General features: G+C 41.5%; 2 protein-coding genes across 2 annotated transcripts; both read left to right on the top strand.

Annotated features, from left to right (window-relative positions):
• Window positions 1-48348: 48348 nt before the first annotated feature.
• Window positions 48349-99516, top strand: dok4 (docking protein 4). The gene is made up of 8 exons (XM_039795937.1): window positions 48349-48781; window positions 84758-84865; window positions 85525-85639; window positions 91807-91926; window positions 93290-93479; window positions 96576-96714; window positions 97095-97206; window positions 98317-99516. Exons 1-8 carry the CDS (start codon window positions 48716-48718, stop codon window positions 98460-98462), a joined length of 996 nt encoding a protein of 331 aa, XP_039651871.1. The 5' UTR covers window positions 48349-48715; the 3' UTR covers window positions 98463-99516.
• Window positions 99517-111391: 11875 nt separating this feature from the next.
• nadsyn1 (NAD synthetase 1) lies at window positions 111392-143005 on the top strand. Its single transcript, XM_039795958.1, has 21 exons — window positions 111392-111703; window positions 114502-114562; window positions 116865-116981; window positions 117299-117352; window positions 117572-117661; window positions 119711-119762; window positions 119964-120052; window positions 121494-121611; window positions 122131-122262; window positions 122991-123062; window positions 126067-126191; window positions 127185-127233; window positions 128124-128226; window positions 133251-133419; window positions 133753-133888; window positions 134167-134273; window positions 135008-135139; window positions 135309-135378; window positions 138508-138636; window positions 140178-140351; window positions 142316-143005. Exons 1-21 carry the CDS (start codon window positions 111619-111621, stop codon window positions 142349-142351), a joined length of 2100 nt encoding a protein of 699 aa, XP_039651892.1. The 5' UTR covers window positions 111392-111618; the 3' UTR covers window positions 142352-143005.
• Window positions 143006-144179: the final 1174 nt, after the last annotated feature.

Genomic DNA, 144179 nt, shown 5'->3' with positions numbered 1-144179 from the left:
AGCTCAAAGTTAGTTCTTGTTTCCATCACACAGTGAGCATAAGGCAATTATCTCAGAAATGTACTTCTGTTGATCCAGACTAACCCTTGGATCAAAAGCATGTTGACATTGTAATGTTCCAGGGTCCAAATGCCATATACGATGCTATCCATTAAGTAAAGATATGATAAAGGAGGAAGGGAAGAAATGTCAACACCTGATGCATAAGGACTCCAACTCCAACCGCATCACAATGGCGAGCACTGCTACAACATCATGTTTGGTGGCAGTTAGCAACATTGCCAACCATAAAGGGGCCTGCGTGGAACCAGAAATTGAGGTATGAGTTGAACTACCACAACTCCGCAGAGGCTGAAGCGTCTGGCTGAACTTTGGAAGCATCTTTCGACAAAGCTGTAAAACTGTCACGGAAAACACTGGAAAATAAAGTATTTTTGTAGGAGGCGTTCATGTTATTTTGTCCTCTTGGTGTCGGACCAGACCAACACATCAGTTTAAACCTTAATTGGCCTGTTGTAGAGGATGAAACCTTGACAGTGACAGAGCTGAGCTGTTCAGCGCACAGCAGGTGCATACCATACACCCTCAGCTCCACCAAGCATCACGCCACCAACCCACAATTTTTCACTCATACTCTCACCTGATTGGCTGGCTAATTGATTGGCTGTCAGGGTGACTGATGCCATTGGTGCCCATATCCAACATATCCAAGGTAACGCACTGATGCGATACCCAAAGCTCCCCAATCAGCATTTCTCAGTGAACAGAGCGAGAAGGCGAGCTAGTGTGTTCATCTATCATTCTGATAGTAACTGGTACAGCTCCCCTGGCTCTCACAGTTGACCCCATTCAAACCGTCTTTTAGTGAAACTGTACTGTCGCCACACACGATTGATGTGTGAGCTTCACTGACCTTCTCATGTAGGCTAATGGAACTCCATAATAACATGCCTGCATGATGTGGTTGGTTCACAATGGTTAAAATGACATGAATTGTATTCCGTCCTCGCCACCATACTCTGTTTTTTTCAGCAGCCATGCATTATGCTTTGTACATGTGTTTTTAGGGGGGGAGAGGGAGAGACACTATTTCCCCCAAATACTTACACTTTAAAGTGGGCATAATGTGAAAAGAAAACCTGGGCTTTCATTGGAGGTCTCAGGAAAGTCAAATGGAGATTGTTGTGTCTGTTTGTTCTCTATTGTGTTTCATAAAGATCCACCCTGGTGAGTGGATTTCCAACACCCAGAGTGTTATTATTGCAGCTTTCAATGGTTTCACTGATCTGTTGCAGGTATTTGAGTGTCCAGTTTACCTGTTGGCTGTGGAGGGGTCAACCTCTCCTGCTCTACATTTAGACTTTTCATTTGTTTTACTCTTCTTTATTCTACAACCCTTAACCCTTCAAGGAGGTATATGACATGTAAAAAAAATTAAAAATACTGAATATAAAAAAGGAAATAGAAATAAATTCAGTGGAAGGCAACACTGTCCGATAAAGGGCAAATAATAATAATAATACATTTTATGTAAAGGCGCCTTTCTCGGCACTCAAGGACACCGTACAGGGATACATAAGACATTTAAAAGCAGCCAAAAATATAAATAAATGCATATATGTAAAATATGTAGATAAATACAAGTCAATAAAGGTGAGGTTAAGGTTGTGCAACCTCAGCCGGATGCCTGTCAACCCCACGGTGATGACAAGACTACAGGAAGTAAGTATGACTGCACACAAGCTACAAAGTCTGGCACAGTCGTTTTACACGCTGGTTTTTGTTCCGATTAAAGGAACAGTTCATTTCAGCTGTTACTGGCTGGGGGTTACACACCCACGTGGTGCCCAAAGACTCTTAAAACACTGAATATAAAACCATCAATGTGCTTCAGATGTTTGTGGAATGGTTAAACAGCATCTGAAACCAGCACTGTAACCTCCAAAAAACTATCAATAATACAATATATCTGAGAATCACGCCCACTTCACGCAGTGATTGCCCAGGTGTGCGAAGGTGCGCCAGAAAAGCCCACAGAGAACTATTTGCGCACAGTAGTAAAGTTGGCGGTTAATAATTAGCCTACATTTATTTATTTTTCATTTTATTGGTTTATTTGATAGGGACCATGCATATTTATGAACATTGTTGTACAAAAAAACACCATGTAAATATGGCAGAATTAGTAAAAAATAACCAATAAATAAATAAATAACCTGCCGTAGGCAGGAGGTGACATAGGACTAACATGACATAGGACTAACATGACATAGGACTAACATAGAGACAGCCAGCAGTCATACAGCACTGGATCATTCACTGTAAATTAAAAGGTACACTTAATGGTGACATATATACATTGACAAAATAAAAAAACATGAGAGGCACAAACTGTAACACAAACTGTATGATGGATTGACTGGATGATAATGAATTGTGGTAACCGTCCTGTTTTCACAAACTATATTAGCGGTGGACCAAATTGCCATAAGAAGATGTTGAGCTGTTATAGACTGAGGCTTTTTCCTGAGTATTACGGTAGGAGGCGGGTCCTGTAAGAGCGTGGCTGCTCGGCTGGGCGTGTTTAGTCTTTGTGTATGTGTTGTCCTGTCGGGCTCCTGAGTGCTGTCCGCTCCTGCACGGCACGGCTCAACGTCGCAGAGACGGACACATAGCCTGTACGTACAGGGGCAGAAAGAGGGGCGGCGTATGGTGTATGGTGAGCCCCAAAACAAACCGTCCGTGTGTCAACACTGCCTGCGTCTCCCCCTGCGGTCCGGTTGGATTTACGGCTGCGTCTGCTGCAGCTGAAGGAGGTAGACTATAGAGCTGGTAGAGCCACTGCAGGCAGCAGGAAGGTCAGGAGCGCAGGATTGAGCCAGCGGAGGCAGGCAGGCAGGGAGGCACAGGAACCCCGTTCACCGAGCACCGAGCACCGGGACCCCGCCCGCTCGGCCGCAGCATTCCACCGCAACGCTGGAGCTCACCGACGGTCACAGCTGTCATCCAGGTAACATGCATGGAGGGCTGTAGTATAGAGTTTGGGGTGACTCTGTGGTTGTTCCTCTGCGATGCCCCGTGTAATTCCATTATACTGCTATATAGACCTGCGAGTTTACTCCACCTTTATTTTGTCCATTCACCCAACGATTCGCAGCACTATGTTACTGTGATAGTCATCAAAGTTTGTGGCATCCTTTATGCTCTAAGCGCTCTTCTGCTTCTTCTGACTATAAGTTTCTATAAATGATAATAATTGCCATGCTTTTACTACTCAATTATAGTCTATTTTATATATTGTATCATTTATTTCTCTGACAATCAGTTAGTTGTTTAAATATTTTTGAAACCAGTAATTGCCACTGGCACCAGCTTCCCAGCTTCATACATGTTTGATGGTTGATTATGGATATTTCAGAATTCAAAATATTTCTAAGAATCAGAATATCTTTAGGTTCTGAACTCAAGTCGGTGAAAACAAACATGCTATTTCCTATCTTTTCACAGACCAAACAATTCATTGATTAATGGGGAAAATAGTTTGCCGACTAAACGACAATAGTGAAAGTAGGCCAATCTTAGTTGCAGCCAAAAAACATAAAATAATCTGGCTTTTTCTCAACAGCAGGCTCCATCACGAGGCAATTATTTTCTTTCCTGTACTTCCAACCATGACGCAGACTCATTTTAGAGATGCAGTTAGTGTCTATCAAGTTGACAGTATCCAAAGTCAGTCAAAGTGGTACACTGATACTTGTAATGACTATAGGTCAAGTTCAGGTAGCGACCTCCATCCCCTCACCTTTATCGTCTCCGGGGAAATGATGCCGTAGCAACGACCCCCTGTGGTTCTCATCCCTCCCTAGGCAAAAAGCAGCCGGAGTCTGTTTGTTTGGTTGTTACTGAACAAATTCATCATTAGTTTGGTTTGTCCGTAGTACTAGTAGTAGAATAGTGAGTTCATTGCAACATGGTCACACGTATTTGGCATTTTCTGTCACGTTATGGTCCTATAGTATACTTAAACCCCCTAAAAAGCACCTTATGAGTAATGTTTTCTCAAGGGTATTCTCCCTGGCTGATCATGGAGCCCCTGTTTTAGTGCTGTTATCTCAGCAGTCATAAAGCCATCCTGCTAATATCCTGGTAAGTGAGTTTGATAAAGCTGGGGAGGATAGGAGGGTTGCGGGGTAGGGAGTTGAGGGCATCCAGGGTGGAGGATTATGTCATTAAGAGAGTGTGTGTGTTTGTGTTGTGTGTGTGTGTGTGTGTGTGTGTGTGTGTCTACTTCGAGCTATAACCTCTGTTGCCTGCTTTGGCTATGTCTTATCAATGATAGAGATGCACACACACACACACACACACACACACACACACACACACACACACACACACACACACACACACACACACACACACACACACACAGGCACACATACACACAGGCAAAAACATTTCTACTACTAAGCATACCTCCTGCTAATGGATCAGTTAAATTTTATCGTGTGTGTGTGTGTAATCTATAGCACTGATGATGCACGCACACAGACACGCACTCATGGTGAAGCTGTCTACTTTGTATGCATACAAAATATTCACCAATGTATACTGAATGATGTGCATGCATGCTCTTACGTTATTTGCATTCTGGTGTGTGTGTGTGTGTGTGTGTGTGTGTGTGGGCTCAGTCTCCGGGTGAATGAGGAGAGAGGGGGATACAGTGGGGACATGAAGGGAGGGAGAAGGAGGAGATGGGGGATGGAAGGTAAAGGAAGAAGGGATAGTGAGAAGGAGGTTGAGAGGAGAATGAGAAAAGGATGGGGGGGAGGAGGAGGAGGAGGGAGACTTCTCTCCAGTGTTTTTCCTGCTCTAATTTGCGTTGACAGCTGCTCCGTTGGCTCAGGCTCTGAACCAGCCTTTACGTTGTTTTGGAGGGAGAGAGAGACACTAAGTATCCTTCACTGTCTCTCTAACGTGGCTTAATTGGTGAAGCTAAAGTAGCTACAGTCAGACTGGTGCAGGTCTGTAGTTTCACTACAGACGTTCTGTAGCCGTCTCTCGTCTTGCTAATTGTCCAATACCTCTGCTTTGTATTATAAACCAACCAGAAACATAGATTGTTTTCTGTGACAGTAATTAGGACAGCAAGGGTTCATTATATTTGGAAAACAAAAAGATACGTATCAGTTTTAATTGTGAAAATATTAAGGCTGTTGATCGATTTAAAATATATTTGATCACGATTGATCGCATGATTTTCTATACTCATGATTCATTGCAAATTAATCTCAATTTTTTTTTATCAGTTCTAAATGTACTTGTATTTTTCAAGTTCTTAATTCTCAAGTGGTATTTGAGACTCGAGGTGCTCCGGTGGTAACTCAGTTCACATCGACAGTACATTAAAGGGGTGATAGAATGCAAAACTGATTTTACTCTGTCATAGTTGAATAACGACAGTTCGGTGGGTATATATATATATATATATATATATATATATATATATATATTCATACTGCTCAAAATCCCATTGAACCTTTACTATGATATTTGACTGCCGCTAACGGTTAAAGCGGTTGACGTCCAACCACTTGTCAGCCCATGGGTTTATTAAAACGGTCACGCCAACATTTACATAGGCTACACAACTGACCTGAGATCAGGTAGTCTTCTGAATCTAGCTAGGTCACGCAGATCTCTGCTATTCCATTACAAAATTCACTTCTGAAACTTTTTCATGCGAGAAATCAACTATGTAAATATATGCTCAAATATGGGCCGCTTTACGAAAATGGATGGCTAATTGCAAATTTTGTCCGACTGTGTGTCGGAGTTCAGTGCCGGTGCTGCCTGTGTTGCTGCCTCGCCGCCCGGCCTGCCTGCCTTCCTTCACAGACCCTGGCCTGCTATGAGGTACTTGGGGGTCCGTCACGACTGGCAGCCCACAGCACTCCATACCCGCGCAAAGTAACCGTCTCTTGGGCTAATGGACAACCAAATGCCCCTGCCCTGACAGAGCTCCAGGGCCTGCAACGCCCTCTTCCTGCTAGCTAAATGCCCAGTGTATGTGAGTGAGAGCGCGGTCAGCGAGCTTGTTACGCCAGCAATCTGTTACCACAGGTTCCAGTTAATCTTTTAATGTGTGTAATTATATATATGTGTTGAGTTATTTAAACAAACGATTGGGGAAATAAACGCTGCTTGTCCGCGAGTCTCATTGATAGAGCCTGCTGCTGGATGTAGCTCTATCAATGAAAGCTAGCTAGCCTCCTCTTAGAATTCCTCTGGAATTCACAAATATTCATTAACTTGAAATCGGACACCGTTGTTAGCTTATAGATATTTAGCTAGATGTTGTATACGTGGCGTGACGAAATTCAATCTGTAAATATACTCGTAATTACGCCGAAAATGAAGCTAACTATCCGTGATTTGTAGCTACACAGGTAGCTAGCATTGAAGGGACAGTTGCAGCTAACGAAAGCCCTACTCTTCACAAATATTCATTAACTTGAAATCGGACACCGTTGTTAGCTTTATAAAACATTTAGTTAGATGTTGTATAAGTGGCGTGACGAAATTCAAACTGTAAATATACTCGAATTACGACCCAAAATGAAGCTAACTATCCGTGATTTGTAGCTACATACAGCTAGGATTGAAGGGACAGTCGCAGCTAACGAAACCCTTACAGCTCACAAATATTCATTAACTTGAAATCGGACACCGTTGTTAGCTTTATAAAACATTTAGTTAGATGTTGTATAAGTGGCGTGACGAAATTCAAACTGTAAATATACTCGAATTACGACCCAAAATGAAGCTAACTAGCCGCAATCTGTACACATAGATTGAAGGGACAGTCGCAGCTAACGAAACCCTTACAGTTCACAAATATTCATTAACTTGAAATCGGACACCGTTGTTAGATTAATAAAACATTTAGTTAGATGTTGTATAAGTGGCGTGACGAAATTCAAACTGTAAATATACTTGAATTACGACCAAAATGAAGCTAACTAGCCGCAATCTGTACACATAGGATTGAAGGGATAGTCACAGCTAACGAAACCCTTACAGCTCACAAATATTCATTAACTTGAAATCGGACACCGTTGTTAGCTTTATAAGACCTTTAGGTATGTTGTATAGCTAAGTGGCGTGACATGTGTGTAACATGTGGTAAGAGATTGCTGGTGTAACAAGCTCGCTGACCGCGCTCTCACTCTCACACACGGGACATTTAGCGAGCAGGAAGAGATGCAGGCTCTGGAGCTCTGTCAGGGCAGCGGTGTTTGGTAGCTAGTCCATTATCCCAAACGGTGACTTTGCGCGGGTATGAGGTGCTGTGGGCTGCAGAAGCCGTGCCGGAGCTCAATTGAGCTCACAGCAGGTGGGGATCTGTGGAGGAAGGCAGGCCGGGCGGCGAGGCAGCAACACAGGCAGCTGAACTCCGACACACAGTTTTACCAAATTTGCAATTAGCCATCCATTTTCGTAAAATGGCCCATATTTGAGCTTTATATAGTTGATTTCTCGCATAAAAAAGTCTCAGAAGTGAATTTGGCATTGGAATTTGGTAAGGAAACATTAATGAGATTCTGTCGCGTTTCTAATGTGTGTGTATTGGCGATTCGCTCAACCAATCAGCGCGCGTCTCTACGTATGTGTACGGGGCTAAGGCTCAACCAAGCAGCGCGCAGCTCATCTAAATATTCATGACCATACCATATTTGGAAGAAAAGCTCTTGTTACAAATAGGGCCAAAACACAGGGATGCATAAGGGCCAATAAAATATCAACCAGGCCATTTTCAGCCCAACTAATGTTACATACCCCATTAGGAGACCATAAGGAACAGTGTGAAATACCCTATATAATCATTCTATCACCCCTTTAAAATAACTTAAGTCTTGTGGAGAGAACCACCTGGAGGGGCTTTGAAACTCAAAGCCAAAAAATGAGTGGAGTTGAAAGGAATTTACATTAACTTTTTAAAAAAAATCTCCAAATCTACACACTTTTAAAATGAGCAGCGTGATTTGAAATAGTAGTAAGCTAGTTTTTCTGAGTAGCTTGTGTCTTCCAAGTGTTGTGTAGTGTGGTGTTTGTGTTACTTAAATGTCCCATGGCATGAACAATTCACTTTATGAGGTTTTTTTAACATTAATATGAGTTCCCCCAGCCTGCATATGGTCCCCCAGTGGCTAGAAATGGTGATAGGTGTAAACCGAGCCCTGGGTATCCTGCTCCGCCTTTGAGAAAATGAAAACTCAGATGGGCCGATCTGGAAACTCCTCCTTATGAGGTCATAATGAGCAAGGTTACCTCCCCTTTCTCTGCGTTAGCTTCCGAGTGGAGGCTAGCGGCAGACCGCTACAACTATGACCGAAGCGTGGAAAAAATCGTGCAGTGTCCACTATCCTCGGTAAAACCATGTGTAAAACAGGATTACACTGCACGATTTGTTCCACGCTTCCGGTCGTTGGTTTAAACGTTAGTTTAGCTAGCTAGCTAACAGCTAATTCAGCTAACCGCTAGCTGTGACAGTAATTTTAAAAGACCCTCAAAATAAAACCTGAAAATAACCGTTAAAATATATAACAGCTGTAACGTCAGTTCTACTTTACTTGTGCTCATTCATTTAAAATACAATCAAATCAGTACTTGTCTTTATTGTTATTACTGTAAAGTCTTAATTTAGCTGTTGTCTGCTTTTCCCAGTGTTTAGCTTGAGTTAACATTATTTTAGACTGAATCAAGCTGTCAGCTAGCAAGCAGTTAGCCGAATTAGCTGTTAGTTTAGTTAAACTAACGTTTAGTTTCCCGGTGGAGGCTAGCATGGAACAGATCATGCAGCGTAATCCTGTTTTGCCGAGGATACTCAAGAGGATACTGGACACTGCACGATTTGTTCCATCCGGACGTAGTTGTAGCGGCCAGCCGTTAGCCTCCATTGGGAAGCTAATGTTAGTTTATATAGCTAACAGCTAATGTCTAATGTCGTAAATCCTCGTAAAACAGGATTTTCATCTGCGTATGCGCTTAACGTCTTGCACATGCGCAGAACGAATCGTGCCAGCAGCACGGATCGTGTACCGACAATGGCAGTTGGTCAAGGCCACACCCCCACCCTCCACTTTGCCCCCCCTCTCTCCTCCTCAATAGCATTTAAAGCTACAGACACAGAAATGGCACATTCTAAGGAAAGCTCATTGTGGGACTGGCTCTAGTGGCTGTAATTCTGCACCAAGGCTGAATTTCGGGAAAGAGACTTCAGATACAGTATTAAGGGACCACTAAGGCCTTTTATAAAAGAGACTTAAGATATAGTATTAGGGGACCACTAAGGCCTATATAAAAGCATCCAAAAAGCAGCATGTCATAGGACCTTTAACTTCTGTCAGGAAATTGTTTGTAGCATTGCTAGCTACAGTTTGCTAGTGGCTTCTATTAACACTGGAAATTACGGATTTTTTTTTTCAACCAATTTGTAAAGATTTTACATCTTCAATAGGAACCAATGGGCATGGGCTGGAGAGCCACAGACAGGATGGGGAAATTGGATAGTAGTGCGAGATTGACTTTAACACATTGTTGGTTTTTGACTTTTCATGGGATTTGTTGACAATAAGAAATAAAATGGACAGCATTAGACTTATCATTTAAAGCATTGGAAGAGGAAATGAAATCTTCAAAACTGACAGGCTCCCCTAAAATAAAAAAAACAGTCGAACTCTTTGGAGGTTTAAGTAGCTAATCTGTTAACTAGGGCTGTCCCAAACGATTATTTTTTCAACGATTAATCTAGCGATTATTTTTTCGATTAGTCGACTAATCTAACGATTAATTTTTCGATTAATCTAACGATTAATTTAACATGAATTTAAACAGTGTTTAACACTGCACTGTTCAAGTAAAATGAATTTTTTTGTGCAACCTGAAGGCAGATACAAAAATAAAAACTTAAAGTAAACAGAGCAAGTGCAAAAAGAGTAGCCTGTATTTGCTTTTTTTAACAGTAGTAGGTAAAATAATGAATAAGCTCTTGTTTAACATCCAAGCACTTTTCCCTTTAATTTAACTTTAATTATTTGTATCTAAAGGCTGGTTAAGCACTGTAGGGAGGAGAAGTTGGACAGTTTTTTTTGTCTCGTTCCAGTGATTGGCACATCTGGGTGATGGCGTCAGATATGCGTTAGCATGTTAGATGTATTTCCACTCACATACCCAACAACTGCTGAACAACGCCGACACACAGTCCTCGTCTTATCCACCACTCTCTCGCCTGTAGCCTACTACCGGAACTGACCCGAAGACCGACATTTTCAAGGCGGGGGCAGCGTGAGACGAGAAGGCATGACACGGGAAGCTCCAGGCTGCCGCCATACGAAGTTTTCCCAAACTTGCGATCTTAAAGAGGCTGGCGGCGAACTCTTGTGGGTCGCCACCACTCGCCATACTCGTCCTTTCGTGCTGCTACCTCTGACTCACTCACTGGACCGTTGACCTGACAAGATCTAATCTGTATTGTCGCCCAAAAAATGAAAACCAGAAATGACGGAACATCTCTCTAGACCTAGTAAACACCAAGGGGGTAAGCTTCGCTTCAGAACTCGAACCTCCTATGGCGCCATTTTGATGCTACAAAGAGATCACCTCCCGTTAGCATTCCACCGACTAGCATTCATTTAGACGTCACTTTGACAGCGAATAACTTGACATCTGAGGCGTTTAAAGACTCTATTTGTCCATAGTTTATTTCTAAAGAAACACGACAATGTATAAAAGGCTCCATTACTTTGTATCTGACGTTATGGCTCCGTAGCAGACGTTTTTGTAAAAATAGGCTAACGATTGTGTCATAACCAAGTGACTTACTGTCGCATAGTAGAGGAATTACCGTACAGTACAGGAGAAGCTCGCAGGCAGTTTCGACTTACGTTAGCTGTTAAGGTTTAATTACTAATGTTAATTAGCATGTTAGTGATCAATAATTAGCCTGTGCCTACGTTATCTCCTTACATATACCTACACTCTCCATCTCTGCAAGATTGTGAATGATTGAGATTTCTCTTGGCACAGCTACCAGAAGACTTACAACTTTCAGACAGGTTGTTCACGTCACATTTACGTTGTCTCTGTCAGTTGGAGGCTGCGCAGCAAAGCTAGTGATCACCGGAAATGTGCTTCTAATAGCCTTCACTGGTCTCCGTCCAGAGCAATGGGGTCTGTTGGTCCATTTTATATATTTCAATGGTAAACACAGAGCACGCTGTCGTCAGTCATTGTTTTCATCAGAGAGTGTTGATAGTAGTCAGGAAGGATCGTTGTTGTCATTACTCGCTGAACAGAAGAAAATACGATGGCTAGTAATAAGAAGATACTGGCGTTGTCAGCTCCGGTTTTCTCGTGCACTGATTCGCCAGTCAATGGCTAGCACACCACCAATCAGATTGGTCATTGAGTCCGACTGCCCACTGGCCGATTCAACAAATCAAATCGGCAAAAATGAACCCCAACTGACGACGGCACGGAACACAACGAACAGACTTGAGTCACTGACCTCGCCAGACTGTCCGACGGCCGATAAAAGGGGTTGGTGTGTCAGCGCCTTTTTAAAACGAACAGTCTCGGCCGCCACACACACCTAAACCACGCCAGCAGCTGCCAGTAGCTGCTCCCCAGACGCTGATTGGTTCAGTCCGCTGCTGTTTGGACACAAACCCATTTACTTGAAGCCTGACAAAGATGGATTATGGTGTGACATGTGATCCCGCAATTCTTGTGTGAGCTCGTCATATCACAAAAATCCAGCTGTCGTGCAAGCTAAGCAAAATAACCCCTGTGTCCAGATTTGTGTTCTCAGTCACCTGCTTGTGATGATACATTACAAGTGTGTTCGTCTTGTCCTCCACACTATTATTTCAGCTTATTACAACTCGCGGCCTGTTTTTACATGCAGACAAAGTGACAATTAGGCTTTAGACAGAGCTCTGGTTTATGATGTTAGCCAGGCTTGTGTTCACACGCACACCCTTTTGTGCACATACACACGTTTGGCATAGGCTTTAGTCTAACTAAAGCTGTATGTTTTCGATGATTTGGTTGCGTCGTCTCTATCAGCATCTACTGTATTGGGCTGTTCTCCAGCCCGTGGCTGTGCTCCCACTCTTTCTTCAGTGAGAAGTCATATGAGGATCTGTGGTGACTGTGTACATTTGCACATATGCAGGTTTTGGCACCGGGGGAGCAACACGGGAGCAGATGGATGAAAAGAGGTCGAGTGTAAACGATGAGGATAGATGGATGAGGAGAGAGCAGCAGGCGAGGGAGTGGCAGAATATTGTGATAGATAGCTCAGGGACAGAAGATAGTATGTCATCATGTAGCACCCTGTGGGCGTCATACGTCAGCTGTCACAGCAGTACGTGCACCGTCCGTCCACCCTACCAAATGCCACACTGGACAATTCGCTCAAAATTCGAGAAATTGATTTGTGGGGTGAAATAAAACTTCATCTTCAGAGCAAATTACTTTTGAAAATAAATTCCAAACTCTCAACTTAAACTGAAATCCTGATGTCAGATGACTCCTATTAGGTGCCCTATACAGATGAGAAACGTGACCGGGTTGGTCAATAACACTGAAGTCTATATCACAAAATGGCACAATAAATTCGATAAAAATAAATGTAGATATAAGTTGGTTTTTTTTAATCATCAGTCCGTGATATTTTATTTTCATGCTTTCTCCTGTGTGATTTCCTTGTCCTGATTGATACTAGGGATTTGGGTATCAGCCGAATTGGTTAAAATTTAAAGAGGAATTTAAATTCCAGTACATAATGTATAAAGTACATAAACATAGAATTGAATTAAAATAGATCAGCCCAATTGTCACCGATACCCGATCCAGCTGTTTGAGTCAGTATTGGCCTGATATCAGTATGGGATCGGTGCATCCCTAATTTATACAGTATTACAGATTCTGCTCAGGTCGTGTTCTTCCACTCTGTAAATGTAGCGTCAGTTTGTGGGCACCTCTCCCTGACTGCTTGTTTTCATTTTATTTCCTCATCAAGTTAACAAGCTCAGCAACTTAATTAAATGAATGAGTTGGTGGTTTTGTGTGAATGGATCATAATCAGTACAGGCAGCTTCAAGTGGTGTGTGTGTGTGTGTGTGTGTGTGTGTGTGTGTGTGTGTGTGTGTGTGTGTGTGTGTGTGTGTGTGTGTGTGTGTGTGTGTGTGTGTGTGTGTGTGTGTGTGTGTGTGTGTGTGTGTGTGTGTGTGGGGACTGGAGCTTGGAGCAAAGGATTGTGGGTGCAGTCTGGTTCTGGTTGACTGGCAGAGAGAGAGAGAGAGAGAAAAAAAAAAAAAAAAAAAAAAAAAAAAAAAAAAAAAAAAAAAAAAAAAAAAAAAAAAAAAAAAAAAAAAAAAAAAAAAAAAAAGAGAGAGATGGCCTGTAATTAGTGCTCAAGGCCAACCGACTGCCACATTCCACATCTGTAAATGACAGAGTGCAGGCTGGACTCTCTCTGTCTGTCTGTCTGTCTGTCTGTCTTTCTGTCTGTCTGTCTTTCTGTCTGTCTCTCACAGTTTGGTCAGACCAGTTGTTTCCACATCATGGTGTTCAAACCTCCAGAGGAGCAAGGAGATGAAGGCGGTCCTTATCGTCCTCCTCCTCCTGTGCTTTTATACTCGCTCGTCCCCTCCTCTCCTCCTTCTGTCACACCATTCAGGCATTTCTTATCTTATACTAGGTTACCATTCTGCCAGTGTTTGTGCTTCAGCAGACCACTTCACTAATATCTTTTTGATGCTACAATATTCTTAAAGCCAGTTGATTTAATGTGCTCAGTTTTGCACAGTTAGCTAGTTACTAGTGTTACAACTATACTCCATCTCTTAAGCATCCATGAGCAGGCAGTGTTTTATTTGATTGGTAATTCCTCTGCTAGTTCTTAATGTAACTGTGCAGGTAAAAATCCTTTTGGGCGGGTTGTGATGATGTCTACTTTATGCATAATGTATCCTTGTTGCATTTAGTGTTGCTTAAAATATGACCAATGCGTTTTTTTGACTGTAGCTGAAGTTATACCTTAACTTTGAGGGATTCCTGGCATAATGTGCTTCTGCTTCTGGGACAGAAAATGTCTTATTTTCAGGAAAAATATTAATCACAATCAGAGGTGGAAAAAGTACTACAATATTGTACTCAAGTAAAAGTACCAATACTTTGATGAAATATTACAAATTTTTTTTTAACAATTACTAATAAGTGAAATTGCCTATCTGAGTAAAAGTAATAAGTAGTTAATTTAAAAGTTACTTAGTTACATAAAAAACAACAACTGTAAAACGGGGCGGGGGGATCTCTCCCATGTAGTTAAAATAGGACAAGGGGTCATAAATCCAAAACTATTTTGTTTTTAATTAAAGAAAAATCTATACAAATGTATAAACATCTATACAAATGTATACACATGTAATAACAACACAACACATGTCACACATGACATTAGATGTATGTGAATTAATTTAGCCAGTGTCCTACATACGTTGTCCTACGGGTTGCTAGTGCTAGACAAAAATTAGCAATTCCACGAAACATGTTGTTTAGCTAATTGGCAATTTGCTATTAGTCATGAAAACTTAGTTGAAATAGGGCTGGGCGATATGGAATAAATCAAATGTCACGATGTTTTTGACCAAATACCTCGATATCTATACCGCAACGATATTGTAGGGTTGACTATTGGTGCTTTCACAAAATATTTACACAATGAGATTTTTGATATACTGTATAATCATCAGTAATGTGGATATAATGACTAAGTGGGTAAAGGCTTATACAACAGTTACAACAGTCTGGTAAGTTCAGAAAATGATCACTTTACTGTAATGCAGCCTTTAAAACCAGGAAAAGACAACAATTATGTCATATTACGATATTACGATATCCAAAATCTAAGACGATATCTAGTCTCCTATCACGATATCGATATAATATCGATATATTGCCCAGCTCTAGTTTGAAGTACCAATGAACAAATACTTACCAAAACATGCTTCTGCAGATTAGATGTGGAGTTATTGAATGCTGCCAGTTGAGTAACCTTTGGCAGGCACATCTGGCATTGCATGATGATACTATGGACCTTTTTCACGTGTTGACTTGTCATAGTAGGAAAAGCACAGCTGAAATTGATAACCTTAACGATGGCTCAATTCCATCAAGTGTCCCAGTAAGCTATTTCAGTGAGTCAGCATGCACAATACCAGGGCCTCTCCTAAGTGGAATGCAGCCATCATTAATGGTTTAATACCAGGGCCTCTCCTAAGTGGAATGCAGCCATCATTAATGGTTTAATACCAGGGCCTCTCCTAAGTGGAATGCAGCCATCATTAATGGGTACACCTGTGCTTTTCCTACTATGACATGTCAACATGTCTGCGGTGAAAAAGGTCTATTGTAAAACACTGCAGCGGTAACATTAACGTGTCAACCTCAGCTAAGTACGGAGGAATGTCTTTGCCTTCCCTGCCGTGTATTATTAAATACAAGTAGGAATAATTCAGAATAATCGGACACACAAAATATATTTAATGGACTGTCCATCTTGTTTTTTTTTTTGTCTTCCATAATCTGGTATAGGATAGAAGACAGCCATGAGGATAACCAAACAATGATTATTGTTTTCATTATATTTCATATCACACGTCAGTTCTCCTGGAACTTTTACCAGCAAAAAGTTAAATAAAATAAATGAATAAGAAATGCGGTGATGCGGTTATCGTCATAGCCCTGTGTGTGTGTGTGTGTGTGTGTGTGTGTGTGTGTGTGTGTGTGTGTGTGTGTGTGTGTGTGTGTGTGTGTGTGTGTGTGTGTGTGTGTGTGTGTGTGTGTGTGTGTGTGTGTGTGTGTGTGTGTGTGTGTGTGTGTGTGTGTGTGTGTGTGTGTGTGTGTGTGTGTGTTTTATGGTCTGGTGATTTGCTGTAGAGCTTTACTCCCAGGTCTCTCCCTCCTCAGTGTGATGGATAGCATGGTGCTGGCCGGCTGTCCCCTGCGTCAGACTGTCTATATGTGACACTCTCCATAGAGGAATCAGTCAATACCAAATCATTCTTTTTTATATAACAAGCAAGAGGGCACCAATCTGACCGTAGGTTCATGTAACCCCCCAAAAAAAAAAAAAAAAAAAAAAAAAAAAAAAAAAAAAAAATACAAAAAAAAAAAAAAAAAAAAAAAAAAAAAAATATATTGTGAGAAAAAAAAAAAAAAAGAATAAGAAGAGTAATGTCATCTAGAGCTGGGCAATATATCGATATTATATCGATATCGGGATATGAGACTAGATATCGTCTTAGATTTTGGATATCACAATATGGCATAAGGGTTGTCTTTTCCTGGTTTTTAAAGGCTGCATTACAGTAAAGTGATGTCATTTTATGAACTTACCAGACTGTTGTAACTGTTCTATTAGTTGCCTTTACCCACTTAGTCATTGTATCCATATTACTGATGATTACCAAGGAGGTTAGAGAGGGAGAAGAGTTTTTTTGGGGTTGGAAAAGGAGGATTGAATTTTGGTCTGACAGAGCTATTGGCTGCCGAAATAGAGGCAGTGAAGGATGAGGGAAGAGACTGATAGGTAAGCAGGTCGTCAGGGTGTTTTGATTTCCTTTCCGCTGCCCGTATAGTTGGTCTCCCAGCACGCACTGAGTCAGACAACCACGGCACTGGGGAGGGCTCACCGTGAAGTAAGAAGACAGAGAGAGTCTAGAGAGGAGGGTAGAGTACCGAGGAGAGCATCTGTGGCAGATTTGGGATGCACGAGATCAACACAACGCATTTAAAAATGGAAAACGTTACACCTCATAAGGTATTGTGTTCGTAACACAAATAAGGGCTGGTTCCGGATTGACTTGCCGTTCGGACCTTGGTCTGGACTTTGAGAAGCCCTGGTCTAAAAAATCCAAATTTTAGCTACACGGTGTATAGTAGAGGGCAGTAATAAAAATAGATTATGGTAGAAGCCAACATACCGAAGCAACACAGCGTCTATCCTCATCAGCTGTGTTTCTTTGTGTGGGTGTGTATAGAAACTGGTGTGTGGACACCATGCCCAGCTGAATTTTCTTTGTTCCGTACTGCCTTTCCTACCCTAAAGTCCTGTCAGTACTGCGTCATGGCCTGTCACACTTTGACAGTTCGTATGAGTGGTAGGGAGGTGGGCCGCCTGTTTGCGTGTATGTGATCCCTGGCCTTTATCTCGGGAATCCTTTCCCCTCCTGTGTTTTTGTGGCCTAAGGCTAAAAAGTACGTATCTGAAACAGTTCTCCTGATATAAATCTGCTTTCGTGAGTTTGGGTGTGAAGCAAGTTGTTAGTTCTTACATTACCATGATGGGGAATCACATGCAGAGACGTTCTAGCATAATAGGCCTGTTATATTCCCGCAGCCGTGATGTCGATGAGCTGCGTGATAAAGCAGCTGCTGCTGCCTGTGTGTCTGAGTTTCTGTTGCAGCATGACCACAGATAAGGAGTGGAATTTAAAGGAACGTTCAGACGTTTGGGGAAATATGCTTGTTTTGGCTTTTTCTCCGCGAGTCAGATGAGAAGATTAGTAACCGTTTCGTCAGTCTGCCAGCACATTTTCGCCCGGATGATGTGAGACACGTTTGTGTCATATCATTAACCCCACCCTCGAACATTCAGATATATTCCAATGTTTCTGTCCGAAGCTTTAAAGCCCCGAAAACGGTATTCAGGACAGCCCTAGATATTTGTCATCATTGCCGCCTTGGGACTCCTGTTTGTAGACACTCATTATCTCATGGGACCCACCTTTAAGTTCCCATGAGATGGAGCTCTTTGGATGCTTTTATATAGGCCTTAGTGGTCCCCTAATACTGTAACTGAAGTCTCTTTCCCGAAATTCAGCCTTGGTGCAGAATTACAGCCACTAGAGCCAGTCCCACAATGAGCTTTCCTTAGGATGTGCCATTTCTGTGACTGTAGCTATTGAGGAGGTGGGGGGCAAGGTGGAGAGTGGGGGTGTGGCCTTGGCCAACTGCCACACTGCTCGTTTGAAAGCCACGATGCCTCTCTCTCATGGGTGGGCCAAATTCTCTGGGCAGGCAAAGCAGAGAAAGGGGAGGTAACCTTGCTCCTTATGACCTCATAAGGAGAAGATTCCAGATCGGCCCATCTGAGCTTTCATTTTCTCAAAGGCAGAGCAGGATACCCAGATTTCGGTTTACAGCTATTACCATTTCTAGCCACTGGGGGACCATATGCAGGCTGGGGGAACTCATATTAATGTTAAAAAACCTGATAAAGTGAAATTTTCATGCCATGGGACCTTTTAAGCATTAAGTATTTTTAAGTTTAGAGTGGAGGCAAATATTTCCAAAACTAGCATTAAAGCACAATTAAAAGCACAATATCTCACAGTATATAACAACACATTGAAGATGGTTACTAGGGGTGCACGACTAAGAAAATGTCAAGATTGGATTCAATATTGATTTTTAGGCTCACGATTCGATTCAAAAACGATTCTCTATTTAAAAAAAAAATCACAGTATGTCAATGTAGTTACTTTTCCCATGTGATTGCAGTAGACCTACAATTTAACAAAACAAAAAATTAAAAAAATTCTACGAATCGATTTTGAATTGGTAGAGCTTGCATCGCGATACGAATGTGAATTGATTTTTTTTTGCACACCCCTAATGGTTAATCCCCTCTAATGTGATTATGACTGACTATAATTCATTTTGTCACCTCCTTGTTTTGCAAATTTGTGAAGTCCCTGTCTCATGTACATGAAGCAGCAGCAATGATTTCAATTGAAACTGAGAGAGTAGGAGAACGTGGTGGTGGTGGTAGGATGTGCGCGGAACTGGTTTGATGTCAAAATCAATGCGTGCGTCATTAATAATTAAAATGTTTTTGTACTAGATGAAACTTGTGAAAAGTAATGGAAAGAAAGGCGGCCCGGAGATGGGGAGAGGCAGGCAGCATTTTGAGGGGGCGTGTAGAAGGGCAACTTTGGCGGCAATTACAACCGACAATCTTTGAATTTCTTTTTGGTCCAAATGTCAAGCCATGTCCCTGATAACGCCGATTCACAACTGCTGCCCAAATCCCTGCAGTTTAATAATCTTGAGCACTGGAGCTGTGCTGCAGGTATTGGTCAGATTACTGATGTGTGTTTGTTTGTGTGTGTGTGTGTGTGTGTGTGTGTGTGTGTGTCTTGTTTAACTATATTCGTGGGATCCGAAAACCGGGAGTCCTGTCTACTTTGCTTTGTGAGGCCAAAATGCTAGTCTCGTGAGACCGTCCTGATCTCGCGAGCTCCAGTTTTCCACTCTTAGATCAGTCTGGCATCTTGAGATAGAGAACATTTGGAGCCGTTTGCCAAACAACCGACCAATCAGCGTTGGTTTTGAGGCGGGTTTAGGTGTGACGCAAAGGGAAGCGTCTATCACCAACATAGGTGGTGATAGACCGATGGTTTATCCAATCAACTAACCAGTATTTTCAGACAGCGGTAGCCCTAATTCTGTTAGCCACCCGCTAATGCTTTTTTCTCTTGGATCCTTCTTTTGGAATATGGACCGGGAACCTGAAATGGTCTTTTATTCGTAAATTCTCGTTACACAAACGGCAAATATCCTTTACCGACATGTTGCTCGCTTGCTGAGCTAACGAGCTATGCTTTGCCTGCAGCAGCAGGGGTAGTCTGGCTTGTGGTTGTATTTTCATACGCTTCGTTGATCTGATTGGTTGATTTGGCCCGTCTATCACCAACATAGTGCCATTAACGTAGCTGATAGTGTCTGTTATTTGTATGGCTTATGTGTTGTTTATGTTGCATTCTATTGCTGCACAACAAATTGCCCCTCGGGGATAATAAAGACTCCTTGACCTTGACCTTGACCATAGGTGGTGATAGACAGATGGTTTATCCAATCAGCTAACCAGTATTTTCGCCCCTTCCCAAAAGTTCTCCAACGGAAGGTTCCCAGATGGATATGCCGAGCAAATGCGAAGCAATCCATCTGGCGGAGTTAGGTTTCCAAAATGCTGGACCCCACAAGTTTAAAGGGCTGTTTGAGGGTGAAGACTTGGTTGTAGGATTAGGGATAGAATTAGGTTATGGTTAGGGTGAGGGTAATGGTTAAGGCTAGGCATTTAGTTGTGATGGTTAAGGTTAGGGTAAGGGGCTAGGGAATGCTTTATGTCAATGAAGGCTCCCCACAAAGATAGTGCCACAGACGTGTGTGTGTGTGTGTGTGTGTGTGTGTGTGTGTGTGTGTGTGTTGTGTGTGTGTGTGTGTGTGTGTACATTTGTGTTTGTCTCTGTCTTTGACAAACACACACACACACTTGACAGGCGCCAGTCTCTGTAATATCTGTAGACAGCTCAGTGGTCCATCCCAGCACTGGCAGATGGTGTTCATTGACCATTCCCCTTTCCCTCCTTCCTTCCTTTCTAGCTCCCTACTTCCTTACTAGCTTCCTTCCTTCGTCCCTCCTTCCTTTCTCTTCTTTCCTACATCCAATCTAGATAAAGGCATGTCCTTCTCCAGCTTTGAACTTTGAAAGCCCTTTCTTTCAGACTGTAGCAATTGCCAAGGATTTAGTGCTACCCACTGTGTTGTGTGTGTGTGTGTGTGTGTGTGTGTGTGTGTGTGTGTGTGTGAAGTCTGTCTGTGTCCAGCTTCACCGCTGAGGGATGGAACTGTTGAGGTACGTTTTATAGAGTAGTAATTCCCAATAATTATGTGTTGAACAGTGGGAATAGTTTTAATTTTTTTCCCCCTTTTTGAATACTTTTCTACATATTCTTTCAATTCAATTTTGATAAAATTCAATTAGGCTGCATTTTAAAATGGATTCGGTTTCCGATTCAATAGGATTCAATATTTTTTGTGTATACATTTTGAATAACTAAATAAAAAAAGATCAATAGTTTTTCATCCCATTTTTCAATTACAGAATCAGAAATATCCCAGATTTCATGTGTAGTAGGTAACCTTTTTGCCAGTACTCGAATGCTGTCAAGTTCTGGGGTCAGTGTCATCCATCTAACTTAGCCGTATGGGCACATACGTTAATGTAATTAATGTAAATCAAACACCTCATGACTTCAGGAATTGGTCTTCAACCAGGAGGATTTAAGGGCTCGCTATCAGCAGTAGAGATGGCCCGATACCATTTTTTGCTTCCCGATGACGATTCTGATACCTGAACTTGCGTATCGGCCGTTTACAAGTACCGATCTGATACCAGTGTGTCATATATTTTATGACACACTTTATTAACAACTGTATACTACTATCCCTGTATGGATGTGATATGATTTCTATCTTTGTTGTCGGTCTCACTCAGGTTAAACTCTTTGTGAAACATGAACAAACACAAACAGTGAATGCCAGAACTTTCTTTTATTATCATTTATTGTCAGTTATAACGGAAAAAGAACATAAATAAACTACTTTAACGTAGATTTTCTAGGGCTTTATTACGTGGTATCGGATCGGTGCATAAACTCCAGTACTCCCCGATGACGATACCAGCGTTTTAGGCAGTATCGGAGCCGATACCGATACTGGTATCGTTATCGGAACATCTCTAATCAGCAGTCTAAATATAGCTGGTGAAAGTCTTTAGCTGGGTAAAATACCCACACAGTAAAGAACTTGGGACAAAATTCTGCGATAATACAAGTGTAATACATAAAGTGGGCTTCGTGAGTGTGTTTCTATGTACGTACATTTGTGTGATTGGAAGGACTTGTTAGAAGCTAATGCTGGGATCCAGGCCCCATAATGTGGTACAACAGTGTGACAGTGTGCATCCATGTCAATGGTGGATTTGTTACTCACTAAAACTAGTCATTATGATGGTTACACTGTCACACTTCTAGACTTTCCACATTTTATCAGACTAGTCTTTTTGCATACAAAAAAATGTATCCACTGATTTACAGATGTCTATTCCTCCATGTAAGTCTTTGGGAAAAAGTATTTTTGGGCCAGAGGGCATCGCGTGACGGGCCCGGATTTGCAATTCCACTGTTTGGCCACTATGTATAATTTGCTTCAAAGCCCGGCGCACTTCCTCGGGGAAGATGTGAAAAGCACCCTAATATGATTGATGGACCATGTGGTGTTGTTTGTCTCTGTTGCAACTAATGTGGAAGAATTTCCAGCTTACGAACTCATGCTGTGAAGCGTGATTTATGCTTCCGCATTAAAGGTGCCGTAAGTAGGATTGCGAAGGTCAGTTAGACACCCCCCTTGGCCCTGATTGGTGCATCTGAACAGGGAGCGGTGGATTTTTGCAAATCGCACTACAGGCTGTAGGTGGTGCCAGAGGAGCAGGATTATTTTTTTAATTACCTGCTTCATGTAGTTCTACTGGGACATGGGGTCAGTTTCAGCAAATATGACAAAAAGTCAGTTTTATAAGTCTTACCTACTGCAACTTTAAATCTATGCCGTGGCTACGTATGTAGAAACACTACACCGGACCCCACGCCGTAGCCTGACGTGCACTTCTTGAAAAATGTAACTCGCTCGCCTGTGGCTTGGTAGCGTTGCATTTCCCCCCGACTCATTTCCTGGTTCACCTTCTCCGTAAACAACATGAAATCAAGTAGAGGGTTAACTTTTCCTGCTACAGATTTCCTAACGTGGTCAGAAAGCACTGGAGCTAATCGCGTCACTCTCTCACTTGCTCTACCACACACTCCCCACGCACACACACATGCCGGCCCTGCTATTCTCTTAAAGGTCCCATGACATGGTGCTCTTTGGATGCTTTTATATAGACCTTAGTGGTCCCCTAATACTGTATCTGAAGTCTCTTTCCCGAAATTCAGCCTTGGTGCAGAATTACAGCCACTAGAGCCAGTCCCACAATGAGCTTTACTTAGGATGTGCCATTTCTGTGTCTGCAGCTATTGAGGAGGAGAGAGGGGGGGGCAAGGTTGAGGGTGTGGCCTTGACCAACTGCCACTTTGCTCGTTTGAAAGCCATGATGTCTCTCTCTCATGGGTGGGCCAAATTCTCTGGGCGGGCAAAGCAGAGAAAGGGGAGATAACCTTGCTCCTTATGACCTAATAAGGAGCAACATTCCAGATTGGCCCATCTGAGCTTTCATTTTCTCAAAGGCAGAGCAGGATACCCAGGGCTTGGTTTAGACCTATCGCCATTTCTAGACACTGGGGGAACATAGACAAGCTAGGGGAACTCATATTAATGTTAAAAAACCTCATAAAGTGAAATGTTCATGCCATGGGACCTTTAAAGAGATCAACGCACACACCAACGCACAAGTATAAGTCGAGACAGTGGTACCCCAGGTCTCATTCAGGTCAGAGTCCAACATTAGTACAGCAGTAGGGCATACCCTATCTCAGGCAGAGTAGAAGTTCAGCTCTGTGTCTCCATAGATGACGGGAGACATAACGGCTGTTTGATAAGACGGCGCTGCCTCAAAAACTCCCATCCTGCCAAGGCCAGGGAAGGAAGTGACATACACGTACTTACACATTCACTCACTCACTCAGTCACATTCATACTCGCAAAAATGGCAGTCGAAACACTGGATAAGATGTTCTTTGACCCAGACTGTCACAAATAAATGTGCAGCTTGGTATCTGGGCTTCCTACAGTACAACTTGACTTGTTAGGGAGGTAGGAATAGTTGTTGTACATGATCCAATAGCATCTTCACAAATACATAGATGAGTGAAGAAATATCTTATTTGGTAATATGTAATCATGTATGTCCAACAGGAGTTAAAATACACATTCAGGAAGACAGGAACTTCAGAGTTGGGATGGCACTAAATGACACTACACTGTGGTTAAACTGTAGTGCTTAATCCTAATTCTTTTCGATTGAGATTCATTAAATGCTTGTCCGAACCTTGTTTACTTATCCAGAGTCCAGCTGCCCCTGAGTTTTCCCTAACTAACGACAAAATGCAATGCTTTTGAAACCTGTTGGAGACCAGGAGGTTGCTCATCAGATCAAATCAGATCAGGCACATGCTCGTCAGACCCTTTACCAAAAAGTATCAATAAGACATTATAAAAACCAGGCTTTAATTGTTGGATTGCAACCTTACAGAAAACTGGACAAATCTAGCCACTGCTTTTTTTTTTTTCTTTCACAGAGTTGCTTTGCCCATTGCAGTTTGTAGTCTCGCTAAACTGCCAAACTGTGCACAGCGGTGCTTTGAGCTACATGCTGACATCAGTTTTCTAATGTGATTATGGCTCTAGATGAAAAGTCAGATCAACACTAAGGTTGTTCATCCTGAGCGGGGCATGCAAGTTTTATACCCACATTACGCTGCATCACCCAGTTTGCATTAACACGTCTCTCTGGCCGGCTGCCCTGCCTGTTTCAGAGCAGGGAAAAAGTCATGACAAGCTGCCAAATGAACATAATTGGCATTTTGCTGTCACAGTGACACAGTGTATTTGTGCTGCATGAAAATAGGCTTTCATGTAGTCTCATTCAGTGATATGATACCCCAGTTTTCTCCACGTTGCTTTCAGATTCAGGAAGTCACTTTTTTGTGTTCAAAATGCTCCGTTTTATAAATGTATTTAGATACTTCACGAATCCACTTTATTGTGGCTCTCTTGTGATGGGAATATAAATAAATAAGAGTGGTTATGGATGTGAGTGTTTATAGTGTATGCATGCAATCATCTGATATGGGGCTGGAGACGGAGTGTCTTGTCTGTCTGTGGCCCAGCTGTCCAGGGACGTGTTTGTGGGTGAGCGTGGGAGTGCAAGTTTGTGTGTGTGTGTGTGTGTGTGTGTGTGTTTATCCCCACTGTTATCTGTGACAGATAGTTATGAGCAGACAGACTGACGCTTTCCCAAGTGTTAGCCTTGGGGCGGACTGGGGAGAGGCGTGTGTGTGTGTGTGTGTGTGTGTGTGTGTGTGTGTGTGTGTGTGTGTTGGTGTGTGTGTGTGTGTGTGTGTGTGTGTGTGTGTGTGTGTGTGTGTGTGTGTGTGTGTGTGTGTGTGAAACAAAGAGATGAGCGTCTGAAATGCTCTTATTTTTAATCGCAAACTCCACCACTTTTGGTTTTCTTATTCTTACACACTTCTATTACTGCTTTCTTTCTTTGTCTTTCAGTTTCTCTCATTGTCTGTCTTTGCTGCTATCACCGCAAAAATATTCATTTTCACAAGTCATTCAGTCTCACATCCAGTGTTAAAATGCTTTTTCCTTTCTAAAAAGGACCAAGCCCATTTACTACAAATTATGCCTACTTTATTTGTACATTAAAGAATTGGTTTGCATTTTACTTCCTGGCGGAGTTAATATGGGAAGATCGACAGTGGTTAGTTGGTTAGGTTGGTTAGTGGTTTTAGGGAATGTAACTGGTGCAGCAACTTGTCTGGAACAAAAACCATACATTAAACTTCAAACTGGAAATAAATACTGGAATTGTTTAAATGCTCTGAGCGATAAAATACAACGCATGTTCTTGTAGCGTCCATGTTTTTTTTCCCCTACATTCAGGGTTTTTCCTGCATAGATAAAGTTTTGACGCCCCACAAAGAGGATTTAACCAACGCCAAAGGAAAATCACGAGCGCCAAGGCGTCTGATTTTCAGCATTCAACATCACTAATAATTTATTGATCAATAGAATGTATTTCAAACTTGAAAACATTACACTTCGTAACTCTTTGTGATTGTATTATTTTACAAATTAGCTACAACAGTAATAGCAGTTTATGTTAGTCACTCCTAAATTGTTCAACTTCGGAGCAAAACATGGTCCTTGGGGAAAAAGTTACTGTCAAGTCCTTTTCATATTAATAAAAGAAACTGGACTTTTTGGTCAAGTGCAGTAGGCCAAGGTCCCGGATGGGAAAGCCCCCTTACTATCTACGGGAGTGGCAAGGCTTTGACCCAAATACAGAGAACATGGAGCAGTGTAGAGTTCAAAGATTTAATAAAGCAAAGTGTACAACAAAAAGAGTCCTGAAGAAACAGGAAAAATATTTCCAAAAAGTACTGAGGGTTACAAAAGACCAGGAACATGGAACAAACTGGAACACCGACAACATACCAGACAAGAGACGCACGACACGACACAACAGTACAGTACACAACACCACAATCCAAGACAATGATCCGACAAGACACAAAGAAAACACCAAGACTAAATACACAAGTAAACGAGAGTTAACAAGGGGCAGGTGACACATGAGCTGGTGAACAGGTGAAAGACAATCACAAAGGCGGGAAAACCAAAAGACAGGAAGTAAAACAAGACAACACATAAGAGAACAGAGAGACTACACAAACATGAAACCAACTAAACACAGAAACTTGACACAGGGACGAGACGTGACACTTACTGCATTATATTCCATTGTATTTTATACTTCTAATTAGGGGTGGGAATCACCAGAGGCCTTACGATATAATATCATCACGATACTTATGTCACGATACGATATTGTTGCGATTTTAAACATATTGCGATATTCTGTGATATATTGCAATTAATTACCTTTTTTCCAACTTCAAATTTTTCACAATTTCAAATTATGTCCCCAAAAGGAAACTTTGTCAACATCTGTTTTATCTAAAAAGATACATTTCATACATACATTCACTTGGCGTCTGCGTATCGATACAGTATAGCCACGGAAAATATTGCGATACTATGCTGTACCCCTACTTCTAATTGTTACCTGCCACCAGAATGTTTTGTTTTCTTTAAACATAAATGCATTCCCCATAAATCAGTGCCTAAAAATGTATCAGAATGCAAGAAATTAAGTATTTGACGCTGAAAATTTACTGGTGGAGGACCCCCAGACGCCCAATGTTTCCCATACATAGGTTATACTTGGGCGCCCAGCCCAGGCAGATTGTGACCCACCCAGGTAGATAAAAACATTTTTTCAATCAACAATGTATTTTTTTTTTATAATGCAGACAGACCAGCGGCCTCCAGCCCCTCCCCCTGAGGTTTACTCCAGGCTCAGAAGCTGGTAGTAGCACGCTGCTTTTAGTGATGTGGCTTTCCGTGGGATTGACTGTACTGATGAAACGTAAAAACACCGCGGCTACACCGCTGTGAAAGCGCCCGGAACGGCATCAGTCAGTCAGTCGGTTTGTTCCCGCAGTTGACCGCTAACCGGAGCTAATCATGCTAACCAAGCCGGTTCACGCTCTTCATCTCCGTGCCCGTACCCATTAACTGTAGTTATAGACTCGAGCCCAAATAAAAACCGACATTTTATTAAGTTGGCTGTAAAACTTTTAAACTTTAAAAGTTTTTGGAATGACAGCTACTGTTCAGATGAGATCTTGAGTGGACTTATGTAACGTTATATTACAAAACAGTGTGTTAATTAGGATCCTAGCACTTTCAAAAAGGAACAACGATGTAGAGACAAACCAACCAGATTGAATTCACGTTAGCCATAACAACGTTATTGTCAAGGTTTGTGTAATAGCAGGCTTGGACCCAAAATGAAGAATGGAGCTACAAACAAAAGGTGTCCTAAAGCAGGCAGGTAAAATCTGGCAACCGAGATCCAAACAAAAATCAATACAGTGAAAACTAAGGAGCGCAAGGAAACTACAAGGAATAAACTCCACAGGGAGAGACGCAGGGAATGCCAACGATCCGACAACAGACAGAGAAAGCACAGAGACTAAATACACAAGGTAATGAGGGCAGTAACGAGGGGCGGGTGACAAGAGGACTGATGAACCGATGAGCCACATCGGGGCCGGGGAGACAATGACAAAAACACTACGAAATAAAATAAGAAAAATGAAGGCATCAAAAACACACACAAGGAGAGAACCGGGAAACCAAAACAGAGAATGAAAAGAACCATGAACAAGGAATGAGAATACAGCAAAAACAGGAAACGGTGAACAAACAGGGAATGAATAAAAAAAATTAAAAAAACTGGAAAAACCACAAACTGAAACCACAGCCCTAACAGTTAGAATGCACCAGCGTCATGGTTATAGCTTGTTCCATTTGAGCATGTGCAGGAAGTGATAAGGGCAGCAAGTATGTATGGGAGCTGTTATCAGCAGCAGCCAGTGGAGTAGGCCTATACGGGTTTGCAGCACTGAACAATCCCAGCCCCTTCAGTAAGCCCCCGGGTGGAGAATGTTTCAATCAGTGTCAGCCCCCACACAACTGTTTTAAACAAGCTGAACGTTTGTCACGCAGCACCGAGTCAGTTTTGTTTTTGCGCCGGTTTAGGTTGTAGTGCTTTTATTTCAATCGCCGTTAAAATTGCTGTAGGTAGGATTGCGAAGATCCAGGATTTAGCCAAAATATTTGAACATCGACAACTTCTGAGCCTCTCCCCCATTTCCGCTAAAGCCCAAAACGGTCTCCTAAGCCCCTCCCCCCACTAGGGAGAATGAATGCGTGTGCATGAGCAGCGATTGACACGCAGTTAGACACCCCCACCTGGCCCTGATTGGTGCATCTGAACAGGGAGCGGTGGATTTTTGCAAATCGCATTACAGGCTGTAGGTGGTGCCAGAGGAGCTGGACTTTTTTAATTTATTATTACCTGCTTCATGTAGTTCCACTGGAACATAGCGTCAGTTTCAGCAAATATGACAGAAAGTTAGTTTTATAAGTAGGGCTGGGCGATATGGAGAAAATCAAATATCACAATATTTTTGACCAAATACCTCGATATCGATAACGCAACGATATTGTAGTGTTGACTATTGGTGCTTGCACAAAATATTTACACAATGAGATATAAAAAGAATAATCATCAGTAATGTGGATATAATGACTAAGTGGGTAAAGGCAAATAATAGAACAGTTACAACAGTCTGGTAAGTTCAGAAAATGAAATCACTTTACTGTAATGCAGCCTTTAAAACCAGGAAAAGACAACCCTTATGTCATATCATGATATATTACGATATCCAAAATCTAAGACGATCTCTAGTCTCATATCCCGATATCGATATATCATCGATATATTGCCCAGCTCTATTTATAAGTCCTACCTACTGCACCTTTTAATATATAAAAGCAGAGTAGGCTGGAGATATTGAGACCTTTTTAGTCAGTGTTGTATGAGTGTGACAGCAGAACCTAACAATGCAGACCTGTTACATACCGAACTTAACCCTCGTGTTGTCCTCCCGGGTCAAAACTGAAAATCAACACTTTTTTCGACATTTTTGATGGGGTTTATTTTTTACATTTTTGTCGCTTTTTAAAACATTGTTAGTGCCTTGTTTGAGGTTTTTTCAAAGTTTTATTCTGCTGTTTTCTAGGCTTTCAATGCCTTCAGTCGCTTTTTTTCAATGTTTTTGGTGCTTTTGTCACATTTAGTCAACATTCTTTGACGTTTTTTTTTTTTTTTTTAATTTTTAAATTTTAATTGCGAAGAGCCCTGCTTTGAACAATCAGTGTTATTTTTGGTCAATTTTGTTGAAAGAAACCCACATTTCTGATATAGAAAACTTTGAAAAGGGGTCAGACTTGACCCAAGGACAACAGGAGGGTTACAAAAAAAAAAGTATCCAAAGCAAATATTTGTTCTGATTGAAGTTTCTTGTATTCTCTAGGGCTCCTGTCCTGATCTGTGCCCCCTGAATCATTCCGAGTCTCACTCCACCAAAGGCACCCGCAACGGATACGATCCCTCAATGGCTTCTCACTACTCAACACAGGCAATTGAGTTGTAGGTGAGTGCTTTCAAACCCTGCAGCAACCTTCACATTCTGATGCTTTGAAAATATCTTTGAAATGTTATTTGGTTTATTTAGAACAGGTGCATGTATAAGTATACTTTTCCCCATAGACTTACATGGGTAAAGAGACGTCTGTAAGTCAGTGGGTATTGGAATTGGTGCATATAAATTCAGCAGAATGACGAAAATTAAGTTTTGACTCTTACATTTTTTTAGGGGAATGACCGCCAGATCCCCCACTAAATATGTGCCCCCTCCCCCCCCAATGTTTAAATGAAACTCCCGGCCTTTGCGTATACACATACAGTATGTGTGTGTACCATTGTGGAGAATATGTGCAGTTGTGTGTCACAGTAATAGGATAATAATATGGGCCAAGATTACAGACAATGTGATAGAGGGATTACCAGGATGAGTGGAGGAGAAATAGGAGAGAAAGGGGAGGGAGGGGGGTGTGTAGGTAGGGAAGGAGGGAGGGACCTGGTGCTTGTTTAAAGGTGTAACCGAGTGTAACTGCATGGGTTGGAAAAAGCTCAACTCTTCATACAGTAAAGGCTGCTATCACAGACATACACAGCCGTGCTGTAAAATGCCAAAAAGATTGGCAGTGGATACAGTTTCATTATTGTTGGAACAAGGACATTCAATCAGCCTATAAAGAATCATCAGAGTTACTTTGATTTTTCAGCAGCTCTCTTCCTCTCTCCCTTTTGTTTATGCTTTTCTATGTTTTTGTTTGCCCTGTTGGCTTTCTTTCTATCCCTTTTCCTTCTTTCTTGATTTGCAGATTTAACATGAGATGACACGTAATCAATTATGCGGGCTTTTCTCTTGATGGCGATACATAACAAGTGAAGCTTTAGAAATGTATAAAGAATCAGCCAAAAATCTTTGCGCTGTTCACCGAAACTTAGAGAGAGCCTTTAGTTAAATATGCGTATTTCTTAAATGAATATGAACCTAATTTAATTGTGCAAAGCATGCTAACCCTGTAGCTGTCGCTACCTAGCTTAGCATAAATACTGGAAGCAGGGAGAAACAGCCAGCTTGGCTCAATCCAAAGTTCTGAACTTGGTTAAAGGTATACTATGCAGTTTCTGTTTTTTGTCAAACAGCTTCCTCTGGAGTTGCTGTGGAGCACTTGTATTTAATGTTACTGTCGTAAACACCACTCATGCAGAGCTGTCTCTGCACTCACGGCCTGATCCCCTCCCGACAAGATGTATGTATGATGGAGAGCCCAGCGGTCTTGCAATGTCGTCTGGGATGTTGTGCGTATAATGAAAGACACTCGAAATGCATATCTGTTGCTGGTCACCGATGTCCAAAAGGTTCTGGGGGGTGTAGCGGATGTCCGCAGAACTGATTTGTGATTCTCGAGAGATTTTGGCGGGGCGCCATCTCCCAAACCTGCGTTGCTATTGGGATGATTTGCCCTACTACGAGTTCGTTTACCATCGGAATGACTTCGAAGCTATTATATTATATTAAGGTACAAATCTTGCATAATGTGCCTTTAATATGTTGAATCTCTGTGTTCTGTACTTAATTTGTACACAATTTTAAAATGAATTAAAGTTAAAACATTTTATTTAAACACAACACAAACACCCTCCGCTCCCCGCAAGATGTGAGGGCTGAGGGGAGATGGCATCCCCTCAAGGCAGCAGGTATAGTAGCCACATGCTAACTAGCACTTAGTAGACACCAAGCCATCAGGTCAATATTTCCACTTATACACCAAAAAATAGCAGATTGCCATGATATGAAATAGCTGAAAGTCTGCATAAAACTGCTTCGTAGAGAGAGGCCTGCTGGAATTTAGGAGATACACTTCAGTATGTGGATAATACCAGCTCCTGTGCATGTCAGAATGTATCCAACTTCTAAGATAAATGGGCTGACTGATACGCAGGTACGTAGATTATTTCAAAATGAATGGATAAGTTTGAATGGAAGGAGGAGAGTGAGAGATAAAGAAGAGGATGAAAAGGGGGAACTAAGAGTGAATAGCAGAAGAAGAGAGGAGACAGGCATGGAGGAATAGGGGCTGATTGGCTGACTGATTTCATGAGTCACTTCTCTGCAGGCTATAGAGGCTGGAGAGACAGGTGGCTGTGTGTGTGTGTGTGTGTGTGTGTGTGTGTGTGTGTGTGTGTGTGTGTGTGTGTGTGTGTGTGTGTGTGTGTGTGTGTGTGTGTGTGTGTGTGTGTGTGTGTGTGTGTGTGTGTGTGTGTGTGTGTGTGTGTGTGTGTGTGTCCACGGCTCACTGTAGAGTGCGTGCGTGCGTGTGTGTGTCGAGGCATACAGAGATACTGACCAGATTTGATTTTTGATGTTCAAAAGTCTCAGCCTGAGAAGGAAAATACTCAGGAGAGGATAAAGGTCATAACACACAAACATACGTGTACACACATACACACACACACATATATTGGAAATGTAGAAGTTGCAGGTTTGTTCACAGACAGCCGACCCATACTCATACAGCATTGAACAGTCAGCCAGTTCATATACAGCTCAGCTTTGTGTATTGTTCATTTTTGTTGTGGGAAATTCTTCAGCTCTGTAAATTAAATCATGTAATTAAAAAAAGTAATATTGTATTTTTGCTGTTTATATCACTGAAGCTGTAATCAGATGACATGTTCTCACAATGAGCAACATCTAAAGGGAGAACATACCAAAACCTGCTTCATTAACAATTTAACGTTCCAAATTTGAAGCCCCTATGTATGCATTTTGAAACTGCCAAATTTGGTGCCTCCCTTTTTTGTGTGCAGAAAAACACAAATTTGTCTTTGGTTTGCACGTGCAAAGACTAATAAACTAATAAAGCTAATAAACACATTTACATTAAAACGCATCATACCACATCCAGACAGGACACATTAAAACATTAAAACACATCCATGGTGAGGACTGGAAAAATAGATATGAAGCGCTCTTCACGAGTTTAGGTGGGTGGAGGTTTCTGAGTTGCCTGCGTGTTTGCTGTCTCTGTGTTGTCGGTAAGTAAGACGCACACCTAAATTGAGGATCTGTGGGATTAATTTATAAAAGAAAAGGAAACATTGTTGCCCACGTGTGCATGACGGCAGAGCACCGCTGATGATATTACTTGTGATAGAGAGCGCCATCTCTTTCACGCCCATTACACCAATGCATCACAGTTCATTTGATTGTGATACAGACACTGTTGTCAGCGTCGATCAGAGGAGCTTGAACTGTGACTGGATGTGTGTTGTTGCGGGGAATAGTCTGTGAACACTCCATTGATTCAGTGTCATCTCACACACACACACACACACACACACACACACACACACACACACACACACACACACACACACACACACACACACACACAAACAGAAAGAGCCAGCACAGGATCAATGAGGCTGCATCAGTCAATCAATGTTCTGCCCTGGTTATGAATTAGATCTTGCCTCAAGAAGATTTTGTGTGTGTGTGTGTGTGTGTGTGTGTGTGTGTGTGTGTGTGTGTGTGTGTGTGTGTGTGTGTGTGTGTGTGTGTGTGTGTGTTTCCAATAACTTATCACTATTCATGCAGTCTGATGGTGCAATTTAAAACTCATTTCAAAGTACTTAAAGCCCCTACGTTTTCATCCATTGATTTGTTTTTTAATCATTAATATCTTTTTTGTCTTTTAGTTTTTCTTGTATTGTATTATTTCGATACATTCTTTTATATGGCTAGGACAGGTGTATCGAAATGCACAGTTTGAGTGTGTCAAAACAGTAACTCAGTTTATTTGGGCTACAAGTTCTTGGAATCTTTTTGGAGTGAAGTGGCCAGTAGGTTTATTGTCCTTATTCTTTTACTCTGTTTGTGACAGGATCACGAGTCATCCCCCCCTCAGTGTGTTTATAACACACAAACACACACACACACACACACACACACACAAACAAACGCTTATTTAGCCTACAGCATAGTTTGTTTTGGATCACAGTTGTTGGTATGGAAGTCCACAGATGCCAATATTAAAATAAAAATAATTTCATCAAACTGAAATCTAATTTTCCATTTGTGTTTGCATTTATGAGAATATTTCAATAAAAAAAATCAAATCCTTCTTTTCATTGTTTGAAAATACATTTTATGAGGTCAAATTTCAATGTTTTTATTTGGCAATACGAATTGTGCAGTGAAATACACAATGGCATACTCTTGAGGCTAAACCAAGAAGGCTAGTGCAATATAGGATCCTAATTAAGAATTTGAGTAAATTAGAAAAAAATATTGTATACGGGTCAAAGATACAGAAATATTGATATATGTATTTTAATCATTGAAATTCTATAGTGTATACTGATCTCAGTTGTAAAGCAAACTATACAATATTGTACAGTAGTACAATTATTCAATGTGCAGGGCATTGCAAAGGATACACAGAGGAGAGTGTGCTGGACAACGCACAGCATATACTGCCTCATTTAGTTTTATCATGTGTGCCCATTACAATCAAATGTTTTTATTTAATGTACCCAGGACTCCCTGCAAAGTAGCATTGGTATGGGCTGAAATATGTGCCACCAGAAACTGAATTTGGATCATTTATATTTGAATTTGAATTGCTAAACTTGAATTATTGCATTGAAAAACTGAATTTGAATCACGTAATTTGAAATTGTATTGTTTAATTTGAATCATTGCATTGAAAAACTGAATCTGAATAGTATAATTTCAAATTGAATTTATTCGTTTGTAACTGAAGTCCAATAAAATTTGATCCTCACTGAAAATTCAACTCTCTATATATCTTCACATTCAGTTCTCACAATTCAGATTCAGTTCTCACAATTCAGATTCAAATTACTGTGACAGACATCCAGGTAGTTGGAGGATGAAGGAAGAGCAATCGATAGGTAGAGATAGGTAAACGCGTCTGGCTTTTAAAGGGAACGGGAGATGACACTCTGATTGGTTGATTGCATGTTACGCCCAAAACACACCTATGAATTAATGAAGACACTAAGTACAACCCTTTTGAACCATGCCCCCGGCGCACAGCCCCTTTTTTCCGCCGTCAAACTAGCAAAAGTGGATTTGGACACGCCCTAAACGCACCTGCGCCATACACTTCACACCATGCGCTTAGATTGTTAAAATAGGGCCCTTAGTGAGATTGTTGATTGCATACCAAACCTTTTTCGTTGTCACAAGAAGGCCGAAGCTGCCTCCATGTTTTTCCATGACCTTGCCATCATAAAGTTAACCTGCACAGGTGTTGTTCTCTCATTTTCTTTTCTCTTACTTTCTTCATCCAGTTATTTCCCTGCTGGCGATGTTGATCTTCTGACTTTAGGTGAGGCTAATAAAATGACGTTTGATGAGTCATTTTGGGGATAGGCGTATGCTTTTCTGTTCTGTTTAATCTGTTTAAAGCTTTACAGCTACTGCTCTAAGTTATAGCATGCCAACTGTACTCATCTGTACCCAAAGTTGTACTGCTCGTCTTCTTTAATTAACTGCTTGACTAGTATCAAACAGTGGAAGCTTTTTGCTTCTAAACTAAGATAAAACGGAAACACTAATTGTCGCCCCTGAAAGTAGAATCCAAGGGGGTAAGCGTCTGTCAACAACCTGTAGGTCCTATGGCGCCATTTTGATGCTACCAAACAATCACCCGACGTTAGCATTCCATTGACTGCCATTAATTTTGACGTAACTTTGACAGCGAATAACTTTACATCTGAAGCGTTTAAAGACTTTATTTGTCCATTGTTTATTTCTAAAGAAACACGACAATGTGTAAAAGGCTCCATTACCTTGTATGTCACGTTATGGCTCCGTAACAGACGTTTTTGTAAAAATAGGCTAACGATTGTGTCATAACCAAGTGACTTACTGTTGCATAGTAGAGGAATTACCGTATAGTACAGGAGAAGCTCGCAGGCAGTTTCGACTCACATTAGCTGTTTAAGTTTAATTACTAATGTTAACTAGCATTTTAGTTAGCAATAATTAGCCTGTGCTCATGTTATCTCCTTTCGTATACCTAGGCTCTCCGTCTCGGAATGATTGAGATTTCTCTTGGCACAGCTACCAGAAGACTTAGAACTTTCAGACAGGTTGATCACGTCACATTTACGTCGTCTCTCTCAGTTGGAGGCTGCGCAGTAACGCTCAGCGCTCACCGGAAAAGTGCTTCTAATATCCTTCACTGGTCTCCGTCCGGAGCAACGGGATCTATTGGTCCAGTTTATATACTGTCTATGGTAGAATCCCTCAGATAAAGCAGCATATTGGTGACTTAGGCTCGTCTGTCCAGGCGAGCCTCAGGAGCTTAGGTGTTGTTTTTGATTCAGCAATGTCCTTGGCGCACCACTGTAAACAATTAGTTAGAAACTGTTTCTTCCAACTGAGGAATTTTTCCAAATTAAGAACACTGGTGTCAAAGGGCGAGTCGGAGACGATCATTCATGCTTTCATTTCCTCACGCTTAGATTACTGTAACAGTAGTGTTAATTTTGTCACCTATTTTTAATTTAGTCTTAGTCTTAGTCTCGTGCCAAACATTTTTGTTAGTCAAGTTTTAGTCGACTAAAATTCTTGTCATTTTAGTCTAGTTTTAGTCAAAAGAGAACTCAAGGTATCTTAGTCGAGTTTTAGTCGACTAAAAGTCTCGCCATTTTAGTCAAGTTTTAGTCAAAACATTTTAGTCTTTTTTTAAATAAATTATTTCTGATAACCATTTCAGTCAAATAGTTATAAAAATAAATAAATTATATAAAGTTATATAAATATTGAGCCTCTTCCTTATTTCACCAGTAAACGACAAAAACAACCACTGCATTGGAAAAGGATTACAATAAAATAAATGCAGCACGAAACTGGCGAGGCGTATTTCAAGTGAACGCAACATATGTGTTGTTTTTCAGACAACGGCAGCTACAGACTGTCGTACGTCTCGTGTTGGAATCCTACACAGTGAAATAGAGACAAACCTTTACACCGTTTAGCTGTCAGCATTGTAACCAGGCTTCAAAATTATCATTTTCGTCTACCAGCCAAATGGCTAATGAATGTTCAAATATTACCAGCCATTCAATAGATTACCATTGGGTTTTTTGGCTGGTGAGTGAAGCAAATCTACCAGCCACTTGCATATTTCACCAGCATTTGGCTGGTAAACGGTGCTAATTTAGAACCCTGATTGTAACCCTTTTATATATGTCAATGATTGTAACCGTGTTTACTCCAACTGCTAGCTAACGGTATGCTAACGTTACCTGCTGCCAAGTGTAGTGTTAACTAGCGCCCCATGCAGCGATGTTTCGGTTGACTCTAACGTCCGTTTAGGAGCATCAGAGAGAAGCGCAGGCATTTAAGTGGCACCAAAATCTGCATTGCTATTCGGTCCGGTAGATAACGGTCGTTAGGGCACCTGTCGGTGCCGTAGCACCGGGTCTCGGTAACCGCTGAATATTCTATCTCATGATGAAAAAGTAGAGACGATTGTAGACGAAAATTAAGAGAGATTTTATCTTAGTTTTTATTTTATGCAAAACATTTTAGTCTCGTCTTTTTTCGTCAACAATAATGCATGTTAATTTAGTCTTAGTCAGCGTTTTTGGACATTGGCGCAGTCTCGTCATCGTCTCGTCTTAGTCATGGAAAAAAAGGTCGTTGACGAACATATTTAGTCTCGTCTCGTCTGACGAAATTAACACTATGTAACAGTCGTTTTACCTGTTTGAGTAAGAAGGAGCTTTACCGTCTCCAGGCTGTTCAGAACTCTGCTAACTCCCATTAACAAAAGAGCACACATCACAACTGTTTTTAGCGGCACTTCACTGGTTACCAGTCCAGTATAGAATTCAATTTAAAATCCTGTTCCTGACTTTTAGAGCCCTGCACGGTCAAGTTCCTCCCTACATCTCTGACTTGATACAGCTTCATACTCCCACCCGTAGTCTGAGGTCATTAGGTCAGAGGCTATTAGTGGTTCCCTGCACTCATTTTTAAAACTAGAGGGGACCGATCATTCCAAGCAGCGGCTCCTAGGCTGTGGAATGACTTGCATTCCCTCTCTACGTTGTGTGAATTCTGTCGAATCTGTTAAAAAGCAATTGAAGACTCTGCTATCCAAGCAGGCTTTTAGTTAGCTGAGGTTTTTTTTGTGGTTGTTTGTTTTGTTTTCTATTTGTATTTAAATGTTCTTGTATTTTAATTTGTCGTATTGTATTACATTTTATTGTGAAGCACTTTGCGATTTTTATCTGTGAAAGGTGCTATACAAATACACTTTACTTACTTACTTACTTACTTACTATACTAACCTTCTGGGTTGTTTACTTTTTATGGAATAAAAGACGCAAATCGTAATAGTCTTAAACGTTGACTGTTGTAATGATTATGTTCCCTCTTTTCCTTTAACTCTCATTCTCCAATACACCCATGCCCTTTTCTGTCTTTCTTTTCTTTTTTATCTTTCTCTTTTATACTCTCTCCCTCAACAAATTAACTATATATACAGTACAGGCCAAAAGTTTGGACACACCTTCTCATTCAATGTGTTTCTTTATTTTCATGACTATTTACATTGTAGATTCACAATGAAGGCATCAAAACTATGAATGAACACATATGGAATTATGTACTTAACAAAAAAGTGTGAAATAACTGAAAACATGTCTTATATTTTAGATTCTTCAAAGTAGCCACCCTTTGCTTTTTTTGATAACTCTGCAAACCCTTGGTGTTCTCAATGAGCTTCATGAGGTAGTCACCTGAAATGGTTTTCACTTCACAGGTGTGCTTTGTCAGGGTTAATTAGTGGACGTTTTTCCCTTATTAATAAAAAAGCAAAGGGTGGCTACTTTGAGGAATCTAAAATATAAGACATGTTTTCAGTTATTTCACACTTTTTTGTTAAGTACATAATTCCATATGTGTTATATATATATGTGTTTGTTCATAGTTTTGATGCCTTCAGTGAGAATCTACAATGTAAATAGTCATGAAAATAAAAAGGAAACGCATTGAATGAGAAGGTGTGTCCAAACTTTTGGCCTGTACTATATATATATATATATATAAATTTTTTTTTTTAAGTATGATTTACTCCCTATACATTTTTATATGTCCTTATTGGATGTCAGTTTTATTTGTTTAGCTTGCAGACTGAGCTTTACAGTGCTATGTGATCTCCTCTATACATCTGTTTTGTAAGACTTTTGAGATGCCTTGGCTTTGGATTTGGTCTTATTTGCACAATCTTTTCATATCTTTTGACCAAATATGTCTGTACCTTATGTTTGAACAGTGACAGTGCTAAATGGTATTTAATTGGAAAGTGGATACCACTAAAGGATTTTTCTTTTACATGTGAATATTAGGAGCCTTTTACCAAAAAATGGATTCACTCAGAGCTTGGGGTGTCTTCCACAAACATTACATGCTCTGAAACTTAGCGGAGTTGCAAAATTACACACTGAAATCGAACAACCAAATGATGTGTGATATAGAGCTGACAGACGCACCAATGATGTGTTTCATTAAACTGAGCAAGTAATTGTTCATGAGAAAAAATATGTCACTATTGGAAATGTATACAGACCCCCCCAGGCACAGTGAAAAGAAGCTTTTATCTTTCAGGCTCCTTCTGATTGGAATAAGTTACCTTTAAACACTGTTCTCTGTCATCTTTTAGCTTTTTTTCTCATCTTAAAGCAGATTGCCAGTGTTTTTAGTTTCAGGTTTCCATATAATATTTCTTATGTTAATGTGGTCAAATACTGTGTGGCCGGGTTGGCTCAGTTGGTAGAGCAGGCGCACATACAGTACATAGAGGTTTATGGGTTGGAGTCCAACCTGTGACGATTTCCTGCATGTCTTCCCCCTCTCTCTCCCCTTTCTCTCCTAGCTGTCCTAAAAAATAATCTTAAAAAAATATATACTGTATACAGTTACATTTGTACGCTTATGGAAAGGGAGGCAGAAAGAGTTTTTGGTATAAGGGCACTCCATAAAGTAAATGCATTGCATTCGGCCCTTCTGGTCATAATGGTGCTTATCCAAGCTCAGTCATTATGGCTTTTTTATGTTGATACTGAAGCTTATAGGTTTCGTTTCAGTGGACTTAATAGCATATTATCAAACCTGACTTATGATAGCATAGTCAGTGGATCATTGAGTTCTGTATGGGACACATGACCTGAAACAGGAATACTTGAAAAATGAAATGGAGGGGTCTGGTTTTATAAGCTCATAATAATGTAACCTTTCTCTTGCTCCACAGTTTCTTTAAAGCTACAGTCCTGTGTAGTGTGAAGAACAATGCACTCTTCCTGTCTTGTTCTCTAAAACAACCCAGCAGATTCCCACCACTGTATCAATTCAGTTCCATTACATTTTTCAATTCAATTTTATTTATAGTATCAATTCATAACAAGAGTTATCTCAAGACACTTTACAGATAGAGTAGGTCTAGACCACACTCTATAATTTACAAAGACCCAACAATTCCAGTAATTCCCCCAAGAGCAAGCATTTAGTGTGACAGTGGCGAGGAATTACTTCCTCTCAGGAAGAAACCTCGGACAGACCCAGGCTCTTGGTAGGCGGTGTCTGACTGTGCCAGTTGGGGGTGTAATGAACAGTGGCAACATTAGTCACAATAAAGATAATGGATCAGTGACTAGAAATAGTAGTTGTAGTAGTTCATGGTGTAGTAGGGCACTGCAGGGTGTCACAGGGCGTAGCAGGGTATAGCAGGTCGTCACAGGACGTAGCAGAGCACTGCAGGGCATAGCAGGACGTAGCAGGGTGTAGTAGGACGCAGCGGGACATAGCAGGGCACTGCAGAGCGTAGCAGGTGTAACGGGGCATAGCAGGGCGTGCAGCAGGACCAACGCGACAGGCTGCAACCATGATTTTGGGACTACCCTAATCCAAGGAAACATGCTGGGCAAAAAGAAAACCTATAGACTCCGGGGAATAAGCTCCCCAGAGCTAGGTTAGTAACAAGCATTTCTGGGACATGGATGTACATAGATGGAAAGAGAGATGAGAGAGAAGCTCAGTGTGTCAAAGGAAGTCCACCGGCAGTCTAAAACTTTAACAGCATAATTAAGAGAGACAGGTTAAGGAGAGGAGCCTGGTCGGGCTAGAACTCTACACAAACGGATCGGACTATACTGGCCTGCCTCCATCTACTTTGATTATATCATTGATTATATGGTAGATCAGTCTAACGACTATGAAGAGAAGCAGAGAAGAGAAGGGTTGCCGTGTCTGCAACGATACACCCTCCCCCGCCGGTCTAGGCGAACGCTGCAATTCTTCACTCACTAACTATAAGCTGTATCGAAGAGGAGAGTTTTAGGTTTACTCTTAAATGTGGTGACGGTGTCTAAGATGACTATCTGGGTACGTGTGAGCTTTAATGCATTTTTAAACACCGTGGAGTGCAATGATGGTCTAAACTGCATAAAATAACAAAAAATTGCCGGTGCAACACAGATGTCTTCTTACTTGATGGTTTATTTCTTAAGGTGCATAACAGTGGTCTAAACTGCATTTGATATTTGATTTGGACACTATTAGTTTACTTTAAGCAACTGCTAGTGTGAATACATCGGTAAACTTCCAACTTCATGAAGTTACAATGACAGTTTCTCCGCTTCTATACATGATTCTATCGGCCCATAAGCATGATTATTCAAAGCTTTGCCAATGAAGTATTTTGTCTGGCGTGGCCAGTAGAAGATAATTCATGCACGGTCAGAAGTTGGTGGTAGTTTAAACAAACCTGCGGAGCCTTTAACCGTCTTGGAAGATGATTTGTTTTTGTCCCAGTAGTCTAGCCTGACTAGCCAGAACCACATCAAGATTTTGGGTCTGGGAACTCACCATTGGCAGGGCTCAATCCGAGGGGCGGGATATACGGTTGTCTTTCAAATTACCACTTCACTCATAGCCAACCAGAGCAACACTAGTTGATAGATTAAACTTTTGCCGTTTCCGGTCGGCAAAACTCCGAACACATCTTTTTTAAAGAATGACTTCAAGTCTTCCAGAGTCGCAGCTGCTCGATGGTGTTTTTTGCCTCCAACGTCGCCTTCCAGGTAGCTAACCCTAACCCTTAACATAACCATTGCCGCGCTGCCTGGAAGGCGACGTTGAGGGCAAAAAACACCAAACACCATCGCGGCTAAAGCCGATTCGAAAGCAGCAGCCATCTTCTTTGTTTTCAAGTAGCAGGGAATTCACACAGAACCGCCGCAACTCTGCCTTTAAATTTTTTAAAGAATGGACAAAATCACTGGAGTTCTCTTAAAAGTTTGTTTACTTGCGGCAAGTAGAGTCAGTTTAAGGCACTTCAACATAAGTACAGAAAATGACATGAATGATAGTAGATTTTTATAGGGAAAAAGGGAGTAATATCACACAAAGAGAAAATTTCTTATCTCTGGTCAGGCTTGACGTCTCCTCCGCATGCCGTGCCCTGGGTTTTCTGTGCTTTCCACAAGGTCAGTGATAATCATGATTATCACATGAGAATAGATTGATTATTACATGAACACAATGACAGCTGCAAACTTGTAATGCAACATTTACTTGTATACTTTTTTTTACTCTGGTTCATTTTCCATCACAACCACAACTAAGTGATTACAACCTCTCGAATCTGTCACTGCAACTTCACACGTGCTCTCTCGCATCACAAAGTGGCGCATCTGTGCGCCTCGACTTTTGCAACACTTTTGGCGATACGTTTGGTGCAAAATAGAGCGTGACCGATAAAGGATTTTTAAGGCCGATATCAATACAAATACTTGGTGATTTTAAAATCCAATATTCTGATATATCGGCCGATACAGTGCCTTGCGAAAGTATTCGGCCCCCTTGAACTTTTCGACCTTTTGCCACATTTCAGGCCTCAAACATAAAGATATAAAACTGTAATTTTTTGTGAAGAATCCACAACAAGTGGGACACAATCATGAAGTGGAACGAAATTTATTGGATATTTCAAACCTTTTAAACAAATAAAAAGAAAAAAAGCTGAAATATTCGGCCAATTAGCCCCTTAAGTTATTTATACTTATACTGCGCCACCTTTTGCTCGCGATTACAGCTGTAAGTCGCTTGGGGTATGTCTCTATCAGTTTTGCACATCGAGACCGACATTTTTGCCCATTCCTCCTTGCAAAACAGCTCGAGCTCAGTGAGGTTGGATGGAGAGCGTTTGTGAACAGCAGTTTTCCGTTCTTTCCACAGATTCTCGATTGGATTCAGGTCTGGACTTTGACTTGGCCATTCTAACACCTGGATATGTTTATTTGTGAACCATTCCATTGTAGATTTTGCTTTATGTTTTGGATCATTGTCTTGTTGGAAGACAAATCTCCGTCCCGAGTCTCAGGTCTTTTGCACGAACTCCATCAGGTTTTCTTCGAAATGGTCCTGTATTTGGCTCCATCCATCTTCCCATCAATTTTAACCATCTTCCCTGTCCCTGCTGAAGAAAAGCAGGCCCAAACCATGATGCTGCCACCACCATGTTTGACAGTGGGGATGGTGGGTTCAGGGTGATGAGCTGTGTTGCTTTTACGCCAAACAATAACGTTTTGCATTGTTGCCAAAAGTTCGATTTTGGTTTCATCTACCACAGCACCTTCTTCCCACATGTTTGGTGTGTCTCCCAGGTGGCTTTTGGCAAACTTTAAACGACACTTTTTATGGATATCTTTAAGAAATGGCTTTCTTCTTGCCACTCTTCCATAAAGGCCAGATTTGTGCAGTATACGACTGATTGTTGTCCTATGGACAGAGTCTCCCACCTCAGCTGTAGATCTCTGCAGTTCATCCAGAGTGATCATGGGCCTCTTGGCTGCATCTCTGATCAGTCTTCTCATTGTATGAGCTGAAAGTTTAGAGGGACGGCCGGGTCTTCGTAGATTTGTAGTGGTCTGATACTCCTTCCATTTCAATATTATCGCGTTGCACAGTGCGCCTTGGGATGTTTAAAGCGGGGGAAAAATCTTTTTGTATCCAAATCCGGCTTTAACTTCTCCACACACAGTATCTCGGACCCGCCTGGTGTGTTCCTTGTTCTTCATGATGCTCTCGGCTTTACACGGACCTCTGAGACTATCACAGAGCAGGTGCGCATTTATCGGAGACTTGATTACACACAGGTGGATTCTATTTATCATTATTAGTCATTTAGGTCAACATTGGATCATTCAGAGATCCTCACTGAACTTCTGGAGAGAGTTTGCTGCACTGAAAGTAAAGGGGCTGAATAATTTTGCACTTTTCCACTTTTTCAGTTTTTATTTGTTAAAAAAGTTTGAAATAGCCAATGAATTTCGTTCCACTTCATAATTGGGACCCACTTGTTGTTGATTCTTCACAAAAAATTACAGTTTTATATCTTTATGTTTGAGGCCTGAAATGTGGCAAAAGGTCGAAACGTTCAAGGGGGCCGAATACTTTCGCAAGGCACTGTATATATTTGAAAAAGAAATAATAATACAGAAGCGAGTAGCAAAACATAAACAGATTAGTTTAGATTAAATAGAATTAGTTTTTTTATATTATATATATTAAAGTTCTGATAATTAGAGACATACAGGGACATTGTAGAGTGCCTTCTGGTGGAAAAACTATGCAACGCCAACACTCAGAACATGGTTGAAGGGTGTTTCGTCCGTTTTTATTTTTATTTTTTAAATATTCAAAATGTTCAAAACTAATTTGTACCTGTGGACTTAGGCTGTGGAGCTCTGAGCCAACAGAACGGGGAAAGCAGGGTTTCTATCGCCAGATGAGGGACAACTCTGTCTGGCTTATTTATGTAGCATGAAGCTTGGTGGAATAGCAAGCTAGCGTTAGCTAAACTAACCAGCCAGCCCGCTTCTAAATAAATACCTTTTAATTATCCAAACACTTTTTAACAGTCAAACTGAAACACTGCACAAATTGCACAAATGTCATGACAAACGTCATGACTCAATCGTCAAGTCTGTTTTATCACATTTCCACAGCCAAGTGTGGATGGAAACGCACCTAGTGACAAATTTGACTTCGGTGAACATGGTAGCTAACAGCTATTCAGTCAGCTCTGTTTTGGTCTCCACCAACTCCTGCTAAAAATGCTCTGTAGCCACTAGATGCTCCACTATGTTCACCAGCTAGTCTCTAACTGTGTCTGTCTGCTGTTAAATGCTGAGCAGGTAGTGCACATTGGGTTTATTAGAACCTTTTTCACAGGTAAACCGCTTCCTGCTGCGGCTGGAAACAAAGTTAATATGAGCAGGGAGACTGAACCCAAAACAGGCAGGCTGTAAAGTTTCACATAACACATAGTCATTTGATCCTTTGTTAACATAAAAATGTCACATTGTGATATTTTCCCCAAATCCTTTATGCCTGGTACCTGGTTGTACTCAATGAAAAATGAGGAGTAAGGCCTACCAGAGGCTTTTAGTCGTCTTAGCAATGTGCTTATGTATTTATGGCATTACATACTAATGTCCACAAAGTATTGTGGTTATGACTCATTCATGTTATAATTCATGAATAGCTCACCTTGAACACAGTACATCCTGAAAAGATGATTTATTAAAGGTGGTGCAATTGAACACCTCCATTAGGAGAAACCGAGATTATTGTTGTATTTACACATTCATATGCACATGTGTTTAGTCCTTGACATCTGTGTGTGTGTTTGCATGATTGTGTGCTCTTGAATTTAGTCTGATTCTGTGTGTTTGTTTAGTGTTTAATAGTCTTTTGTGCCTGAGCCACTAAACCAACATCGCCATAATGATAAGCCTCTCTCTGTCTTGTCTTTTGCCAGCCTTCTGTGTGTGTGTGTGTGTGTGTGTGTGTGTGTGTGGTTGTGTGTGTGTGTGTGTGGTTTGCGTTGTGTGTGTGTGTGTGTGTGTGTGTGTGTGTGTGTGTGTGTGTGCGTGTGCGTGAGCGTGTGCGCGTGTTAATGATCCCCTTGTTAAAGTTTAATGTCTCTGTTCCACTGTTGTCAGGGAGATTTACCACTGAGCCCTATGGGAAATGTCTGCCCCACTGCTCTTAGCCTGATGGCAAACATACACTCCCAAACACACCCACACATTAGGTTGCACATGTGCATCTGCATGCACAGGATGCATAAATGGCTGTATAAGTCATGTCACCTCCTGTATATTAGTTTCATTACCGCAAGTGAGTCAATGAAGACAGCAAGTGTCCTTGCTCTCTGGAGGGAAAGTGTGTGTGTGTGTGTGTGTGTGTGTGTGTGTGTGTGTGTGTGTGTGTGTGTGTGTGTGTGTGTGTGTGTGTGTGTGTGTGTGTGTGTGTGTGTGTGTGTTGCACTTCACTTCACACATGGCTTACTCCAGCACCAGCACTAGGTCAGGCATGTTGTTTGTGTCTTTGTGCTTAAAGCAGTCCCCCCCCAGGCTGAAGCAGTGACACCAGCTCTCCCTCCTGTATCAGCTAAATGTGACATAACAGTTTATTTGGACTTGGACTTACTGGCTTTTGAGACCATCATGTCCAAAATCAAATCAGATGATATAGTTTGTAGTACCCTCCTACATACAGTATATTGTTCAGTTTTACAGTGGATATATTTTTTGTAGACGACACACAGTAAATATTTTATGTTCCTCTTTACCGATGAAATAAATATCAGACTGGCTGACTGACATGTGATGTGCATTCTCCTTAGAAAACAATCAGTTTTTAGAAATGTCTCATGATATTTTGTAGGGATGCACCGAAATGAAAATTCTTGGCCGAAACCGAAAACCGGAAAAGAGGAAACCAAGACCGAAAACCGAAGCACCGAAAGAAATTATGCCAATTATTAGTACCATTGCATTTATGGCTATGACAGTGTACTAACTTTACTCAAATCAAGGCATTGCAATTGTATAAATTAATATTAAAGTTTAATTAAAGAAATATCTAGCAGAAATATGGCTACAATCTGATAGTCACATACAGTATATAGTAGCCTAAGAACAGAATAGCTTACCTATTGTTGTTATTATTATTATTATTATTATTATTATTATTATTATTATTATTATTATTATTATTTGAGGCACTTTCTGGTAGGATTTCACTGAACATATCAGACAACGAGGGTGCATGCCCCTCATCTGGTGCAGAGAGACGAGTCTTTGTTTCTGCGCTCTGATCTCCTCCTGCGCGCTGGGCGCCTCCGTCGCCGCTCCGTCTCCGTCTTCCGCCGGGGTTCTCCCGCACATCCATCGCGCTGGATCATTTCCGTGCCGCCCTGCTTTATTTCCACATCAAGTTAATGGTCTTTATAACGCGGATCAAGTACAGTCGCGATGAAGTGCAGAGGATCCGAATAGATCTCAGTGAAACGTGTGCTGACAGACTCTAAGAGCGTACCTTTCATTGTTTTCACTCCGTGGTCCGTGTGAACCTCGTTGCCTAGGAGACGCTTTGCAGGTGGAACGGATCGGGTACTGACACACGTGCAGGTCGCGGTTTCTGTTTGCGTCATCACAACATTTCGGCCGTATTGTTTCGGTGATAAAAGTATTTCGGCCGAAAACCGAAAATGCCCTTTTGGGCCATTTTTGGCCAAAAATTTTCGATGGCCGAATATTCGGTGCATCCCTAATATATTGTCTCTAGAAGGGTATCATTCAACTTTTTTTTTTTTTGTTAAAGAAGGAAAAGAAAATCTCAAAACTATCTCAGTGCTTCTAGAATCGAAAGAAGCAAGCGGGACAAAAGCATATTGTCCCGGCCCTACATCACATCATCACAGTCATTTCATTGTTAAGGTTGAGTGCAGCTTTAACAAGGATGGAATGAGGAGCACTAATGGCACTGTTTCCATATTTGCACATAGGTGTTAACACTGTAACCTTTTATCTGCAGCCGCTTTGCAACATAATAAATGCTGAAAGGAAAGGATGAAGAGATCAGGGTGTTTGAAATGTAAATGTAACTAGATGGAAGCAAGGAATAAACAGTGTGGCATGATGGGTAAGCAGGCTTTGATTAGAGAACAGAATTAACCTCATGCATTTTTTATTTCCTGGATACATACCTCCTAATAGATGCTGCCTCCTGTGATATCCTTTGTAGAGCATTACAGCTTTATGCCATAGCGCTATACGCGCGCACACACACACACACACACACACACACACACACACACACACACATGCTCAAACCTGTGCTCATTTACTCAAAAAAAAAAATAAAAAAAAAAAAAAAAACAAAAATAAAAAAAAAAAAAAAAAAAAAAAAAAAAAAAAAAAAAAAAAAAAAAAAAAAAAAAAAAAAAAAAAAAAAAAAAAAAAAAAAAAAAAAAAAAAAAAAAAAAAAAAAAAAAAATAAATAAATATTTTTTTAATATAAAATTTTAATTTTTTTTTTTTTTTTTTTTTTTTTTTTTTTTTTTTTTTTTTTTTTTTTTTTTTTTTTTTTTTTTTTTTTTTTTTTTTTTTTTTTTTTTTTTTTTTGTGTTTTTTTTTTAGAAGGGAAAATTTGAAAAAGAGGGAAAAAATTTTGTAAAAAAAAAAAAAAAAAAAAAGAGGTAAAAAGAAACAACAAAAAGGAGAAGAGCAAGAAGCAAAGAAGGAGAGGAACAAATCCGATAGAGGAGATTTGAAAGGAAGCCAAAGGAGGAGAAAAGGGATGGTGGCCAAGATGTGAAGTGCTTCACGAAAGAGGAGAGACGAAGGTGAGGATAAATAGAAACGGGGAGTGTTAGAACAAGGACACCCACAAAGTCCTAGGAAGAGACGGACAGGATTAAAAAGTGAAAAGAGAGGAAGCCACACGGGACTAAGAAGCCGGGAGCTCTGGAACGGTAGGAAGAGAAAGCAAGAGACTGGTTGAGGAAGGGGGAGGGAAGAAAACATCTGGATGGTCTCCACAGCGACGGCCAGCAGGTTACCCCCCCTCCGAAGATGGCCTCCAACTTCAACGACATCGTCAAGCAGGGCTACGTGCGCATGCGCAGCCGCAAGCTGGGGGTGAGTGTGGCTTTTATGTGTGTTCCCTCTCCATTCATGTTTTATCACACTCATCACAGAAGGATAATCTTGAGCTTTACTCAAGTCGACCCATGTAATGAGCTATACCTGAAAAACTATCAGTTGTAAGGTGAGGTGTGTTGTAGCTCAGAGGAACTACGTAGCAGATAAAATATCACGCTGGCAGGAAGGTTTTTCGGGAACACTGGTAAACTTTTATTTTCAGTCTTCAAAAAAACATTCTTTACTCTGCTCAAACCAAGGGGGTAAGCCACCCTTGGCAAAGCATACCTAATATGGAGCCATTTTGATGCTAATAAGCCATCAGGTGCCGTTAGCATTCCATTGACTGCAATTCATTTTGGCGTCACTTTGACAGCGAATAACTTTACATCTGAAGCGTTTAAAGAATCTATTTGTCCATTGTTTATTTCTAAAGAAACACGACAATGTATAAAAGGCTCCATTACCTTGTATCTCACGTTGTGGCGCCGTAGCAGACGTTTTTGTAAAAATAGGCTAACGATTGTGTCATAATCACGCGACTTTCTGTTACATAATAGACAAATTACATAATTAGTACACATCTAGTCACATCTACGTAGTCAAGCTCAGTTGGAGGCTGCGCAGCAACGCTCGGCCATCACCGGAAACGTGCTTCTAATAGGCTTCACTGCTCTCCGTCGCTTTGTCCATTAATTTTGGCTAAATTTGGCTCAAACTGTTCTGGTGCTGTTTCTCAAACAAAACAGTCCAAAAAACTACTCTCACATTCTACACACACATATAATTCGAGCCTGCTTATCCGGTTCAAACAATCCTTCATCTTTGTTAATTGATGTAGGAACTTTAAATAAAGAAAATAAAGAAAGAGCTATGAAGAGTAAATGTCTACATTTATTAACAAAACAGTTTTGAGGGAGGGAACAAAATAGCTAAATAGTTAGTGAGGGAGCGGGTGCTTCCTTACACTATTTTTTTTTAAGACTTCTTTGATTTGTATCTACCCCCACAGTGTAACGAAGGGGATTATGTGTGTGTTAGTCAGATTATGTGTACAGTTATTATTTGTAGCTGGTGCTTGGACATTTTATTTAGATAGCGTCATGCTTTCTGAAGTTTTAACAGTCTAAGGCAATCCACATTGCATCCATTGTATTAATATTTCAGCCATTGTGTGTCAACTGTACATGATTGCATTGTCATGACACATTGTAATGATGCACAGTTTATGAGTTATATATTGTGTTGAACTCTATGACGTCCATTAAGCCCCATTGTATTTTAACTTGGCACATTTACACAGCACAAACTCCATTCAAGTATCAAAATGCTCAATATTGCACAGTAAATGTAAGTCATGCGCATAATATAATGAATTACAACCTACTTACTTCCATTGTATTCATAACACTGCCTGTGTACAGCGGAGTAAGCTTTAAATATTAAATGTCTAACAGCTTTTTCCATTTTTATTTTAATATGGTGATAGAACAGCCATACAAGTGTGTGAAAATGCAAATGCAAAATGAATGATTTCATTTTCATTTTTGCTCAGAAAATACATACGTGTAAAATTATGATGCTATTGTGGAATTACATTAGCATTTTCAAGTTTCCATTGGCATTTTAATTAAGTCCCCTATGGGCTTCCATAGTATACAGTCAGTATTGTACAATGATCAACTGTAGTGAACTCATTTAATGAGATTTACAGCTAATATAAAAATACGTAATTACGTGCATTAACACTAGAAGTGCCGTAAGCGCTCATTTTAACTGTCAGATTCTGATCTCCATAATCTCATTATACATACGGTAACCCAATTGCAAGATTAATGCATTTATTGTGTTAGGATATCTTTGAATTTTTTTTAAACATTTTAACAAGTTTAATTATACATTTGAGTAGTTAATGTTATACATTTATCAATGTTCATATCATGGCCTAGTAAACCATAGCCTAATAATTTTATACTTTCACACCAGTATTTTTCCTTAGAGAAATGCATTCAACAGAACTCAGAACATGAAAATAACAATTAAAAGTATGTTATTTGATTATGAAACATTTTATTTTAACATGTATAACCTGCATGAACTTCCTCCATACAGTTTTATTGCAGGGGCACTCTTTGTTGAGGATGTGTGCATTGATTCCAGCCAGGTCAAGGATGTTATAGAATACAGCCACCGGCCATCTACGTGTATCGCCTTTCACGCAGTACCGTTACGCCTTAGCCATCTGATCCAGAATATCCACGCCGTACTTGTTGTAGTACGTCACCGACTTTGGCTTTGCCTTAGGCCCATGGGGGATGCCCACACTTGTTTCTCTAGACTGCTAGTGACATTTCTCTGACAGTAGTATCGCAGTGCCAGACCTTCCTCCACAAGGTCTGGCTAGTCCCCAGAGCATTCTGGGATGGGAGGAAACCGTGCTCTGGTTTATTGGCATTTTCTTTAAACCAATCACAGTCGTATTGGGCGGGGCTAAGTGCCGCACGGAGCAACTGTGCCGCTGCAAAATAGCCTCGGGAAGGAACTTGTTTTGGTGGAACGTGTGTACGTCGTGCAACAGAAAACTCAGATTGGACAGATAGTCTAGCTAGCTGTCTGGATTTACCCTGCAGAGATCGGAAGAGCAGTTAACCGTAGTCCTCCTAAATCCACCGCAGTTTAGAACGCCAACACAAAGAAAGAGGATGCTAACGGACATCCGGCCCGAAAATGAGGGACATCCAGCGGAATTTCCAGCGGCAATCACGGAAGTGGAAGGTCGTCGATATAGACTACTCTGACAGAGACAATGTTAGATACCAAGCAACCAAGATGCATCTTCAACTGCGCGAATAATTTTAAAAAGTATACCGCAAAAATCCATGCTTTCAATTATAGGTATAATATAAGTTATTACACACATACATTTCAAAACGGTCAAAATGACCGTCATGGCTGTTCTAGTGTAAAAGCTTGCAGAAGTGTTGTTTCATCCAAAAATCATGCTAATCTGCAGAAATGAGCACAGCAATCCAGTAGTACTCCAGTTCCACCTGTTACAACTCCAGTGTCATCTATTTCAGGAAGTTTTAAAGAAAGTGTTGGTGTTGCCTGTGTATTTTACACTACAGGCAAAAACATAATTTTTCAATTTTGAAATTTTTGGGCTATTTTGCTTCCATAACATGTCTTCTTTCAGATTAGAAGGGGAAAAAACATCCAAAACACACATGTAGATGTTTAGTTTACCACAGTTGTCTATTTGCGCCTGTAAATTTTCTCCTAAATTCACCAAAAGTTAGCATTAGATAATTTAACTAAACTTACATGTCAAACAAATTATCATACAAAAAAATATGTATGTTAATGCAAGTAATCAACTGAGGAAGTTTCATGGTAATATGTATTAGTTAATTTGCTTTCCCTATTTACCTGCAGTGTCTCCTCTTAAATCACTTCAATTTCTTTTCCCGGACAGCTTTAATTGTTTTTACCTTACTTGTATGATGATACAGCTAATCAGTACACTACAATCAAACCAGTCCTTACAACATATATTAGTAGCAGGCAGATTTGTATTGGCAGATTATTTCAGTCGGTTTATGAGACTTAAGGTTTTAATACTAGGTATGTTGCTAGATGATGATGTATGAGCTCTTATTAAACACATTGAACCTCCACTGTCTGTTCTGTGTACACTCCTGCCTGTGGCTTGAGCTGCACGGGGAATGCTAATTTGAGTGAGCATGACTCACATTCAGATGGCGTATGCACTGGAATTCAACTTTGCATGACTCATATTATGGAAACGGTCAAAAATCAATTTTAGCCAGGTTCTGTTCAACAGCTCATTTCAAATAATGGCCTCCTCTGCTATCACTGCTCGCACAGCCTAGCAGCTATAAGTTTGTGTGTGTGTGTGGGTGTGTGTGTGTGTGTGTGGGTGTGGGTGTGGGTGGGTGGGTGGGTGGGTGAAATAGAACCAGACGATGATATCTTCGGCCACATTAGCGGCATGGTTCTAAGGATGGCAATGTTGGTTGGTCCAGTAAAATAAGTGAAAATTAGAAAAATATCTCAACAACTACTAAATGGAGTGCCGTTAAGTTTTGTACAGACATTCATTTTCTCCAGAGAATGACTCCTAATGTCCCGGCCTGGTTTGAGCCAACATTGCAGACCATAGTATCCTTGTTCCTTGTTCTTTATACTGTAAAGTCATGGAGTCCTACTGTTTATCCAGCTCTGGGACACAGCTCTGGGATACTTCCTGAGACCCCCTGTGTCTCCCCGTCCTGTGTCCTCTCCCGGCCCATGGGCCTGGCCAGGCTTTGGATCAGAAACTGTCTGGCTCTGATGCTGAGAATGATTGTTTTCTGTTAGGCTGTCTTAGAACAAAAGAAATTCGTAGTTGTCGAACGATCATACAATTTTGTCGACTAATCAATCGATTAGTTGATTTAATCGTCAGATTTCCCCCTACTCATTTCCTGGTTCTCCCTCTCCATAAACAACATGAAATCAAGGAGATGGTTCACTTTTTCTGCTACAGATTTTCAGCCATGGTCAGAAAGCACAGGGGAGACACTTTGTTTCTCCTTCTCCGCTGCCAGAGTCAGTACTCGCTCCCAAGCTAATCACCGTCACTCTCTCACTCACTCTACCATACACTCCCCACACACAAACACTGGTTCTGCTATTCTCTTACATACTAATCCTTACAACGGCTTATGTAGGTTAAGGCATTGGCTCTGCGTAGAGCCTCACAGAAACATAAATCCCGCTTAAGACCAAAACGACCAATTAGTCGACTAATCGACTACATGGGGGCAGCCGTAATGGAATGTACGTTTACATTGAATGAGTGTTCGTGTGTTTATCGTTATATAGTTTGGCTTAACAGTACATTGCTGGGAAAAAGCCTGGACATCCGGCACCTACTCTCGTTATCTCTGCTATCAGAGCAACCCTAGTTTTCTTCCATCATGAAGTTGTGGGATGATGCAGGTTTAAGAATCTACTTTTGTTCATTTGTCCATGCTTATCTGGCTTCTCAGTGAGCACGTATCACTTTTAGATGAGATTCAGTACTTCTAGTCGGGTTTAAAGGATGTACATTGGTGGGATAAATCCTGACGCTGAACGGGGGTCAGTGCCGCCCAGAACAGTTGTGATTGGTTTATAGAAATACAAACAAACCAGAGCGTTTTTTTCCCCTATCCCAGAATAGATAGATGGTGTAGCCAGACCATACTGCAGAGCTGCCGCTGACACAGTGCTGTGGAGACAGGTCTGACAAGACTAGAAGAGTTTTGAAATCAAATTGATTGGCACATGAAATGTGCTACTAACACAAGCAACATATGAGCATGGAAGTGGTATTGATTGGCCTGGCCAGCATAGTTTTTATTTAAAAATAATTCACATAAAATGTTATAAACTCGTTCTTATTTTCAGTACATTTGAGCCGGGTGTCGAATTAACGGGATCAAAGCAATTCTACTTAGTGTATCCTTTTTCTCACACTGCGGTCGGAGTGCCGTGTCTTCCTTTTTTGCCTCATTATCTTTATCCTTCCTCCTCATTCCTTCAGTGTCATCTTTCTCTCTCTCTCTTTCTCTTTTTTCCCAGTATCAGTTTGCTTTGTTAATCCATCTTCTCCGTGTGCCAGTTTTGTTAGCAGTCTGCCAATACGTTGTGATGTGTAGTGTGAAGCAGAGACACTACATTTGGCATTACGTTTGGCATCAGTGGAATGCAGCTGGCGTGCTTTGGACATGAAAGCTCCTTACTGGTTTTACAGTAATATAAAAACGCAGTCAGTAAATCTATATTATGTCATGTTCCTGTTTTCCTTTTACTTGCTGAGCTTAGTGCCGTGTCATTTGGTGTAAACCGCACTTACAGTCAAGTGGTGGAAATGGCTAATGTTAGCCTCTGTCACACCAACCCAATTATCGGCCGTCGGACAGTCTGGCGAGGTCGGTGACTCGAGTCTGTTCGTTGTGTTCCGTGCTGTCGTCAGTCGGAGGAGCCTTCAGCATCCATTTTGGCCGATTTGACTTGTTGAATCGGCCAATCTGATTGGTGGAGTGCTAGCCCTTGACTAGCGAATAAGTGCTTCTTCCACAGGAAGAAGCCAGAGAGCTGACAACGCCGGTATCGTCTTACTACTAGCGTAATCGTATTTTCTTCCGTTCAGCGAGTAATGACAACAACGATCCTTCTTGATTACTATCAGCACTCTCTGATGAAAACAATGACTGACGACAGCGTGCTCAGTTAAAATTTTTGGGGCGACAATACAGATTAGCACCGTCTGCTGTTATGGAGATGTATTACGTCTCGCGCATGCGCAGAACGTACGCTCAAGTCGGCGTCGCTTTGGTGTGTTCCGTGGCACTTTTTTGAGAGACGGGAGCCGACTGATCAGTCCAACTGCCTTTACTGCCGAAGGTCGGCCGTTGGGTGCTAACTACTAACTGTATTACTAAAGGAGCTACACTGTACACTGCTTATTTCACAGATAAGATGAAAATGTTATTTTGATTCAATGATGATTTATAGTTTACCAGGCTTTTTCAACGTTAAATAATGCCACATTTTGGAGTGCTCGCTTACTGTGCTCCATGGCTGCCACGCTCAATAGTGTTTTAAGCCCCCAACGTCGACTTCAAGGCAGCGCTGCGACCGTCAACTTCAAGGCACCTAACCTTAACCCTAACCATTGCCTAATCCTAGTGCCTTCCATGCAGTGCTGCCTGGAAGACGATGTTGGGGGCTTAAAACACCAAACACCGGCTGCAACACAACAAGAGCCTGCTGGAAGTACAGCGGCCGCTACTGAAAACAGTATCTGCACGTGTTAAATTTGGAACCGATAATCTGATTTGAATCCAAATTTTCCAAACGATTCCAATGAAAAAAAATATTCCATTGGAATAGTAATTTTTTAAACGATGCCAAGTTGGAACCGGTTCTTGGTGCCCAAATTCGAGTCTCCACCAACTCCTGGGGAAAAAGTCTGTCTTTTTAGCGTCTAAATACTCCACTATTCTTACAAGCTACTAAATAAGTGTGTGTCTGCTGTGTACAGTGGGTTTATCAGAGCTTTTTCATTGAAACCAACAGCTGAGGTTGATCGGAGCGCTGAGAGTGAACAAAAACAGTAAATGTGCGGGCCATGGATCCAAAACAATAAGCTGAAAGATGCTAAAAAGCTCTGCAGAGCTAAGTCGAAACCCAGCGCTGGGTGTTAATTCCCTGTGGGCTCGTCCCTTTGAGCGCCACTTTTCACATAACAGATTTACTAATTTTATCCATTGTTAATTTGAGAATAGTATTAGTGCAGCTTTAACATGGAATAAACAGTCTGGTTTTGCTAGCTTTTGTTTTTGAATTGATGATACAGTACATTCACGTTTAGGAATAACATTAACAAAGTCGTTGTAAGCCTCAGATTTGTTTGGATACCCTGGAGGGTGAGCAGTTTCACTCAGTGATCTAACAGTGTTGTAGAAAACCCAGCCGAGAGACAGGGTTCAAGAGGAGGCCATGCATACAAAGAGAGGTAAAAAAGCGACTTATCGGAGTTCTCGCTCTGCATCCTCAGGGCAGAGAAGACATGCACAGCTGAGGTCCTCCTCAAGGCTGGGTAGATACAATACCCAAGTCATGCTTAATTTACCTCAGCAGGAACAACAAAGCCAGAGGAAAAACAACCCAGACATGCAAAATCCCAGCGCACACTGATTGAAACTAACCTTGCATGCACTGATGTACCCATGGAGCCCAAATGTTTCCACGCAACGGTCTGTTTTTGGTTTCCTGCTTTAGTATTACCACAGTCCTCTGAGCATAACGAACTGTCGTATTGATGAGATTGATATTCATCAGCCTCTGGGCATGAGGCAAGGGTTCCAAACCCCCACACCCTCCCTGAAGGCATAGTCAGTGTCTTAGCAACAGTAGATGGTGTTCGGCACGCCCCCAGTTTGGAGAAGCAGGCAGGAGTACCGACACGGAAGCTAAGCAATGTCCTGCTGTGGACGGGGCAGCAGCTAAATGTATTTTAGACACTTTTTTGTGACTTTGTAGTCTGGCTATCACCAGACCAACAGACTGATCTCATGAATTGGCGTATGTATGACACACCGCCCCCATTTATGCAATAGCGTGCATAAAGTAACGGGATTTGCAATTTTTTGGGGGGAGTGTAAAAAAAGAAGGGGGTTGCCAAGGAGGTAGGTTGTGGTGGTGGATGCGTAAAACACAGGACTTTCACACAGGAGAGCTGGGTTCGCGTCCTGCATGTGGTGATTTTTCAGTCATTTTAATTTTTTTAAATTTTTTTAAGCCTTACCCAATGTTTCTTTCCTAAACCCAACTGTTTATTGTTTTCCTAAGCGTGTTTTTGTCAATATTTTCTGTATTTTGTCACTGTTTTGTTACTAAAGCCTTTCCCTGTGTTCTTTTCCTAAACCCAACCATTTTTTATTTTTTTTTAACAGGTGTTTGACGTTGTTCTCGCGATAGTACGTCGCGTTCTCGCGATAACACGCAACGTGGCGAGGCCACGTGGTGAGTGTGTTTACATCTGCTGTATACAGCGTAGACATACACGTGGCTAGCTGAAAATGCGTACAATAACACGCCATTTGGCTTTAGGAAAGTGGCGTGTATGTTTACGCAAAGTCATGATGCCATGTTGAGACCAAGCAAGCAAATCTTTTAAGATTGAACATTAGTCTGTAGAGTCTGCTGGTGTATTTTCTACTGCACAAGAGGCGTGATCAACGGGCATAATTCAAATGACTCTGTACGCAATTGGATAGTCCTTCAACCAATCAGACCAGTGATCCGGGTGACGTACTTACACGACAGCGGCATCAACGGGTTGCTGCGCTTCGGTGGCCGCCATGTTGAATGTAAACAAAAGGCTGCTTGCTGTCGCTTCTCTATCGTCATCGTGTTAAACCCGCCAATAGCACCAGTTGGATAGGCCAGTTTTTGATTGGTCCCCGCAGATTTGTAACGGAAGCAGGATAGAAAAACGTACAGGTTTCCAGCCTGAGCTGCAGGGCCTTGTTTTAGGTGTCTAAAATACGTTTAGCTGCTGCACCCGTCCACAGCAGGACATTGCTTAGCTTCCTTGTTGGTACTCCTGCCTGCTGCGTGCCGACTACCATCTACTGTAGCTAACACACTGACTCTGGAGAAGCAGGGGCAGAGACAGACGTTGTAAACATTCAGGGCTGAGCCCAGACCCGGGTTTCCATTTACGGCAGCTATATGCACTATTTTTAAAGATATTTGATTTAAAAAAAAGCTTGAAAATCTGTACATCATTTAAGAAAAACATGATAGTTGCCAAGAAAAAAAAAAAAAGATCCTGTAGAGCCAACATCATGTAATGTATCTAACTGTTCTCCAACTGTCTTAATCACTCTGAAACCAGAACACAACTAATGTTGAGGATGACACATTTTTCACTCATGCCACTTAAAGGGAGGCAAATATTGTCTGATGTTACTATTTTTATTTGATGGGCTACAAACAGTAGGTAGGGTATGAATTTGGCGTAAACGGCATTAATATTCTTGAAACCTATTTTTGTTATACTATGCTGGAGTAGAGTTAACAGAATGCAATTTGGGTTAGGGGGTTAATAGTTGAAGTTATTTTTAAACCCAAAAAACATTTGGGGGTGGAGCCCCAGAAGTCACCCCGTCACTCTGCCCCTGTGGATAAGTACCTTACAACCCCACTTCAAAACATCCAAACTATCCCTTTAACCAACCCCCCACCACTGATTAAGCATGCAGCTGATGCACGTCTCTCAGATGGTTAATAGGCATCAAATCTAAAAGCATCTGTGAGATGTGTTTGTACCATCTGTCCAAACGCTTAGGTGTGCCTTATGGGGATGAGGAAACAATTGCTTGTGTACTTCCCCGTTCTGCATGTAGCAGTAAAATACATTTCCTCCCCCCCCCTTTTCAAATCCATCCACAACACTGAAGCGTTGGATGCATTCCAAACTTTGAGATTAGTAGGCAAAACACTCCTTAGACGGGTGTGTATTTGAATATGGAGGGAGCTGTACTTAATGCATGACACCAGCATTCAAGTAGTTCATGGACATCGTTTCCAGTAATGGCGCATTCTGGACGGACTGGAGTACCCTGAATAATGCATGCATTCACCCACAGAGCAAAAATGGTCAGCTACACTTTGTGTTTCAAACACTTAACTTTCATACCTTCTAAGTCTTGCCCCGCGGCAGATGAATGTAAAGTTTAAAAACACAAACTGTAAAACCAACTGTAAATTAGTCACTTAGATTAATAGAGAGCGGAACGCCTACCTCAGTGTTCAGAAGGAGTCTCACAGTTTGGAATTAAAAGTGACATTGCCTGAGGCCTTAATGAACTGAGAGACGACACACATGCGTAGGTGAGAGCTCCACTAACATGCAGGGTATGTCACTTCAGACACCTCTGATCTCCGCTTAACCAGCACCGATATATGGTAGACAATACATTGAGTTTCAAAATCATGCACACTGGAGAGTGATTCCATTAAGTCCCTTTAGCTGTCTGCAAATGCACAGAATATGTTGGCTTGATTTAAGGGCAGCTTTGATTGCTTTGGCTGGAGATACAGTACAGTACATACGGCTTTCATGTGTCCACAATTTGCATGGACTGCTGAGTTAGCATTAGTTTGTTACAGAGATGACGATCTTCAGGGTGTTAATCTCTCTGCTCCAGATCTGATTGTCACGTGCTTTTTTTTTCTCCGAATCAGTATTCTTATCAACTGTATGTTCTTCAAATTTAATTTCCCTTGAATGATATCCTGTATCCCAACATCAGTCTTGTCATCAAATGTGTGTGCTTCTATGCTGCGAAGCAAGAGAAAGAATCTGTGAAGGCCGCTTGTAAAAGGACAGTTCCGTTTACGGGACATTTGACAAACTTTCTCTTAGACCCGAAAGTCAGAATAACGTATCATATGAAGAAAACGGAATGCATTGTTGAAATGATAAAGAGGGAAAATGAGGTGACAGTGGCTCATTGGCAGTGGCATTCAGACGTGAGCGAAGTGCATATGAACCAGAACTGTGTGTGTCTGTATTCAGATTCAAGATTTACCTGATGACTTTTAAGGGAGGAAAAAATGGAGGACTCTAATTAAGAAATGTTAAAAGTTTTAGTTATATGCAGTTAACACGGCAAACTCGACAGCAAACCGCCGCTTATTTACACATCCAGATGGTATGGAGAAGCATAATCATTCATTTGGAGTCGTGTTTGTAGTCACCTGACTGAACCTCAATTGTTATTGTATATTTCTTGTAAATCTGTAAATTCTGTTGTTTTGTTATACTGTATACTTAACAGTATTTTTTTTATATTTCTTACTGTCCTTTATGTTTTTATTCTTTATACAGTATGTTAAGTGAGTGTTGTACTTTGAGAGCAAACTTTTACGCAAACCTGGCCAATAGAGCTGATTCTGATTCTGATATTGATGAATGTAAACCAAATATTCACTCTCCTTTTAGCTCTGTCTCGGTTTTCACCTCCTCCTCAGGGAAATATCTGGCTCTTCAGCTATGTTCAACATGAGATCATGACTCACGTAAACATACACGCCACTTTATCTGTATGCATTTTTTAGCTATTCGCGTGTATGTCTACGCCGTATACAGCGGACGGCAACGTCACAGCGTAAACATACATTGTGTTGTGTGTTATCGCGAGGCTATCTGTTATCGCGAGGCTACGGTTGGGTTTTGGAAACGTGACACGCGGCTTGGGTTTAGGAAAAGAAGAACGGGGTTGGGTTTAGGAGAACAACAAACGTGGAAAGGAAACGTCACACGCGGGACACGGACCCCGCTCTCCTGGGTGAAAGTCCTGTATTTTACCCATCCTCCACCCCGACCAACCTCCCTATAGGCAAGGTAATGTAAGTCAGTGGAGGCCAAACGGATCCTGATAAACACGCTTAAAAAAAAAACGAGTACGCGTCTTGATTACACGCCAATAATGGCATACGAATCGGCGTGTCATACAATACGCCACTTCAGGAGATCAGTCTGCTATGTTCATGTTTTTTGAGGGTTCGTCCCTGCAAGCTACACCTTTCACATCACACCTAGTCATTTGTTCAGGAATGAAACTAATCCAGGTGTCAAGCACGAGTTGTTGTGCATAACCTTTCGGACGATATCATACAAACCCGTTCATGAGAATGCATTGAACAACGTTATGGCATATTGCATATTTTTCTCATGTCGTGCAGCCCTAATAGATAGTAGGAGATAGTATAGCTTATTTAGACTAATATCAACATTTAACATAGTAAAAAATAGTGCTTTTCTTAGTCTGTACACTGAACAAAAGTGCATGATCTTTTTCACAGTTCAGTCCAGGCAGTCTCCCACTCAGCCTGCCGCATCCAGTTTTCTCTACTCAGGCCATAGAACCTGTAAATGTGTTTTTATATGCCTTGAAGGCATCATTATGTAAGCAGCCCTCTGAGACTGATAGCTTAGCCTGCGCTAGCTGCCTGATCTGGCCCTCAGCTTCACCTCTCCTCTCAGCGCTGCTCTGACCTGCCTGCTCCTCCACAATATCCTCCTCCGTTCCTCATCTGCTGCATTTTTTCCTTTGGTTTTCAAGACAGGGCCATGGTTATCAAGAGGGAAATTCAGGTCGCTCAGTAGTGCTGGGACAATATGCTTTTGTCCGGATTCGATTCTTTCAGGATGCGTGGGTGCTGATTGGGTTTGTATTGTGATTGTAGAAGTATTGCGATTTTCTTTTCCTTCTTTAACAAAAACAAAAGTTTAATAATAACACTTCTAGAGACAATATATCATGAAACATTTCTAAAAACTAATTGTTTTCTAAGAAGAATGCACATCACATGTCAGTCAGTCAGTCAGACATTTATTTCATTTATAAAGAAGAACGTAACATGCAACATGGACTTTCTGCATTTCTGCTTTTGCTCTGTTTAGCTGGAAACAGATGTGATGTAGCCACTGTCAGCGGTACCGTATAAACAGAACATATTTAGGTGACTCAGTGGTAAAAGAAAATAATTAAAAAGTATTGATTCTGGGGGAAAAAATGTATTTAAAAAATCACGATACATACGATTTTAGATTATTTTTATCCCCAGCCCTATGCCTCAGTCTTGACCCTGTGTAGCTTTAGACTTCATTACGGTGCACTGCAGAATCACCTTCCTAGTTTAATGGTTGTTCTTTTTTGAGACATTTATAAATGTTAAAATAAAAGAGTACTGTAATTTCTTAAATAAAAGCTGGTATTCAAATGATTGCAAAGTCTCAAATAATAAGCCGGCACCAACTAATACAGACTGGTTGCTAATAAAGGTCGGATAAAAAAACATCTGTTGAGGTCTAGATGTTAGCTCATATCTCCTACGGGCCATTCAGAAGAAAAGAAAATGTCCTACTTAAATGTAATAAAATATACATACAAAGCCAGATTTCTGCATATCTAATAACAAATGCTTCTCCTTGCATTTGAGGTAAACAAAGGCCACTGTTGGCCACAATTTGAAGGTTTACCGTTTTGAGTGGAATTTGACATTTAACTGCAAACCAACTCTCACAGCCTTCCCTGGCTCAACGTTTCTTTAATGGCCGGTTAGATTAGGATGTGCAAGTGCAAATGTTAATGCGCACAAGGTGCAGCGAAGCTCAGAGACACGTGTGTCTACCAGAGATGTTCACAAGTAATTTTTTGGAAGTCCAAGTCAAGTCTCAAGTCTTTGAGGGGCAAGTTTAAGTCAAGTCTCAAGTCTTTGAGGGGCAAGTTCAAGTCAAGTCTCAAGTCTTTTGCAACGAGGTCAAGTCTCTAGTCTCTTTTGTTAAATCTTATGCATTCAAAGCATGTCCTGTAGCTACCATCCATACAGTAACTGATCAAAATCAGTTGTAGAATAACTTTATGGCCCTCGGACCTGGTGAAATATTAACCTATGTCTGTCACATCATATGGATACAACTATAAAGATACAATTTGCCTGTTCCCAGCATTAGCACAACACTTTGCGATGGTTAGCTTGTTACCTGTGATGATATATGCTAAATTTAACGTCTCTTTCACTCAAAAAAATGTCGAAGTGGAAATCAAGAGAATAGTGGCAGCGCCACACCTGTTACAGAACAACATGCATCTCAGTGTCAGTCCAAATTACGCACAATAAACAGTTTGAACTCAATGATGTAATGCCATTTATTTTCCAAGTGTTAGTAGGCTCAGTGAAATTGAGTCCAGCGCGAGGTAGGAGTCAGAGGAGGAGAGGTCAGTGAGGCCAGCGGCTCCACGGCAGGTGACAGTGCGCACAAAATAGTAAATAGGACTACAGTAACAGAAATATGTGCAGAATTAAGACAGTCAAGACGGCTCAGTGTTTGGTGGAACGGGGTACACCTTGTTCACTTAATAGCCTACAAATCATCCACGGGATTAATTACGCATCACATGAGTTTGCCCACCCGACACAGCATTTGTTCCTGGGGAGATGGATCCGTGCGTCCCGCCTCCTGTGCGCCATGGATGTCTGAGGCTCAGAAACTACTAACTATAAAGATATAATTGGCCTGTTCCCAGCATTAGCACAACACTTTGCGATGGTTAGCTTGTTACCTGTGACGATATATGCTAAATGTTAACGTCTCTTTCACATTAGCAAGTGACTGACCTATCTGGGTGCGTTTGGAGATGCCTGATGAAGTTCGACGTTGTTGATCCGGCATCATTTATCTTGGTGCCACACACCTTTCTTGTAGCTGTTGGCTTACTGCCACTGTTTACAAAGTTATTGAAAGCAAAACTAATGACAAAAGGCACAACTCCGGGAGGACTTGGTGTCACCATCGTCAGTGCATTTTTTTTATAAGTGAGTGCATGCACATAAGGCATAGCGCATGCATTACGTTGCACATTATGGCAAAGGGCAGGGGACATGCAGCTCGTCATACATTTCCCCAACGTATATGCGGCAATGAAAGAAAATAGAAATACATGAATAAATTTAGATTTAAAAAGCAATAATTGTCTGAAGCTATTGTCACACCCGATGCTCGTTATTGTTCCCAACACGCCACTTCTGACTAGTCGGGCCGTTATTGGGCTGATATCAGGCAGTCTGATCTTTGAATAAGAACACAAAATCCCTTATTTTTAATGTCTCTCGTAAAGAACGCAAATATTACTTTTGTGAATGATGACAACCAACGCATTCTCATGAACAGGTATGTATGATATCGAACAAAAAACGTTTGCACAACAATTCCTATGATATCCTTCGAAATGACTGCGACCTCCGTCCGGTCATGCGGCAAAGTTTAGCTGACTGGTCACATGACAGTTAAGTTTAGCCTACAAAAGGTGACTGTCCTGTGGTGACAACAGTTAAGTTTAAGCACCAAAACGACTAGATAAGATCAGTTAAAATCTTAGTAAGTTAACATGCGTTTTCTCTGTGAAAGTCCTGTGTTTCCCCTTAACTTCTTTCCGGACACAACTTAAAAGCCCTGTGTTTTAGGAACTAAATATCCACTCCGACCTCCTCTCTTCACGGATCTTTGTGTTCTTATACAGCAGCAGTCAATGTGGTGCTGACAGTAATAAATATGTGGAATACATGCAGTACAGTTTCGAAGCTATATGTATGAATGGTTCCTGAGAACAGCCTGTGACAATATATCTTGACAATGTGCTGGTTATGCTTTCCTGGTAGTTTTCTAACTCTTTTAAGCACTGAAGTTTTTGAATCTTAGGAACCATGTGATTGCTGTCAACTGATACATGTTGTAACACACTTTAAAGAGAAATGCTAGTTTGAGTACGCAACCAGCCGTGTCAAATAGTTCCAAGTGTTGAGTGAGTGTTCAATGCGTTCAGTGTGCAATGTACTTATATTCCTGACATTTTCCATCAGGCATCTGAAGGCAACGTGATGTTCATTTGTTATGTCGACACTTTTTGCAACCTAAAACTCTGTCAGCTCAGCAAATGGAAGTTTGTATGTTTGTATGCAGAAAAGGATGGAGCGTTCACACACACACACACACACACACACACACACACACACACACACACACACCAACCGGCAGTCAGAAACTATAGGAAAATGATTATACATGTATTATAAAACTGAGATATTGTGTGAATGCATGCACGCTGGGTCGTCAGCATCTCTGTGCTCTCGGCCCACGCCCTCCTACACACACTCTTTCCAAACTTCATGTGTCCACCTATGTCCTCGTAACAACTTTTCAGCTGGTAAAGGCTGTACTTCTGGCTGCTAAATATAATTTACTGTGAAAAGTTTTTTTTGTCTGCATGCATGCAGATACAGTACATACAGTATATGCACACACTAACACAAGACTGCCCTCCTAAGAAGAACGGCAGCATTAGTCGTGCCCCAAAACCACATACTGTACGTCTATGTTCAGCGCCCTCTAGCTAGTTTGACAAAAATCATTTCCAAATTAATACCTATGTTACTCTGTGACTGCTAGATGTGTAAAAAAGTATACTTTTTGCTAACATGTTAGACATAACTTTATAAGACCATATGCGTGGTGTTCATCTTATTGTGGAAATTAAAAAATAAAATAAAATAAAGAAAAAGGAATGCTGAACTTTTCAGGTTTGTCAACATTGTTAGGGACTGGTAAAAAATCCAGTATCGCAATATATATTGCAGAAAAAAAAAATCTTGCAATAACCTTTTTTTTTCTTCAATATCCTGCATATATCCATGGTGCTGTCCGTGGTGCTGAAGTAGCAGCTGGATTTGTTATTGCAACTTTTTTCCCGCCCTTTTGTCGGTTTCATCTTGGATCTACGTATAATATTCTCTTCATCTTGGATCTATAATATTCTCTAAAATATACAGAACCAAAAAAGTCATTCATTGGGGGGGTGCGTAGTCGGGGGTGAATGAAACTACCGGGGCGGTTCCCCCTGTTAAATATGACAAGATCACCTACTGATATTAGTTATATCCATTGAAGATGTTTTTAATATATGCTATGCTTAAAACCTTCACAGTAGGGCTCATGACCATTTAGCCGCTATGGTTGCCAGTGCTGCAGCTAGCTAACAATGTGCAGCACAGTACAACAGGTTGCCACATCATCAGGTAAAATATTCCCCATTATCTCGCTTACTCCTCCTACTAGGATATGTCCTAGTCCTCCTACTAGGATATGTCCTAGTCTCGCATTGCCAGACCATACTCCACAGCGCTGCAGAGGAGGGTCAGACTAGTCCACACAGCATTCCGGGATGGGAGAAAAACATGTTCTGGTTTATTGGCATTTCTTTAAACCAATCACAAACGTCTTGGGGGGGGGCTAAACTCCGGACGCAATGACGGTGCCGCTGCAAAATAGCCTCGGGAAGGAACTTGTTTTGGTGGTAGACTTGCTCGTTCAAAAGTTGTTTTAGTCGTGCAACAGAAAACTCAGATTGGACAGATAGTCTAGCTAGCTGTCTGGATTTACCCTGCAGAGATCTGAGGAGCAGTTAACCATAGTCCTCAGAAATCCACCGCAGTTTAGATACCAACACAAATAAAGCGGAAGGTGGAATTTCCTGCGGCACCTGAACAATCCCAGAAATGAAACGTTGTCGATATAGACTAGGTCATGTCCCTACCAGTACATTCACTACCTGTAGAGGTAGTGAATGTGGAATGTTTGTTTTTCTTTTGTTATTTGGGTGAACGGACCCCTTTTTGATGCAAATACAGTAAACACATCATAATCTTTGAGCGATCAACCACATCCCATGATGCAGTGCTCTCCTCATCCTCCCGTGCAGACCGATGATGCTTCTGTCAACAGTGCACTGGCGGTTACTCAGTGATGTGCAGCGCATTCTGGCGAACATCGCATATGATGGAATAGTTATGGGAGGCATTGAAATGACTCCGGATGAGTTTACCGCCTCCACATTGATAAGTGAAGCACCCAGATGATCACTCAAAACCTTTATCTTGGTAGCTGTTAGCACTGCCCTTGCTTTCTGTGAGAGGAGCAGACCAAAGTCATTGCCAAAAATAGCAGCTAGACGTTCGCAGAGCCACTGTTGCTGAAGGGAGTCATGTGCTATACCATGACTCTCCAGGCGGTAGGACCACGCAGCAGAGGTGGCAGCCTAAAGCTTACTGAAGCAGGTAAGATAAGATCAATCTTTAATGATGCCTGTGAGGACATCAGGTAGAGAGGGACGCAGCATTCCCAGAGGCACTGCAACAGCACATCGATCCACCGTGCCCAAAGCTGATTGTCCTGCTGGGAATAGATGTGTCTAATCAGATCGGAATAGGTCGCACTTGTTTGTGCAGCTGGCCTCCTTGTCTGGGAATTGAACCCCAATCCCCCTGTGATTGGCAGGCACAGTGCTGATCCAGAGGAAGGTGCTTTTGTCTGCTTTAAAAACTTCCATCAAGGGCGCCTGGGTAGCTCACCCGGTAGAGCGCATGCCCATATATATATATGTATATATATATATATATATAGAGAGAGAGAGAGAGGTTTAGTCCTCGACGCAGCGGCCGCGGGTTCGACTCCGTCCTGCGTCCCTTTGCTGCATGTCATTCCCCCTCTCTCCTCACTTTCATGTCTTCAGCTGTCCTATCAAATAAAGGCATAAAATGCCCCCAAAAACAACAATTAAAAAACATCATGCATCAAGATGCACTAGAGGAAGGCTGGTCTCGCGTTGCCAGCTCTAGCTTCACAGCGCTGTGGAGTAAGGTCTGGATACACCACACACACATTCTGGGATAGGAGAAAACAAAGGCTCTGGGTTGTTTGCATTTCTTTACACCAATCACAATCACCTTGCTCTTACCAGTGTATCGCCGTGTGTACTTCGTCCACAGCAATCCCACCAATCGGTCCCAAAACGTCCCAGTTAGAGAGTTAATGCCGTAAACAAATTCTTTGTAAATCTTTACAATCATTTGCCGAAAGAACCAAGCAGGCCTGCCTTGTTGCACGATCCGACATTTCTTCAAAACTTGCCATTTTCAGCTTGGAGCTTTCCAGCTCGAAGTTTGTTGTTGTTTTTCCGTAGCGAACTGAGTTTGAGAATGGCAACACACAAGAGAAAGCAGAAGCGGAGGAGGAAAGCCAGACATCCGGTGCGTCAGCCACGTGCTGGATGTCACGCATTATCCTGAAAATGTACTTCTGTTGATCCAGACTAGAGGAAGGCTAACCAAAAGTTAGTCTAGTGGACCTGGAATCGACACTGGGAAGTTGTCAGTGGTCAGCAGAGAGGCTGTCACTGATGAATGTTACTGTAGAAGTAAGCGGTGAAACAATGTGTGGCAGGAAAGGACATGCTTGCTCAGCAGACCTCTTCTTAATAACATTGTGATATGTATGACACATTTAATGTGTCAGGGTTCTAACTCATGCCCTGTAAGAGCAGGTAGCACTACTGGTCAGACTCCTTACAGTATAATCCTTTATTTGAGCATGACGTTTTATTCTTAGAACTTGGGAAAAAAAGTAGTTTGGACATAAATAAATCTTGAAAAAGACGAGAATAAGCTTACTATTTTGTTGACAATTGATCCTAAAGACCTGTGAATATTGGCAAATGTCAGCATTCTTACATGGTAAACATGACCTGCATCTTAACATTGTCACTGTGGGCATGTTGTCATGCTAACATTTGTATTTCAACTTTTGAAAAATGTGGGGACTTTAGCCTCAAGTGTGCGCGCCCTTTTGCCAGAAATCTAGGTTTCATCTTTGACCCAGCATTACAAACAAATTAGTTCTGTTGTCAAATGTAGCTTTTTTTCCATCTCAGGACTATTACTAAACTAAAATCCTTCCTCTGTTGTAAGGACTTGGAGACTGTTAGTCATGCTCTTATTTTGTCTCGTATACTGCAATTCCTTGTATTCTGGGATATGCCAATCATCTTTATCAAGCCTGCAGCTTGTCCAGAATGCGGCTGCTAGATTGTTGACTGGTACCAGAAGGACGGATCATATCTCCCCGATATTGGCTGCTCTGCACTGGTTACCGGTCAAATATAGAATTACATGGATTGGCCCCTTTATATATTCTTGATCTCCTTACTCTGCATCACTCCTCCAGGAACTTAAGATCGTCTACTCAGTTCCTTTTGGCTATTCCACAGTCTGGGATGAAAACAAAGGGTGATCGTGCCTTCTCCGTTGTTGCCCCGAGACTCTGGAACAAACTTCTCATTCATGTTAGGTCCTCCTCTACTGCCGATATCTTTAAGTCTCGTCTTAAAACACATTTTTATTCTTTGGCGTATGATTTAGTTTAGGGACATTTGTATAGAAGTGTGTTGTTTGTATGATGTTCATTGTGTCTATATGTTTATAACATAACATAATATAACTTTGTACAGCACTTTGTTCAGCCTATATTGGTTTTAAATGTGCTCTATAAGTAAATTGACTTGACTTAAATGGTCAGAAAATACCAGTGAGAAACTGATGCCTTTGGCTGGTTGCCCTGAAATGTGTGCAATGTGTGTATGCTGTGTTGCTTTTTTAAAGCACCATATTATAGCAGGCATGATGTTCAAGTACATGTGGTCATCAGTTTCACGATCGGGGCTTTGCAGACGTGCTGCATTACCTGTATCTTGTCCTGACAAGACAGAATTCTAAAACATAAAAATGTTATGGCAGGTCGGATGGCACCTGTCCTGATCAACAATAAAGTTCACTCAGAACAGCCAATGTACCAAAAGACACATTTTTATCAGCTTTTAAATCAGCAGCATGAGTCCGGTAGTATTAAAAATCACCAGCTGGCTCATTTTCCACTTTTTTTTACAGTGACTGATTCAGATTCCACACAATCTCCCACAACCATGGATGTCAAAGAGCTCTGGCTGCAGCACAGGATCACAATGTGTGGAAGCATTTGGACTAAATAACAACTGCAATGTTCCATTTTTTTGTAAAATCACTTAAAGGTCCCATGACATGGTGCTCTTTGGATGCTTTTATGCAGGCCTTAGTGGTCTGTCTCAAACTTGATTATGACCAACTGACTGATTATGATGTTCTTTTTATTTATTTTTTGGTCTGTTTTCGTTTTGTTAACTGTTGTGTCTAATTATGATTGTATTGTATATTTATTTATCTTTAAGGACCTCCTTAAAAAATTGGATGCTGCATCTCAAGAGGTTACTCCTAATAAAGAAATGTTCAACTTCAGACAGCAGCCACAACACACACAAAGGGCAGCAGACTTTAAACCACCATCCAATTTAGCTTTCTAATGTCTACTTACGTGCACTGCTGATGTCACTTTGCAGGCTAGTCAGCTGTAGCACATTAAACAGCTTAAAACCGGTAAATGTTAACACCAGTCGTGGTTCTTTCAGTTATCAGCACCACTTCTATATGTCTCAGTGTAGGCTTGTGCCGGTTGGGGAATCAGATTGTATATCGACGATTAAAGGAATGATCTGCGATTGGTTTTTCATATGCATATATTTAAGCGATTTTAACTAACTTATTATCAGAACAATAATATCTAGAATCTGTGCCCCACTGTTTATTTTCTTGTGGAGCAGTAAGTCCGCCCGCTGAGCCCCGTTAATCAGCAAGAATGGCGAGTGAATTTAAAATCCTTAACGTTAATTACAAAGCAGTTTGCCGTCTCTTTTCCATGGATCTGACACTTAATGGGCTGTGCTTCTTTTGGACAGTCACCCAGCCGCCCCGGCCGCTGCCAGGGGACGGGAGCTCGTACATTAAGTCAGCTCGCACCAATTATTGTGACTGGGTGTTAAGGAAAAACTCACAGCAGCACATCTCATTTCGCATACGTGAAGAATGTTCTGGAGACCTTGATGAATAACCAGAAGCCTTTAATGAACTCTCAATTGAGGAGACAATTAAGGAGGCAGTACAGTTTAACCACGAAGTGGTATTGTGCAGTGCCGTCCCAACTCTCTGAAGTTCCTGTCCTCCTGAAGGTGTATCTAATCTCATGCTGGAGGCGTTGCGTTTAGCTGAACCTTTTAAGGTATACAAACATATTGCAGGCACCTAAACACAGATGCTAAAGCCTCTCTCTCTCTCTCTCTCTCTCGCTCTCGCTCGCTCTCTCTCGCTCTCTCTCTCTCTCTCTCTCTCTCTCTCTCTCTCTCTGGGAAGTATCAGATGCTAAAGCCCAGTTCAGCCTATCTCTCTCTCTGGGAAGTAGGCAAAAGTGAGGCTGGCCCACCAACCCCCAAAAGGAGACAGTCCTGAAACATCTGTGGCAATACTGTATCGATACACGGGCGCCATGTATCGATCTTTTATAATATAAATTGCACATGAGAATTTAACATTTTGGTACTAGAATAATAAAATCAATTGTTTTTTCAGTCCACTAGATGGTGCTGTTGATGTTGTTTTTTTGTTGTTTTTTTAGTCAAACTTAGAAATTTATCTTTTTAGATAAAACAAATGTTGACAAACTTTTCTTTTGGGGGACATAATTTGAAATTTGAAAATAGTAATAAAATGCAAGATATCGCCGAATATTGCAATATTTTTAAAATTGCAAAAATATTGTATTGTGAATTAAGTATCGCGATAACGAACGTTTTTTACACATACAAGGAATTTGTTTTGGTGTTGTAGGTGCATGTCACACATTCTCTAAATATAAGAAGGTTACAAAAATCAAGTAATAGAATATAAACAATATAAGTATAAATAAATATATATATATATATACGCACACACACACATATATATATATATATATATTTATACTTGTATGTATGTATTGTATTGTATATGTATATATATATATATGTATATATACATATATGTATATGTATTAAAAATAAAACTAGAAAGAGCAGTACAGCAGAGTAAGTTCAGTGGCATGTAGAGCCAGAGGTGGACCTCAGCCTCAACCTCCTGCCAGAGGGGAGTGACTCAAAGAGTTTGTGGCCGGGGTGGGAGGGATCAGCCATAATTTTTCTAGCACTCTTGAGAGTCCTGGTGGCATCCTGGAGCGCCGGCAGATTGCAGCCAATCACCTTCTCTGCAGAACGAATGACACGCTGCAGTCTGCCCTTGTTCTTGGCAGTGCTAGCAGCGTACCAGATGGTGATGGAGGATGTGAGGATGGACTCGATGATGGCTATGTAGAACTGACCCATCATTGTCTGTGGCAGGTTGCCGCAGGAAGTACATCCTCTGTTGTGCTTTCTTGATGAGGGAGTTGATGTTCAGCTCCCACTTGAGGTCCTGGGAGATGATAGTTCCCAGGAAGCGGAAAGACTCCTCAGTGTCAATTGTGGAGTCACAGAGGGTGATGAGGGCAGGTGGGGCTGGGTTCTTCCTGAAGTCCTCAACCATCTTCACTGTCTTTACATGCCGTATCGTGGGGCCTCTAGTGATTCCCACCCCTACTTACCATACAGCGGTCTACTTTCCTTGAATCTGTAGAGAGACCAACAATAATTCTACATGAACAGGTTTGGTTATTAGAGACTGGCTGGACATTCTTGTGCCCTGACCTGTGACCTATGAATGGCATGAGGTTGTCTAAGCTTTCCCTTTCTCTCATCATACCACCACCAGAAACAATACAATGTTGTTTCTGAAAATTCCACCACACTGAGGACTAACAGCAGCGAACATTAACGGTCGAGTTTCCCTAGTGCGGAGCTTCGCCTCTAAATCGACAAATACACCACAGTTACTATTACATGTACAATTACTACATTAGGTGGCAAAGGAATAGCTAAATTTGATGCGCAGATCAACAGTGAGCTGGAGAGTGAGTGAGAAAAGCCACCGCTAACTGCTAAACTGAAGTAGCTAACAGCGTGTAAACAACGTGGGATTGGCTATGAGTGCTTGAGCGAACTAGTGTAACGTTAAGTTTAAATGTAAAGTGGATGATTAGCCGCTGTAATGAAGAATACGACAAAAATACCTGCATCGAGCTACCGAAGCAAGACGCTATCAACGCGGTAGCCGCAGCACATCAGCCGATGCCGGTGTTGCCAGTTTCTTTCATGAAAGTGAAAGCCGCTCCGCATAGGCACAATATGTTATGTCCAATTATGTGTTGTAGCTTGTTAGACTGGCGATCAGATTTGAAAATATTAGAGATCACCCTAGCCTATCTCGGAGCCAGTCCACCCACTCTAAAGGAGCATCTGTAATATATGTTTGTGCGTACTTCTTTCTTTGTTTTTTAGTAATAAAAATAGTAACAGTAAACCTGAAAGTTACCCTGACATGATTTTTTCTGCAGAAATGTGATTATTGTTGTGATTTCAGTTGGACTTTAAGCACGCGCACACACAAACGCACCAAACACGCCACTCTCCTTTGTCCATGTCAGATGGGCTGATGAAGAAATGCGCACTCAGCCGGATTGCGACGCTGTGGCAGCGGATGGTTTGGTTGCCGTGGCAGCATAATTAGGTGGGTGATTACTGTGGCAGCAGGGGGTGGAACATGACGTATTGCTCTCCTGGGAAACAGCAGCCAGTCGGAAGTAAATGACCTGACCCTGATTTTCTGTTTCATTCTCTCTTTCTCCATCTCTTGTCCACTTTTATATTTAAAAAGATTTTCAGAACATACTGTGTCCCAGCGCGCCTACAGCTGTTTTGACTCTGGGTTTGTTTGCTAGTCTGCAGCTGAGTTTGATTGTCCCCCTCATCCCCCCCATCCACAACCTACAGGCCTCACTGTAAACTGTTTTTATGACCTACTACATATGATCCAGTGTTCATATCCAAAATCTTACTTAATGAAGTTGCTAATAGATCTGTGGTTTGAGCAGCTTGTTAGAGACTTCCTCTGGTCCAACTGGCTCAGATGAATGGCTCCTCTGGACTTTCCACATTGGTTTGGACCTAATAATAATAATAACAGGGCTTAAAGTATTCCGGCACCGTGCCGGATCTCCGGCGTGCGGCCGTGATGAAAAAAATAAAATAAAATTGGGAGCTTTCATGCGGTTTATTATTTTCGAGTCAATTGATTTCACCTACCAATCATATGAGAGGAACGCAGCTCTAACTAATGCAGGTCTTAAAGTAGGCTACTCGGGCCTGGTGCCCAATTTCTGGCGTATGACTATTTTAGAAAAAGTTAATAAATTAAAAAGTCCATATTGTTTTTGATGCGCTGGATTTAGCCAGTCATCAAACTTCCACCTCCCAATGAAACGAGTTCTAGCCAATCAGATGAAAAGTAGGGCGGATCTTTGCTGAAAAGCGAGAGTGCGGTGTGGTCTCCGTGGTAACGCGGCTAAAAACAAATGGAGGCAAAGTTTATCAAACTTGGAGCATGTAGATACAGGCAGCTTTAGTTGAGAAAGGAGTTAAAAACAAATGGCGTTGGGTGGAGCCAGGAAACGGTTTAGCTCTTGGTGTCTCAAATTGAGGGAGCCGGGTGCTTGCTTCTGCAGCGCATGTTCAAGGAAGATACTGGACGGCAGCAGCGGTAAGAAAGTGCTTGCTAGTCATTAGGTGTTAGTCACAAAGCTTTGGGCCTTGGACTCTGTCTACTGTCTACTGCTACCGCTGCGACTGCGCCTTCACTGACCGACCGTGTTTGTGATACAAACAATACGTGTGTGCACGTTCATAGAGGAACATGATTTGCCATTAACGATGGCCACTGTGTAAAAGCTATCTGAAGCCCAAACTGCCTTGACAAAGCTGTCTGTTTGGAATCAGCATGGCAGGTAGCCTATTTAAACATAACGGCCTTGTCCCAGAGTTTAGACCTCTAGCTATATGAAACGTTTTTAATAAATGTACATGACAACTAATATCAACATGGACAAAATCATGAATATACTAATTTGCTTTTTTGATGATGACCTGGCCAAAGAAACAACACAACATCTAGAAAGTTTTGTTTTCACAATGATTCATTGTAGGATTATGATATTATTGCAATATGTAAATCTACATTGACTCTTAATTTAACATATGGTTGGAAGAAGTAAAAATTGATCCAAAACCTTTTACTTCTTAAAAATTATGACTTTTATTATTGTGTAATGTAAGAAGGACTAACTGTTTTGCCAATCAAATTAACTTTAATGAGTGCATATTGAAACATTACACCCCCCCAACCACCCCCCTTTCAAAAAAAAGTTTCAGGCTCAGGATTTTTTTTCACTTTAAGCCCTGTAATAATAATACATTTAATTTATATAGTGTTTTACATGGTACCTACAGTAATGTATCCAATTAGTTTAATACAGAGTCATTTGGGGTGCATCTCATACGGCTGTATTGCTCACCTTACAGCTGTTTCTTCTGTAATGGTTGTGTATGTTTTAAATTGAAAATGGATCGAAATGAGCTTTCAATTTTGACTATCGAAATCAGAAGCAGGATCGGCGATTCCCCCAGTATTTTTTCAGTTCAGTGATATATTTCACAGCACATTTGTTGTCTATTTGACTGAACAAATCAAGTCCACATTGGTGGTGGTATCCCACTTCCTCAAGTTTTCCTTTGTCTTGCAGGTGTTTAGTCAATAAACTGTTTTCCATACACATTTTTATTTTCTATTACATTTCAATTATATATTTCAACTATTTTTCTTTTCATTTCCACTATCTTTGTACCCTGACCACTGTCTTGTTCTCTGTCATCTCTCAGTCACAAACCTCCCCCCCCCTGCCCTCCTCCGCAGTCTTGTACTAGTACACACTGTCTTTCCTTCATTATTGCTTCATTATCTCTTGCTGTTGTCCTCTGTTCCTTTCTCCGTCTCTTCCTCCCTCCCCGCAGCCTCTCTGTATTTCCTTTGACAAAATGTTATGGGCTTTTTAATTGTAAGTCAATTTACTACAGCTGCTAAATATATTGCCCTTTTCTCTCTCTCGCTCTTTCTCACTCTCTCTCACTCACTCTCTTTGTCAGTGTGTGTGCGTGCGTCCGTGCCGTGCGTGCGTGTCATGCAATTACAGCTTATTGGTGATTCTTACCTCTGCCGAAACTGCTATTTTAGCTTGCTGTATTTCTCCCTCTTATTCCTCCATGATTTTTGACTCAATATTGCAGTGGTATTCTTCATTTATTCATTGCAACTTTGTCCATAATGTAAGGCTTACATTAGGCTTCTATACAGTATGTCTTAAAGGTCCTATGACGTGCTGCTTTTTGGATGCTTTTATGTAGGCCTTAGTGGTCCCCTAATACTGTATCTGAAGTCTCTTTCCCGAAATTCAGCCTTGGTGCAGAATTACAGCCACTAGAGCCAGTCCCACAATGAGCTTTCCTTAGGATGTGCCATTTCTGTGTCTGTAGCTTTAAATGCTTTTGAGGAGGAAGGGGGGGTGTGGCCTTGACCAACTGCCGTGCTTCACTTGTTTTCAAGCCATGATGTCTCTCTCTTTCTCATGGGTGGGCCAAATTCTCTGGGCGGGCAAAGCAGAGAAAGGGGAGGTAACCTTTCCCCTTATGACATCATAAAGGGAAGATTCCAGATTGGCCCATCTGAGCTTTCATTTTCTCAAAGGCAGAGCAGGATACCCAGGGCTCGGTTTACACCTATCACCATTTCTAGCCACTGGGGGACCATAGGCAGGCTGGGGGAACGCATATTAATGTTAAATAAGCTCATAAAGTGAAATGTTCATGCCATGGGACCTTTAAGCTATATTTTAGTAGATAAAGGAACACGCCGACTTATTGGGACTTTAGCTTATTCACTGTAACCCCAAGCGTTAGATAAGTCCATACATACCCTTCTCATCTCTGTGCGGGCTGTAACACTGTCTGACGGCTCCACCGGTAGCTTAGCCTAGCCAGCATGCAGGTGAATGGTTCCAGTAAGCCTACTGCTCCGAATTGTGACAAAATGACGCAACATGTTCCTATTTACATGTTGTGATTTGTAGAGTCACAGCGTGTACAAAAAACAACGTAACATGAGACACAGCCATCTTCTAACCGTAAACAAACCGGGAACTATATTCTCAGACAGGCTTGCTGCAAAGCAAATCACTCCGCCCAAGTACTATATTCTTCCGCCTGAGAACATAGTTCCCGGTTTGTTTACGGTTAGAAGATGGCTGTGTCTCATGTTACGTTGTTTTTTGTACACGCTCTACAAATCACAACACATAAATAGGAACATGTTGGTGTTATTTTGTCACTTATTCGGAGCAGTAGGATTACTGGAACCATTCACCTGCATTTTCTGTGCTGGCCTGATGCCGCTGGAGCCGTCAGACAGCCTTACGCCGCCTTCACACTGGCAGTTGAAATCAGCTCTGATACAGCTTCGAAATGACCGGAAGTCATTAATTTCCTATGGAGATTCGCAGACCGCACGCGAATGGGTCCGAACCGGGTCCAAACGAATGCGGTGCGAAAAAAAATTGTGTCAGTTGATCATCCGGATGAGTTCAAAAAATTGAACTCTTGCGAAAGACGGAAGTCGACGGTCCTATGGTACTGATAAACAAACCTGCTAATGCTAATCGGTTAGTTAGCAACAGACACCGAACTATTGACATTATACCGCTATATCACATTTAACCGACCTGACATGTCACCGTCCTGGGCAACTTCTCTCCACGCAGCAGCCTTTCGATTTATAGCTGTATAAGAGAGGTCAGAGAGAATCGTACATTCAGACACTTATCACTCGTTCTAGTCTCTCTGCCATTTTTGTGAGTCGCTTCCGAAGCTTTTCAACGGTGTAGTACGACGTCCGCTTGGGGCGTATTACGGAGCTGATTTCAACTGCCAGTGTGAAGGCGGCGTTACAGCACGCACGGAGATGAGAAGGGTATGTATGGACTTGTCTAACTCTGGGGGTTACGGTGAATAAGCTAAATTCCCAATAAGTCGGCGTGTTCCTTTAAAGCGTAACTCTTGCTAAAATTCAAACTAGGGTCTTTTTGTGAATGTACCCGAGTCAAACTTTCGTTTAAAAGCATAATTAGGACGGAAGCGCCACTTTTAAGATTGACCGTATTTTCGTTTTTTGGTCAAATGGCCTTTTGAATGGCAGTGCTAGGGGCACTACTATGACCGCATCCAAATAACTATATGTAAAACACTATGAAGGCTCGACACAACATGAAACTTGCTCGAAGTATCACCAGGGGCTCTACACATGAACTCGAGCATTGAGAACATTGTTTGTGTACACAGAGTTTACTAAAAAAAACTCACTTTAGCAGTTGGTTTTTCCACTCGCCGCCATCTTGCCAGTCAAAGAAAGTGTTGATCATGCATTTTGGCGAGAGTTACGCTTTAGCATTGCCAAAGTGAAATCCATGAAGCCCAAACATAGGGACAGAGATCCACTGTTTGTCAGAGGTCCATCATGTATTCCACTGGACACAGACTTTTCTGAGGTCACGCAGTTCGTTACTTTGTTGTCAGTTTTTCTGGCTGGAAAATTGTTCGCCTCCTTGAATTTCAAATTCGCCATTAATAAGGAACTAAAGGCTACAAATGCATTCCTTTCTTTATTAAGACTTGTACAGACTGCGTTTACCCTGTCCCGTTCCTTTCCTATCAACTTGTTTATTGGCTCCTATTGTATTGATTATTATATATGGTTAAGATTTGAATATCATTTTATGAGTTTTTTCAGTTGGAGTTGAACTGTGGACAAAGTCAATGTTTTGTTTCAAGATCACTAGTGTGTTGTTGTATTTTGAGAGGATTCACTACAGCGTACCGTAATGTTGTCATTTATTTGGTTAAATGGATTTTTATCAAATTTGTATCCAAAAATGTATAGTTTCACGAGCCGGTATCGAGGTCACGGTATCAGTATCAAAAATCTTTGAACGCTACCCAGCCCTACACGTAATCACATTTCAGTACAAATATGATGCTGGAGTAGAAAGTCCTCAGTGTTTGAGTTGAGGCAGTGTGCAGCGCCCAGGTCAGGCCCTCGGTGGCCCACATCATCGCTCTCAGCGCTCTCACCAACCAGCCAGCTGTTTTCAGAGACAAAGCTGTGATAAAGAACCACTAAACCCTACCTGCTCAGCACCAACAGCGGACAGACACAGGAAGAGTCTAGCTGGTGAACATAGTGGAGCATTTAGCAGTTAAAGAGACAGATATTTCCCTCAGGAGTTGGTGGAGACCAATCAAGGAGAGTGAATATTGACTTACATTCATCAATTTGTCAGAAACTCAACTCCAAAGAAATGATAAAGTGCATATATATATAAATATAAATAAATAAATAAATTGACTATACTCTATCACACCAGTATTACTTCATCAGCACCACTCACTTTATCATGTCATTATGTCTTCAAATACTATATATAATATTTTTTATTCTATTCTATTTTTGGTTTCTTATTATTTATTTCTGTTCCTTTCTGTTCCTGTTGTTATTTCTGTTGATTTTCTTGTTCTGCTGCAACAACCGTATTTCCCCTATAGGGAGTCAGTAAAGGTGTATCTTATCTCATATCAAGTGTAACTGCCATAACAGCTTTGTTTTATAGGTGTAATAAAAAAAGAAAGAAAAAAAGAATTATCAGCCAATCTCAGTTTTCGTTCGTTTTTTGACGGGTGTTGGCAACTGTGAAGGGGCAGTGTTAGGGGAATACAGCATGAATATGTGTCAAATTATTAAATTAATAATTAATGTCTGGTGGAAGCCAAAGTTTTTGTTTTTTTCCATGTACATCCCTTCTGCTTTCATGTCTACTATCTCTTTTTAGCCCCTCCTCCACATCATCCCTCTCCCTCCTCGCCTTCATCTTTCCTTCCCCGATATCGCTTCCCCATCCTGTGTTTGAAGTAATCGGGTCTCTGCAGTGGGAAGTGCTAAGTGAAGTTAAAGAGAGGAGGCAGCGAAGGGGGAGGGAGGGAGCGGCGAGTGCTAATTGCTCCCTTCTCACATCTTCAAAGGTGAAACTGATGTGAAACAGTTTGGGGTTTCTGTTATTCCAGAGGGCTTCGCTTACATTAACACATGAGGAAATGATGACGTTAGGCCAGGCACGGTGCTAGTCTAACCTTCAAGCGCCGCGTCGGCACGAGATCTGAATGGATACGGGGGCATTTTGAGTAATGGCCGGCTGTTTTTCTTCATTCATCACACATTTGCCCTAGCCTGGTCCTACCAGACTCTGCCATAACCAATCGCTAACGTTTGGTCGTGACATACTGTATGTCATGCGCATGTGCAACAAGAGGGGAGACCGACAACTCTCGGCTTATATTTAGCGTCAGCATCGCTAGCGTTAGCCTTAGCCAACTCCTTCACCACTAACTGAGCGAGCAGGAAAGTCTAACTTTTCCCGAACCCCGTGGGGAGGAGGGCCACAACATCATAGCCACCAACACAACTCAGCAAAGGTTGTTCTCGCTCGGGCTTTAACTAGGGTGACCAAACGTCCTCTTTTGCCCGGACATGTCCACTTTTTACCTACTGTCCGGGGCGTCCGGGGGGGTTTTATAAATTCATGAAAATGTCCGGTTTTCACTGTTTTTCATGGGCCTATTAAGCGTGTACTTAAATTGACTGCCGCTTTGCACAGTGTACTACGGTACTTTGTTGTGTGGCGTAATTCCCGAGCGGCTGCTTTGTGGGCGGCTCTGCGACGCGCACATACAGGGACCAGAGCAGACAGCGGAGCAGCATTGTACACAAAATGCTGCAGCGTTTCCTGCTAAAGTTTTCCCACCGTGGTCAGAAAACACAGAGGAGACACTTTGTTTCTCTTACTATGACTCTAGAGTCGTACTCGCTCGCCGTCACTCTCCCTTAATTCTTCCTCGCTCTATCACCCACTCCCCACACACAAAGACATGTCGGCTCGACACACACACCAGCGCACAAGTATTAACATCAGGCTACGGCGAAGGCCTGCGTGGAGCAACCATAACAACCATAAAAGAGCAGACTTAGTGCAGCTTAACAGTTGAACTGCAAAAAACAAAAATGTCCCATCGCCGTCCCGGTAGGTACCGGACTAGTGGGGCGGAGGGGCGCACCGTGTGCAAAGCTGGCACATATGTTTTAGTGTCTTTATTATTTATCTTATTACATTGAAAAGGTATTAAGACATATTTTGTTGTAGCTGGATTTTCTAACACAGAAGAGGTCATATTTAGAACATTATTTCATATTATTTATTTATTTTAAAAGAGAGATATTATTTTGTTACAGGTTGTTACAGATTTTATTTTATTACAGAAGTTATTTTTGCACCATCGAGGCATAATAAAGCATGTTCATTAACCATTAATTAAGCCTGTCTGAATTTTTGTCTCGAGGACGGGCCAAGTGTCCTCTTTTTTGGAAATCAAAATATGGTCACCCTAGCTTTAACGTCTGGATATTTGGCAGCGCTGCCACAACGGATCGACTGGCTTCGCTTGCATCTTTCTAGCGCACGTCCTCAACGTCATCGTTCTCCGCCACTCCCTCTGTTCGCTGATTGGAACGCCAAATAAACGCCGGAGAAAACCAGACAATGTCTAATAAGGGGAGAACTTCCACTCTCGGGAAAATTCCGGGTTGGTACAATGGGGCTAATAGGGAGTGAGATAGGGAGTAAACAGGCTCTCCATAGACAGGCTCTGAGAAAACCCAAGACTATACTGACCCAGACGGAGTACTGAAGGAAAATGGAAATTAAGCGGAAGTACGCAGGAGGGCGGAGCCAGGCTACATGTACCCTTCAGTTCAACTGAAACCAGTATTTCCAAAGAATTTCTAATATAGGAAGAAGTTCCACTCCCTCGTTACTTCCGGCTTCTGAACTGGTTGCAGATCCACCAGAGTTCCATATAGGGGGCGCTCACAGGCCAGTGCAGAATGAATGGGGCTCTATGGAGCTATACCCCTCAAAACCCACTTTTCTCAGGATATCATTTTTTGTCTAGTAATTTGAATGCTGCATTCGAAAGGGGAGGCAAAGAAAATACACACTGCTGGATGTTAGATTTTTTTAAAGTCGTTTTTTGTTCTAAAAAGCATTTTAAAATGTCAATGACGTCCTACACATATACGGCCGGAGATACTGCTTTACGGCAAGCTCTGAGTCGCTTCCTTTTTCTCTCGAGGCATCGACAACACAGCTGACAGGTTAGGCTCTCCCTGTTAATACACGTGCTAGAAAGAGGTTTGCTGATGTTTTAAAGACTACGCCGAAATATTTACTCTGACATTCAGGCTCTGCTTCGGATGCCGTCAAGCGGGATCTCCGATCGTAATCAAAACTTTCAGCATTCAGCATTCATTAGCAGAATGCTAGCGTGTTATGGGCAACAACGACTCCCCCTGTAAGAAATCAAAAGGACATAAGTACTCGTTCATTCAACTTTCGACCTATAACCCATGTTGAACTTGCAAGAACTACAATCAAATCTGAGGTTTCTCAACGACAATCGGGTGAAAGAGACAAATTTAGCCGTCTAGCTCCATAGAGTCCCATTCATTTTGCACTGGACCGCGATCACCCCCAGTGGAACTCTGGTGGAACTGCAACCACATTCGGTACAATGGGGCTGAATAGGGAGTGGAACGGCTTTCCGTAGACCGGCTTTGGTATTTCTTCATTTTTAAGTGTTTGCTCAGACTAGTTTAGCCACATGTGAAAATGAAAATGTATTTGAGTTCTGAGTTTAAAGTCAGAATTGTGAGAAATAAAGTCAGAATCCTGAGAATAAAGTCAGAGTCCTGAGAATAAAGTCAGAGTCCTGAGAATAAAGTCAGAATATCTTCTCAAATACATGTTTCACATTGGCCCTAAAGCCTCTTCCATATATTTCAAATGTAAAAAAAACTAAATGTGGATTCAAAAACAAAATCATATTAGACTGTAGATTGAGAAGAGATTAGAAGGAGAAGGGATTTGAAAGGATGACATGTGATACATTAGCACTGCTGTGTTATTTATATGTCTTCTTTCACACCCCTCCGTGCTGCATGAGTCACTGTTCCAGCCACAGAAGTAGCAACACAGAATTATTTATCAGAAAGTGTCGCATCTCATTAACTGAAGATATCCATATCCATCAGCTTCCCTTTCTGAAAGATGCATTTAGCCTATTTATTTTTAATGCCTATCTTACATCTTTAAGACAGGTGGTTCAGCATAATGGGAAGTCCTGCCTTGCAGATTTACCCTGTATGAATACATTAAACCAAAAAGTCACATGGAATTAGCTTATTGCAAGTGCTGATTTTTTTAAATTTTTTTAAAAGGCTGCATTTCTACGCCTCCAAGCTCAGTTAGTTGTCTATGTAGTGTTTTCTAGACATCACAGAGCAGCAGCCAGAGGACCTGCAGAGTTTTTAGAAAGAGCTGCGAGTCACTTTTTCTCCACTGGACAACATTTCACTGCATTGCTCTCTCCATCTTCACATAAAACCCAAAGCCTCAACAACTAGTTCACAGCCTTGTTCTCAGGTCTTTGAAGGCTCATTTGGAACTGAAGGCAGAAAGGAGGTGTAAGGGATCACCAGTGAAGCAAATCAATCACTCGATATTTAATGATGTAGCCATTGACAGCAACCAGCCGGTAGCCAAAGTGCTTTACATCAAGGAAGAAGAATTAAACAAAGCATACAGTAAAATCAGAAAAGAATAAAACATAACGTCAGAAAAGGTTACATAAAACAGGAGGAAGCAAGGAAAATGTCACGGCACTACTATGTATTAAAAGCCATTCTAAATAAATATGTTTTGAGGTTAGATTTAAAAAGAGCTAGGGGTATTATAGTGCAAATCTCAAGGGGTAACCTGTTCCAAAGTCTCGGGGCAGATCAGCCCACAGTTCATACCGTGACCGTGGGACTTCTAAAATGAGGTGCTTCGGTGACCGCAAGGACCTGTTGTGCTCACTAAGGGTTAAAATCTCGGCCAAATACACAGCCATGTACACAGGCCATTAACAGCCTTAAAAAAACAAAACATTAAAATCATAAAATTGATTCTAAAATGCACCGGGAGCCAAAGGAGAGTGTAAAGAACAGGGGGTAATGTGATTTCTTTAGCTGATAAGTCATTCTTTATGCTTATTCATGCTTAATTACTCATTTCCAAGAAACGTATGAGCACATTTATGGTAAGCACAAGATTTAAAGTGGTGCTTTTGCAGGATTAATTGTGGAGAAACTCAGTTTTACAGATGGTTAATTAACTACATTTATATTGTGCTTTTCTAGTCTTAACCACCTCTCTAAGCGCACAGCTCTGTCAATTAAATCAACTAATCGATTAGTCGAAAAAAATAAGAATTTCTTTAGTCGAGGACAGCCCTACAAATTTGACCCGTTTCCAAGTTTTTCTTTTATATCAGAAATATGGGAGGTCGAAAAATAAGCATAAAAAATGTCGAACAAGGTGACAAAACGTTGGGGGACTAAAAAAAGAAGAAGTAAGCATCAAAAACTTTGGAAAAAGTGGCTAAGACGTCAAAAAAGTGGCAAAACGTCAACAACAGGGACAAAGACATTGCGGGGGAACGATAAAGATGTTGAGAAAAAGACGTAATAATTTTGTTGAAATGTTGAAAAGAGCAACAAAACATTCATTTTTTTTGGGGTTGAATGCAATGCTTTTGACATTTTTGTTATATTAATGACCACAATATGTGTGATACAGCTGTTCTCAGCTTAGCAAATAAACATAAATACAACAGAATCAACGATAAATGAAGGATTAATGAGGTAACAGACATCATCGCATCATGTCAGCAAGTCCACGTATGATAGCATACAATATGTACTCCTTTCATAAAAACAGTCTACTGTAGGCCTTTTTATTTCTGTTACTAGTTATTAGTGACTTTCTCTCCCAACAAACCTCAATGTACAGGACTTGTTTTGGTTCTGTCACATAAGATAACACAAAAATATGTAATATTGTAATAATGTTGGTGTGTGTGTGTGTTTGTGTTACAGATCTATCGGCGTTGCTGGCTGGTTTTCAAGAAGTCATCTAGCAAAGGACCTCGTCGTCTGGAGAAATACCCTGATGAGAAATCTGCCTACATCAGAGCCTTTCCTAAGGTGTGTGTGTGTGTGTGCATGCGTGGTGTGCGTGCATGTGTGTGCGTGTGTGTGATAAGTATACTCTGCAGGAGAAAACACCAAAGCTAAAGAGTTGACAGACACACACTGACAGGGATGAAAGCAGTCAGCCTCCACATTAAAGTCTGATTCTTTTACTTCTCAGCTAAGCGAGAATCAACATCCTTTCTTCTTCTCTTTTACTAGACTCTCTCTCTCTCTCTCTCTCTCTCTCTCTCTCTCTCTCTCTCTCTCTCTCAGAACTCACTCATCTTTCACTCTTCATCATCATCACCTCTCCCTCACTTGACCTTCCACTTTTACACCAGTGGAGTTAAAGGGAAGTTGTCGAGTGACTGTTCTATTTTTCATGTTTTTTTCCCCCCTTGTATTTTCAACGTTAGCACAATATCATTTTCCACCTCAAGACATGGTGATGAATGTGAAAAAAAAGCTGTATATTTTGGGTTATCTTCAGGAGAAAGGTGTCAGTCACTGCCCTAATCTAAAAATCCTCTCGACCTTTCAAGTCACCATTTCAGCCTAAACATGATGGGTTTTACCGAGGTGTCATCCCTTTAATCAAACGGTGAGAAGTGAAATAATCAGCCCCAATTTCCACTTTGTTAACCATTTTTAACCTTCAATCCGTTACCTAGGTGACAGAGATTAGCAACGTCAAGAATATCACACGGCTGCCCCGAGATACCAAGCGACAGGCGGTGGCCATTGTGTTTACAGACGACACGTCGCGCACCTTCACCTGTGAATCAGGTAACGTATGGACACACACAAACAAACAGAGGGACAGCTCCGTATTGTCAGGACTTGACCCTTAGCTCCCACTTCTAGTAGATGTCATCTCTCTCTATGTCTTTCTCTCGCTCTCTCTCTCTCTTTCCCTTTCCCTCTCTCTCCCTCTCTTTTCTTCTCAATTCAATTCAAAGGGGCTTTATTGCCATGAAAGTCTCAATAGTCAAAGAAGTTTCTCTCCCTCTCTCACGCTCTCAATTTCAGTTTAAAGGCACACTATGCTAGCCTAGAAATCTAGACGCACCCTAACAGCAGCAAATTTAATTTGCAGCCGGGGGGGGTCTAGGCACTCTCCGTTGACTTGCGAGCTGGAAAAACCAAACTCTGGTCAGGCCAATCACATCGTGTATAGAGTCGGTGGGCGGGCTTATGGCTGCTGCTGCTGCTGCTGGTGAACAGCGGTCTTCTGGAAGACTTGGAGTTCAGCTTTTCTTTGAGAAAAGAACAAAGAACGGCACTGAAATCATTCTTAAAAAAGGAAGATGTGTTGGGAGTTTTTCCGACCGGATACGGCAAAAGTTTAATCTATCAACTAGCTTCACTACCTTCTTCGTTGCTCTGCCTGGTTGTAGCGTTATCCTATTGCGTGCAGAGGGAATTTGAAAGACAACCGTTTATCCCGCCCCTCGGATTGAGCTCCGTCAGTGGTGAGTTCCCAGACCCAACATCTTGATGTGGGTCTGGCTTGTCAGGCTAACACTATCCAAGATTTTTACCTTAATATGACAGCTTCAAAGTCATTTTGATGGTAAACAAAATCGTAGTAGGGCGAATCATCCCCAATAGCAAAGCAGGGGGGGACGCCACTGACAAAACCAGCATTGCAGGTTTGAGAGGTGGCGCCCCGCCAAAATCTCGCGAGAACCACGACTTGCCTTACGGCACGACGTCACATCCATCAACAACATATAAGAAGCAGCCTCAATGGAAGACACTAGCACGCATTTCAGATGTGAATAAAGGCAGAGTCGACGAAGAAAACGACGAAAGCGCGGTCGGAAACGTCAAGGAAAAGAAAACGAGAAACTGACAAGAGTCCCACTCACTCAGGCTTTCAGTCATAGGCGAGAGCTAAAAAGCAGCAAAGGTAACTTTATTTACAAGTACAAGTACTCCACAGCGACTCTAGGGGTCGCTCTTTGACAAAAATGGAAACTGCATAGTATGCCTTTAAATTGCCCATATTATGAAAAAAATCCCTTTTTCTGGTGTTTTGGTGTTAATTTGTGTCTCTGGTGCTTCCACACGCATAAAAACTTTGAAAAAAAACATCCATGCTGTTTTGAGTGAGATACGGGTTTCTGAATGTGTCCTGCCTTCAGTCTCCGGGTGAGCTGGTCAAAATCTGCAGGGCTTTCTACGTCAGTAGCCGAGACGAGGTAGCTAACCGTAGCATGCTACCGCTAGCATGCTAGCTCGTTCTCAATGGCAAAACACTGCTACAACACACACTAGTTCACCATAATCTACAAAATAACTACTTACAGGCCTGTTCTGCAGGTATTCCACGCAAAGTTGGAAGTGCGCCCTTGTTTAGAGTCTCCTGGCTAATCCTGCCTTGTACTGACTGAAGTTGGAGAAACAAACAGCTAGCTGTGATCCTTACCTAGCTACTGCGTGTGTGCCTCCCAACAAAGATCGGAAAGAAGTGCGATGCCTCACTCTGTAGCTCAAAATACAATTATGAACCTGAAAATGAGCATAATATGGGCACTTTAAAGAGCTTTATTGGCATGACTCGACATTGCTTATATTGCCAAATCAGATTATATATAATGAAAAGGAAATTAACAATAACTGGCACAACATAAACTATAACATGAACACAAACTTAAACATGACGTGATAAAGGCACGAAATGTACAATGGCACAGCAAAATCCTTACCACATTGTTATAACTCTGACATATTTACATTTTTACAGGAAGCTATTGATCTAGGTGGGTGTTTAGTTGTTAGAAGCGGGTGTTTACTCCTGTGTGGTGTTAACGTGGTCATCTCTCGTTAAAAAACGACGTGAGAGGACGCTGGCGCTGGTTATTCGCCGCTTCTCCGTCTGCTATTCATCTGCTATTCGTCTGCTATTCTCTTGTGTTTGTGTTCGCTGTACCCCCTACCTCTGGACAGCCTCTGTACCTCTGGACAGTCTCTCTGCTGGTTCCCGAAGCCGCCTGGGGCTCCTTGACCGGACTCTTGCCTCGTCGGTTAGCCGCTAGCTAGCTGCCCCCGTTCACCAAACACGTGGCGGCAAATCCTACTGCGTGGCGGCTAACCCGATTGCTGACCTCCTCCTCAGGCAACCGCCGCCCCACCAGATGGCGGCAGCGACCAAGACTAGACATTCCTCTCCTTCGGTCATGCTGTGGATCATTTTGGCAATCACCTCATTCATCCATCTCCACCTCCACCTCTGTGCTCCTAGCCCACGGCTAACCACTATCACGGAGCTCTCCGTCCCTCCGCTCGGCATCATGATCAAATATTCAACTCTGCAACTGGTCCAATTCGTCAACTACTCCATTCCATCCTGCATCCCAGTCATCAAACAGCTCGGACTTCTACGTCGACGCCGTTACATCCACAGAAGCTCTCGCCGCAAGTTTGTTTTCTTCCACCACGGACAATCCATTCCATCCATCTGGTCACCTGCACGCTCTGTTGCACCTGTCCCACGTCATCTGAATGCTTCACCCACTGGTTCACATAGGGCTGAACGCATCATCAGGCTACACAGAAAACCCGGACCGGACTACAGTGCTTTCCCCACTTCACATACACTCAATCATACTCTCCAATCATTTGCTAATCGGCTCACTGTCCCCCTCAACTGCAATACCCCCACCCCCAACGACCACCCGCACTGCTAACCGGGACAACCTCAGATCTCTCCAGCCTGCCCCCATCCCACCACCCTCTCACCATGCCAACTTTGCCCTCCTCAACACCCGATCGCTCAACAATAAAGCCCCTGCCCTCCATGAACTAATCCTCGACAACACTCTTGACTTCCTTCTGCTCACCGAAACCTGGCAACAACCCAACGACTTCTTCTCCCTCAACCAAGCATCCCCCCCTGGCTACAACTACATCTGCAAACCCCGCCCCTCCCACCGTGGAGGTGGCCTCGCCGTCATTTTCAATCAGAACTTCCGGATCACAGAACTCACCCTCCCCTCAGTATCATCGTTTGAATATCCGCCTTCAAAACTCTTTCCTCCATGACAGTCATCCTCATTTACCGGCACCTAAACCAAATCCCTCCTTCCTCTCTGATTTTACTGAACTCCTCACACTAGCCTCATCTCTCTCTCCACGTCTGCTGCTACTCGGTGACTTAAACATCCACATGGACTCCCCCACATACAAGCTCTCATCAGAATTCAAAATTTTTACTGGATAACTTCTCTCTCACCCAACATGTCACATTCCCCACCCATGAAAAGGTCACATCCTCGACCTGGTCTGCTCCACCAACCAACCAGTGCTCGACCTCCATCCATGCCTCTTTCCCCTCTCTGATCACAAACTGATACGGTTCACCATCCCTTCTCCAACCCCACGCCCCCGCCTCCTCAGAGAAATCACCTTCCGCAACCTCAAATCTATCAATCCCCACCATCTCTCTGACCTGCTCTCCACCACTCTCCACCTGGACTCAACCCTCACCTCACCCGATGACCTCACAGACCACCTCAACTCCACCTTGTCTACCTCCCTCAACACCCTGGCCCCCCTCAAAACAAAACTCGTCACTTTTAACACCTCTTCACCCTGGTACACACCTGCACTCCGGAAAATGAAACAAACTGGCCGCCAACTTGAATGTCTGACAAAGAAATCATCCCTCACAGTCCATCATGAAGCCTATAAATCCCATCTCATCGCCTACAAAGATGCCCTCATTGCTGCCAAATCTGCCTACCTCTCCACCATCCTCCGCCACGACCCTGCCAAAACCCCAGAACCCTCTTCTCCACATTGAACAACCTCATCAAGCCTCGGACCAACAGCCTCCTTACCTCTACTCCGGATCTCTGCAACTCATTCCTCCACTTTTTCACTGACAAAATCAATCTCATTTACAAATCCCTATCCCCTGTATCTGACCTTCCAGGATCTACTCCAGCACCTACCTTGGACCCTCCTCTCTCCATCCCTCCAGACCTCCCGACCCCTCCTCCACACTTCCTCCTCTCCCAGTTTAACCCAGTCACTCCTCCTGAAATCTCCAAACTCATCAGCTCTTCCAAACCCACTACCTGCTCCCTTGACCCCCTCCCTACTCCACTTCTGAAGTCCTGCCTCCCGGTCCTATGCCCCTACCTCACTAACCTCTTCAACTCCTCACTGTCCCTTTGAAACTGTCCCCTCTGCTTTCAAAACTGCCGCTGTCACCCCAATCCTTAAAAACCTGTTCTGGATCCCTCCTCTCTCAACAACTACCGCCCAATATCCAACCTCCCCTTTCTGTCTAAAACCCTGGAACGCATAGTCGTCCCTCACTACACAACCCATCTTCTTGCCAATAACCTATTCGAACCTCTCCAATCTGGTTTCGCCCCCTACACAGCACAGAAACCGCTCTCCTCAAAGTCCTCAACGACCTCCTCACCTTTGCTGACACCGGTTCCCTCAACATCCTCATCCTCCCTCGACCTGAGTGCAGCCGCCGATACTGTGAGCCATAACATCCTGCTCACCAGACTCAAAGACCTCGGTATCGGCCGGTACGCACTCAGCTGGCTCCACCTACTTCCAACAGATCCCATTTCATCTCTCTCCACAACCACACCTCTGCCACAGCCACAGTCACTCAAGGTGTTCCCCAAGGCTCCGTACTGGCCCCCTCCTCTTCATCATCTACATCCTCCCTCTTGGTCAGATACTCCGCCACTTCAACCTGGACTTCCACTGCTATGCTGGCGACACCCAGATCTACCTCAGCACCAAACCCCCACCAATCCTCCCTCCCCACCCACATCAACTCCTGTCTGTCAGCTATTAAAACCTGGATGCACACAACTTCCTCCAAACTCAACAGCGACAAAACAGAATTCCTTCTGATCGGCTCCAAATCCACACTCAGCAAAACCAATAACCCCACTCTCACCATCGACGGCACCATTGTCTCCCCATCTCCCCAGGCCCGCAACCTTGGCGTTATCTTTGATTCCACCCTCTCCCTTGAGCCTCACATCCGTCAAGTCATTAAAACCTCCTTCTTTCACCTCCGCAACATCGCCAAAATCAGACCCTCTCTCACACCCCCCGCTGCTGAAAGACTCATTCACGCCTTCATCTCCTCCCGACTGGACTACTGCAACTCACTTCTCCTCGGCATCAGCTCTACCAACATCAACCGACTCCAACTGGTCCAGAACTCAGCCGCCCGCCTCATTACCTGCTCCAAATCCTGGCACCACATCACTCCAGTCCTAAAACGACTCCACTGGCTTCCCATTTCCCACCGGGATCACCTACAAAATCCTGGTCCTCACCTATAAAGCCCTCCACCATCTGGCCCCCTCATACCTCACTGACCTCCTCTCCCCTTACCAACCCTCACGGTCCTCAGATCCACCTCAGCCGGTCTCCTCTCCATCCAAAATCCCAACCTGCGCTGTTTTTGGGGACAAGGCCTTCTCCAGAGCAGCTCCCAGGCTCTGGAACTCCCTCCCCAAGAGATCCGCACCTCTGAGTCCCTCACCATCTTCCAGTCCCGCCCAAAACCCATCTCTTCACCTCAGCCTACCCATAGTCCACCTGCCCCCCTCCCTTTTTCATCTGTATCTTGTTTTGTTCTACTTGTTTTGTTTGCTCGTTTTGTTTTGTTATGTTTTTATAATCTACCCTGCCCTGTAAAGCGACTTTGAGTCCATGAAAAGCGCTATATAAATTCAATTTATTATTATTATTATTATCTCTTGGTTTTGTGGCAGGAGGCGACATAATTAGCTGCTAAGATGCAGCAGTTTTGAATTCTCGCCTAAAACACATTTCAGTTCTTCCCCGTCTGAAAGCGTCTCGATAGCTTTAGACTGACTTTTGAATTTGGGGAAGAATATTTGTTAAAATGGTTTGTATTTGTGTCTCTCTCTCTCTCTCTCGCTCTCTCTCTTTCTCTCCAGAGCTAGAGGCGGAGGACTGGTTTAAGACGCTGTCCATTGAGTGCCTGGGCACACGGCTCAATGACATCAGTATGGGAGAGCCGGATCTCCTGGCTGCTGGAGTGCAGTGTGAACACACAGGTCATTCCCACACAAATACACAAAATCACACATGCACAGTAAAAGTTTCCATCTCAACGGGACGTTTAAGGTTCTACTGCCACCATGGCAGATCTGGGGTTTAGTTTAGGGCCTCCTGCTCAGATTGGCTCTCCTTCAAACACAGCTGATAGTGTTGGGGGTGGGAAGTCAGTGAGGGATCACATCCTTATTGCTGCTCCTGAAGCTCAATGCTGGCAAGCACCATGTGTAACAGAGGAGAGATCGGACTTTCTACATCCTCGCTTGGTCAAATGGAGCTTGCAGTGAACCGCAGTGTGATCGGACATTCCATGAAAATTGTTCAAAATGACGATGTGTTCTTTTGAAATAATAATTTGACTTGCTTTAAAGATCCCATATTGTAAAAAGTGAGATTTCCAGTGGAAGTTGAGGTGCTATTTAAGTACTGTTAAAGTGTCAGAACGCTCAGTCCACAGAGAAATGCACACAGCCCGTATTCAGAAACTGTCTTTAAACGAGCCATTAGGACTACTGTACGGTTGTGATGTCACAACTATACTATATAAGGCAGAATGCACTGCTTCAGTGCCTTTACAGTCATTCCCCGGCTGCAATGATGGTGCAGAGACGCCGAGAGTGCAGATGTGGAAGACATGGAAACGCTGACCAATCAGAGCAGACTGGGATTATTCAGGAGAGGGTTCTTTAAGAGACAGGTGCTAAAACGAAGCGTTTCAGACAGAGGGTGAATACAGGTTTATTCAGACAGACAATACGAGAAAAAATAAAGTTTTTTTCAACAATAAAGCACGTAAAGATATTATAATAGAAACCCAAAATACAATTATAAACCTAAAAATGAGCATGATAGGGGACCTTTAAACAATTGATGACAGGAGTATTTTCGTGGGCTCGGGATGGAATGGGAGCGACAATTGATTCCCGTGTCACCCTCTGCCGAGTACCGATCCGATGCCAGTATGGATGTGAAATGATTTCTATCATTGTTATATGGTCTGGCTCGGGTTAAACCTTTTGTGAAACATAAACAAACACAAACAATGAATGCCATATAACTTTATTTCATTATCCAAGTTTGACAGTCAGTCGTAACGTAAAAAGAACATAAATAAACAACTTTTAAAGTAGATTTTCCTCAGGGCTAAATGACGTGGTATCGGACCGATACCAGCATTTTAGGCGGTATCGGAGGCTTTTCCAATACTGGGAACGGTATCGGAACATATCTACCCAGAACAGAGCTGACCTGTGGGGCAGGACGTCTGCTCTCTGTTAACTCTCGATGCTGATGAAATCCCTGAAGCAAGTCAAACTGCACTGTCAATGGGTTCCTGACGTTGTTCCTGTCATCCCTCCTCAGAGCGCTTCAACGTGTTCCTCCTCCCCTGTCCCAACCTGGACATCTATGGGGAGTGCATGATGCAGATCACCCACGAGAACATTTACCTGTGGGACATTCACAACCCTCGCACCAAGCTGGTCACCTGGCCTCTCTGCTCCCTGCGGCGCTACGGACGGGACGCCACCCGCTTCACCTTCGAAGCCGGCCGGTGAGTCCAGGAGTGGGGTGGCTGAGGGAGGGAGGGAGGGGGGATGTTTCCGGATTAATGCAGGATTTTTTGATAATCTACCTGCTGTGAACCCCACTTTTGAATCCCCCTTTTTTTGTTTAGCCAAGTACCCCCTGAACAGCCCAAAACATTTTGGGTAGAAAAAACTTAGGTACCCCCTGTGCAATACACAAAAGTATTAGTACTGCCATTTGAGAAATACTGACATGCATCATAGGTTGCCACACACATACAAGGACAACACATCCATTGTTATAGAAGTGTGTATTTCAGATAAAGCTGTCAAACATTTATTACAACTCACTGACTTGTCAGTCATCTTACGGTCAGGCCAAGTATACCTCCCTCTCTCTCTCTCTCTCTCTCTCTCTCTCTCTCTCTCTCTCTCTCTCTCTCTCTCTCTCTCTTATTGATTGAATAGGTCAGACAATGAATCAATGCTGGGTCAGACCTCCTTATCTCTTCCTCTTTGATAAAACCTGACGAGCTATGATTAGGTGCATGCAGATACGTGTGTGTGTGTGTGTGTGTGTGTGTGTGTGTGTGTGTGTGTGTGTGTGTGTGTGTGTGTGTGTGTGTGTGGCAAGAGCGCCCTCTGTCTGTGGGCATGTTGCACTGCGTCATTCCCAAAGACCGTCTCGTTTGTAATGCATTCATTTACAGCTAGTTTACAGCCATTCGTTTTCCTAACAACATTGCTAACATGTATTACTAGCATCACAATATGGACACACTATTTTTGTTTACTAATAATGGCTTGGGAATTGATGATCAGAGAGCCTTAGGACTCAATGCCAATCCCAACCACTAAAGTGTGAGGTCATCTGTGAAAGGGCACTGAGTGTGTGCAGAGGTGCACTTGTTCTTTTTGGTCATTTATATGTTACAGGCTGTGTGCAAAAGAGTTGGATCAAGTGGAATATGAATTGTGGGCTTTGCAAACAAGCCAGGAGTTTAACTCATAAATCATATGGCTGACAGGCAACTCAATCACTGGACAGTTTTGGTGATGCCATCCTGCATCGTCACCGCCTCATGCTCCCACATGGGGAAATAAAATTGATTGGCGTGTGTATTTATGTCATCTAATGTCACAAAGAGCTCTCAGTGATTATTGATATGATTATTATTAGTTGAGCTCATTTTATGAATAATGACACACATGTAAAAATAGGACAAAAAGAAGATAATAATTGTGTAATGTAATAAGTAATACAGTAAGTGTGAGTGTATTTGTAGCATGTGAAAGTGTCTTTTAGTGTTGAAAAAAGCACTATGGTTATAAAATGCTTAATTATTATATCAAGTATAGTTACTATGTCCTCTCTACATTTGACTCATATTTTAATTGTTAAAATACACCAAGTAGGAGTTTAACACTCCTGTGTTTAACTCCTTTATACTTTATGATGTATCGCCTCTTCTCCGGTGGTCTCAGTCTGCTTGTTTGGTCAATGATTATCTGATTATGTTCTCCCAATTCCTGACTAACTGTGCTCATAAACAGGTATTTCTGAGCTCTTTGTGACAACAGACGACGTAAATACACACATCAGGTTCAGTAAAGTGCTGCATGACCTGCTGTCAATCAATCAGTTGATTTCATTTCCCCGTGTGGGTTCAAGAAGCGGTGACGATGCAGGATGACAAAAACCAAATGATGACATCACCAAAACTGTCCGATTAATAAGATATCTGTCAGTCCACTTGTGACTGACTTTATGTTAAAGCTACAGTGCGTAGTTTCTGTCGCCCCCATGAGGTTTTCAAAGTAATGACGACAACAACAACACTGTCGGAGCATCCACATGATACAAGCCTTCCGTGATAGCACCCCCCTCCCCTCCCCTCCGCTCCAAGGAGGACACGGAGGATTAAAAAAACATGATGGACTCTTCAGAAGAGGTAATAATCTTCACTCGAGATTCTGCGCGGGAAAGTCGCCGGACGACACCAATTAGTAAACATAGCCATGCTGAGAAATACAGCAAGTACAGAGAGTTTTGTGGAGCTCATCGGCTTAATCAGATTTGTAGCAACTCATTTGGCAATGGCTTGAATGTAACGGACGTTCAATAATATAAAAAAGCTGCGCACTAAAGCTTTAACTATGATTACAGCTAAGGCCTAGTCCACACATAATGTACATAGGGGATTTTTTTAAAAACTTAGCTTCTTCTCTGCTTTTTGGCCTTTGGTTCACACACAATGTGTTTTAGGTCACTGAAAACAGATCTTTTGGACAACTCCTTCCAGGGTTATGACGTTCAGAAACTCTGTTTTCAGTGTTGAGTTTTTGCCTTGTAATGTCACATGTGCATCATTATCTCCCTTGTGAGGCGTCACAAATAAGGGCGACATTTCGTGAATTGGTGAATGCGACGAAATATGAAATAGTGATGGCTTGAACTGCTAACAGGACGTTTCACATGGTTTCGCATACATGTACAGTTACTTACTCTTCCACTATATTTAGTAACAGAGGTGTCAGAATGATACAGAGCCAGGTAACCTTCCGGTAACAGCTTGTTTTCAGGCTTCTGATTGGCCAACATGGCTTTAGGGTTATATTGCCACCTGTTGGTTTGGCATGCTCTTCACAGCGTTTCAGTTGTGTTTTCACGTTCTCATTTGGACGGAGATTTCTCTTCTTTAAATAGTGTTTGTGTGGACAGGATTTTTCTTGAGAATGAGCTAGGGAAAAACAGGTATGTTTTCAAAAATACCAATGTATGAGTGGACTAGGCCAGAAGGATACAATGTATCATGTTTTTTCTCTGGTCTGGACCAAATGGAACTCCAGTCAAGTGAACTAAATACTATTTGTATCGGAATTTTGGTTGGGACACAGGGTGGAACGGCTTTAAAACTGTTGTTGTCAGAATGAAACAGCATTTAGATCAGAGGACACCGATTCACTACCTGAAATCCCACGTTGATTAATTTCTATTAGGTGTAGTAGGAGTACGAGCTCATTAAAGTATGTATGTAAGTACTGTAACATTCTCCATTATACTGTCCTGGCCATTATGCCAGCCCGTGCTGTTTTGTACACTGAGTTGCTGTTATGTGCAGGATGTGTGACAGCGGTGAAGGCCTCTACACCTTCCAGACCAGAGAGGGAGAGCAGATCTACCAGAGGGTTCACTCCTCCACGCTGGCTATCGCCGAGCAGCACAAGAAGGTCCTGCTGGAGATGGAGAAAAACAGCAGGGTGAGAGCCTGGCTTACATCCAAGGGCGTAGGTTTAGTTTCAACATTGCGGGTCCTCCCCCAAACCCTTTTGAGCGTCAAACACTTCATACAGTATACTGTGTCTGAAATTTTTGAAAACATATATTTACTGGTAAGAATTAGGGCTTGATCCGACTATACGGATGTTCATTTGTTGGGTAGGTATTCAATTTTCAATTTAAATTTTCAATTCTTAATTTAGGTGGTGTTCCCCTTGAAGTTTCCTGTGATAATGCAGTAGTTCAGTCGTAGAAATTCACTAAAATCTCTGTAGACATTGTCAATTGTGGTACTTGAATTGAAATCTACAGCGCTCTTTTGTTAAATTCCTGATGTTGTGTTTATGTTTATGACTCCCAGTTGATGTCTGTGGGTTCAGAGCCTGGCTCCTACCCCTGCACCCCAACCGCCATCCTGCCCCGATCTGTCTACTGGCACCACATCACTGGAAACCAGACCGGCATGGATCCTGGTACTGGAAAGCCCCACACAGGCCTTTTGGGCATTTTCTATCTACTCTTTTTCTTATGGCATTATATTTTATACAACTCTATATGTATAGTGCAAAAACATGCCATTTGTATTGTTCCTGTTCTGGATTTCCTGGCTCCAAACAAACCAGCTGGCACCAACATGGCTGAAGGAGAAGTTATACACACCAGAGTGTTAAGGGCAAACTTTGGTCTCGGGAAGGAACTTGTTTTGGTGGAACATTTGCTCCCTGCAAAACAAAACAACGCCACAAACAATATTAAATGAAGTTAACAGTTCACACAACACAGTAACGTGAGCTATTTAAATTAGCTGGATACATGGTTAAACCTCATTTGCCATTACCAGTGTATCGCCATGTGTACTTCGTCCACAACAATCCCACCAATCAGTCCCAAAATGTTACCCTGGAAATCCAGAGTACAATTTGAATTTGCCCAGCGAGTCACTCTGGCAATGAGTAATGATGCTCATTACCCATGCTCTTTGAGCCGAGCTGCACCAATCACATCGGAGTATCTGATATAGGCGGGCCAGAGGCGAGCTAAACAGATAATGACAGCGCTGCAACGTCCGGAATCAGTCAGTAAATATTGGTCGTAGTGTTCAATCCAATTGCGTGCAGTGATATTTTCAAATGCATGCTTGGTGCCGCCCCTCGAGTTGGGCCACTTTCATTACTCATAGCACTAATCTTTCGGATTTGGGTCTGGATTTCCAGGCTACCAAAATGTCCTACTTAGAGAGGAAGTGCCGTAAACATATTCTTTGTAAATCTTTACAATTACAATACACCCAATGGATTTGGTTGGGAGGGGGGCAGTCTGGATCAATTTCAAAACTTGTTGTGCCCTTTAGTCACTTGGGCACAAAACATGGGAAAATCGGGTCCAGGTTGAAAAATGCAGAAGTTTCCCAAGAAGTACAGTGCTGGAGTCGGGCCCAGCTTAGCATAAAGAGTGGAAGCAAGGGGAATCAGCTAGCCTGGTGCTGTCCAAAGTGAAAAAAACACACCTAGCACCACTTCTAATGACCACGTTGTATGTTGTTTGTGCTACAGTAACCGCTGTGTTCCTGCTCTTGTCTGTAGGTGATGCTGCAGAAGACGACCTGCTGTCCACCCGCCTGCCTCCAGACCGCCATGCCACGCTGCCCCTGGCAAACACACATGCACAGTCCCAGCCGCACATACCCACACACTCCCCGACACACTACCCCACCTACCCTGGACAGTGACACACACAAACACAGAAGAAGATGTGGACTTGGAAAAAGACACAAACACACGCATGCCCACATGCATGCAGGCACACACACATACTGAAACACACTGTCTCTCCTTATATTAGTTTTACAGCCCAACGTTACACCTCACAGGGGATGTTGTAGCCTAACACTGGCCAAAAGACCATGCTGAAAGCAGAAAGCAGGAAGTGACAACTAAATACAGCGAAAGACTGCAAGGAGATTGGTCTTCCTTACATGACTGCAGCTCCTACAATTCCACAGTAAACGGGGTATATTTGACATTTTTCCACACTCAGGATAAGAAACTCTGGCAGATTGGCATATATGGCTCTCAGTATGCTTTAAACCACCTAGGATGTATTATGTGTTGTCCAACCAAGTCAAAGTGTTTCCACCTGTTCCGAATGGACACTCTCGAAGGGTGGGTGAAAAGCCTTGAAGAGCAATTTGTAGGGATTTTATTTATTTATTTACTGAATTTATACTACAGTTTTTATTGAAATTATGATTTAAATAGTAAATCTCTGGAACCAAAATTAGGAGGAACCAAAATTACTTTGTGCATACATTAAATACGTGGAATACATATGAATTAGAGTGCATTACTTTCCATTCCAACAGCCTGCCTAACACCCAACTCAATTTGGCTGTAGTCCGTCATATGCATATGAATATGTATTTTAAACCTCATTAGTGTCAAAACTAGCCCTGGGATCCATATGTATTATTGTTAAAAATTTACCCAGCTTGGCAGCTCCCCCTTATGTGATACATATTTTTTCATATATATTTCTCTGATTTGAGGAAGTCATGAAAACGGATGTCACTGTGGTATATAGCTTATTTTTTTTCAAACTGATAACGTTTTATTTTATGAGTCCATAAATTCCTTTTAGGGAGAGAGAGACGTGGGTAATTTGGTCCTAATTATAGGGAAATTAGGAATTTCCTTAAAAGAAATGCTTAAAATGTAACTCTCGCCAAAATGCAACCTAGTGATGTGAATGTACCCGAGTCAAACTTTCATTTAAAAGCATAATTAGGATGGAAGCGCCACTTTTAAGATTGACCGTATTCTCGTTTTCGGTCAAATGGCCTTTTGAATGGGAGAGCTAGGGGCACTACTATGATCACATCAAAATCAACACTAAGAAGGCTCAACGCAACATGAAACGTTGCTCGAAGTATCACCAGGGGCTCTACACCTTAACAAAAGCATTGAGAACATTGTTTGTGTACACAGTGTTTTACTAAAAAGAAAGGTTTTGAACAACTCACTTTAGCAGTTGTTGTTTACGCTATCTGCCATCTTGTCAGTCAAAACGTGTCGATCTCCGAATGCGAATGAACGGACTCCATAGGAGGAAATGTCAATAAGGTCAATATTAATTAACGACAAAACAACAAATAATCCGTGCATTTATATGGAACGAAGCTTTAGGAGCTTTCCATCTTTACTCTCCTCCCTGTTACGTTGCATTCGGAGATCGACTATTTTTGACTGGCTAGACGGACGGCGACCGGAAAAATCAACAGCTAAAGTGAATTGTTAAAAACCTTTCTTTTTAGTAAACTCTGTGTACACAAACAATGTTCTCAATGTTTTCGTTAAGGTGTAGAGCCCCTGGTGATACTTCGAGCAAAGTTTCATGTTGTGTCGAGCCTTCTTAGTGTTTTAAAAATAGTTATTTTGATGCTATCATAGTAGTGCCCCTAGCACTCCCATTCAGAAGGCCATTTGACCAAAAACGAGAATACGATAAATCTTAAAAGTGGCATTTCCGTCCTAATTATGCTTTGAAACGAAAGTTTGACTTGTGTACATTCACTAAAAAGACCCAAGGTTGCATTTTGGTGAAAGTTACGCTTTAATATAAATTCATTCATTGTTGGAAACCTTACTTTAAATAAATGTTGAATTTTTGTCAGTTTTCAAGAATGAAACCTAACACCATGAATGCCTTTGAGGAGAAACTGTCCAAAAATGTGTGTAGATATCTTATTTTGTATGATTCACTGTGTCAAGACTTAAAGACAGGCTTTTCACCCGACCTTCGAATGTGGCCAAATGGAACCGGTACATGGAACACTTTTGCAATGTGTTTGACGACACATCATAGAACCTAGTTCTTCAAGGCCTATTAAAGCCTTTATAGAAAAACCTATCTTGGGGGATAGATTTGTTAGAGTTTTAGTGAGGAATCTGTGAAATGCCAAATTTTTTGTCAAACTTCCTCTGTTTCTTATGGTGTATATACAGTAGGATTATTAATGCTGGATCTGATGTTGTAGCTTGAGTTTCTCACCCCAAGAGTGAAAAAATTTCCAAATGGCTGCCATTGGACGACGTCAATAAGGCCCAGTGTGTTACATTGAATGCTGTGTGGACCGGGACTTCATGGTGCCTTAATAGCACCACATGGACTGTGCTATCATTGGAAATACACTGACATCTAGGATTCCCTTGTGGAAAGATCCCGCTGTTCCAGTGCCAGCTGACACACTTGTCCGAAGAACACTTGATTAATAACTGTATGTCCGCGACTGGATCGATGCCTTTGATTTTGCTGATAACTGATGTGACTTTGCAGTTTCTGGATCTGTTTGCTGTGCTGAGGTTCTGAACCTTGGAATGGAACTATGATCGGATTCATTTTTTAATGGATTGGCTCCTGTACTAAACTGGATATTCACCCTTAGAGCTTCAGACTTTCTCTGAGATGTATCCTATTACACCTCCTAGTAGCCTCATGCTTCTATTGAGCTATATTTGCACAACCCTGTTATTTTCTTAGAATATTCAATGGCTTAGAAGTGGAATAGGGACTTACAGTGTAGAGGTTGTATGATGCATTTAGATTGAACCTGCCAATAATGGATATTCAGTGTCTTTCCACTTTCAATGCCAGATATTACTTTTTTCCAAATAATTTATTTCTAACTAGAGCGACCAAACCCTAAACACTGAAATGGGAATCTCTCTACTGAAACACAGGAGAATGATAGGATAACATGTTGAAACATTTGCGTTCACAGACTTTTTAAAGGGCAGGGGTGGGAATGATACAGGGGCATCTCTTTCTCCCACAGGGTTAGGGTTCACTTCCGCCCTTAGGTCAGAGCGGAACTTGAACTAGAGGGGCGTTAGGGCTCACTGAAGGGGCACAGGGAGGAACTTGGGATGCCTACAGGGGCACTTAAGGTGCCTCAATTTGCCTACATGATATGTGACATCAAGTGTGGAATTGTCCCATTGGGCTACAGACATATCATGGTTGTTAAATCACGTTTTCTTTCCAAAAAAGTCACATTTGAGCACTTGAGCATATGACAGGAATATTTGGGCCAACCTTAAGGGCTCTTAACCCGACCACAGGGGCACTCTGGCTGACCAATGGGCCCTTCGACAACTCAAGTACCCTACGGTGTGACTAGAGCAGTCATGCTATTATAACAGTAATGTAATCAGCAGCTAGTGTCACAATCTGTTCCATAAGGGTTTCTTCAGCTTCCTATACATGGCCTACAGTACTCCAAACCTTTTTGTTGCTTCCACTCAGTCAAACTATTATTGGGGGACAGATGGTCTTATGGGATAATTCTAGTTTATTACAACTTGGATCTGATTTTAAGAATGTTGTGGCCGTCATTTCTATCGGTAAGCATACCATTATACTCACAAGTTAAATAATGAGATCTGGCAACACAGCAACATTGCTAAAAAGAAGGTGGAAGGGGCAAACAACACAAGAAGTCAGACGATCAGACAAACCCAGGTTAGCCCAACTTATTTGGGAAGAAAAAATGAAGATTCACAGTAATAAATATTATCTAAAGTGTTTAATTTTGCAGTTCAAAGTTCTGCTACGAGACCTGAACCCGTCCAGTTCTGACAGAGTATCAGGTTTTGGGTCGGTTTGGAGCCTTAAGTTGCGTAAAGCTTGGGTCTTGGGTCTGGCCCGGCTCGGGTCATTGTCATATGAAATGTATTTAAATATTTATTATATATCGCCGCTCTCGCTCTCTCTGACAGTTTCTAGTCTGCTTTCAAGTGTGTCATGGAGGAGAACCTTAGAGACATCCATTAGCATGGAGAACTAACAGTCAGCAATGAATGAAATAAAGCAAAAATTAATGTAGCTTTGGCTCTTGGGTTGGGTTTTGGTCTCAAGTTTGATAGCAGAAGGGTTCATCCAGGTCAGGTGTGAGAGACACCGGTAAGAGCTGGGTTCCGGTCTCAGTTTTAGGCCCAAGCAGAACTCTACTATAGTAGAACTATAGTGTTCCTGGTGAATCAGGGATTTTAAGCAACAATTCAGCTGGCCTTGCTTTAATCTGGTTGAACTGTTGGCTTGTTAACAAGCTGTTTGATCATCTAAATGCAAAGTTGTTGTTGTTGTTGTTTTTTTGCTCTGTTGCAATGTTTCAAAATCTCATTAATGGTTTTAGTGAGTACAAGATTACAATTATAAAATTCCCCGAAATGAAGGGTTCATTTGCAAAAACGGCTATCTCTGTTTCTTCACAAATCATGTTCTATTTTGTGCCAGCCAGGGAATATCAGTCATACTGGTTCTGGGTTGTTTTGATAAGCTATCTCTATCGTTTTTAATTTTCATAAACCATGAATTTTTTATTGTGCACTCAAAGGAATGTCAATCAAACGGGTGTTGGTTTATTCATTTTAAGAATGGCTTGTATCTGTTTTTGCAAATTAACTCTTCATATGTAAAAAGTACCCAAGTTGTAAGAAACCAAAATTGTCTTACAATAATGTCGTCATTTACAAGGGGGCATTAGCATCTTCGAAGGTCAAAGTCTTCCCATTAAAAGCAGTATCGGTCAACTCTGTTATTGTCAAAGTGTATCATAGTTAAAGCAACACTATGTAACTTTTCCCGCTTCGGTCCCCCTACAGGTTGTCTCATTAGAACTACTGCTTGCGCTAAAAGTTACATAGTGTTGCTTTAAAGCTATAGTGCGTAGTTTCTGCCGTTTTAATGACAACAAAACTGTCCTCCAACATGATGGACTCTTCAGAAGAGGTCATTATCTTGACTCGAGTTTCTGCGTGCGAAAGTCACCGGACGCCACAATCTTCTGAACATAGCCATACTGAGAAATACACAGAGTTGTGTGGAGCTGATAGTCTTAATTAGCTTTGTAGCAGCTCATTTGGCAATGGCTTGAATGTAACGGATGTTCATTAATACAAAAAGTTACGCACTAAACAGTCCTTCCAGAAAAATGCGGAGTTCTTTTGTGATTGTTGAGGGCAAAAATCCTTTTTTTTCTTAAAAAATGCGATGGAATATGCGGGATATTTATGCAATTTTATGCGATGAAATTGTGGGAACTTGCAAAAATTGCGGGAACTTGCAAAAATTGCGGGAACTTGCAAAAATTGCGGTTTGATGAAAAAGAAAAAAAAAGTGATTTTCCCCCAACACCATGCTTTTTGATGATGTTCACGTCGCATAATTACATCACTTCATAACATTTCCATGGCAACAGGGGAAAATGGCTGCTCTTGTGTGAAGTAAACGCAACTTTTTCAACTTTCTGCTAACATATATGTGACTTTTTTTTTGCAACGAAAATGCGGGGAATATGAAATCATGCAAGCCCCACATATTTTGCGATGAAATCTGCAATTTATGCGGCGAAAGTGCAGCTTTGGCTGATTATGCATTGAATTATGCGATCGCATAATCAGGTTTTTCTGAAGGGACTGACTAAAGCTTTAAGGGAGGTTACTGAAACAGATCTACATCTGACCCTTGTATGGGTGAAACATCTGTATCCGCCAACATTTCCAGCATGAGTGATTCTTAGGGTCATTCATTTCCGATTTAACATTGTAAATTTAAACTTCCCTCCTGCCTACCCTGCTAACCCCAAATCTGTTTAAGGAGGCTGCCAAAGGAGAAAGAGAGAAAAGAAGATCCGGTTGTTTTTCATCAAGACAGCTTGGCTTTGCTGCCTTTGCCTTCTATTACACTTTGCCACGACCTAGCTATTTATTTTGTCTATACTTTAGAGGTGAGGTAGTGGGAGGAAGATAATTAGCATGCCAGGAAGGACGGGTCAGAACAATAATGGTTGGATCATGTGTTTCTCAACTGTGGGCTCGTATGGGAGATTTCCTCAGATTGCTGCCTTTTTGGGTTTAGGACTGGTAATATGACAGTGGAGAATTTACCACAGCAATGTGACGTCTAGGAACTGTGGAAGAGGATTATGGGACAATGTGAAAAATGAATTTGGCGTTCGGACTTTTAAGTCAGAATTCTGAGAATACAGTCAGACTTTATTCCCAGAATTCTGACTTTCCCACAGTTCAATCACAGTTGTCTTTTCAAACTCGGAATTCAAACACATTTTTCACAATCCCTTATCCTCATGCGTAGGAAACACACCGGCCACCTTGACACCATCGTGAAATGCCTCGTGTCTGGATTGTGTCTAGATCTGATATAGCTTGATTATAGCGCTGGAAGCCTTGTACAACTCCCATTTCATGGTTTATCTTTTTCTTTTCTCATTTGAAGTCATTTTAAAATGACAGGGCTATGCTTGTTGGTCGTTTACATGATGTAAGTTGTGTACTGTGTGTAGCTGTGTTTTGTGTACTTGCATACTGTATAACTTGAGTTTTGTACATATTACTATTTATTTCATACGGAGTGTGTGTGCGTGTGAGAGAGAATGAGAGAGAGAGTGAGAGAAAGAGCTTGACATGAGGGAATATTGCAACATGTTTTCATTTAAAATGCAGACACCACTTTTTTTGTACCATGTAATGTTGGACACGCAGATGACAGCCGGTCCGCACTTTGTCGCCGTGTCTCTTCACACATAAATCTGCACCTGAATGAACAACAAGAGCGTCTTTACCATCCTGTCTTCTGCAGCGTCCCATCTCACAGCATGGATCGTTTTGGCCTTAGATCAACCACAATCACATGCCACGCTGCTGTTTCTCTTGGGTCGTTTTGTCAAGAAACTGTAGCATCCCGCACAGAGGTGTTTTTTTTTTTTATATAAAGAAGGCTCAGAAATGCAGAGCTCATAAAAGTCCTGTCTTGAATGAGCTCAACAAACTGAACCAGGATTAAGCTGTTTAAGCCAAACCAGAAGTTCGGCTAAATCGAGTCTGGATCGGTCTGGAATAATCCTCCTGAGAACCAAGGAAAATAAGTTTTTTTCCTAATCATATTTTTTGTGGTTCTATACCTGTTTAAGGTTAAAAAAAAACATCCTACAATTTAAATTTTTTTATTTTTATTAATTTACAGCATGTCCACTGTAGTGGACAACAGGATCATTTGAGTACGAAAACAGCACATTTGGTAGATGTGGAGTCATTATTTACATGAATATAGTCCTGATGTCCACTATAATTGACATTCATAAAATGGCAAATTTTTCAAAAGATACATAATGTAGTTGCTATCAGAACTCAATATATGATTCCTAACACCTTAATGAATAAGAAAATATATGATTATCATAGTAACAAAACCACAGGCAAACAATATTTGACTCATCTCTTATCTTTCCATAAAATGTGCTTGTTCCTATGCCGTCCATTTTGGATTGAAAGATAGAGGCGGTTCCCGGCCTCCCAGCCAATTAAATAACATATCACTGAAAAGCCCAGGATGTCCTCTGTACAGTACAGCAGGAATTAAGAGACAAAAGATTCCAAGGAGAGGAATGAAACTCAAATGTCCACTACAGTGGACATAAGTCAATGGGCTGGGTCCCAGCTCGTTTTTGAATTTGAAACGCAGACCTGAAACATCAAGGCAGATCACATCCATAAAGGAAACACACATGTAAGGACAAAGCTGTGATGTTCACATTTTAAAAGAGATAACATTAGGAAGAACAGTTCAGTTGAATAATGCCACAGTACTTGGTTTGTACAAGTGACATAATAAGCATTTGTATGCTGAAAGTTTTAATACCTTCACAATGGTCTGTCTCCAGTATTTTTGATAGCAGGGTTTCGGGTATATCTGTTTTATTTCTTTAATTTGCATGAGAGAAAAAATTGTAAAAAAAATACTACAAACGTGGGTCAAACATATTACCTTTCATTTCATTTAAATACTCGGGATAGCCTAAAGCAAAACGAGGATCGAGTGACATAGGGCCCTATCTTGCACCCGGCACAGCGCAAAGCCCCACGTAAGTGTCTTTTTTTTGCAAGTTTAGGACCGACGCATTTGTCAATTTCCGGTCCAACTCCCGCGTCGTTTAAATAGCAAATGCACCTGTGCCCATCTTTGCGCCCATGGGCGTGCTGGTCTTACAGGGAGGTGTGTTCAGGTGAATTCTTGGCGTATTGCTATCTTGAGGCAGCGGGAAGTGATCGCGCCAGTGACCAACAAAAAGCTGGTCTAAAGTCAATAGCGCAGCATTTCATTGTTATTTTAACAGCAAATTAGTCAAATGCCCCTAGGCGTATGCACAGCGCGCACACTATCCTTGTTACACACACACACACAGGGAAGAGAGGCAGCACACAAACATGCAAAAGATTACAAATAAAAATATTACGGTGCAAATCCGCCATCATAATATCAATGCGCCAAGGTACAAACGCGCCTGGCTTTTAAAGGGAACGGGAGATGACCCTCTGATTGGTTGATTGCATGTTACGCCCAAAACACACCTATGAATTAAAGGTGCTCTAAGCGATGTTGGGTGACGTTACTTCTTGTTGACGTTCAAAGTATTTTCAAACAAAACGGAGACTAGCTCGCGCCTCCCTCCTCCTCATCCCGTCCCCTCCCCCAAATCCTTCTTGTCCGTTATGGGCTGAACGCTGGAACACGGTTTGTGTATATTTGTATGGTCCAGGTTGGACCACTTTGTTTTTGTTGGCGTGTGTGGACCCTAGGCTGTCTACAGAGACCACGTTTTTTTACAGTGTGTTTAGGGGACCGGCAGCTCACGGGTAGTGAGGAGATGTTTGCTGTATGTGACAAAAAATGTTGTAGCCTAAAAAATGTGTGACATCGCTTAGAGCACCTTTAATGAAGACACTAAGTACAACCTTTTTGAACCATGAGCCCGGCGCACAGACCCTTTTTTCCGCCTTCAAACTAGCAAAAGTGGATTTGGACACGCCCTAAACGCACCTGCGCCAGGCGCTTCACGCCGTGCGCGTAGATCGTTAAAATAGGGCCCTAAGACTACAGCGGGGCTTTGAGCTACTTGCTAATGTCAGTATCATAGACTGTAAAAATAACAGTTTATTGGTCAGTATGCTATGAAGCTCACGATAACAATAGTAACCTGTTGATGTTGGGCAAGTATTGATTTCCATTTTTACTTTCTTAGTTTAGCATGTTAGCATGCTAAGATTTGCTGACCAGCACTAAACTCAAAGTACAGCTGAGGCTGATTGCAGAGATCTGGACGTAAACCGAAGTATTAGACACATTTAAATGTTGACCTGAAGGTGGCGCTGAAAAGTCAGAGGATGACCACATGTATAACAGCATAAACATATCTTCCAAATTGCAGTGCAATCCCTCCAATAGTTGGACATTTCACTCTGAACCACAGATGTGGTTGCTAGTTAGCAGGGTACATCATCTGGGAACTATGAATGTCCGTACCACATTTTGTGCCAGTCCATCCAGTAGATTTTGAGCTATTTTACAAAGTGAAAATGTGACCTGCCTTTTTTTTTTTTTTAGCATCGAGGCTAGGGAGCTACAGATAAAAAATAGCCTTTTGGCTAATTCTGGCATTTTTAAGCCATGTATAATCATGCTTTTTTTTTTTCTTAAATAAACTGATTGAATTGAATTTGGGGGCAGTAATTGAAAGTCAGAGGATCACCAGAGGTGAAAAGTAATAAATTACAATTACTCACATTACGGTAATTGAGTTTTTTTTTTTTTTTTTTTTTTTTACAATCTGTATTTTTACTTTCACTTAAGTATATTTAGTTTGAAGTATTGTACTTTGCTACATTTTAAATCACATCAGTTACGTAGTAAAAAAAAGTTGAATAAAAAAGCTCTCTAATGTTGTTTTGCGCCATTGCTTTGGCAAAGTATCTGTCAACAAACTGAAATCGAAAGCGGCTTTGTGCCCTTATCGAATCACAAAAGACTTTGATTTGACTAAAAAAGCAGGCTATAATAAGTATAAAAAAGATATTAAAGTCTCCCCCGATGTTCAAAAGTAACTTTTACTCTGAGTGCATTTTAAATGTGCTACTTTTAACTTTTACCTGAGTAGATTTTTATACCAGGACTTTTACGTGTACATACAGTAAGTAAAAGTTCATCAAAGTAATGGTACTTTTACTTAAGTAGAATATGTTTGTACTCTTTCCACCTCTGAGGATCACCAAAGACATTCATCATCTGGGAACCATAAATTTAATGGCAATCCATCCAATAGTTGTTGAGATATTGCAGTCTGGACCAAAGTCGTGGACCAACCGAAACCAAAGCTCCAGAATTGATGGGCTGAGCTAAGTCTGGCTTTACTGGTGATGTTGCTTTTGTAAAACACCCCTGTGGTTATATTAGTGACACAACAAAGTGCTAAGTGGAAGAAGGTGATCGATAGAGATGGCTGGGGAAAGGATGGATACTTCCAGCGCAGACAGTTCTCCGCCTCCAGACGGTTATAGTCACTGTTTGTGATTGTGGTGTTATCACACTGACAGTGTCAGCTCTCACCATGGCTTTGACCCGCCCTTAGCTTTGTAACGGCTGACACAATGTTATTTTCAGCCATTTATACACTGTCCTCACCAAGTGCATGTTTTGTAGAAAAATAAAGTCCATTACTTAAACAGTGTAGCTCTCCATTGTGATGTCAATCCTTTGAAATGTAACTTTGTTAACCTTTTGCCTTTTCTTTTCTTTTTTTAAACTATTGTCACATGTAAAATATTTGACGTGAAGTTGAAAGTCTATGTTCATATGATGTTTCAACTGATTCAATGATTTTGGGGTGGCATTCAAGGCCCAGTATTGATCATGTTCATGTAAAAGCTGGTAAGTTTACAATAAATGAATGAATGAATAAATGAATGAAAGATGTTGCTTGCAGTGACAGAGCATTAGAGAATTATAGTGTGTTCTATTTGTACTCAAGAGTTTGGAATTTCCGAGGTCAAAGTCGGAAACCCACCCCCTGAGCTCGGATTTCCGAGTTGGGAAGTGAGACAACTTCACAGTACCCGCCGAGCTCAAAATCCAACATGGCTGCTCTGTGCATAAACAGCAGTGAAAGCTGTAGTAACATACAGTTATTAGCACTTCTGTCTTATTTGTGTCTCACTAAACACATAGTCCTGTCCAACCTTTATCTGTGGACGCTGTTTGTATGCACAAAAAAACAGCGTAATGCATTGTTATCAACTGGTATTGCTAACAATGGCTAACCTGGCTAGAGCTAACCCCACAATGAAAATTCAGACTTGTAAATGGAACGCATTCAACTCGGGTCATTCCCAGGTCCGGCATCAAATTCGAGGTATATGTGCATTAATAGTAACTTTCTTTATTGTTTCGGTTCAGTCTTATAGCCCGCTGTTTTCAGAGACAAAGCTGTGATAAACCCACTGAACACGATCTGCTCAGCAGCAAACAGCAGTCAGACACAGTTAGAGACTATTAGCTGGTGAACATAGTGGATCATTTAGCAGCTAAAGAGACAGATATTTCCCTCAGGAGTTGGTGGAGACCAAAGACAGAGCTTAAAGCAGAATGAACATTATACCTGCATCAGGTGGCCAGAAGCACGACTTAAAATGAATACTTCGTCGTTCCATCTCTGCTGGATGTATCAATAAGCAACTGTTTGCGAAACAACATTAAAGCACTTATAAAGCACTGAATGGTTTATTTCTGATCTAATGCTACATTGTGAACCATCCAGACCTGCCAGGTGGTATGGGACAGCTCTGCTTTCTGTCCCCAGAGTCAGAACTAAACAGGGAGAAGCAGTGTTCATTTTTTATGCACCACATATACGGAATAAACTCCCAAAAACTGCGGGGTGAGCACAGAAGTTTTAAACAGGTAGGCCAAGTTAGCTAAAAGTAATGGATGAATGGTTGAAATAATCAGTCAGTTATAATGAGTTAAAGTATTGCATAAGCGGCTGAAAATGGTTAAAAGTAGGCCTACTGACTAAACAGTTCAACAGATTATGGCTAAACAGTTCAATAGATTAGCTAAATGTGAAACATTCAAATGGTTGAAACAGTCAGCAATCTAAATATTGACAGTTCAACAAGTATGAAAAAATGAACAATATCTATTATATTATATAATGCAGTGGTTCCTAAACGCAGTATGGAAGAGGATTAGGGTCACATGTGAACATTTCTGAGAATAAAGTCACAAATTTACTCTCAGAATTCTGACTTATTTTTTATCTACAAAGGGGGGGCTGCAGGGCCACATGTGAAATTTGTATTTGAGTCCGAATTCTGAGAATGAAGGGACTTTAAATTCCGAACTCAAATCCAAATTTCACATGTAGATACAAAATATTTTCAAAATTTCTGTTCATCTGTTCTATGCACCACTTGATATTACCTGGCACGTATTGTGGAATTAGTTCTGTATGTCTGTATGATAAATGGTGCTAAAAAATAATAAAAATGTAATATATATTTTTTTATTTATTTATTATATAATAAATAAATAAAAAATATATATATATTTATATATATATAAATAAATATATATATATATATATATATATATATATATATATATTATATATATATATATATATATATATAAATATATATTTTTATTTATTTAATTTTTTTTTCAAGCTTTGAAGTAATGTATCTATTATCCTGTGGAGGGCAGTAATGTGCAAAGAAGCGTCTAAATTTCCAAAATGACGGAAGAAGAAGAAGTAGTAGAGGCGGAGTACAGGCGTTCTGTACTTCTCCAGATCAGGTTGAGGTAACTCCACATAGTCCTAATGACAGCCAGTTCAGGTTAGATAGATAACTATAGCTACAGTATTTAGCTACACCTGTGCTAGCTTACCGTTATATCCCATATCATTTGCATTGTCCGCCTGGTTTGTTCACGCGACGTGAGTTGCTCAGTGTTGTAACTTAGCAACTACCGAGGACATGGGACGGAAAGTGACCCTCGCTACGTGCTCGTTGAATCAGTGGGCTTTGGACTTTGAAGGCAACCTGGAGAGAATACTGAAGAGTAAGTCGGACTGTTATTACTCTGCACAGCGGTGTCTTTATATATCACGTATAGCTGCGAGGTGTAACGTGAGGTTTCTAGTTTCTGGTTCTATTAATACTGTCCAGTAGTGGAAATGTAACTAAGTATATTTACTCAAGGACTGTTCTTAAGTACACATTAAGGTAGCCTACTTGTACTTTACTTGAGTCTTTTCTCTTCATGCCACTTTCGACTTCTACTCCTCTACATTTCTGAGAGAAATATTGTACTTTTTACTCTCATAATCACTACATAATGTAGTGAGTATGAGAGTAGTCAGACTATATTAATATGACAGCTTTAGTTACTTACTTTACACATTAAAATCTGATGTCTTATTATAAATTAAAGGTGCCCTGCCACACGTATTTCGTTACTTTGTGGTAATGTCTGAAGTTCTACCATGGACTCTGTAACATGTGGAAAAAATGCCTTGGTTACCTTGTTTCAAGCCATTCTAGCGTGGTATAGAAAGCCTGCAGGCAGACTCAGCTGGATTTGTGCCAGTTCTCATTAATATTCAACGAGCTAAGCTGCTTGACTCTGATTGGCTAACAGCTGGCCAATGAGAGCTTTGTTTTCAGCATCCTTTTCACAGTGAGTTACGTTACTTTTAAGACTTTAAGTACATTTGCCAGATGATACTTCTATACTTTTAGTAACATTTTCAATGCAGGACTTTTACTTGTAACAGAGTATTTTTTACAGTGTGGTATTACTACTTTTACTTAAGTAAAGGATCAGAATACTTCTTCCACCACTGATAATGTTAGCATGTTGCAAATCCCACTGTTTCTCAAAACATACCAGACACTTCACATATGCCTGTTGTTACATTAGTGCAAAACTAGTAAAACATTTGATGACTGCATAAACAGGTGACAAATTACATCAATACAGGGTTTCATAAGTATTATTGATTAACCACTCAGCAACATGAACAGAGAATTGAGACACGTTTGCTTTTTTTCCTCTGAAAATAATGATGATAATCATTTTCTATCCAAAGTCTTCAGTTTACGTACACATCTGTCACCAAGTCCCACAGTGGAACTCAAACGGATCACCAAAGTATTGATCACAGAGCCCTACAACAGTTCACACAATTCATTCAACAGCCATAAACACACAGTTGGAGCTGCAAAGATTAATTCATAAGTTGTCAGCTATTTACCATACTTTATACTATATATTTTATATAATACTATCAGTTGTAAACTGACTATCTTTGAGTTATGGACAAAACAAGACATTGGAGGATGTCATCTTGGGCTTTTGGAAACACTGGTCCACATCTTTCACTGTTTTCTGACATTTTAGAGACCAAATAAGAAATAACTAATTGATAGATTAATCAATGAAAATAATCATTAGTTGCAGGCTTGCGGCCCCCCACACAGTAACAGAATGAGCGTTATTAGGCTACATTAAAAGGGGGGGTGGGGGGTTAGGGTTTTTTGGGGGGGGGGGTTTTTGGGGTTTTTGTTTTTTTTTTTTTTTTTTGTTTTATTTAATTTTTTTTTTTAAAAATTTTTGAAAAAATAAAAGGGATAAATTGTGAAATGTTTTTTTTACTTTCCACTTTTTTTCCCCTTTCTCTTTTTTTTGCAAGAGGGGGGGGGCGGAGAGGGGAAGAGGGGGGGGAGGGGGAGGGGAGTCGTTTTAAAAGTTTTTTTATTTTTTGTTTTTGTTTTTTTTTTTTTTTTTTTTTTTTTTTTCTTTTTTTTTTTTTTTTTTTTTTTTTTTTTTTTTTTTGTTTTAAAGGGGTGGATAAGAGAGAAAAGAGAAAGGGTGGGGGGAGGAGGGGGAGAGGGGGGAGGGGGGGGGGGGGGGGGGGGGGGGGGGAGGGGGGGGGGAGGGGGGGGGGGAGAAGAGAAGAAGGGAAGTGTTGTGGGGGTGGGGGGGGGGGTGGGCTGTCTTTTTTTTTTTTTTTGTTTTTTTGTTTGAAAAAATTTGTGTAAATTTTTTTTATTTAATATTATTATAATAATAATAATAATAATAAAAAAAATAATTTTTTTATTTTTTTGTTTTTTTTGTTTGTTTTTTTTTTGTTTTTATATTATTTTTTTTTTTTTTTTTTTTTTATTTTTTTTTTATTTTTTATTAATTTTAAATATAATTATTTTATTTTTATTTTGTTTTATTAATATTTAATAATATTTAAAAATAAATGTTATTATTATTATTTTTTTTTTTTTTTTTTTTTTTGTTTTTTTTTTTTTTTTTTTTTTTTTTTTTTTTTTTTTTTTTTTTTTTTTTAAAATTTTTTTTTTTTTTTCCTCACTAATTAACAAGCATTCCTTCCTCACCAGGTTCTGTAAGAAAGTACTTTGCCCCATATACAGTATAGTCTATCGAGTCTATATTTCCGGGATTGTTCAGGTGCCGCCAGAGGTTCCGCCGGATGTCCCTCATTCCGGCTGGATGTCCGGCACCTTCCTCTTTCTTTGTGTTGGTGTTCTAAACTCCGGTGGATTTATGAGGACTATGTTTAACTGCTCCTTAGATCTCTGCAGGGTAAATCCAGACAGCTAGCTAGACTGAAACAACGTTTAAACGTACACACAACTTGTGGAAATGCAATACCACTTAACCGGTAGTACAGGAACTGAAAACTACTCCCACAACTGGTCAGTGCACACAGAACCAACAATGATTTTTGCCAAAATAACAATACTCCTTCCTGGTGTGTGTGTGTGTGTGTGTGTGTGTGTGTGTGTGTGTGTGTGTGTGTGTGTGTGTGTGTGTGTGTGTGTGCGTGTTTCTCTCTGCAGGTATTGAGATTGCTAAAGCTCACGGAGCCAAATACAGACTGGGCCCGGAGCTAGAGATATGGTATGCTGCTGGGAAAAGCATTTATTTGGTTTCACACTGCAGGGTTCAACAGTAAGGGTTGCCCGATGGCCCGAGGCAAGTAAAACACCACGTCTGGCAAGGAAATCTTACACCTTACTTGACCGCTCAGGCAAATTTCAATAATTTTTTCTGATCATCATCGTATCACAAAAACAGTTCCACAATGATTTCTCAGGTCTTTTAATAATAATAAAAAAAAAACTACATTAACAATGTTTTTGTAAGTGCTCTTTACATATCTACATGATTTTTGTTCGCATAAAACATGTCTCATTTGCATTGTAGGTTTAGAAACAAAAAAAATAAAAATGTTCCAACTTAAACTCTAACATAGTAGAAATGAGGGTGCCTAAAATGGATGCGGTCAAACAAATTACAGATAGAAATCCCTGTCTCTCCGGTACGGAAGAAGATTAGGGCCACATGTGAAAAAATTTATCGGGTTCTGAGTTTAAAGTCGGAATTCTGACTTTTTTCTCAGAATTCTGAGATTAATGAAATCTCAGAACTTAAATACATTTTTTTTTACATGTGGCCCTAATCCTGTTGCGTACTCCGGTAAATTAATTATTTCAATTAGATTTGATTTTTTTTTTTTAAATAATGGACTCCACTTTCAGTATAAACTTAAATTCATCTAAGACACATGTACATGTGTTTATACATTGTAAACAATTATCAGATATAACAATAGTTATATAATAGTTATTATAATATATAATAGTTATATAGAGTAGAGTTTTGTCGCTATTTGATAACCACTAATAAAATAAACTATTTGTACACAGGGCAAGTAATAATGAGTTCGAGCAAGTAGAATTGTTTTTCGGGCAACTAAAAAAACAAACAAAAAAAACTACCGTTGAACCCTGCACTGACATGAGTATATTGACATATTGAAATGTCATAGTATGATTCTCTTTGTCCAAACTGTGATTTTTAGAACTGCTGGACTAACTGTACGTACACACCGCCGCCGACTTGAGCTGCAAAAGAAGCTCTGGCCGTCCTGTCAAGGACGCTTGTCAAAAAAGTGCGGGGAGGCTTTTGACGCTTTGGCCGCTCTGACGTGGCAGGACATTCACATCAAGCAAGGGAGACTAGCATACGTACTTAAATAATAAAAACATCATGTACTTCACCAACTCATCGGAGACAGCAACTATCCCAGCTATTTTATCCCATGCCTGGTCCCTATACGCAAACAAAGTCATATCATAAATTATAGGGAACCCAGCACCAGGGATGATGAGCTTTTCCTCCATTTTCTCGGAACTAACGTCGGTAGGAACGGAAGTTTACATCATATGTTTCTCTGGAATCGGCCAGCGCGAAGGACGTCTGTATTCCGATTGGTTGCTGGTCGTTTGCCACTGAACCGCGTCATGCCTCATTACCATAAAGTTGACCAAACTTCAACTTTCTGCTCGACGCTCGGGTCGCTCAACACGCCCAAAACGCGACGCCGACAGATTTGCCGCTTCTTGCACCTGAGAGAAGCCGGCTTCCATTGAAAACTTTGAAGCTCAAGTCGGCGGCGGTGTGTACGTACAGTAACAGCAATGAAATGTATTCAGTGCCTTGTAGTGCTGAGGGTTAATAAGGTGCCAGCCATAGAAATCAAATGGACAGAAAGGCCATTGAACTGTTTGCCGTTGTCATTTGATTGGTACACAAGAAAATGGCGGAATAAATTTAATTTGACTCATTTAGCAGCTGGCTCTCTGCCTCGTAACGTTACTACTCCACCTCTCGTTTCTCCGTTACTGCAAAACCTCACCTCCGCGACTTTCCGGAAGTCGGCTTATACGAAAATAATACGTTCCCATGGCAACGGTACACATAAAAATGGCTGCCGCTCTGACCGTTCTACGTTGATTTGAATGGAAATGGCCTTTCGATCCATTTTATTTCTGTGGTGCCAGCACTGCCAGAGTTTGGAGTTTCAGTTTTACTTTGCTGACATCTCTTTTCTAAATCACTAGGGGTGCACGATTCAAAAAAATTTCACGATTCGATATCGATTTTTAGGCTCACTATTCGATTCAAAATCGATTTTTGATTCAAAAACGATTCTCGACTCAAAAAATGATTCGCAGTATGTAAATGTAGTTACTTTTCCCATGTGATTGCAGTAGACCTACAATAAAAAAAATAATGAAACATACCAACATTTTGAGAATTCTATGAATCGACTTTGAATCGGTAGAGCTTGAATCGCGATTTGAATATGAATCGATTTTTTTGCACACCCCTATAATTCACTACGTTTTCTTAACAGCGGTTTTGGCTGTGCAGACCACTTCTATGAGTCGGACACGTTGCTACACAGCTTCCAGGTCCTGAGGAAGCTTCTAGAATCGGCTGTCACCCAGGACATCATCTGTGACGTGGGCATGTGAGTATCATCTTTCAAACAGTCAGACCTGTCCAAAAGTATTCAGTCTAGACGTCCTGTATGAACAAACAGTATCACAGTGTTTTGCGCAGGTTTGGAAGTGTATCCCATAAATCACGAAAGGTAACAATTGTTGCACTGCAAACTACTGCGACTCTATAAAGATTTTCCTGGCTGAGAGGACGGCTCAGAACTTGGGACACTCATTCACATTTGCAGCTCCCATTTCTGAATTTAAACTGACAGGACACGTTTGTTCTTACCTCAGAAATCTCACTTTGGAAGTCTCCTTTTGTGACACATTGTGTTCCCCTCAGGCCCATCATGCATCACAATGTGCGCTACAACTGTCGGGTCCTGTTCCTCAACAGGTACGTCAGCACACCAGTCCAGTCTCATGAATGACATGTTGTTTTCCTACTTTTATACATTTATATAACTTAACTGGATATATATTACTTTGGATTCCCTGTTTTTCGCTTGTGTACTGCTAATGTGACCTGTGAATTCTACAAATATATATCTATCTTTCTATCCACCTATCTATCACTATATATTTTTTCGCTGACCATTTGTCCTCCATCCTGTAGAAAGATTCTGCTGATCAGACCTAAAATGGTGATGGCCAACCATGGCAACTACCGAGAGCTGCGCTGGTTCTCACCGTGGAACCAGTTAAGGTTGGTCCTCACTCAGAAGTCTGCCACACTCTGACTCTGTGCTACTAATATTTGAAGCCCTTCATATCGCTCTGTCTCTCCGTATTTGGGAGAACACAAATTATTGATACGTGATGAATATTAGCAAACTATTTTATATGTTCATTACTTTCATTTGCAATGAGTCCTACACTTAGATACTTAAACTGTCAGGGTATAATCAGGGCAAAACAGAGATGTTTGACAGAAGTGGGGTCAACCAACGAGCTTGATGTGCAGGGCAAAATGTGGCTACACCGGTGTCTTCAGAGTAGTGGAAGGATTTTCCAGTTCTGTTGTTTCTCCGTCATCTCTGACTCCGCCACTGGCCATGGTGTCTCCAAAAGAGCAGCTGCAGGCTACAAGGAAGCTAACGTTACCCAGGGTCTATAGCTGAATGCTACCGCTGGTAAGCTACACTGTGTCATCAGTGTTTTTTTCTTCTTCGGACACATGCAAGTAGGCGGGGATGGAGAGCAAAAAAGAAATACTAGGAGAATCGTACGATACTGCTTCTTGACACCCCTAATGGATACACCATAGCTGCCTGCTCTGTGGAGATGTGTAGGTGTATCTTCATAAAAGTGTATTTCCATCAAGGTCCCATGCCCTTAGTTAGTAACACTATCTGCTAAAACTTGACTGGTGCTCCACATGATGAGTCAGCTGTTTGTGATGTGTAAATATTACTGAAACGGCCCTTTAAAGGTCCCATATCATGCTCATTTCCAGGTTCATACTTGTATTTTGGGATTCTACAAGAACATGTTTACATGCTTTAATGTTAAAAAAAACACATTTTTCTCATACTGTCTGTCTGAATATACCTGTATTCCCCCTCTGTCTGAAGCGCTCCGTTTTAGCGCCTGTCTCTTTAAACCCCCCTCCTGAAAAAGCCCAGTCTGCTCTGATTGGTCACTGTGTCCGGGTCTTCTGCATGTGCGCTCCCAGAGTCTTTGGACCGTCACTGCAGCCGGGGGAATGACTGTAACGGCACTGTAGCGGCACTCTCTAACTATATATAGTAAAGTTGTGACATCACAACCGTACAGGAAGTCCTGACAGCTCGTTTAAAGGCACAGTCTCTGAATATGAGCTGTGTGCATTTCTCTGTGGATTGAGCGTTTTTATACTTTCACAGTATTTATACGGCACCTCATTAGCTTTATAATTAAAAGGACATGGAAAACTAACTTTTTACAATATGGGACCTTTAAAACAACTCTAATCTGGGAAATACGCTTACTTGTAATGTTGTCCAGTACAGAGAAAAAGTAGGTTTAGATTAGCTTAGCACAAAGACTGAAACATGGGGAAACTGTTAGCACCTTAATATTTGAAGAGTTAAAAAAATTCCTAAGCTGTGTAATTTACATGATGTAGCTCGTTAACTAGCAGGCTACTCACTAATGCCCTCAACAGTCAGCTGCATCTTTATCTTTATCTAAGTCAGAGTTGGCACAGTGATCAAACCTGGCAACAACCACCATTAGGACAGGATTATCTAATGCTAATCGCTACTAAAACCACAATGTCTCATTTTTATACCAGCAGTTAAATTCACAAGATGCATTTAGATATGAGTTGTTAAAAGGTGTATTTATTTTCACTTTTGTAGAAACTAAAACGGTTTTGAATAGTTTGAGCCAAGCTAGGTGATAGGGCTGTGCAATTATTCAAAATCTTAATCGCGATTACAATTTTGGCTCCTAATGATCACGAACACAATTTTTGATTAATTGAAAAAAACAAAAAAACGATTTTTTGCACATTGTGTTTTGCAAGTAAACTCTTATTTTGTCTTGTGTTCTGAATGGAAGAAAAAAATGTCACTGTTTTTTAATTTCAATAATTGCAACACCTTTCCAAAAGTCAACGAGTAATCATGTTAAATAATTGTGATTTCAGTATTGACCAAAATCATTGAGATTATGAATGTTTTCAGCCCTACTAGGGGAGGCCAACACTTTGATGCAATTTTGTGATTTTATTTCACTTTTGGAAATAATATTGCTTGCTTGTTTCTTTAAGGAATGTTGAGGAGTATTTCCTGCCAAGAATGATCCAGGAGGTAACAGGGCAGGTAAAAACACATTATTATTATTATTATTATTGTTATTATTATTATTATTATTATTATTATTTATTATTATTATTATTATTATTATTATCTGTGTTCAGCTAAGACTAGCTATTTATTTTTTTCTCCACAGGAAATGTCAAAATAAATGTTAGCAAAGAGAGGCTCAGTGTTTTTATTCCCCTGTTTGTTTGTGTCCATCAGGTTACTGTCCCATTCGGTGACTGCGTGCTGTCCACTAAGGACACCTGCATTGGCACTGAGATTTGCGAGGAGCTCTGGAACCCCAGAAGGTAGAGCAACACAGGATTGTGTATAAGGATGGCATGGGTGTCGTCGTTTTCTGTGTAAAGCAAGGCAAGGCATGTACTGTATAGCACATTTTAGCATAAGGCAATTCAAAATGCTTTACATCAAACATTAAAGAGCAGTTCAGAACAGGTAAGAATAGTAATCAAGCTGCTGAACTCCAATAGTAAATCTTAGCCCAGCAGAGCAGGGGGGCATTAAATACACTAGAACTTTTTGCACTTCGCACTTTAATTATTACAGTTACTTCTTAGGATGTTGTGTTGTCTGTGCTGTCATGTGTGTCCTTCTTTTGTGTCCTTTGTGTCTTAGGACGCTCTGCTGATCTCACTTTCATGGTGATTTTATCTTATTGTATTTGTATTTTATTTTTTTTTAATTTGAGAATGTTTTTATGTTACATGTTGTTTGTGTTGTGAAGCAACGGATTGTGGATTGTGGCACTGTGTCCAAGACAAATTTCCCCTCAGGGACAATAAAGTGTATTCTATTCTAATATAAAAACAGCTAAAATAGAATAAAACAGATATGAAATACAAAAATAAAAGCCGTGCAGTGTAAAAAAATACAATTATTCAAAGAAAGGCAGCATCAAACTGTAAAGTCTTTAGCCTTGATTTAAAAGAACTGAGAATTTGTTTTTTTATAAGATTTTTTTGGGGAGAGAGGTGACAGTGACATGCAGCAAAGGGCCGGCAGCAGGTCAGAGTCGAACCCTGGCCCGCTGCGTCGAGGAGTAAACCTCTATATATGAGCGCCCGCTCTACCAACTGAGCTATTCGGGCGCCCAAAAACTGAGAGTTTAACCTATGTCGGATTGCAGGGACCCCAGGTTCCATTCAGCCCCAAGATGATCTGTTGTAGGAGATGGGTCCATCCTAAGCGGGCTGGATAAGCACATAAGAAGCTGGGTCCAGACTAGTTTAATGACAGCCAGACAGATTATTTTAAGAGGACGGAAGAATAAATGGATGTCATCAATCCAGGAGTGGGCTTGTGACATGGCTAGGGGGGCGGCGTTTGAAAAGATGTCATATAAACGGTTTGCCTGATTGGATGTCTACTCTAGAAAATGGAGCAAGTACCTGAGCTTTCTGGAGGGCTCCTAGGAAGCTTTGTGCTGGGGAGAGACGTGTATGGTGGGCTTATTGGTGTTGTCATTTTTACATATGTTGATGGCTTATTGTCTAATTTGTTATTATTTTGTTGAATGATCTGGAATATTGTAGTTACTGTGTCATCTTTTCTTGATTTTTGTCTGGGTGGGTGGTGATGAAATAAAAAATTGTCAATCGCAACAAAAAAGAACAGAGTTGCAGGGAACCTGCAGTTCTCTGGGAGTTTGTTCCAGAAAATGTGCTCTCTGAAACAATCCTCACTCCTGATGACTGAACCTTTTTTTTTCTTCTTCTTGTCTTTCCTCAGCCCCCACATTCAGATGGGTCTGGATGGAGTCGAAATCTTTACCAATTCGTCCGCCAGCCACCACGAGCTCCGCAAAGCAGACCAAAGAGTCAACCTGATCAAGTCAGCCACCACCAAGGTAGTCTTTAACCAGGAGTCCACAAACATGTGCTTGGTTAGGAGCACATCATGTAGTACAGTGGTTCCCAAAGCAGGGGTCCTTGAGGGGACCCTGGTTCCGTGGTCTATTTTGTGTCAGTTTAGGGGTCCTTATGTGGCAACCACTGTTGTGGTAGACTATGTGGAAGACAAATACTGGTCTAGAGTTTCATTTACCGATATTGAGGGAAAAAAATCCAATTTGCAATATTGGTCTGGAAAATGAGCAATTGCATATATTCCTGAAATCATTTAGCTCTACCAGCAGCTTACCAAGACTCTTTATATACGTAGGTTTTTCTTTGAATATGTCACCCATCTGCACATCTAGGACACAGACAGTGCAAAGCAGAGATCACCAGAGGGCAGTGTTGTACCACCAATACAGGACATAGTACCACCGTAACATCCTGTCTGCTGAGCACACCTTCTGCCTTCAGCATGCGATAGCTTGACTAAAATCAGCATTGCATTCAGTGTATTGTTGGTGTTGTTCCAGAGTGGAGGCATCTACCTGTATGCCAACCAGAGGGGCTGTGACGGGGACCGCGTGTACTACGATGGGTGCGCCATGGTGGTCATCAACGGAGACATTGTGGCACAGGGAGCGCAGTTCTCACTGAATGATGTGGTGTGTATGGACATGGAAAGAGCCAGACCTGGCTCAAAAAAACATAACCTGCAAATAAGGTTGTACTCACACTTAGCCCAGTTGCCTTGAACCGTGCCCGAGCACGATTAACCCCACTCCCACGGCGTGCTGCACTCACACTGCAATTAAACAATCAGGGCCAGAGCATGCTTACATCATTACGATGCAACTTTTTGTTTTGAAGAAAACCAGAAAGTGAAGCCCTCTCGTACAGCACAACGGAGTCCATCCCTGTAATGCTTATTTTGAGTTGTTCGGGGCGCAATGCAGCGCACATCAGTTCCGACCTCGGGCACGTTTAGCGATCCCGCTAGATGCGTGTGACCGAGTCCAACAGAACCCCCAGCACCGGCCCACCTTTTTAAGCCGACCAGGACACAGTACGGAGCGATCACGCTAGTCAAACTGAGCGGACTTTGAGGTCAAATGTGCTAGGGCACGGTTTAACTGGGCCAAGTGTGAGTCTTTACTGTATGTAGCTGTGACATGATTGTAGATGTGGACATAAGTGTGTGTGTTTCCTGTGTGTACAGGTCTATGGGGTAACTGTTGCAGGGCAGGTCATACAGTAAGACAGCAGGCAGACAGCATTCCTGAGTCACAAGAGAGCCAGACTGATCTCTGTGTGTGTGTGTGTGTGTGTGTGTGTGTGTGTGTGTGTGTGTGTGTGTGTGTGTGTGTGTGGGGGGGGGGGGGGTGTTTTGCAGGAGGTGATTACAGCCACTCTTGACCTGGAAGATGTGCGGAGTTACAGAGGAGAAGTGTGCCAGCCGAACATGGTGAGACAACACCCACCTCCGACCTTTTGTAATGTGCAAGTTGCTGAGTCATAGCTTCAGCGCATGTGAGCGAAGTGAAACGGTGAGAATTTGTTTTTGCGCCTCGCTCAAGGAGCAGTTCATTCCATCCGTTCACTCGCTCAAAGCTTCTCCCGACCGCTCCGCTCTATATCGCTCTGCGCTCCACTCAGATTTCACCCCCCTCTATTCAAATCGCTCGCATTTCGCTCCCCAAAAAAAAAGAAACGCCGGATGGCAGGCACTGGCGGCATGGAGAGGGAGGGTGCATGTACTGTGCTGCAGTAACACAGTAACGGGCTCAGGCATGCTTCCAACTCATGGTGTGAGCGGTACCGGAGCCAAATTGGAACAGGGGAGATAAGGCGACGCTCCAAAATTGAAAAAAATCCGCTCTACTCTCCATCCAAAATCCTCACGCTCCCCGCTCTCTCCACTCCTCTCCCATGCTCTGCGTGGCTTTTGTTTTTTACTTATTATTTCCTTCCATCACCTCTAAAGCTCACTTATTAACAGGGTGTATCAGGTAAAAAAAAAATAATACAATGTGCCCAATATCTGCAAAACTAACAGCTTTCCCATCAGCCCCAGCTCTACGTTGTGTCTAAACTAAGGTAGTGAACATGGCAAGCATTATACCTGCTACTAGCATTAGCATCTTTAGTCTCACAGAGCCCTGCTTGTGTGGCTGTGGCCACCAGTTCAACCCTTGGTTAGCTTTGTTTTACCAGTGAGAGTTAACTACAGTAAAATATTGCATTTAGCATAAACACTGCTAGGTTGCTTATTGTTTAGCATGCTTTAGGTTGCATGCTGATTTAGAATAGTGGTTGAACTGCTGACTGTAACGTCTGTGTCTGTGAGGTGTCCTGGGGCACCATGTTACAGTAATGGATATTTGCCCTCCAATCAGAAACAGGTATCTTCTTTAACTGTGGGAGTGTTTGTCCCACAGATAATCAACTGCATCTGAACAACAACCTTTATATAGGTCAGTGTTTCCTATATGTTGATTTTTATAGTGGCGGCTCGCCATGGCAAAATTTCTGCCGCCACGGTATCATAAATAGGGCAGACGCACAATGTAGTCGCTGTTGCCTTTTAAATTATGTGTTGTTGTTTGGACAGACCTGCCTCCACTGCTAAAAAGAATCCTAAAGGAAACACTGTAGGTACAAAGAGAAATATTTTAGTAGTCTAAAGTTATGGTTTTTACTGTATTTATGAGCCCACAATGGCTGGAACTAGAATGTGAGGTGTGGCTGGTTTACAGTTGAGTGTGAGTACTCTATGTCTTTATCGACCCTGAGGTAAAATAGCAGGCCTGACTTTTGTATGTCACATATTACAGCTAATGAGACTAGAACAGAGGTTGCTCTGGGATCATGCTCTCATGACGAGGTGCCCTTTTTTTTTTTTTTTTTTTTTTTTTTTTTTTTTTTTTTTTTTTTTTTTTTTTTTTTTTTTTTTTTTCTCTCTCTCTCTCTCTCTCTCTTTTTTTTTTTTTTTTTTTTTTTTTTTTTTTTTTTTTTTTTTTTTTTTTTTTTTTTTTTTTTTTTTTTTTTTTTTTTTTTTTTTTTTTTTACAGACCTGTGAGCAAGTGTGCCCGTCCTGAGACAAAAAAAAAAGTCCTGAATCACAATTTTTAATGCTCAGTAATACGGGTTGAAACTCTTTTTTCAGGGCCGATACCGATTATTAGTAGTTAATGAAACCTATAACGGATATTGGAACCGATATACATTTACAGTTAATGTGAAAATCTTACAGTCGAAATTAACATTTTGGAATGTTACAAACTCCAACGCATAAGTTTGATTTAAATGATTTAAGCAATTATGTAATAAAACTGAAACTTTGAAGATAATACACAGTCAAAGAAAATCAATAAAAACAAACAAAAATAGCTTCCTGAAGTTTTGCCTTGCTAACAGTTTGTTGCAGACGGCTTACAGAGCTGGAGAGTAGTAGCGCACTTTTAAATAATTAACTTTATCGGTTATCAGGCAAATAAAACGCTGATACAGATGATCTGCTGATTGACAAATATCTGCCCCGATAATTGGCCAGGGCTGATAATTGGTCGATCCCTACTCAGTAAGGATCATGTCCGATCGCTGCCATTAGAGGTTACCCCTCAAACTAGAGCTGGGTGATATGGAGGAAATCAAATTTCATGGTGCGTTTACTTGAAACTCGCCAGCCTTGTGGTGCATTCAAAGTTATTGTAAACTACCCTTTTCCCATCTGGTGCTTGTTTTTGTTGTTTACCAGCAATTTCCTGGTGAAATAAGTCATTGTAAGTTATTGTTATTACATTATTAATCAATCATTTAATTTTGAATATATGGCCTTAGCAATAAACAAGCCGTTCTTTATTGTCGCCAACTGTCGTTTTGTTCTCCTTTTTTTTTATATTTTATATTATATACATTATAAATATATTATTTATATTTCGGTTTAGGCACCAGCACCGATTTAAAAGTATCGTTTTAGCAACGGTATTGGAAACAACCCAAACGATATCCATAGTAATAACAGAATCGTTGATGGAATTGCGAAATTGAGTATTTAAAAAAAGACAGATTTCATAGGGCCCTACATTAGGTCAGTGCTAAAAGCTAACTAGATATTTAAAAATATGACTACATCTAAGTTTCCAACTTTGTACATAAGCACAAGGGACAAGTGGTGAGTGCATCACCCAATTTGTCACACACTCGTTCTTAAAATTCATTCATTCTTTACTTTCTAGCATCTCTACCTCAGTTACAAGTGAATTATGGCTTGTAAAGTAATTTCCAATGGACTCACATGCATCTCCCTCATTGGACAGGTGTCCTAACCCGTCATCCTACAGAGATTTGTAGAGCGGAAAACACCTTTCTCCATTTCCCGACCACTGTTTGATGCTTTTGTACGTTTTCACTTGTATGTGTCACTTTGTCACTCCATTCCCTCTCCCTGTCGTACTTCTCTGTTGTAGGAGCGTGAACCCAAACCTTGCCACAGGGTCAAAGTTGACTTCTCTTTCTCCAGTGGGGATGATATCTTCCTCCCTACCCACCAGCCAATAACATGGCACTTTCATACCCCAGAGGAAGAGATCAGGTACCAGCCTACATTTAATTTGGTACAAAATATGTATTTCTTCTTAACAGAAACACCAGTGTCATCTACTAGCTTCTGAAAAGGGCCTGTAACAACGCATGATGTAATAACTGAACCCAATATGTAATACATTTCTACCATATTTTGTAAATAATGATGACATAATTCGGTTCTTACAAAATGCCGGGGTTGCACTTTTTCTTCTCGAAAATGTAATACGGTGCATATATTTATATATTTTTTTTATAACATTGTCATGATTATTTTTAATGAATTCTAGCATGAATCATAGTGACTCCATATCAAATTTAAAAATATACTATTTGTTCAGTAGATTAGTGTGACCTTTCACTGGTCAATACATGTCACTAAATGTACTACATATTGCGTTCAGCGTTACAAAATGTGGCAGATTATTACATAATGCGGGTGTTATTACACAATGAAGTATAAATGTATTACATTTTGACGTTTTATTACATCAGAGATCTTCAACAGGGGGTCTGCGACCCCTAGGGGGTCCTCAGTCATTGTCAATTATATCAAAATCGATATAGCATAGTATCGCGATATTTTCCGTGGCAATACTGTATCGATACACAGATGCCAAGTATCAATCTATTATTATATATGTGTTGGTCAGTTTGTCTCCTTAAAGGTCCCATGGCATGAAAATTTTACTTTATGAGGTTTTTTTAACATTAATATGAGTTCCCCCAGCCTGCCTATGGCTAGAAATGGCGACAGTTGTAAACCGAGCCCTGGGTATCCTGCTCTGCCTTTTGAGAAAATATTTGGCCCACCCATGAGAAAGAGAGAGACATCATGGCTTGCAAACGTGCGAAGCATGGCAGTTGGTCAAGGCCACACCCCCACCCTCCACCTCGGCTTAAAAACCATTGAAGACCCCTGTATTACAGTGTGTTGTTACAGGGCCAATGAAAGAAAGCCAGTGCAGAAATGAGAGCAGCAGTTGTCTCCTGTGTTGTTCAGTCTAGGGCCAGCCTGCTGGCTGTGGGACTACCTGAGGAGAAGTGGACAGGTGAGGAGGAACACACACTCTGCTGCTGTGTCTAATTGTGTGTCTGTGTATTGCAGTTTTTTTAAAACTTTTTTATTTTGTATATAGAATGGTATGGATTCTAGGTTCACGATTCAAAATCCTTTATTAATCCCACAATGGGGAAATTCACACTGTCGCAGCAGCAAGGGATAAAAGGAACAGTAGAAGACACAGATTAACACACAATAACAAATATAATGAAATAATAGAATTACTTTATTGTCATTGTATCATTAAAAACGTACAACGCACAAATTCAGAGTGCTACTCCTGTAAGGTGCTGCTAGTTAAATAAAAAAACACATTCATTCATTCATACATTCTACACGATAATGAATAAATGATAAATAAATGGATAAATGAAGTAGTTAAAAACTGCATTGAGGAAAAAATTTTTTTTGAATATTGCACATGAGTTCTGATAGCTGGGGGGAACTGGTGTCATGAATCGATTCGATATCACGATGCATCAGAACGTGTCACCTCCTCAGTATTATATATCGCTACACATGGTTTTCATCCATAAATTCAAGAGTCAGATATAAATTAACTCCCCTTTTTATTGTATATGCTTTTTAAAAAAAAAAAAACACTTCCTGAATGTAGCGGAGTCTGAACACAGCAGGCAACAGACAAAAGGCGAACAACAAGTAACAAGAAACATCAGTAGGCAATAATCAATTATGGTCTGTCACTGCATCGTTGCAGAATCGTCCACGTCCGCATCGCGATGCATCGATGCAATGACTAATTTCAACGCCCCCCAATGCAATAACATTACTCCAAAAGAAAAGGATTCTTATGCCATTAGGTTAGCAGATTTTTGCAGAGTGTTTGGTGTTTGTGATGGGTTTCTGTGTGTGTCCCAGGCTGGTTTCCTGTTGCCTCTGAGTGGAGGTGTGGACAGCTCGTCCACCGCCTGTATCGTCCACTCCATGTGTGTGCTGCTCTGCCAGGCCGTAGAGGACGGCAGTGAGTACCATTCGGTTTGCTTTCATTTCAATCGACTTATTATGCTCATATTATGCTTATTTTCAGGTTCATAATTGTACCAGAATAGGTTTAACTGATTTCATTTTCAAAAAACACCATATTTTTGTTGTACTGCACATTGCTGCAGCTCCTCTTTTCACCCTGTGTGTCGAGCTCTCTGTTTTAGCTACAGAGTGAGGCATCTCACTCCTGTTACATCTTTGTTGGGAGTCGCACATGCGCAGTAGCTAGGTAAGGACTACTAGCCAGTCAGAAGCAGAGTATGAGGGCGTGCCACGCTAGCAGCTAGGCGAGCATTATAACGTGTGTTACAAAGTGACGCACGTTTGTCACGGAAGTAAAGGCTGGACTACAATAAAGCTGTTTGGAGCAGTTTGTGAACAGTGGGCTAGATTTATCAAGCCGTTTGCGCCTGTTTCCAGGCGCTAATTGGTCGCAAAGACGGACGTAACCGATGCGGGCTATTTACAAACAGGGCGCACTTGGGTAAAATCGCAGATTGTCTGCCACATGAGCGAGAAGAGACAAGTTGCGCTTTCAATATGCGTTCGTGGGAGGGTCGTGGGAAAGTGGGGAGTTCCACCGAAAAGGTGGGAGGATAAGCGCAAAAGTGCACCTAATTATATATTCCGTGGTATTTACAAAGACTGTCAGTAAGAGCGCTCTATTCTGCGGGGGAAATTCTCCGCCTCTTTAAACCAGCCGCAATCGAGTTTCCTCGTAGACCTTTATGCCGCTGGTGAAATGGCAACAGCAATTTGAGCAAGACTAAGACATAGTCGAGGCTGAAAATATTTTTAACAGAAGAATCACACTTTGTCAGTGAACACAACATAATTTAGCGTTACAGATCAAGCAGACATGCAATATTAGAGTTACTGGAAGAAATCAAAGATGAAATTGAATCTCCCACTCAGCGTTCACATCCCATTCCAGCAGTTGTTAAACTCCTCGCTACATTACAAATATTGGCATCAGGATCATTTCAAACAGTCATAGCATCAGCAGTGGGAATATCGCAGTCTGCACTCAGCCATATCATAGCACAAGTACCGCTTTGCTACAGCGCAATTTACGGTATAGTGGGCGGAGAAAGACGCTGATTGCCTGATGGGTGTCAGGCAATCAGTTAAATACTACGCAAACTGTGGAAGCATAGCGTTCGCTATTACCGAACTCGCATAAACGGACGCAGCGCAAACTGCGCTAGTGTTAGTAAATCTAGCCCAGTGTTTTCTGTTGGAGATGGTAAGTCCCTTTGGGGTGGACTTTTGGGCTTTTTCACTTTGTAAACCTATAACGTGCACAAAAAAGATATATAACACAATAAAGGAAAGGGGAAAAGCCAAAAAGCATAATATGAGCACTTTAAACACACACATTCAAATTCAAAGAGGCTTTATTAGCATGACTGTATTGACACATTAGTATTGCTAAAGCACAGTACAACAGGGAAGCACACACATTTACATACATTTTTAAGATGCCGACAATAGAACATTATGTCAACGTTCGTGCAATTCTCTCAATGTGGCTGTTGACACATGTTCTTGTAAAGGATGAGGCTGGTGATACTGTATTCTATATTTTCCATACTCTCAACAAATCTCATGTGCAGACCCAAACCAACAGTGAATGTATCTATCGGGGGTTGTTGCATGGACTGTATAAGGGAAGCCAAAACATCTGGATCTGCATATATAGGTCATAAACCCCGCCCCCTCCATGTTAGCGGATGGGCCAAACTAACAAAATCAAAGTACTCGTCAAATAAGAGGATTTCAGTCATTTTAGGTAGTTGTGATCACACGGATGTTTTTTTCAGGTGTTAATTTCTCTGATAAGTTTGGTTTTACATACTCAACATATTAGTTATTTGAGGCTATAAAAACGGGTTGAAACGTCATGATTGGCAGCTGTGATTGACTCGTGATTGGTCTGGCGGGTGTATGGGCGGGACTGCATGCCGTCAGTGGTGGAGAAACTATTCAGATCCTTTACTTCAGTAAAAGTACTAATGCAACACTGTAAAAATACTCTGTTACAAGTAAAAGTCCTGCATTGAAACTGTTACTTAAGTAGGAGTATGTAAGTATCATTAGGAAAATGTACTTCAAGTGTTAAAAAGTAAAAGGACTCGGGGCGGCCTCTAGCGTTCGCCCCATGTTGGCTGAGTCCTGCAACGGCGCAGGGTTCGAATCCGATCTTGCTGCCCTTTGCTCCCCCATCTCTCTCCCCCTTTCATATCTATCCACTTTCAAAAATAAAATGGAAAAGCCCCCAAAAATAATCTTTAATAAAGTAAAAGGACTCGATGTAGAAAAATCCTCCCATTTTAGAAACTGGAAAAGATCCAAACAGTTGTGTGTTTAAAGGCCGTTCTATGGTTCTGCGGAGGCTCCACGCAGCGCTTTCGCGGTGTTTATACTTGCGCTGGTGTGTGCGTTGAGCCGGCGTGTGTGTGTATGTGTGGGGAGCATGTTGGAGCGAGGTAGAGGTGAGAGAGTGACGGCGATCAGCTTCGGTGCGAGTACCGACTGTAGAGTCATAGTGAGAGAAACAAAGTGTCTCCCCTGTTCTTTCTGACCAAGGTGGGAAATCTGTAGCAGGAGAAGTTATCCCTCTCCTAGATTTCATGATGTTTATGGAGAAGGAGAACCAGGAAACGAGTCGGGGAAAATGGAACGCTACCAAGCCATTGGTAGGTGCACGTCAGGCTACGTTGTAGACGCAGAGGGGTCTGCGGTGGTATGCCGTCGATTCTACGCACAACCATAAAAAGGCCTTAATGGTCTAATCATTTCAGCTGGACTTGTAGACCGTTATATTGTTGGCTAGTTTCATTTATATTAAAGGTCCCGTGACATGGTGCTCTTTGGATGCTTTTATATAGACCTTAGTGGTCCCCTAATACTGTATCTGAAGTCTCTTTCCCAAAATTCAGCCTTGGTGCAGAATTACAGCCACTAGAGCCAGTCCCACAATGAGCTTTCCTTAGTATGTGTCATTTCTGTGTCTGTAGCTATTGAGGAGGAGAGAGGGGGGGGAGCAAGGTGGAGGGTGGGGGTGTGACCTTGACCAACTGCCACTTTGCTCGTTTGAAAGCCATGATGTCTCTCTCTCTCTCATGGGTGGGCCAAATTCTCTGGGCGGGCAAAGCAGAGAAAGGGGAGGTAACCTTGCTCCTTATGACCTCATAAGGAGAAGATTCCTGATTGGCCCATCTGAGCTTTCATTTTCTCGAAGGCAGAGCAGGATACCCAGGGCTCGGTTTACACCTATCACCATTTCTAGCCACTGGGGGACCATAGGCAGGCTGGGGGAAAGCATATTAATGTTAAAAAACCTCATAAAGTGAAATGTTCATGCTATGGGACCTTTAAAACATCAGATTGTATAAACTTCACGTGTTTTGTTTGCAGAAATCTTAATGTGTAAAGTAACACATTTTAAAGCTGTCAGATTAATGTAGCGGCATAAAATGTCAACTCTCTGAAATGACGTAGAAATAGGGCTGGGCGATATATCGATATAAAAAATATATCAATATATTTTTAAATGAGATATGGAATTAGACCATATCGCATATATCGATATAGTTCAAATGTGATCCTTGCTCTCATAGATATATACACTAGATGTTGCCTTGAGGTTCTAAACATACGTCAAAACCGCCGCCATCTTGGAACAGGGGTCCGAAGTTTTCCCGCATTCAGATCAACGCTAAAGATGCCGGACTTTTGTACTGCTTAATTATGTTCGATAGAGGAAATGAAAAGAACAAACAGCAAGAGATAACATTTAACAGGTGACAATGTGTTTTATGATATATATGCCACCTTCGACCAGCAATCTGAGCTCCGGCAGCAGCGGAGGCGAGGAGAGCCCCCGTGACGCGCCGCCGCTCTCCGGCAAAAAAACCCGCCTCCCGCTGCTGCACGTTCGCCCGCATCCAGATCGGACCAGCCAAAGACAGAGTGGTGATCGGGGAGGATCTTACACATAATCCAGGAGGATCTTACACGTAGTCCAGGACGACCTGTATGTCGATATCGGCGGGAAGTTCCACTAAGTTTGCCGGCGGCAGGCGGACAGAGAGAAGCTACAGCGGGGCAACAGAGACTGTCTGCGGCTGCAGGATCTGGAGCTCAGTGCCCGTTAAAATTACATGTAACGCATAAATGCATACAGAAATAAATAGTGGAGGAATGAGCCTGGACATTTCAGTCTGTTTTAAACTTCACCTTGAAGCAGAAACTCTTAGTTCAGAAGGGTAAAGTTTCCGTTTGGACTCAGATCTGTGAACCGATCATAATAAATATTCTTTGTATTAACACATTAATTAGTTTCTTTGTTTTGTAGTTGATAGTTCATCTTTTAGTTTACTTAAGTGGAAGCAGTATCAAGTGGAAGAATGGGACTATATGAGGCATTACATTTTGAACAAAGTAGATTATATTAATATCAAAAGCTTAATTGACCTTTGGAACGAATCACAAATATGGAGCTTTGATTTCAAAAAAGGTACTCCTGTTATACAGTATTTAGGTTTACATTTTATTGTTATTTGAACAGCTGAGCATTTAATCATGAACCAGGTGAAGAAACCGGTTTATTATTTATTTGATTTTGCAACTGTTTCTATGAAACTACTTGTGACATGTCATATTTGATTTTGGCTTTGACTGAACATTTGCTCTCACTTTGCGGAAAAAAATATTGGGATATATATCGTGTATATATAGATATTCAGCCAAAATATATCGGGATATGACTTTTGGTCCATATCGCCCAGCCCTACGTAGAAAGTGGCATGAAAAGAAAAGACAAAGGTAAAGTACAAGTACCTCAAACTTGTACTTTAGTAGATGTACTTAGTTACATTCCAGCACTGCATGCCGTCCTCCTCACTTGTCCCGTCTTTCCTGTCTGTCTTCACTCAAACAAAACACATGTTCCAAAAAGTCTTCTGTTCTCCCCCCTTTTTTCTCTCCATCTATCAGACGGCCAGGTGCTGGAGGATGTTCGCAGGGTGGTAGGGGATGACTCCTACCGTCCGCAGCACCCGGGGGAGCTGTGCGCTCGCATCTTCACCACCTGCTACATGGCCAGCGAGAACTCCTCAGAGGACACATGCAGCAGGGCCAGAGAGCTGGCCAATCAGATCGGCAGGTAGGCGGGACTCCCCCTGAAGACTCCCCCTTTAGTTTGAGGGGATTGTACAATATATTGTTTTTTTATCGTCCTCGCAATATCGTGCAGCCCTGGCCCAGGCATGGCTGGCCGAGTGGCTCTATATCCATGCCCCCCCCCCCTGCTTTTTTTCACAAATCGCACCCTGCAATTAAGTATTATAAAATACTGTATCTCTTTGCCTTGCTCAGTTCAGAGTTGTGTGGATGATCACAGATGTGTTTATTATTATCTGTTACTGTCCTTTGAGTTGCTTTTGGAATAAAAAAATAAATAAATTCCATCTTTTGTCATGTGTCTCTTGGTTTGCAGCACACACATGAATATTAACATAGATATGGCAGTGAAAGGCATTCTGGGTATCTTCTCAATGGTTACTGGAAGGTGGCCTCAGTTTCGCGCCAATGGAGGAAGCCACAGAGAAAACCTGGCTCTGCAGAATGTGCAGGTTAGACACTCAGTCACGCTCTCTGTTTGTGTCATCATGATGGTTTCATCGTCATGGCAGTTTCTCTGCCGCTCCTGTCTGTTCCTGACTCACTTCATCACTTTTTAATCTTGCTGTTCTGACGGTTTAACCACAGTCTTCACACTGACGCTTCAGTAACGTGTGTGTGTGTGTGTGTGTGTGTGTGTGTGTGTGTGTGTGTGTGTGTGTGTGTGTGTGTGTGTGTGTGTGTGTGTGTGTGTGTGTGTGTGTGTGTGTGTGTGTGTGTGTTTGTGCAGGCTCGGGTCAGGATGGTCCTGGCCTACCTGTTTGCCCAGCTGAGTCTGTGGGCGCGGGGGAAGCCCGGTGGATTGCTGGTGCTTGGCTCAGCCAACGTAGATGAGAGGTATTACTGCAGCTATATCCCGACCACATTAGGGGTGTCACGATTCCATTTGACTTTTGATTAGGGATGCACCGAACCCAGATTTTTGGGGTTCGGCCGAATACCGAACCCACTGGTTAAGATTCTGCCGAACCCCGAACCGAACTCTACTCCCATCCTCTACTCCCATATACTTATACTTTACTTATATTTTTTATATTCTATTTACCTTCATTGTTTGTTGCATAACTCACTCACGTGGAAGGCAAAATGTTGCCACATGGTGACTTCAGGGAAGCGAGAGGGTTTTTCAGTTCTGTTGTTTCTGTTAGCCGTGGTGTCTGGAAAAGTGCCACTGCAGGCTACCAGTAAGCTAACGTTAGCCCATTTCTTAAGCTGCATGCTACCGGCCGTAGCGTTAGCACGCTGTGTCTGTATGTAGACCACCCTAAAAGTCCATTGCCACGTTGTTTTTTTTTTTTTTTTTTACACTAAAGCACTGGGATTTTGGGCTGGCAGAGACAAAAGGTGACAGTCATGAGAGAATGTGGGAGAAATTGTGCTCCGCTATCCAAAATGGTGGTCCAATATCCCACTGTGAGACACAGCTACCAACGGTTGATTTAGAGCTTTGGCGACCAAAGCCAGCCTGCATCAAAATTCTTGGATTTAGGAGCAACTTGTTCCAATATGACTGGTCGCTGCTACGACCCATCTACTGTACAAACTCCCATTAAACAACTTCTCCTGCTTAGCCTGACAGGGTATTTCACAAAGTACGACTGCTCCAGCGCTGACATCAACCCAATAGGAGGCATCAGCAAGGCAGACCTGAAGAGCTTCCTGCTCTACTGTGTGGAGCAGTTTCAGCTCCCCGCTCTGACAGGGTAAGCTATATCTATATATATATATATCTATATATATGTATGTATGTATGTATGTATGTATGTATGTGTGTGTTTAGGTTTCATGCAGCCCTCATTGTTTCATAAAAGTTTGTCGAATACTTTGAACCTGCAAACAGAGCATCTTGTGTGGTTTTGGTTTCCTCTGCAGCATCCTGTCCGCACCGCCCACAGCTGAACTGGAGCCACTGACAGACGGACATGTGTCGCAAACAGACGAGGTAAGAAGTGGAAATTTATCTTTAGACCTTTTGAAAGGGGACTTATCATGAAGGCTTGTGCACATACATTTGTACAACTAACACATTGTAAAATAAAACCAACTTATGGGCTGCCAGAAAACATGGGATTCAACAAGCCATTCAGAAAATGAGCAAGATACAGTATGTCTCCTTTAACAGAATTGCAATAAAAAAGAACCAGTCATCTTACAGCTTTCCACATATTAAATAACGTATTGCAAAAGAAAGAAAATGTCTTTACACATTTTCTGATTCAGTTTGTAAGTATTGTTTTAACTGCAACAGTGAGACCTAAAGGTGCAGTAGGTAAGCCTTATAAAACTAACTTTCTGTCGTATTTGCTGAAACTGACCCTAAGTTCGAGTTGAACTACATGAAGCAGGTCATTTAAAAAAGAAATCCGGCTCCTCTGGCACCACCTGTAGTGCGATTTGCAAAAATCCACTGCTCCCTGTTCAGATGCACCAATCAGGGCCAAGGGGGGTTGTCTAACTGCGTGTCAATCACTGCTCATGCACACGCATTCATTCTCCCTTGTGGGGGGAGGGGCTTAGGAGAACGTTTTGGGCTTTAGCAGAACGGGGGGAGGGACTGAGAAGTTGTGAATGTTCACATTATTTGGCTAAGTCCTGGATCTTTGCAATCCTACCTACAGCACCTTTTAAGCACCATTTGGGTGTGGGTAATATTGGAAGAGGTGGAGGCGGGTACATTACAGGAGCTGTTCTCCGGGAAAACTGTGACATCTATCACCCAAGGCGGCTTATCAAATTATTGTAATGTGTGATATGTAAATTGTATGATTATTAATAATAGTGTTGTTAAGATATGAACCAGTAATATTTTTACACTCATACAGTGCAAAGTACTCAGGTTACTCTGACTGCCCGGTGTTCCTGCAGCAGTGACCCAGTGTTTTTTGTTCAGGTTACATTAAAACAAGCTTTGTTCAGGAATGGCACATCCACTGTGCTAATGCTTACCGATATGCTACTATATCAGAGATTAGGCTAACGTTAGCCGCCCTGCTCTTTATAGAGCTCAACAGTGTGGGTCTGGAAGTAAAACTCCCGTTCATTTTCAGCTATATCAGCCATAATGTCTAAACCAGAGATCTTCAACAGGGGGTCCGGGAGCCCTAGGGGGTCCTCAGAGTCACTGCAGGGGGACCTCCAAATTATTGTCAAAAAGTTTTTTTCATAAATTAAAATGTCTTAACATAATTCTAACATATTATTAGCAAATATAAATCCCCACACTGATAGGCTCACTGGCCTATAGGTAAGGTAGTCACCAAGATAGCCCTCCGAAGATACAGGTAATCCTAAGATTCTTGTGCCACGTGTATGTTTAACATTAAAAGATGATTTATAGAATCATGCCAACAATTATTGTTTTAATAGCTTGGTATTCTACGCAAAAAATATGTATATATAGGTTATTGTAGGCCCAGTTTAATATGCAACTTAAAGGAATACGCCACCGTTTGTTGAAATAGGGCTTATCACGGTCTCCCCTAGCTGTAGATAGGTAGGCCAATGCATTTTTTGTCTCAGTGCAAGTAATTAGGTTGTTTTTTTTTGGTCTTTTGTTGGCTCACTTTTACTCACAACATGCTAACCGGCAACATAGGATTCCATTCACTACGCTAAGCTAACTAGCGGTGGCGCTGCCGGTGTTGCACCAGACCAAAACAATGCATGCACAACAAATGCGTTGGTCCACCTATCTACAGCTAGGGGAGACTGTGATCAGCCCTATTTCAACAAACGGTGGCGTATCCCTTTAATTGTATACAATATATGTAGTAGGGGGTCCCTGCTCTGTCTCTCTTTTAGTTAAGGGGTCCTTGGCTTAAAAAACGTTGAAGACCCCTGGTCTAAACCATCCGAGGTAGACTGACCCCGAGCTGTGAGATTTGAAACTAAGATTTCTGCACGTGTAGGAGCCACAAGTCCGTATAAAATCAACCTTTGTAAAGAAAAACATGTTTAATTCACGATCTTCTGGAGAAGTACTACACTACCCACAATCCTAAGCGTTACAGCGACGTCTCTGATTGGCGGAACTTGCGGTTAACATGGAAATGTTTACCGCACCCGAGAACGGCTACAGCTAGCTGCTACTATTGAAGGCTATGCTACACAGTTTTGTACCTTTTGCCTTTTTTGGCGTTTTCAAAATGTTCTTTTTGAGCCGAATCAAATATTTTATTGTCACCATTGCTCTCGTAGCTGGTTGGCTTAAAACTTAAAACTCTTTATATAAGGATTCACTGAGCTCGTCAATGGAGATATTGAACGGGAAAATCACTTCCGGAACCAGAGCCGTTAAAAAAGTGGGCGGTCACTGTTGAGCTTTATTGGATCTAGGGTTACATTTTCCAAAGTCGATCCTTCTGTTTAAAAAATGACACATAATACACAAGTCTAACCTCTTCCTTCTTGTTGATGTAGTTTGTTATGGGAAGCATTGCAATACTGTATTGTCGATACAGTGGCCAACTAGCTACCCTGCAGTACAAGAAAAAAGGCTGTTTGTTTATTTCTATGTGCTCTACATGGATCGTCACCTGGACAGCCCGATGACCTGGACATATACATTTATTCCCTGTTTTTAGCGTCATGTGCAGTGTTTTCCCTAGGTTTGTCGAAGACTTAGGTGCGCATCTTTGGCGGAGAGGTTTTAGGGGTCCTCCCTCGAGAAAATGTGATGTTTTTCAATTTAAAAAATTGCAATTTGACATAATTTTGGACTATTATTATTACCGTATCTGTGTCTAAAACATTGGAAAAGCTAAAGCAGATAATAAATAAATAAAAAATAAAAAACTTAAAGACAAAACTTGCTAAAGAAGTCCAACTATCATTAAATCTGAGTATTTGTGAGTAGCTAACATTTAGTTAGTTTTGATGCTCACATTGATTTTATTTGGCTTAGGTGCTGCCTAAAATGGCTTGGGTGCTGCACCTATAATGGTAGGGAACACCGAGTTATGGATGTCAGACTCTGCACATGGGATCATGAGCCAGCATTTGCTTCATTTCTCATCCTCCTTTTCTTAATTCCATCCATCTTTGTCTAACCACCTGACACGTCCGTCCTCAGGCAGACATGGGGATGACCTACTCTGAGTTATCTGTGATTGGACGACTGAGGAAGATCTCCAAGTGCGGCCCCTTCAGTATGTTCTGTAAACTCATTCACATGTGGAAGGATGCGCTCTCACCCACAGAGGTCAGTTAACCTCCTTCACAGTGTGGGATATTTGTATGCCAGTCTGCTAGGGAGCGTGTCATGCTGTATCTGTAAGGGGCTTTGAAACAATATAGATTGATAATCTCTACATAGTGGATCTGTTCTGTTAATATTGTTAAAAACAAGTGTGTTATGTCTATTAGGGCTGCACTAGATAGCACTAGATTTATCGTCATCGCGATATCAACTGGCGCAATAAACACATAGCGAAAGTCTGCGTCATACCGCAAAAGACTCCGAGCTTTCTTTGGGTTAGTTGAAAGAAAATATCTGTAAAAAAAAAACAGATGCACTTTAAAATTTAACTGTCATTCTTTTATAAGTGGTGCCTTCTTTTAACGGTCCCATGAAAATTACACTTTATGAGGTTTTTTAACATTAATATGAGTTCCCCCTGCCTGCCTATGGTCCCCCAGTGGCTAGAAATGGCGATAGGTGTAAACCGAGCCCTGGGTATCCTGCTCTGCCTTTGAGAAAATGAAAGCTCAGATGGGCCGATCTGGAATCTTTAGTGTTAGGGGACCACTAAGGTCTATATAAAAGAGACTTAAGATACAGTATTAGGGGACCACTAAGGCCTATATAAAAGAGACTTCAGATACAGTATTAGGGGACCACTAAGGTCTATATAAAAGAGACTTCAGATACAGTATTAGGGGACCACTAAGGTCTATATAAAAGAGACTTCAGATACAGTATTAGGGGACCACTAAGGCCTATATAAAAGCATCTAAAGAGCACCATGTCATGGGACCTTTTAATGTTCAATTTGTTCAATAAAAGAATGTTGGACATTATTTCCTTTCTTTTGTTTTAAATTCAACAAGCAACTTGTTGTATTTTAGCAGAACACTGAAAGTAGCAGAAGTGCAAAACCGAGTACACTCTAAAATAGTTTTTTGAAAGAAAGAAATAGCGTTTCAACAACGTTATTGCACATTCTCCTCATATCGTGCAGCCCTAATGTCTATATTGTTAAATGGCAGAGTAAAACTAAACCAAACTGAAGTCCCGTCTGAATGTTTGACATAGTGATACCGCGGCTCGTTTGGAATACGATCTCGTATTTTACGAAAATAGTTCACCGAAACGTGTTTCTGAAAACATTTTAAGCGAGAAATAGGCCGTACAGTTGCTGAATCTAAAATCTAGATTTTGGTCAGATTTTGAGAGGCGCCGAGCTAGCGACCGCTACTCATTTGCATACAGGAAAGCCCGTATTTTTGGCGGGCTGGAAAATCGCGTTCACATGTGTTGCGTTCGTCACGCTTATCCTGCTCGTTATTTCCGGTAAGTGTTTTAACATAAGTGTTCCTTTTGGGACAATACTAACCATCGAAAGTGGGCACTACGGCAGTAAGTGGTCAGTGCACATTAGCGGTGTACTGACGGAATGAGACACAGGTCTATTTTAATGTCCACAGTGCCATGGTTAGCATTGCTACGTAAGCTTCTGTCCTGATTGACAGGTCAGTGTGTAGCCAAGACCCTATTAACAGTGTATAGTCTTCTTTCTTCAGGTTGCCCAGAAGGTGAAGCACTTCTTCCGCATGTACTCCATGAACCGCCACAAGATGACCACGGTGACGCCATCCTACCACGCCGAGAGCTACAGCCCCGATGACAACCGCTTTGACCTCCGACCTTTCCTCTATAACACTCGCTGGACCTGGCAGTTCAGGTGCATCGACCAGGTAGCAATATGGCAGCAACTTCCCTTTCACTTTATTCGCATGTTAGAATTAGCCTGGCCCCGCCCTCTTATGTACTTCCACTCAATTTTCATTTTCCTTCAGTACGTCATCTGGTTTTGCGGTATATTCGCGGGTTTTCTCCGGCCAAATCTTTACCGGTCCAATCAGCGAACAGAGGGAGTGGCTGAGAACGATGACGTTGAGGTCGTGCGCTAGTTTGAGTTGTAGTTCCGTAATGGCGGCAGAGAAAGATGCGAGCGAAGCCAGTTGGTCCGTTGTGGCAACGCTGCCGAATATCCAGAAGTTAAAGCCCGAGCGAGAACAATCTTTGCTGAGTTGTGTTGGCGGCCATGATGTTGTGGCCCTCCTCCCCACGGGGTTCAGGAAAAGTTAGATTTTCCAGCTCGCTCCGTTAGTGGTGAAGGAGTTGACTAAGGCTAACGCTAGCGATGCTGAGCCGACGTCACGACCAAACGTTGGCGATTGGTTATGGCAGATCCATAGTGACTCTGGGCAAATTTAATTTTAAACTTCAACAGAGTACCCGCCTTCAAGCAAGTTAACACTTGTCAATGGAGAGTGGCCAGACTCTATGTACACATGAAATGTACCAGAGTCTGGTAGGACCAGGCTATGTTAGAATGTGAGCTAAACAGGAAAGTACAACATGACAGAGGAAAGGACAATAATGTAGACATACTGTACAGCAATGAACTGTGAATAAAGATAGTCGTCTATAGTGTTTGGTTGAGCTGGGCTTTTATCTAGAGCTGTTTCCGATACCGATACCAGTGTCGGCAAAGCCTCCGATACCACCTAAAATGCTGGTATATGTATCAGGGGGAAAAAAACTGGAGTTTAAGCACAGATCCAATACCACGTAATTTAGCCCAAAAGAAAATCTACTTTAAAAGTAGTTTATTTATGTTCTTTTTCCACTATGACTGAATATCAAACTGGGAAAAAAAGAAGGTTATGTAGCATTCGTTGTTCATGTTTCACAAAAAGTTAATCCTGAGCCAGGCCATACAGTGAAGCTAGAAGTCATATCCCATCCATACAGGGATAGTAGTATACAGCTGTTAACCCTCCTGTTGTCCTAGGGGTCAAATTGGACCCGTTATCAAAATATGGGTTTCTTTTCCAACCAAATTACCGAGAAAATAACACGGATGGTTCCAGGTTCGCAAGTACAGATAATGATCACAATTTTGAGTTGTTTAATTCAATTTTATAGCATTTGAAAAAAAATGAAACCGTATTCTGACTCTACTTTGACATATAATATTAGTCAAAATAATTCATAATTTTGGCTTTTTTGACTCAAAAATTAGGTATAATTTAAAAATCCAACGAGGTTTATTGACCATGAATTCCGAAAAAAAAAGTGTAGTGGTAATAAGTAGGTGTCCGTGGCGTGTATACAGTATTGGTGGTAATCAAAAAAACGTAAACAGTAAAAAAAATAATTAAAAAAAGCAACAAAAAGTGTTCAAAACCCCAGAAATAAAAGGATACCCTGCCAGGAGCCGCCCGTGGCCAGGCCCAAGGGCTCCGGGTTTGCACATGTGTTTAGCACTTATTGGGGTGTGGGGGTGGGTGTTGTTGTGTATTTGTTTCTTGAGTGTGGGTAGGTGGATTGTTGCTGGCTGTTGTTTGTTGTTGTTGGTTATTTTGTGGGGGATAGAGGTTTAAATGGTGAGTTAAGGAAGAGTGAGGTGGTGGTCTTTAAAGGAAGAGGGTTATCTTCAGTTGGAAAGTCTATTGAGCCAGGGGGAGAATGTTGTTTTTGGGTATTAGGGGTGGTGGGGGGGTGTCAAGGGAAAAAAAAAATAAGATCGGTACTTTCGGTATGGGAATCGGTATCTGGAAGCAAAAATGGTATCAGACCATCTCTACTTTTAAAGTTGGCAGAGTAAAGATCTTTATAAAGTTGTTTCCATGTTTCTGTTCCTTTCCCACAGGTGTCCCAGGAGACGGCAAACACCCCACGGCAATAGGAACCTGAGGTCTTCAGTGTCCTGTCATTACCCATCCCAACTGTGAGATCAGAAAGATCATATATTATTTGGTGATTTTGTGTAGCTTTCATTCAAGCCAAATACGTTGTACTGTGTTTGCAAGCGCAGGGCCAAGCAGGGGACAGAATCACTTTGCTGGGACTATATAGAACCTTTGTTCTACCCGGTGGTGGAATGTAACATTTACTTAAGTGCTGCATAAGTACATATTTGAGGTACTTATACTTATATAAGTGTTTTTTTTTTGCTACTTTATACTTTTACTCCGCTACGTTTGTCTGACGGCTTTAGTTACTTTTCAGTTTTTCCCCCCACCTTCCTGTCCAGTGAAGGCCATGTTGAATGTTTGTGAAAAAGTCAGATGAATGTGCTGTTGTTTTTTTTTGCTGACACAATGGAAAGTTTTAAAACTTTTTAAAAAGACGTGGTTCTCACAGGACGGCGACACTACAAACACTAAGAGCCCTATCTTGCACCCGGCGCAGCGCGGCGCACGGCCCGACACAACACCCGACGCAAATGTCTTTGCTAGTTTAAGACCGACGCAGTTGTCAATTTCCCGTCCAGCGCCCACGTCGTTTAAATAGCAAATGCACCTGCGCCCATCTTTGCGCCCATGGGCGTGCTGGTCTTACAGGGAGGTGTGTTCAGGTGAATTCTGGGCGTATTGCTATCTTGAGGCAGCGGGAAGTGATCGCGCCATTGACCAAAAAAAATCTGGTCTAAAGTCAAAGTCAATTCATTGTTATTTTAACAGCAAATTAGTAAAATGCGCCTAGGCTCGTGCACAGCGCGTGCACACTATGCTTATTACACACACACACACACACAGGGAAGTGCAGCAGCACACACACATGCAAAAGATTACAAATAAAAATATTACGGTGCAAATCCGCCATCATAATAGCAATGCGCCAAGGTCCAAACGCGCCTGGCTTTTAAAGGGAATGGGAGATGACACTCTGATTGGTTGATTGCATGTTACGCCAAAAACACACCTATGAATTAATGAAGACACTAAGTACAACCCTTTTGAACCATGCGCCCGGCGCACCGACCCTTTTTTCCGGCATCAAACTAGCAAAAGTTGATTTGGATTTGGACACGCCCTAAACGCACCCGCACCATGCGCTTCACGCCGTCCGCTTAGATCGTTAAAATAGGGCCTATGATGTTATAGCATATGATGCCCTGCTGTAGATGAAACTACCCAACCGTATATAAAGCACGTAACATTAAATAGCAACTCCAAACATCCACAGCAGTAAAATGCAACACACACGTGAATGCAGCAGGAATATTAATCAAGATACGTCAGATAGAATTAAAAAAAAAAACACTGACAGGGACATTTTTACTGCATGTTAAGGACTTTCCCTTTCATACTTTTAAGTACATTTTGCTAAAGATACTTTTACTTAAGCAAGGGTTTGAATGCAGGACCTTTACTTAGTAGTGGAGATCTTCACAGTGTGGTATAAATAATTTTACTGCAGCAAAGGATCTGAATACTTCTTCCACCACTGTTTCTACCTCAGCCCTCGTCACATTTGTGACACAAATGCAGTCATTTGTGCAACCTTAGCCTTATGCTACAAACTACAAACGATACCATCTTGAATTTGCTTCCGTATATCCACAGAATTGTATTTCAGATCAATATTGAAATGTTTAGTTTGTATACGTATGTGTTATTAGAAATATGACTGCCTGGCAAAACCATGGTTGTACACATATTCTGTAAAGCAATTGGTTTATCCTAATAAATCCTTTTACCTTACAACACTTTTTATTTTTTTTTAGGTAC

The sequence above is a fragment of the Perca fluviatilis genome, chromosome 3, assembly GCF_010015445.1.
Source record: "Perca fluviatilis chromosome 3, GENO_Pfluv_1.0, whole genome shotgun sequence".
Classification (NCBI taxonomy): Eukaryota; Metazoa; Chordata; class Actinopteri; order Perciformes; family Percidae; genus Perca; species Perca fluviatilis.
The sequence above is the reverse complement of the archived record's forward strand: the minus strand, read 5'-3'. Positions and strand labels throughout refer to the sequence as shown.

Excerpts from the sequence above, each read along its gene's own strand:
- nadsyn1 (XM_039795958.1), top strand. The coding sequence starts at position 111,619 with ATGGGACGGAAAGTGACCCTCGCTACGTGCTCGTTGAATCAGTGGGCT. Across the intron at positions 123,063-126,066 it reads AAGTGTGCCAGCCGAACATG|GAGCGTGAACCCAAACCTTG; the intron begins GTGAGACAACAC and ends TCTCTGTTGTAG. Across the intron at positions 133,889-134,166 it reads TGGCTCTGCAGAATGTGCAG|GCTCGGGTCAGGATGGTCCT; the intron begins GTTAGACACTCA and ends GTGTTTGTGCAG.
- dok4 (XM_039795937.1), top strand. The coding sequence starts at position 48,716 with ATGGCCTCCAACTTCAACGACATCGTCAAGCAGGGCTACGTGCGCATG. Across the intron at positions 48,782-84,757 it reads TGCGCAGCCGCAAGCTGGGG|ATCTATCGGCGTTGCTGGCT; the intron begins GTGAGTGTGGCT and ends TTTGTGTTACAG. Across the intron at positions 84,866-85,524 it reads ACATCAGAGCCTTTCCTAAG|GTGACAGAGATTAGCAACGT; the intron begins GTGTGTGTGTGT and ends TCCGTTACCTAG.